This window comes from Haliotis asinina, chromosome 2 (genome assembly GCF_037392515.1).
Source record: "Haliotis asinina isolate JCU_RB_2024 chromosome 2, JCU_Hal_asi_v2, whole genome shotgun sequence".
Taxonomy (NCBI): domain Eukaryota; kingdom Metazoa; phylum Mollusca; class Gastropoda; order Lepetellida; family Haliotidae; genus Haliotis; species Haliotis asinina.
In genome coordinates, this window is record NC_090281.1 from 45,542,588 (window position 1) to 45,672,840 (window position 130,253).

General features: G+C 41.0%; 7 protein-coding genes across 8 annotated transcripts; 2 read left to right on the forward strand and 5 right to left on the reverse strand.

Annotated features, from left to right (window-relative positions):
• Positions 1–22,051: 22,051 nt before the first annotated feature.
• Positions 22,052–30,607, reverse strand: LOC137273793 (L-proline trans-4-hydroxylase-like). Its single transcript, XM_067806651.1, has 9 exons — positions 30,531–30,607; positions 27,600–27,677; positions 27,069–27,150; positions 26,528–26,638; positions 26,148–26,239; positions 24,965–25,055; positions 23,987–24,116; positions 22,834–22,985; positions 22,052–22,416 (listed from the first exon to the last, which is right to left on the reverse strand). The coding sequence occupies exons 3-9, from the start codon at positions 27,084–27,086 to the stop codon at positions 22,309–22,311; spliced, it is 702 nt and encodes a 233-aa protein (XP_067662752.1). The 5' UTR covers positions 27,087–27,150; positions 27,600–27,677; positions 30,531–30,607; the 3' UTR covers positions 22,052–22,308.
• Positions 30,608–34,004: 3,397 nt separating this feature from the next.
• On the reverse strand, positions 34,005–46,205 carry LOC137273792 (L-proline trans-4-hydroxylase-like). The gene is made up of 10 exons (XM_067806650.1): positions 46,100–46,205; positions 45,373–45,402; positions 44,798–44,876; positions 41,890–41,971; positions 41,311–41,421; positions 39,635–39,726; positions 39,100–39,190; positions 36,339–36,468; positions 35,853–36,004; positions 34,005–35,515 (listed from the first exon to the last, which is right to left on the reverse strand). Exons 2-10 carry the CDS (start codon positions 45,383–45,385, stop codon positions 35,411–35,413), a joined length of 855 nt encoding a protein of 284 aa, XP_067662751.1. The 5' UTR covers positions 45,386–45,402; positions 46,100–46,205; the 3' UTR covers positions 34,005–35,410.
• Positions 46,206–49,343: 3,138 nt separating this feature from the next.
• Positions 49,344–58,351, reverse strand: LOC137272570 (L-proline trans-4-hydroxylase-like). The gene is made up of 10 exons (XM_067804959.1): positions 58,275–58,351; positions 57,471–57,500; positions 56,696–56,774; positions 55,955–56,036; positions 55,135–55,245; positions 52,968–53,059; positions 52,314–52,404; positions 51,367–51,496; positions 50,253–50,404; positions 49,344–49,579 (listed from the first exon to the last, which is right to left on the reverse strand). Exons 2-10 carry the CDS (start codon positions 57,481–57,483, stop codon positions 49,475–49,477), a joined length of 855 nt encoding a protein of 284 aa, XP_067661060.1. The 5' UTR covers positions 57,484–57,500; positions 58,275–58,351; the 3' UTR covers positions 49,344–49,474.
• A 3,509-nt stretch (positions 58,352–61,860) lies between these two features.
• On the forward strand, positions 61,861–67,161 carry LOC137272571 (cyclin-dependent kinase 9-like). The gene is made up of 4 exons (XM_067804960.1): positions 61,861–61,978; positions 63,032–63,113; positions 64,057–64,147; positions 66,323–67,161. Exons 1-4 carry the CDS (start codon positions 61,872–61,874, stop codon positions 67,159–67,161), a joined length of 1,119 nt encoding a protein of 372 aa, XP_067661061.1. The 5' UTR covers positions 61,861–61,871.
• Positions 67,162–74,348: 7,187 nt separating this feature from the next.
• Positions 74,349–82,635, forward strand: LOC137272572 (insoluble matrix shell protein 5-like). The gene is made up of 5 exons (XM_067804961.1): positions 74,349–74,500; positions 77,733–77,778; positions 80,374–80,507; positions 81,128–81,295; positions 82,496–82,635. The coding sequence occupies exons 2-5, from the start codon at positions 77,738–77,740 to the stop codon at positions 82,555–82,557; spliced, it is 405 nt and encodes a 134-aa protein (XP_067661062.1). The 5' UTR covers positions 74,349–74,500; positions 77,733–77,737; the 3' UTR covers positions 82,558–82,635.
• Positions 82,636–83,422: 787 nt separating this feature from the next.
• Positions 83,423–104,619, reverse strand: LOC137273795 (sodium-dependent multivitamin transporter-like). 2 transcript variants are annotated; one of them, XM_067806653.1, is made up of 15 exons: positions 103,629–104,539; positions 100,764–100,829; positions 99,980–100,031; positions 99,227–99,294; positions 98,358–98,512; positions 98,010–98,150; positions 97,442–97,571; positions 96,486–96,574; positions 94,367–94,491; positions 93,551–93,621; positions 91,055–91,141; positions 90,228–90,448; positions 89,695–89,795; positions 89,225–89,334; positions 83,423–86,289 (listed from the first exon to the last, which is right to left on the reverse strand). In XM_067806653.1, exons 1-15 carry the CDS (start codon positions 104,025–104,027, stop codon positions 85,909–85,911), a joined length of 2,196 nt encoding a protein of 731 aa, XP_067662754.1. In that variant the 5' UTR covers positions 104,028–104,539; the 3' UTR covers positions 83,423–85,908. The 2 variants fall into 2 exon arrangements, with proteins under 2 accessions (XP_067662754.1, XP_067662755.1); XM_067806654.1 differs by having other exon boundaries at positions 85,142–86,289; positions 89,173–89,334; positions 103,629–104,619.
• Positions 104,620–111,295: 6,676 nt separating this feature from the next.
• LOC137273797 (sodium-coupled monocarboxylate transporter 1-like) lies at positions 111,296–126,151 on the reverse strand. The gene is made up of 15 exons (XM_067806655.1): positions 125,329–126,151; positions 124,550–124,615; positions 123,699–123,750; positions 122,851–122,918; positions 122,073–122,227; positions 120,802–120,942; positions 120,421–120,550; positions 119,829–119,917; positions 119,485–119,609; positions 117,989–118,059; positions 117,581–117,667; positions 114,715–114,914; positions 113,491–113,591; positions 113,241–113,356; positions 111,296–112,170 (listed from the first exon to the last, which is right to left on the reverse strand). The coding sequence occupies exons 1-15, from the start codon at positions 125,671–125,673 to the stop codon at positions 112,012–112,014; spliced, it is 1,905 nt and encodes a 634-aa protein (XP_067662756.1). The 5' UTR covers positions 125,674–126,151; the 3' UTR covers positions 111,296–112,011.
• Positions 126,152–130,253: the final 4,102 nt, after the last annotated feature.

Here is a 130,253-nt window from a genome sequence, read left to right on the forward strand (position 1 = left end):
ACAACCAGGGATACTCTACAATACTCTATATAGGCTCCCTGGTACAACATATTGCACTTCTGAATCGCGATTGTATGCTTGTAATTTTATTATTTTCTTACAAACAGCAGAACTGATATAATGGAATATATGTTACTAATACTTATAGTGGTGGAATATTTGACATGTTGATATTTCATATGTTTTGGGGTTTTTTTTATCTCGTGATCAATAGTGGTAACGCCAAATACGAGTAAGTTCTTATCCACCTAGTGCCTGTAAAAACACAGAATGGCCTTCGTTCGACTTTGTGCATAGTCAGTTTATTCACATGGCATAGGAACCATATTTGAGGTGTGGCGAGTCACACTGCTTCCATTTCCCTCGCTACTCTGCTACATCTTTATTGGATAAAAAAATGGATAAAAAAAATTTTGAAATTGTTTCTGAGGAGTTGTAGGCTGGTTTGACATCTTGCAGTGTCATCATCGCGATAATGCGCCGAGGAATGGGTTGTTTAGGTGGTGAAAGTTGTAATGTGCTGAATTTGGTTTATGACGTGTGAACAAGGAATTTAGCATATCATAACATTGAAATAAATTTGATGTTCGCTTGATAGTGGTCCATGGTCAATACTGCACTGTTGATGGAAATGGTATTCTTTAATGCGGAATTTGTTTCACGTTTATAATAATGTACGACGAACATAAACAAACAAATGATAGACCGGCACGCACCATTTAACTGTTCTGTAACATAATTCTTGTAAATGATTATATAAATCTTGTTACACAATGATTTTTATTAATTCATTTGACTATTTGCTCCAATCCACACGTACTGACATCACAACCAATTATCTATTGACATGTTTATGAGATTTCTTGAATACGCCAATTGCATAACACCGTTATAAAGGTCTAGTGACAGGTGTTATCTAGAGAATGCATATAGTTCCCATGGAGTAGAGTGGTACAATCATCGGAATGAGCTTGGGATGATGATCTCGAACAAAGGCAAGACATCTGTTTTAACAAGCACAAGTATTTGGTATATGGATCAGTGCTGGCCGTACACATGAACTTTCATGTTTTCACGCACCAGACGCAGTTGCCTTGATATAAAGCACAAATGGACTACACAAAATAGGCTTATTCCTTCAGTTTTCATGAATAAATATGTCACATGCAAGATCCATTATGCATATCAACAGTAAGAACTCTAACAGAACAAAAGAAATAATAAATTAGTAACTTTAAAGAGTCATGGGGATTCTTGAGAAATGGCAAAAAAGTAGCGGATAAATCCTTCCAAAGTTCCCAAACATTTACAAGCCTTGTAAACATCACCTTTACAACCGTTGTAAATGTTTGTAAATATGACATTTAAATTTTGTAAATTTTCGTAAATCAACATTTTTTTTCTTCTGCATGACTACACCTCAACATCCACCAATGGATCGTGCACCGCCACTGGCATACATGAGTACACCACAACATCCACCAATGCATGTAGCACCAGCACCCTCATACATGAGACACAACCATCACATCCACCAATGCATGGCGCACTGCCACCGGTATAGATGAGTACACCACAACATCCACCAATGCATGGTGCACTGCCACCGGCATACATGAGTACACTACAACATCCACCAATGCATGGGGCACCACCACTGGCATACATGAGTACACCACCACATCCACCAGTGCATGGCGCATCGCCACACGCATACATGAGTACACCAAAACATCCACCAATTCACAAGAATCACTGCATAGAAAATAAAAGTCACCGGACCCGTTATGTTGAAAGTAAAAGTGTTTAAAGTCGGAATGAAATCACATCTGATCTGAACTCCCCGTGGTACAACTTGTCGTGTATTTGAAAGGCATTAAATCTATGCCTTTCAAATCTTCTCCAGTAACTCTTAATGTGCTTTCCAGAAACCGCTGACACAAATTGCATAGTGTTATTTCCAAAACAGCCCCCGTCAATTTCCCAGAACAGAACAGAACTTTATTACGCTCAGGCCGATATCCTCGGCATATGAGGTACAAATGGCATTAAAATGTCAACATAGCGGAATAGTGGTTAGCTGGAAGTTTTTACAGTTTGCATGATACATTTGCAGAATTTGCTTAGGTTTCTCAGGACAGATATCTTTTTACACGTAAATAGTGATCTAAATTTTAACATGTTTGGTCTTTTTACAAAGTTACTGGGTATATACATTGATCTTTCTTTTCTAAAATGTATACATTTAAAAATATAATGAAATTCATCACCAACGTCATTTAAACAACATAATTTACATTTTCTCTCATCTCTTGGTATCCTATTCCAACTTCCTTTTTCAACTGGTAAATGGTGGCAGGAACTACGAAAGTGAAGTAAAGGAATAGCTTTATTAAAGGGTAGGGACGTTAGGTATCTTTCAAATTCAAACTGGGGTTTCATGAGGGAATATGTTTGACCTTTGGGGGAACTGTCCACCTGTGAGCTCCAAAGTTGAATAGCATTGTCAATTAAGATTGAGTGAGCTGTATTTTTAATCCAGGAAGTTGAAATAGGAGACTGTGATAACCATACATACCTCAGACCAATATTATTAAGAATAGTCTCTATACACGGTACCCAGCTACAACCATGGGTGCCTTCATTGTGGAGATTATACACGATAGAATACAGGATTGAAGACAACTTAGGAGAATTCTTTGTACATAGTTTAGACCAAAACGTTACCATGCGGGTTTTAACATCAACAGAGAGTGGAACTCTACCGAGTTCACCATAAAGCATGAAAAGTGGAGTACTTTTTTTAACAGGTAGTAGTTTTCTCATGAAACATATATGTACATTTTCAATCTGTTTTAGTTGAACATATCCCCAGATTTCACAACCGTACATTAAAATTGGTTTTACCATAGAATCGAAGAGATATAATTGGCATTGTATTGATAAGTTAAGCGTTCTACTTCTGCGTAAGACGAAATGCATGGCTTTAGTAGCTTGTTGGCAGAGATGTGATATAGCTGATTTGAAAGAGCATTTTGTATCAAAAATAATTCCAAGATATTTATATTCATTAACATGTTCTAAGGGGATTTTGTGTAGAAGAATATCTTTACGCATATCATTTTTATTACCACCAAATACAAGAATTTTTGTCTTTTTTATATTTATAGTTAATTTCCAAGTTTTGCAATAAACTTCAAAGTGATTAATAGCTTTTTGGAGATAATCTCTTGAAGAAGCTATGAGGACGGTGTCGTCTGCATATAGAAGAACGAAAAGCTTGAGGGAGAAATCTATCATGGTATTGAATGTTTCTGAGTTGATAATTACACTCGGACATTCACTGGACATTAGAAAGGCTTCTAGGTCATTTAAAAACAAAGAAAACAAAACTGGAGATAAATTTTCACCCTGCCTAACGCCAACTAAACAAGGGAAATAATCTGATTCCGCACCTTGTACACTAACGCACGATTTTATACCATTATACATAGATTTTATAATTTTTAGGCATCTGCCGTCTATACCTTGTTCAAGTAATTTACTCCATAGTGCTGCCCTCCACACACTATCAAAGGCCTTTTTGAAATCAATGAAACAACAAAACAATTTCTTCTTTCTATATCTAAATAAATCTATTAAACAGTAGAGAGTAAATATATGATCATTTGTAGAATACGATTTTCGAAATCCAGCTTGTGCTTGTGATAAGATATTTTGATCTTCTATAAAGTTTTGAATTCTGTTACTAAGGATACTTGTAAATAGCTTACCAAAACAACTTATGAGACTAATTGGTCTGTAGTTTTCTGGGTTATCTTTATCACCTTTACCTTTATAGATAGGGCGAATTATTCCACTGAGCCACTGCTCTGGGTAGACACCATCATCTAAAATTTTATTAAACAGTTTGACGTAAACAGGTAATAATACCCCTTGAGTGGTTTTAATGTATTCATTTATTATAGCATCAGGACCGCAGGCTTTATTATTTTTCAGATTTGAAATAGCAAGCAAAATTTCTTCACATGAAATTGCCCTATTAAGAAATGAATTACTTTCTTCAGTGTTGACATCGAAGTGATCAGCTATATCGTCAGGTATTTCAGCAGTCAAATCAGAATTTAGATCTTTGAAATATGAATAAAGTTTCTTAAGTGGAGGTACATTTTTATCGTTGTTGCTTATTCGCAGTAGTTTCCAAAACGATTTTGAATCATCTTTTCGTAATTTTGACAGTTTGCCCTGTAAATTATTTCTGTGTAGGTTATGGAATTTTGTCAATGTTTTTTTGTATGATTTACTTGCGTTGATAAGTCTTCTTTTATTTTCCATAGTTTTATTCTTTCGAAATGTAGATTTAGCCTGGTGATATTTTCCTCTACTGACTTTACAGTCGCGACCAAACCAAGGTCTTTGTCGTCGCTTATTTGTATGGGTGACGTTGTCGGGTTTCCTAAAACCAAAAACATATTTAGCACTGTCAATAAAAACATTGTTGATTTCAGAAACAAGATTAGTCAATGATACATGATCACCTGTTGCACAGTTATCAATGCCAGATAAAATGTTGTCAATTTCATCTTGACGGGAGTCAATTGCACGATGGAATTGAGAGGCACGCCGTTTGTCCCAGCGGCGGTGGGAGCACGTAGAGTCCGTGTTATTGTCAATTTCTGGTCGTGATTGACAGTTCGGAGCTATTATACCACACATGTTAACACTCAATTTCAATGCGCAGTGAGCATCTGAGAGTACGGGGTCAAAATCCAGTACACTGAAGTCCGTTATTGTTTTCAACATATTAAATGAGCAGATGCAGTAATCAATTAAGCTGCAGCCTTTACAAGTAGTTTTGCCAATGTATTTATCATCACCAAAGCGGCCATTAATGATAAACAAATCATTATTTCTACAAATATCAATTAGCTTATGCCCATGGTTATTTATTCTTCCAGAGTCAGTAGAAAATCTATCAATACCCAATCCAAGTGAAGGGAACATAGATAATACATCTCTTTCATTAAAAACATCTTCTGGAATACCAATGTTATCACATACAGAGTGTGAAAGTTGAATAAAATCAGCCAGGGTCTTAGTTCTAGCGTTAAAATCACCTAGCATCATTATTTCACAATCATTTGAAAATTTCTTAATATCATTTTCCATGTCAATAAAATGGGAGATGTTGTAATAGGGGGAACTCTCTGGTGGAATATATACTGCACCTATAAGCAGATCCCTGTCTATATTTAGTACATGATGTGAAACTCTTATCCACTGAACACATTCTGTGTTTGTTTTAATAACTTTTACATATTTATTCAATGAACATTTGACTAAAACTGCAATGCCTCCTGATCGCACTCTGGAATCTCTGTTCTTAACATATACATCATAACCAGGCATATCAATATCATCAACATTTCCAAGTTTAGTTTCTGCGAGTAATATGAAATCATGGTTGTTGACATAAGCATGAAAGTCAGGGTTGATGAGTTTGCTTAAAAGTCCACAGACATTAATGAAGAAGAATGTCAGAGTATTCATAGTTGTATATCTTCCTTGACACCCCTAGTGAGAGGGGGGATTGTCACTGTACCTTGCTTTCTTCTCTGGTTGTCTGTTGTTGGTAGGGGTTAAGGATGAGGGGGGATCTCTGTTAGAAGTAAGGGGAGGGAAGTCTCCTGTAGGATCTATGTCAGGGGTGGAATCAGGGTAGATTCTTTTACCATCAATGTACAATCTATCTCTGACAAATGAGGTTTTGTGGCCATTACTCTTAGCCTGCTTGTATCTATGCCAAAGTTGTTTTCTCCTTTGTTGAATTTCATAGGGAAAATGTTCATTTATTGCCATCGGTGTTCCTTTCAGTTTATAACTTTTACTTTTAACAATATCCCTGTCCTTTTTTGAGCTAAACACAACAAGAATCGGTCTACATTTCGTTTGATCACTCCTCTTCTTTCCTATTCTGTGAGCTTTTTCAAAGTCAACTGGTGTTTCCATTTGTAAATTATTCTCCATCACATCTTGTACTTTCACCTGGACATTTTCCTCCTCTGTCTCTTTTAATCCAATAAATATGAGATTGTTTTCCATATTTCTACACTGCAGCTCAAGTAGCTGCTCTTTTATCTCATAGTTCTGGTCACATACTTGATGTAATCTACCATACAGATAGTCAGTTTCCTCATGACAGTCATCAAGTTTACCCTCCAGGCTGTTTATTGAGTTTGTGTTTTCCTCTCCTGTAGATTTAGTTCTATCTACTTTGACAGATAGTTGAGTCAGGGCACTTTCAATGTTCGACACTCTCATTACAGTTTGTTGGACAGTCTGATTGAGAGTGTGTAAATTAATGTCTATGTTTTTAACCCTCTCCTGAATTTTGTCAATTTATTCAGACCAGTCTAACTTATTGAATGGTATAACAATGGTTCCTCCTTACACGTGTCTGAAATCACATTTAGTATCAATCTTGGGATAATGCAAACACGACTCAGTGAAGAATGGCCACCCCTATCTATCGATGAACGTTTGGATGATTCAGGTGATATATTATACCATTATATGAAGTCATGTACTATACCATTGTATGAGTGCCCATGTCAGATTGAGATTCATAATTTACCTTTACAGACAATCAGTGGTGCCTACAAAGACGAAAGTTGGCACAGGTGGATGACGAAACATTGATTATAATGTAGAATGTACAGAAAGTACCTTATTATTTAGCATCATTTCTTTTCTGAGACAAGAAGCTTTATACAAATATTCACCTAAATTACACAACTGTTTTACATTTCTAACACTTACAAGTTGAATGCATTTATGCATTGTACTAATATGGTTTTATATGTTAGTAATATGGCATCTGTAGTAATATGGTTTTATGTACAGTTTTCTGTAATTAATAAAATAGCGACATACTAATATAAAATGCAACTCGTCTCCAGTGTCGTCTTCACAAAAAAACATAGTTTCTTTCTGTTATTTCAACATGCTGTTTCTATAGTTGAATTACGAGAGTTACGTCGGAATTTAGATGGATATTTCCCGAAGATGTGCGGGATAGCTTTACATAGGTAATACAGTAGAGTGCAAATATCAATAATATTTATATAAATTACACATTCTGATCAATTGGATAAATAACAACAATCTCTTGGGATGCTTGATCGAAACTTCGTATGTAAGAAGGTAGGTATGCAGGACATACTTCATCTCTATGTCATAATTCATTGATACCAATGTTAGATTAAATATTGTTCCCTTCATAATAATTTCGAAGGATAAGATCATTTGTGTGAAGCAACTTGCACCAATACTTTATATGTTAAATTGTCTCTGATATATGCGAGGGAGACGACCCAATTCTGCATAAGCCATAGAATTACGTGTATAGTTTTTTAACTTCAGTGGAGTAATTCAACAACGAATCTAACTGCTTTTGTGAACCATCAACTGATTCTGAAATTAGGACACGTCGTCTGCATACAGTAACAGAAAAATACTGAGGGATTTACATTTATAAGAAATTCAGTTATCTTCAAAAAAGGGGGTCTCAAAATCACTGAGATAAAATGAAAATAGAATTGGAGACAAAACATCGCCTTGCATTAAATCCGAATTATTCTTAAAGGATTCACTAAAACAGCCGCCAACGCTAACAAACGATCTAACGTTCAGATACAAAGAATATATAACTGACATTAATTTTCCATTTACATCTAACTTTGACAACTTACCACAACTTACACCTGTCGACAGAGTGCAAAACACCCTGAAAGTTGACGTAAGCACGATACAATACGCTTATTATTGTTAAGGCTGTTGCTAATTAATGTGAAACTATGTTTACGACACAAATTGAAATGTTGGTATTCCCCGAACGGAAGCGAGGGATATACAGATATTTAGGCACGAGTGTGCCTATCTATTACCAAACTCAACTTTCAAACATGGGCTGGTTACCCACAATGGCCTCATTTAGAACGCAACGTTATAGAGGAGACGTGGCGTCCTTGCATTGCTCACGACATCACCTCACCATGACAAAGTAATATTTTCCCCTAGGTCATCGTATGAAAAATATGAACCCCGATATTTTCGGCCTAGTAGTTAATATGGCTCATGGGCCAATCTGGTAGAAATATTAATATTAATTCTTCTGCTGGAGTAGATCATCCGGGTATCCTTGGTGCTGTAAGTTGGAGACCCACTTGCTTTTAGCATTGTCCTTGTGATACTCCGTGGTGGGTGGGTGGTTCGGATGATGAACCATATTACACTAACCATGGCTTACAGCTATGAAATGTCCACTTGAAATTGACCCTATTGATACTGATCACAGACCTTCTGCATCGATTGAGTATTGGCCGCTTTTCCTTGTGATCGAGACTCCTGACAAGACACCGTAAAAGGTGAACCCCTTTGCTGTATCCAAGGGTAATGAAGTAGTACAGGAGGAGGCAGCTGGAAAATCTGATGTGGTAGCCTCCCCAGTACTGAGTTTGTTTGACACTATCTTCAGTTAGTATGATGTCTTTGGCTCACGAAAAGGCCTTTAATACTCAGGTTTTCACAGGCCATTTTATGTGGTAGAGGTCTGTGAGCATTTTCATGACATTTGGTTTGCTGGCCGACAACATCTCTAAGGTAATCATGGATAGTGTTACTAATATCAATCTGATCACGGTCATTGTGACTTTTGTGTATTGCTAAATGGTGTATATGTTTTTTGACATATATTTGCTTTTGAAAATAGTGAAAATGTCCGCCATTTTGAAATGTCTTCTCGGCAGTTACATTTACATAAAAATTAACACCGAATGTGTCCATTTACGGGTAATGTTGATACTTTTTATGTTTTTTGACACTTGTATCTTCTAGAGTGGTGACTCGAGCACAAAACAGGTGATTTTGCATGGTCATGTCGTGATAATATAATGTTTTACAGCTTACTCTTTGAGACGAGATTTTGTTTCCTGTTTACTTCTGGAGTGACAACATGTTACATGGAATAACTTGATATTACCCAGAATTCAAAAATGGCTGCCAAGATGGCCACCATTGTAGTTTTAGTGCCTATACAGAGCAGAGAACTAACAAACAATTCATTTGGTGTCACATGTTTAACACAGTTTAGAAAAAAACAAACTTCAATGTTATGGTTAATAAAAGCTATACATTCCTAAACTATTTGATGAAATAGCAGTATCCAAAGTATTAGAAAACTATGCTTCACGATCGATAACTGCCTCTAAGCTCTCGTAGTAAGCTAAGCTATTCAAATGGTCTGTCAGATAACTGTTAATCACTTTTGATACATTCAGAAGCTTACAATTTGTTCAGTTTATCTGCTTTGATATAGATCTCTCTCTGATGGCATACTGACTTTATTGCATTTACTCTGTGTCAGTTCAACCAATCCATGGGGATCAGCATCTCTCGACATCAAAACACCAGAAACACCACTTTTGATACATTCAGAAGCTTACAATTTGTTCAGTTTATCTGCTTTGATATAGATCTCTCTCTGATGGCATACTGACTTTATTGCATTTACTCTGTGTCAGTTCAACCAATCCATGGGGATCAGCATCTCTCGACATCAAAACACCAGAATAGGGATACGCTGACCATCACAAATGCTCCAACCATGGTCACCTGGTTAAGGAATACGATTGGCAAACATGCACTTGGTTGTTTACTTGCGCAATGTAATATTCTAGACTGTTGGATGTTGGTGGGAGCTTTTCATTTAATGTCTTGTCTCATCTACAGACACGACTGGATTGTTTAGTACATACATTGAACTAAAGCTCTGTGCCATGTGATCTAGTAATGTTGATAGGCTTTTGTATTGTAAGTTCTGGTTTGTAGACATTAGAATACCCCCGTGTATTGATCTATTGTTTTAATGTTGGACTTGTTTCGTGATGTGTATCAGTGTTGGCGGTGTTTAGCAGTGCATGGCAGTATATGGCTAAAAACAAGCACTCCTACAAGGCGATAAAGTCGTGCACATCCGATTTCCATGGACAAAAACAATTCTTCTCGAGTTCACAAGTTTCACAAACAAAACAGCAAAACAAACAAGTACAATTGGACCAGCTGTGCGGATTATGTTTTATTAATGTCATCATTCCCAACATGGAACAGTACCAAATCCTCGAACATAAACACCAACATTGTTGTCGCAGAATGTGTGTCTAAATTGATCTTGATCAAATTTGAGATTTGAACAAGGTCAAAGGTAACAGAAGCCCGACACGTAAAACCAGAGATAAAAAACATTTTTGAGAAAAAAAACTCTGGAACCGTGTTCCCTCAACGTATGCAACGCTACCTATTCTACTGGAGGGTTTACAGTAGTAGACACGCAGAGTACATTGTCACAAAATGTCCGAACAGTAAAACATCCACATGCTGCTCCAGGAGAATCCTTGATCCACTTCTGTCCATGGAATATCTTCTTGGCAGTCGTCCTGCCTCTGGGGGACTTCAGGGTCCATTTCCGCCCCCAGGACGATGGCATCCACGCTCCTGATAATAAAGGTAAACATATTTTACATCATTTTGTACTGTGTGCATAAATGCAAAATATATGATTCCACGAGAACATATCTCAAACACGAAAATCAAGTTGACTTGGCAGTAGACGTCATTGTACACAAGGAGGCACTTTATGATTTCTTTAAAAGATCGTTTGGAAGAACACAGTTGCTTCTGCTACTAAAGGTAAACAGTATTCTGTATCATAATTTATACTTCCAGCACATATTAAGACTGCATGAGTGTCGTTTTCACACTGCTTTTACCAGCATACCAGCTATATCACGGGGAGAAACATCGGCTCCACACATCATTCAGAAATGGAAAATCGAAATAGGTTTGTTTGGAGCGTCATGAGCGAACGCTTAAACCATTCGGTTATTCGACGATCCCCTTACATTTAAATGCAAAGCAAATATATCGGGACGTGAAAAACAAAATTTAATTTAAGTTTTAAACTGAAATAGTTAATGCTTTACCAGCAGGTGGCCAGTACACTGACTTTCAAAGTGACCATCCGGGACTTGCTTTGTCTCGAACTACCTATTGAAGGACGGAATGGTGGTTTAACACTAAGTTATACTATCTATAGATAGCATCGTACAGGGCATGCACGAAGGGGGCCCTATCTACACTAACCCCTAAATCTACCAGTCAAGTGCAGTCAGCATTGGGTCTACTGGGGGTGCTGAAAAGACTGGGACCACAGAGTGTGCCAACCCTAAACTAGCTGGGTTGCTGTAACAACCATCCTGACTGTACAGTCAGGCCCTAGCACCGAACCTACTCCATGTACGCTCGGCAGGGGGCTACGCGGAGAGCAGACGCACAATGGAGCCACCATGAGACAAAAGCTCATCCCATCGGACCCTCGGAAAGTCAGTGTACTAAAGTCCAGGTGGAAGGGTTTAGAGTGACACAACACGAAATCCAGAGTGTGCCATGTTCCTGCGTCTGAAAGAAATGAGTCATGCATAAGCATCAGTAATCACATTTCTCTCGGGTGTAGATTGGATTAAGAACAGCGAGTAAGTGTGGTTTTCTGCCGCTTTGGACAATTTTCCAACGACGGGCCTCATACGTAGGCGTGGGGCATAGTATTTAAGTGAGGACTCGAACAATGATACTGAACATGATGTGCCAACACTTGAACAACTACACTACCACTCCGTTTACATGCACAAACCAGTATCAACCTTTCCCATCTATATCTAAATGTCTGTGACTATGCTGGTCGTAAGAGGCGACTAACGGGATCGGGTGGTCAGACTCGCTGACTTCTTGGTTGAAACATGTCATCGGTTCCCGTTTGCGCAAATCGATGCTCGTGTTGTTGATCACTGGATTGTCTTGTCCAGACTCGATTATTTACAGACCGTCACCTTATAGCTGAATATTGCTGAGTGCGGCGTAAAACTAAACTCACTCACTCCTAAATGGCTGTATACTATGAGAGAATTAGTGTGCACTATATATGAAACAAATACACTATATATGAAACAAATATTTTCTTCCAAATAGAGTTGAAAACACCTGCCTGTCTGGTCCTCTGCCACCCTTCCGAAGAATCCATGGTTCACGTCTATCCATGGAATATCTTCTTGGCAGTCGTCCTGCCTCTGGGGGACTTCAGGGTCCATTTCCGCCCCCAGGACGATGGCATCCACGTTCCTAATAGTAACGATAACGAATAGGTTCATGTTTCATATCACTGGTACTTACTACATAGATAATAAATATTAAAAGCATATGCTTTTTGGTCAGGAAAACGCTGTAACCTGAAACACAAGCTGTAACTTGCTCATGACGTCATTGTCAACAAGAATATATTGTTATGTTGTCTTCAAAAGATAGTTTGGACAACTTGCCTTCCTGGTAGTCTGGCGGCTTTGTGGTCGTTGTCCTGCCGCCAGAAGAGACCTTGATCCACTTCTGTCCACGGAATATCTTCTTGGCAGTCGTCCTGCCTCTGGGGGACTTCAGGGTCCATTTCCGCCCCCAGGTAGATGGCATCCCTGCTCATAACAGTACATAGAATATAGTTTACATCGCTGGCACTTACTGTGTGCATAAATGCAACTTATATGCCTACACGTAAAATCTCAAACATGAAACTCAAGTTGTAATTTTGCAGTAGACGTCATGATAAACAAGGATGCATTGCATGTTATGGTTTATTCAAAAGATTGTTTGAAAGGAACAGTTGCATGCGTAAGCAACGGTTCTACTTAAAAAAGGCAAAGAACACTTTACATAATTTATGCTTCTCACACAGATTATGACTGCATGAGTGTCCTTTTACACCGCTTTCAGCAATATACTAGCTATATCACGGTGGGAAACAACAAATAGATGCTTCACACATCATTCAGATATGGAAAATCGAAATAGGTTGTTTGGAGCGTCATGAGCGAACGCTTAAACCATTCGGTTATTCGACGATCCCCTTACATTTAAATGCAAAGCAAATATATCGGGACGTGAAAAACAAAATTTAATTTAAGTTTTAAACTGAAATAGTTAATGCTTTACCAGCAGGTGGCCAGTACACTGACTTTCAAAGTGACCATCCGGGACTTGCTTTGTCTCGAACTACCTATTGAAGGACGGAATGGTGGTTTAACACTAAGTTATACTATCTATAGATAGCATCGTACAGGGCATGCACGAAGGGGGCCCTATCTACACTAACCCCTAAATCTACCAGTCACGTGCAGTCAGCATTGGGTCTACTTGGGGTGCTGAAAAGACTGGGGCCACAGAGTGTGCCATCCCTAAACTAGCTGGGTTGCTGTAACAACCATCCTGACTGTACAGTCAGGCCCTAGCACCGAACCTACTCCATGTACGCTCGGCAGGGGGCTACGCGGAGAGCAGACGCACAATGGAGCCACCATGAGACAAAAGCTCATCCCATCGGACCCTCGGAAAGTCAGTGTACTAAAGTCCAGGTGGAAGGGTTTAGAGTGACACAACACGAAATCCAGAGTGTGCCAGGGTTCCTGCGTCTGAAAGAAATGAGTCATGCATAAGCATCAGTAATCACATTTCTCTCGGATGTAGATTGGATTAAGAACAGCGAGTAAGTGTGGGTTTCTGCCACTTTTGGCAATATTCCAACGACGGGCCTGATATGTGGGAGTGAGACATAATATTTAAGTGAAGACTCGAACAATGGTACTGAACATGACGTGCCAACACTTGAACAACTAGGCTACACTACCACTCCGTTTACATGCACAAACCAGTATCAACCTTTCCCATCTATACCTAAATGGCTGTGTACTATGAGAGGATGAGTGTGCACTGTGTATTAAACAAATATCCATGAAGATGCATATTTTCTTCCAAATAGATAAGGAAACACCTACCTGTCTGGTCCTCTGTCGCCCTTCCGAAGAATCCTTGAAGTCGTCCTACCTCTACAGGATTTCAAGACTTTCTGTCCCCACGACGAATATTTCACATCACTATAGGTGGGTGCTCAAACTCCAAGCGGGCTGCAGTCGCTCGCTTCGGGTCGCTCGCTTACGCAACCTAATCCCAGTCGCCGAACCCGAAACAAAGGATTAGAGCTGTTGGAAGCACCTCAATCACAAGTGTTTGCACAGAGGCATGTTTTCTTATTTAGCGTGAGCCAAGTAAGACCTGGTAATATTCATTATTGAAACAAAACGAAACAAAATTTTCTTTCATTGATTCCAGATTTATTTATGTAAGACAATATAGCTAAAACATAATCAACGGCTAATACAATACAGGTATAACCCATTGTAAATTTAAAATTACAAGTTAAACCCAAAGTGACATAGGTGTATGGAACATTCAATGTAAATGAATTAAAACAAACTGTCGTCCGTGGGTGGGAATGTTGTAAATTGTGATTGATGTGCTTATCACTGCTCATCGCTTTCGTGACTCACTCGTGTTATTCTGCGATTACAGTCCGTTTGCCGTGAAAGCGTACCGATGAATGTCTCTTTAAACAAAAACGTAAATCGAATAAAATGAAATTACGATGGCAAATTGCTTATAATTTTATACCTTGCCAATTGAACATTTAATTCTCAGAATTTTATTCAACTTAAGATGAAAGTTGTTAAACAAATGATCATAATTTCAAATCACTTTCTTTGTTTGTATTACAGGGGGTTTGGGGTGCACATTAAATAAAACGTCGAGAAGTTGGATTGTTCTAAGTTAACGCTCATCACGTACCGCACGTGCACTTATTTCACTGTTCTAACTGCTGCGCTTACCTCCTTGCAATACAAACCTGTAATAACGATCTGAATCTATAATCGTTTGTTAAACAACTTTTATCCTAAGTTGAATAAAATTCTAAGACTTAAATTTTCAGTTGCAAGATAAAATGACGTGGATTCGAAATATTAATTTCACTATGTCTGGTTTACGTTTTGTTTAAAGCAAAAAAAATCATCTCAACATCGTACACCACAATACATGTAAATGAGACACCACCATCCCATTCACCAATGCATGGCGCACCTCACCAGCATACACGAGGACACCTCAACATCCACCAATGCATGAAGCACCACCAACGGCATACGTGAGTACACCACAACATCCACCAATGCATGGGGCACCACCAACGGCATACATGAGTACACCACAACATCCACCAATGCATGGGGCATCACCACCGGCATACATGAGCACCCCACAACATCCACCAATTATTTGGGCACCACCACAGGCATACATAACACATCAAAATCACATCTACCAATGCACGGGGCACCACCACCGGCATATATGAGACACAACCATCACATCCACCAATCCATGGCACACCGCCACCAGCATACATGAGGACACCACAACATCCACCAATGCATGGTGCACCACCACAGGCATACATGAGTAAACCAGAACATCCACCAATGCATGGTGCACCACCACAGGCATACACAAGTAAACCAGAACATCCACCAATGCATGGTGCACCACCACCAGCATAAATGAGCACACCACAACATCCACCAATCCATGGCACACCACTACCGGCATATATGAGACACCACCATCACATACATCAATGCATGGCAAACCGCCACCGGCATACATGAGTACACCACAACATACACCAATGTATGGGGCACTGCCATCGGCTTACATGAGTACACTACAACATCGACCAATGCAGGGCACACCGCCAACGGTATACATGAGTACACCACAACATCCACCAATGCATGGCGCACCGCCACTGGCATACATGAGCACACCACAACATCCACCAATGCATGGCGCACAGCCACCGGCATACATGAGTACACGACAACATCCACCAATGCATGGGACACCACCACAGGCATACATGAGACCTAACCATCACATCCGCCAATGGACACCGACAGGGGGCACAACCACCGGTATACATGAGTACACCACAACATCCACCAATGCCTGGCACACCACCACCGACATACATGAGTACACCACAACATCCACCAATGCATGGCGCATCGCCACCTGCATACATGAGTACACCACAACATCCACCAATGCATGGGGCACCCCAACCCTCATACAAGAAACATAACCATCACATCCACCAATGCATGGCACACCACCACTGACATATTTGAGTACAGCACAACATCCACCAATGCATGGTGCACTCCTACCGGCATACATGAGTGCACCAAAACTTCCAACAATGCATGGGGCACCGCCAACGGCATACATGAGTACATAACAACATCCACCAATGCATGGTGCACCACCACCGGCATAGATGAGCACACCACAACATCCACCAATGCATGGCGCACCAAAAGCGGCATACATGAGTACACCACAACATCCACCAATGCATGGGGAACTGCCACCGGCATTCATGAGTACACCAGAACATCCACCAATGATGGTGGTGGTGCCACCGGCATACATGAGGCACCACCATCACATCCACCAATGCATGGGGCACCACTACCAACATATATGAGTAGATAACAACATCCACCAATGCATGGTGCACTGCCACCGGCCTACTGAGGCACCAGCATCACAGCCACCTGCATACATGAGTACACCACAAGATCCACCAATGCATGACGCACCACCACAGGTATATATGAGCCACCACCATCACATCCACCAATGCATGGGCCACCACCACCCTCATACATATACATGAGTACACCATAACATCCACCAATGCAAGGCGTACCGCCACCGACATACATGAGTACACCACAACATCCACCAATGCATGGCGCACCGCCACCGGCATACATGAGTGCACCACAACATCCACCAATGCATCGTGTACCGCCACCGACATACATGAGCACACCACAACATCCACCAGTGCATGGCGCACCACTATCGGCATACATGAGCCACCACCATTTCATCCACCAATGCATTGGGCACCGCCACTGGCATACATGAGCACACCACAACATCCACCAAGGCACTGTGTACAGCCACAGGCATACATGAGGACACCACAACATCCACCAATGCATGGGGCACCGTCACCGGCATACATGAGCACACCACAACATCCACCAATGCATGGCGCACCGCCACCAGCTTACATCAGACACCACCATCACATACACTAATTCATGGGGCACCACAACCCTCATACATGAGACGGCACCATCATATCGACCAATACATGGTGCACCGCCACTGGTATACATGAGCACACCACAACAACCACCAATGCATGGGGCACCACCACATGCATACATGAGACATAACCATCACATCCACCAATGGATGGCACACCCCTACTGGCATGGGGCACCACCACCGGTATACATGAGTACATCACAACATTCACCAATGCATGGTGCACCACCACCGGCATACATGAGTACACAACAACATCCACCAATGTATGGCACACCACCACCGACATACATGAGTACACCACCATCACATCCACCAATGCATGGCGCACCGCCAGCCTCATACAAGAGAAATAACCATCACATCCACAAATGAATGACACACCACCACTGACATACATGACTACACCACAACATCCACCAATGCATGGTGCACCATCACAGGCATACATGAGACATAACCATCAGATCCACCAATGTATGGCGCACTGCCACCGGTATACATGAGATCACCACAACATCCACGAATCCATGGGGCACCACCACTGGCATACATGAGCACACCACAACATCCACCAATGCATGGGGCACCACCACCAACATACAGGGGTACATAACAACATCCAACAATGCATGGTGCACCACCAGAGGCATACATGAGACATAACCATCACATTCACCAATGCATGGCACACCGCTACTGACATGCATGAGTACACTACAACATCCACCAATGCATGGGACACCACCACCCTCATACATGAGACACCACCATCACATCCACCAATGCATGGTGCACCGCCAAAGGCATACATGAGTACACCACAACATCCACCAATGCATCGTGCAACGCCACCGGCATACATGAGTACACCACAACATCCACCAATGGATGGCGCACCACTATCGGTATACATGAGCCACCACCATCTCATCCACCAATGCATGGCGCATCGCCACTGGCATACATGAGCACACCACAGCATCCACCAATGCTTGGCGCACCGCTACCGGCATGCATGAGCACACAACATCCACCAATGCATGGGGCACTGCTACCGGCATACATGAGTACACCGCAACATCCACCAATGCATGACGCACCACCAAGTGCATACATGAGCCACCACCATCACATCCACCATTGCATGGCACAACGCCACCGGCATACATGAGTACACCACAACATCCACCAATGCATGACGCACCACCACAGGTATATATGAGCCACGACCATCACATCCACCAATGCATGGGCCACCACCACCCTCATACATATACATGAGTACACCATCACATCCACCAATGCAAGGCGTACCGCCACCGACATACATGAGTACACCACAACATCCACCAATGCATGGCGCACCGCCACCGGCATACATGAGTGCACCACAACATCCACCAATGCATCGTGTACCGCCACCGACATACATGAGTACACCTCAACATCCACCAATGCATGGTGCACCACTATCGGCATACATGAGCCACCACCATTTCATCCACCGATGCATTGCGCACCGCCACCGGCATACATTAGTACATAACAACATGTACCGATGCATCGTGTACCGCCACCGGCATACATGAGCAAACCACAACATCCACCAGTGCATGGCGCACCACTATCGGTATACATGAGCCACCACCATTTCATCCACCAATGCATTGGGCACCGCCACTGGCATACATGAGCACACCACAACATCCACCAAGGCACTGTGTACAGCCACAGGCATACATGAGGACACCACAACATCCACCAATGCATGGGGCACCGTCACCGGCATACATGAGCACACCACAACATCCACCAATGCATGGCGCACCGCCACCAGCTTACATCAGACACCACCATCACATACACTAATTCATGGGGCACCACAGCCCTCATACATGAGACGGCACCATCATATCGACCAATACATGGTGCACCGCCACTGGTATACATGAGCACACCACAACAACCACCAATGCATGGGGCACCACCACATGCATACATGAGACATAACCATCACATCCACCAATGGATGGCACACCCCTACTGGCATGGGGCACCACCACCGGTATACATGAGTACATCACAACATTCACCAATGCATGGTGCACCACCACCGGCATACATGAGTACACAACAACATCCACCAATGTATGGCACACCACCACCGACATACATGAGTACACCACCATCACATCCACCAATGCATGGCGCACCGCCAGCCTCATACAAGAGAAATAACCATCACATCCACAAATGAATGACACACCACCACTGACATACATGACTACACCACAACATCCACCAATGCATGGTGCACCATCACAGGCATACATGAGACATAACCATCAGATCCACCAATGTATGGCGCACTGCCACCGGTATACATGAGTTCACCACAACATCCACAAATCCATGGGGCACCACCACTGGCATACATGAGCACACCACAACATCCACCAATGCATGGGGCACCACCACCAACATACAGGGGTACATAACAACATCGAAAAATGCATGGTGCACCACCACCCTCATACATGAGACACCACCATCACATCCACCAATGCATGGTGCACCGCCAAAGGCATACATGAGTACACCACAACATCCACCAATGCATCGTGTAACGCCACCGGCATACATGAGTACAACACAACATCCACCAATGCATCGTGCAACGCCACCGGCAAACATGAGCACACCACAACATCCACCAATGCTTGGCGCACCGCTACCGGCATGCATGAGCACACAACATCCACCAATGCATGGGGCACTGCTACCGGCATACATGAGTACACCGCAACATCCACCAATGCATAGCGCACCACCACCGGCATACATGAGTACACCACAACATCCACTAATGCATGGCACACCGCCACCGACATACAGGAGCACACGACAACATCCACCAGTGCATGGCGCACCGTCACCAGCATACATATCGAATGTGTGGATTTAAGCCGCTTTTAGCAATGTTCCAGCAATGTCCCGTTTTATGCCCTCAGGCAAGGGCCTCAGACCTTTTATTTATGGATCTCCGGCTGAAACCTCTATGCGTACACAATCTATCCATCTAATACTGAACTGTTAGAGAAGGTAATAGTATCCTATTCCAGTGAGTGAGTGAGTGAGTGAGTCTAGTTTTGTGCCGCTTTTAACAATATTGCAGCAATATCATGGTACATCAAAAAGGGGCTTCACACATTGTACCCATGTGAGGAATCGAACTCGAGTCTTCGACGTACAGAGCAGACTCTTTATCCATTCGGTTACTGGCCGCAGATTCTATTTGGGATTTAATAATATTAATGCAGAGCATTTATAACGCGCCTTTCCAAGTTTTATATCCTGCTCAAAGCGCACACACATAATCTGATTTTTATTATCCCGGATAACTTAAGGTGCCTGTGAGGTGCTAAAGGGTTACGAGTCAAATGGTATATCCCACCGGGTACCCATTTTCTGCATGTGGTAAACAAAAGCAGTTTTAAACAAACTCATGAGACCACATGTGTTACACATTTTGCTGCTTCATTGTGTGAAATAGTTTCCAAATTACTTCAGTTAATAATGTACAATAACTTAACAAGTCGAATGGGGTGATATATTTAAAAACTGACCCACTGAAAATTCACAAGCCAGTCGGGGAAGAGACTCTGGAGATTAACAAGCTTTGTTGCACTAGCCACGGACTAACAGGCTAGTGGCTCTGTAACATAGTGTGCTGTTTGAAATGTGTCTGAGAAATTCGACCAGGGATGTTCATTCTCTCAACCACTTTTTCGATGCTACAAACAGTCGTGATGTGACTATTCATTGTTACGGTGTCGAAGAGTAATACTCTTCTCATATAATGCCAGCGGGGACGAGTCGCTCAGTCTCATACTGGACAAATGTTCCAGTGCTCTTGGGTTCGACACCCATTTTAGAAGCTTCAAGTGGATTTGAATCCACGTTTGAAATCCATGTTCTATAAAAACCTTCATCACCGGAATGGATCTGTCCACCTTGGACATCATTCTTTCATAATAGTCAAGCGCTACGTGTCGTATTATACGCAACACTCTTCAATAATCCAACTATGTCGGTCTGTACAAAATCCAGTCTGGATCAGACAATCTAGTGATTAACAGCATGAACATCGATCTACGCAATGAGGATACGAAGACGTATTACCCAAGTCAGTGAGTCTGACCACCTGTTCCCGTTAGCCACCTCTTATGAACAGCATGGGTTGTTGAAGACCAATGGTAATCTTCTAGGGTAATCGTATTGGTACTGTCATCAACACGTAAAAGATCACTATAGTTTTAATCAGACAATGGTTATCCGAGTTCACTTATGACTTTTGTTTTATCAGAACCAAGGTCTAGCATTTTAGCATTCTTGTGAATGTCTGGAAGCACTGTTATCCTCCTCCTAACGTTAATTCCATAACATCTGTATAATTATATAGTTCAAAGTGAACGATGATACAGCTGCATATGTGACTCGGTATAAAAAGGTCATGACTGTAAGTGGGCCATGAGTCATTTGAGTAAGTGAGTGAGTGAGTTTAGTTTTACGACACATTCAGCAATATTACAGCTCTATGACGGAGGTCTGTAAATAATCGAATCTGAACCAGACAATCCAGGGATCAACAGCATAAGCATCGATCCGATCCACGCAGCTGGGATACGATGACATGTGTTAACCACGTCAGCGAGCCTGATCATTCAATAACGTTAGTCGCCTCTTACGACAAACATGGGTTACTGAAAAACAAATCTCCCCGGGACATTGATGGTTCATATTCATTGATGGGTTCATTACTCCACGATGACGGTGATTATGATTATTCATTACTTGATTATGACAACTATAACAACAATAACAATAATTTATTTGGCATCTGTACCTCTCTCGATTACATGATCTGTGTTTACAGATTTAAATATGGATATTTTACATGTGGCAATAGAATGTAACTGTCACTTAACCTTGAATGTTCATTTTTATACACATTGTTCAATCATTCGTTGAAAGCCGACAAAACTCTCATGCTTAATTTTAAAACGACCTTGTCAGTCGATTACTACAAGGTATCTCGAACGTCGACGTGACCTTGACCTTGACCTGGAACCTCTACTGCTCTGCAACTTTGACAGTTTTGTCCTTCCGGAGGTCAACAAAGCTTTTCCCGGCTACGTCGGTGAAGTTGTTGTTGCAGTCTAGGATGGCGCTGTTTGGCACCTGAAACACCCCCAACACCAACATCATAACAACGTGTACGTGGAAATTTATTCAACACCACCATTACTGAGAAGTAAAGCTGCTTTAAACGTTACAGCGTTACGGTCCATATCACGGTGTGACTGTTTCATGTGGGAGGAAAACTCGAAGTCATGCAGACCTTAGACGTTTATTACTGTTGTAAAACCAATGATCATCGACATGGGTGTGACATTGAGAAGAAGGGACCATGGTCAAGACCTGAGAAAAATACTGCGAATGGCTTATAGAAAATACTGTGGGCATTCGTGGTCGTATCGTGTTCAGTTTAGCTTCATTCGGGTACATATGTTCATGCCTTGTTTAGTTTAGCACAATGCGGAATTTCATTTTCATACCTTGCTCAGTTTAGTACACTGCGAGTGCTCGTGTTAATACCTTGTATAGTTGAGTATACTGCGGATATTCATGTTCATAGACCGGGTTGTTAGTAGCTTTGTTGAAAGCACAGATGAGGACCCAGCGTCTCATGGAGCTGTTGTTGGTACCGCTGCTGTGTAAGAGGTTGCAGTGGAAGAAGAGGGCGTCACCTGGAGGACGCAAATACCTTTGAATACAGGTACGAAATATATGTTTATTAGTTTCTGGACTCACAAATTGTGTTTACAGAGATGAGTCCTTTCTAAAATAATATTTCACTGTATATGTAAATGATTTCACAGAATAGCATAAATTAGCAGCGAAAATTAGTTGCGAACATAATCCCGTGATATAGTCACGTCCAAAAGAACCTTGACTCTAATTACTTGTGCTCTAAATGTGTGGTTTGAGATGTGGCAAAATATATGTCCCGAGTTCTTCTGTGTTCGTAGAGACTTGGAACCTATAGCAGAAACCCAGGATACCTAAAGCATGGTTCACGGGCCAGGTTCTTGTAAAATCGGCTTTCTGGCAGGTACACGAACCGCACGAGCAATGTTCGGTATAAAGTGTCTCCATATAACCAGCTGTCATCAGTTTCACTGGAAAACCACAGCAAGAGTGCCGAGACTGATCGCGGAAAAGCGTGAACGAGCCATATGATCCTAATTAGGGTTTCTCGTGATCACGTAGCAACAAGCTTCGGTTGTTCTACCACGGCTACATCCAACCTCATCCAGCGGTTCCAACAGACGAGAGACCGACCTAGAGCAGGAGGGTCCCGAATCGCAACGACACAGGGAGACCGAACATCCGTACGATCCACCCCGTGACCGCTTCCTGACGGCAACCTCAACGGCAACAACGGCATTGGGTCGTCGCCAGACGTCTGTGCCTCTTTACAGGAAAATGGGTGAACAAATGGCTCCTTGTTGTATTCAGGCGTCGGAGCCTTTCTGTGTAGGGGATGTGGGGAGGCATTATTGGAGATCGGATCATTAGACTTGTTGTGTTTGAGGAGACGCTGTACTTCGTTGTGGGGCAGGACCCAAGTCCTAGAAGCTCTCAGGAGTTAAACTGCCAAACACGACACATTGAATATTCCATGCATCAGTTGTGCTTGTCAATAGATTTATCTTCATATTACAAAAGGTTTTAGTGACACCATCACCTGGTTCCATCTCTATGTATTTGTGTCGACACATCCTCCTAACTTCAGCGACCCTCTGCAAGTCAGCCCCTGTCTGTCCACCCACCATCAGATGTTCAATACGCCCACACCGGTGGGACCCCTCCAGGATCTGACAGGGGTGGAAACAAAACCTTCAATAAGTGATAAGCCAAATCACTCACTGGACAATTAGTCACTGTGACAAATACCTCCATATATATTTCAAGGACAACATGACGCCATCACAGGACAGGTACGAAATCAAATGCCAAAAAACGACATTCTGAATATAAACGAAAGATCAAAATACGCCATGACACTTTAAAGAATGCTTTGTTATCTCAGGGGTTCATCATTTTTTCCAAAAGAAACACATGCCACAGAGCACAGGGACTTTAAGAAAGTGACTTTTCCTGACTAATTTTTCACTTGCCCTGATTTTATGACGTAACCATGTTGATGTAACTATGAAAGAATAACTCAGCGTGGTATTTGATGTCAATGTTTTCTGGATTCTATACCGATAAGTTACAAATAGCAAAGAATGTGAACTCTACTGAAACCATTAGTGGAAATTATCTAGGAGCCCACGGACAAGTAAGATACCATTATTCGTTTGCCCGAAATGAAAACGGACTTGTCCCGGGCATGGGGCGATGGGATTTTTGAAAGCCGAATTGTCATACTCCTCCGTTTCAGAAGAACATGAAAGAGACTAAATATTCGTTCGAGACGAAAACACATCAAACACGAGGCCATGGTTGAGATTTTACGAAAGCTTCCAATGTGTCAGTTGTCAATTGTGACAGTGTGGTGATTGTGTGTTTGTTTGTTGGTTGTTGGTTGGTTTGTCTCCCAGCCGCATCCCAGCTGTAAATATTTGAGTCCGGATTAGACTCTCCAGTGATTGAAATCTCCCTACACTTCACATTCAACCACAGAATATTACATGCATGTACATATATACACATATCATACTTCAAGGCAGCCGTTTTCTTTCACAGAACGGTCAATAGGAAGGTACACACTGAGCATGTCAGGAAACAGGCAGCAGTTCTTGTACCAATAGCTGAAATTATATTAAACGACTAATATCAATATCATAGGTTTTATACCATTTTGTGAAAAGACGTCATTGAGCATATATGAGGCCAATTTTACCATATTCGACCTAAGGAAATATGGAAATTTGACTCCAGTCATTGCAACCTTTGGGGAATCGAATCCACGCCTTCGTCTGATGAGCAAACACTTAAACCACCGGATACCTTACTTCCGCTATAATATATGGCCCTAGACAACTGTCGATAGCATGGCCCATGTAAGGCATTTACTATCTAAATGCATCAAACAGGTCAAACATCAAGCATGACTAAATTATGTTAGAGCGGTTTCACCGTATTATCTGACATCGTGGTAACGTAATGAAACGTTAAAATAAATCCTGTGGTTCTTATTGTAGCCTTGCACTTTTGTGATCATATCTGATGTCAGTGTTATAGGAGCAGAAACAGGAAGACAACGTCATCCATATACCCTCGCCACAGTGCTCTGTTCCTGTATTGACAACGCTTCATTCTTTCTACAAACAGCGATACATGAGATTAAATAAAATCAGTTCCCACTTATTTTAACGTGCACTAAACCAAGAAATGCATGACAAGGGCCATAAGTCCGATACAAATTGTAACTCGGTTTCTAATTTCGAACTCCATCAAGGCATTCTTGCCCTGAAAACATATACCAAAAAGGGTTTCCCTATCTATAATGGTTTTTCAGAAAAACATGTCCCCATCATCTCGGCCAGCGGGCGGAATTCAAACCTGTCCCCCTTCCACTTCATGGCGGGGGATAATAACAACAGTGCAGAAAATATGATTCGAACACACAATTATAGATCCGTAAAAACAAGAGCTGAAACTCTGCTCTTCACTTTACGAACTAGTCAGAATTCGCAAAGCGTTCGTAGCGCTACCACATTCGTAAGCCTAGGATGAACTACAGGGTTACGATCGGTCGTAACCGTACGAACGATTGACGATCGGGGCACAGATCAACAAGTAGTGTAAATTGATGTCATGATCGGATCAATATTTCCTTGAACTGAACACAAGCGGAACAATATTTGGAAATTATATATAAGTGGTCTCTAAGTGTTTACCCATAGTCCTGATGCCAGAGAAACCTGCCGCCAGTCCTGGCTTCCTTCATCATCAGCTTGCAGTGATAAACGTAACTTTCTCCCCCAAGCAACTGATGAAGGAGAAAAGAGTATAAGTACAAACCTGAGTCAGTTTTAAATGTAGATCAGGCGATAGGTCGTTAATTGTTAATAGAGCATGAAAAAATATTGTACGAAACATTGAAGAGCTGAGTTTTGAATTTTGTACCGGCAACGTGTACTGACGTTGTTAAAGCATCGCCTCATGGCAGGAGGCACACGGTATGGTAGCCATAGTCTCAAGGCCATAAAGATGGAATATTGCTGAGCGCGGCGTAAAATTAAACTCACTCACTCGGATCTCAAGACGAGTGTGTTACCTTTTCACTGAAACCTGCCACTTTGTCACAGCGAGTCAACATGCCTGTGACGTCACTTCCTGGATGGCGCCATATGGCTAGTTTGCTAGACCTGTCGTCACCGTCTGAAACCTGGAAGCATCCAGTTACCAAAGGGTCAACAGCTGCATTACGCTGGATATCGTTTAATGTTAGGGGCGGCATAGTGTAAACATAACGAACAGCAAATGAAACGCAACTCTTGTTTATCAGGTTTATAAATGGAAGACTTAAACATGAACGCTTGGTTTCATGCGATTTCATTTTTATCGAAACTTGCATTTTTTTAGCTGTTTAGTATATAATGATAGGTTTGGGTTAAGAAAGGGGCAGAATTATGATTACACCCGGGGACGGAGACATTTCATTCAATCGATCCCCGATCGGTCAGGTCGATCATTCAAACACTCTGAATGTTGGGAGTCCATTATATTCACAAACATTTCGGATGAATTACATTTGAATTTGAAACTGTTTTGTCAATTGAGTATTTTTTAAATATTGTTGCTGCCAGAATTCCTACCCCTTGAGAATGTTCCATATATTCCTCCGATTCCTCCAGGGACTTCTTCACATGTGACGTCTCCTCCGGGCTCAACAACCCCCTGAAGTCAAGTTTCAGTTATTTCTTAACATAAAACGCCTTTTATAGACATGTAATGACACAATAATGTTGCACACCACTGCCGTGGGGCGATAAAGATGTTAGCATCCCGGTCTCCCGAAAGGCGAATAGCAACGTTTCGATCATGTACGGAAGGGGGCGAGAGGAGACGAATGTAACGAATGATGGCATTCCGTAATATCGAGTTGGTTACGAATGAAATAATGATAAACATCTTCCGTAAAACTACCGAGAGTTAACGAAAATTGTTGTTATCACATGACCTGACGTCGTAGTAGGGAGTTGACTTGGAGTCGGTAGATATCTCAGTATTGAGTTCAATGGCTTACAGCGTACACCTTGGTATCAAGAAATAACCACACCTATAAAAATCGTGCATCTTTCTAAGTGTGTCGAAAAACCACGAAACAAACGACCCAAAGTTCCTACCTGATGAGAATGTAGCCATTTTATCGTAGGCCTTCTTCACGTCTTCGGTGATGTCAAACGCTTCGTGGTACTGGAATTCTAACTACATATGTATGCGGTAAATGTATTCTGTCATGCAATTGTTACAATATCCGATTTTTGGTGTCGAATATTTATTGAAATGGTTTGCTGTGTATAATGTTTTCAATCTGTACAATAATTGCCTGATCTCACTACAAACTGAGAAAAAGTCTGTTTCAAGTTAGCTTTCATGAAACGGTGATGGAATCCATTCTCAGTCTTTGCTCATCAAATAAGCAGCGTTCACCTCATTTTTCCGCGTCATTTGGATCTAGCCGAGAGTAAACTTATAACGCATTACCTTTAAGCGGTGTACTAACATAGGCTACCCACTGTGACTTTGGTCATGCTTGTGTCTTAGCTATTTGATAAAATCTTTGCAAATAAGCATCAGTGTTATCTTTCTGATCTTCGAAAGGGGGCGATTTGGCTTACACCTGGGAGAGATGGGGTACCGTTCTCTTGAGTCTCAATCAAACTCTTTTCCTTCTCGAATTTGTCCAATTCTATACTTTCAGTCCTTTCTAACTGGATGTTTTCTTTCTCTAAGTCCAAGTCCAACTTTCTCTCTCGTCGTCTTCTATCCTTGCCTTCTCGAATTCAATTCTCTCGTTTTCTTTCCCTCTAACTCTTCTTCAAACCTTTTAGCTTCCCTCACATTCGCCCTCTCCTGTCTATCTTGTTCAGCCTGCACTTAAGCAAGCTGTGTGCCAGTATGTGATTTCATAAATAGTTATGAACCCTTTCCCGTAAAACCCACACTGTGAACAAAATCTGAAATATGCTGTAGATCCATGGTGACTAGAAAACCAATAACAAAAATAAAACCCATGAAACTGACTTCCCATCTACTAGTCCTTTACACTTCCTTAAAACATGAATATAATGCCCTCCTGCACAATTCCTTATTGAGTTAACACCTTAGAGCATACCGAGGGCCAGAACATGGTCAAAGGTTGTGAAAGACTCTGTCTCAAGTCCACTCTACTATCACTTATATGTCCCGGCTCTGCCGTCATCTAATGTTCTCTACCTTCCAACGTCCTCTACTGCCAACTAATGCCGTGTACTGTCTACAAATGTCCTCATCTCTCATCTAATGTCCTCTATTCTCATCTAAGGTCATCTACCCTCATCTAATGTACTCTACTCTCATCTAATGTCATCTTCTCTCGTCTCATATCCTCTACTGTGATCTTATGTCCTCTTCCGTCACCTATTGTCCTCTACTATCTAGTCCTCTGCATGTAGGTGTGTATACACTTCAACATTTTACAGTGCAGGCGGCATGTTAGCGTGATCCCACTCAATCAGTTAGGCCAGCCGTACCGGAGCAACATGTAACTATACCTAGGCACTCAGATGTCAGAGTCTAAGTGTACGGGCGGCATGTCAGGGTCGACCGCTACCGATGGGCGGGACAGCCTTACGTGGTGTATCACCTACCCTGGACACTAGATAGAAAGAGCACACCATATACTTGGTGACTTAACACATACAGTATACGTACGTCTTAAAGTTGCATACAAGATACCAATTTGTCTAGAAATTGTTGAACTTGGTATTATTTTCTAAAAAATGGGGCCCCTATCTAATTATATTATAAGAATAGGAAGTCACCTCGACATTTGTTTGACAAGTGATGCCCCCTTGTGGCACCGTATATATAAAGTAAGATGTCAATATTAGTTTTCTGAAATATAGGCGGAAAATCAAATTTCTGTATGTATGATCTGACACATCTAAAACATAGGAATTTATATTGATTCAACAATGAAAAAAAACATCATATTTTGTATAAACTTAATTTGCATATAGAAAATTCACACTAGAGTAATATTTAAAAATAAAAATAAATATGTTATTAGAAGGTATCAACATTATCGCAAATTAAAACAGAACACCTATATTAAACTTGATAAGAGAAGATAAATCTTGCCCACGTTTACCTCAGGATAAATGCTTATGTGGCCCAAATATCATGAAGTATGAGGAGAAACAAAATAAAGGGAAATAACTGCTTAAAATAAACACGCGCATAGGGTATCCACACAAACCACGGCATCCTGCCTCTTCAACACACACACATATATATCATACTTCACATACACAGGATGTCCATTTTTATTGTCTGTTTTATTGACCAATGCTTGATGCACCGCCACAAACACAACACCACCAGTATACATTACACGTGACCTGCTGACTGATTAATATCATTACGCCAGTACACTACCATTAGTGACAATACGAAGTAAAATATTATGAACATTAACAATTGAATGATGTATCCTAACTAAAACATAACAAAAACATAACACTCACACCAGTCGAGTGTTGAAAAAACAGCCAACCTGACTCGCACATACACTTTCCAAGTGGTTGAAAAACTGACTTTCAAATCAGTCCTAATATATCACGCCGCCGTCCTACCCCTATCCCTTTCCAAAAGCCAAGCTATAATAGTACCCGTCTTAACTGACTCTAACCTTACTTCCCAGATACAATACATACAATGGTCTCTCATATCACGCACTTTCAACACGGACAGTGACTCACTAACATCACCGATCTAGCTTGCACGTCCTCACTCCAAATTACACCTCAAACATAAAATACAACATACATTATGCTAATTGTGACATTCACAATCACATCACTAAGCAACAAAATTGTGTCCCTCATTGTCCCGATTAATAGGCGTTTAACCTAATTCCTACAACTGAAGTCTATGACCGCATTCCTCTAACATAGCCAAGGCACGTTGTGACATGAGCTATATTTAATATAGGGCCCATTGCACACCAGTGTTTGAAATAATTCAACATACGCAGCCTATGAATCTAATGATTCAATAAAAGCTTCACGTACCTGACGACATAGTGGATGCACGTTAAACACCACGGAACAGCGAAATGATTTACGTGTTTGGGGGTCAGAACAAGGTTAGGCCACATAACAATACAGTGTTTTTTTTCATGTACTGATTGTTACAGCCCTATTCGTACATTTTTGCATGTCAGTTAAAAAGAAGATGAAAATGTTTTCATTAACACCAGTATGGGTTTCGACTGCATCATGAACATGTGTTTATGAATCACTGTTAAACAGAAGCAAAACTCGTAATGGGCAAGTTTTCTGCTCTCAAGGGCGATAACTCTCCTTGTGAAATGTTGTAAGCGACGGTCCAACGTCGCTCCCTTCTGGTCTGGTTCCACATTCAATGTGCGCAGCCAGAACTTGCTACCTGTAAAGACAGAGCCAAGCTCAAAAAATGCGCTCTACCTTCATTGAATTACCGTTAACAGAAAAGTTTTTCAGGATGGTTCCGAGTTCCAAATCCGAATTCGTTTCTTATTGAAAGCTGTACTTTTTTCAGGAAACCTCTATGACGAAAGTAACACAGTTCTTAATAAATGTACTCTCTACTTCAAACATTGTCAACTTTTGTTACTATTAATTTAAGTTAGATGTTTTCGAAAACGAAATATGTCAAAAATTAATAAATGGATGGAAATAAGTAAAATTTAACTATTTCTAATTCTGTTTTTAAGAAATAACGATAAATATGTTTTTTAAGCAGCCTGAAGACGTTGAGAAAATTCACATGTGTTTCTTTATCTCCTTACGCAGTTCGAGCTCTGTATGATGTACTATATGTCATCAGGATAACTACCCTTTTTGTGGTCTTACACATTTGGTTGAACTGTTTATGCATGCCGTGTTTATCTGACCTTGATCCTTAAAGCAACATTTGTTAATAGGACAGATTACAGTTTCTGACATCGCTACACACCTGCTCATGTTGTTCTCTGTGTCAAAAGATATCTGATATATTTAATCACTCTCACGAAAAACATCTTCTCTAGAATTAGTATTCAGCAACCCATACTTGTCGAAATATTGAACCACTCCTATGCAAATGACTCTGCAAATCTGCTAGTTAGCATTAGTATTCATATGCTTGTCGCTATTTTTAATATCTCATGAAAATCAATCTGCCAAGATTCTGGTTAGAACTAGTTTTCAACAACCCATTCTTTTCGCCGCTTTTACCATTATACCAGGAATATCACGACGGGACACGCCAGAAATGGGCTTCACGCATTGTACCCATTTTGGGAATCGATCCGGGTCTTCTGTGTGACGAGCACACGCTTTAACCTCCAGGCTACCTCACTGTCCCTTGTAAAGAGGATGAATGGAACTGGTGACAGGTTCGGTGACTTGGTGGATCCACTTCGTCGGATCTCATGTGCGTAGACAGATACTCATGATGTCAATCACTGGATTTTCTGGCTTACCAGAAGGGCTCTCTAAAGTCCATACGACACCTCTTCGAAGAACTGTCACTTCACGAACGTGACTGAGTTTAGGTTTACGTCGCAGTCAACAGTATTCCAGCAATATGGCTGCGGTCTGTATACAAACGAGTCTGGACCAGAAAGTCCAGTGATCAACAGCAAAACAATCCATCTACGCAAGTAAGATCCAATGACACGTGTTCCGTGTCCAGACACTCCCAAATATAAATAATAAATTCTAAGCATGAATAGTTTTGGACAAAATCAATAAGGGTATTTTTTAATGCGAAGGAAAAATGTATGCACGCATTTATCGACACGAATTAACCATGAAATTACTATGTCATCCATGTCACTATGGAATAACCATTTTGTTGGGTAAATCTTTGGCCACTATCGAAAATGTGTGTACAACCTGTGCTAGCTCATTGTTCATAAAGAAGTCTGCACTGTCACATGTGATAGGTTTAAAGGTTTATATTTCTATTCAAGGTGGTCTTAACAATCATAGCTAGATTGTCATTATGTTGATCACTGGATGTTCTTTTCAACAGCTTGAAAATTGTTGAGTGTTGCGTTATACAATAAACCGACAAACCAATAAACAAGTCCATAAAAACTCTTTTTGTTTCATCAATGAAATGTCTTTGATGCATTACTGGCTGTAGGATACCCTGTGGTTAAAGCGTTCGCTAGTCAAACCGAAATACGAAACCCGAGTACGATTTCCCATGCACGTGGCTACCATGTGTGAAGGTCCTACAGTTGTTGAAAGTATAGCAAATACTGCGTAAAAAACTAAGGCATCACATGAAACCGATTTCATAAGCTGCGCATTACAAAGCAAAGAGACCTTGGAAAAAAATAGAGGAGCACTTGTGTTTTCATATTACTCCTTATGCTTTTCCCTCAGTATATGTACATGTTCATTCATTCACGGGTTTGACTGTCAGTTGCACAATCGCTGTGGCATCGCACATGCAAATGCATCCTCCTGTCTAAACAGAGCTGCAGATTCTACTTGACAAGCACTAGACAAGCCACGACCTGACAAATGACCCAATTTGCATATATGGGAACGCCCTCCACAAGATTCCATCTGAATAAAGAGGGAAACAGGTTGTCGTCAAAATATTGAACAGTTCAATTTCCTCGTGCGAAACATGTCGTGATGGTGTATTCTGAAATACATCGCTCTACGAGACACGTGTTAAACAGTAGGGGTGTTTCGTTTCGTCCAGATTAATTGTCCCGCCTGCTTGTCACAAACGCGTTCACTGCGCTTGTCAAGCAGTAGTTGTCACTATACACTGTTGATAGTGACGCAAGTTCTAACATGTTTCTAAATTAGTTATGATATGCCTTTTGTGTTATTTGTACCTGTAAAATGGTATTTCAGATAACCAAATTAAAAGGACCAAATTAAAAGGCCTAGTTGGGAAAAACACTGTTACTGTAATATGAATTCTTAAATCATGTGCCATCTTCGCTGGGAGTGATAGGTAGTATTAATGACGGAAATGCAATACTGATTTGTAGAGAAGTGTGTCGTGATAGTGTGGCTTTAATGTCCAGCCCAGGTGGACACATAACATGAAATGTGTTTAGGTGAAATAGGGCTTAACGTCCTACTTAAGGATATTTCGCTCATATGAGACATACACGCGTGTGTATGTGTTGCTGCTTGTAACATGCAAGACTGGTTTTATAGTGCCAGGTCAATGAGATACCACCTCGCAGTAAAGCATGAATATCCCACTCGGACACATTATACTGACCCCATGGAGACAAGGCCTTGTTTTAGCCACTAATGCCCACAGCCAGGAAGGTACCAACAAGCACAATATTGTCATATTTAAAGCTGTTCGACTCGTTTCAGTTATCGATTTCAAGCAAGTCGCAAGGGATAATAATAAGTATTTTATTGTAACAATAGGAGGCTAAAGTGATTGCGTGTATCCCGAAATATATATATTAAAATATATATATATATATAATCGACCAACAGTGACAGTGACAGAAGAAACTCTCCACGACACAAGTTGACTTCATTTTTCCAATTGTTTATTTTCCCTCTATTTCAAGCAATATCCCAGAAGTTCATTGTCTGGCGTTTACATTTCATAAATTCTGAAATACAGTCAAGCAGGCTCTTTTGGCGAAGATGATGATACAGAGGGTCATTCGACTCCTGCTCAAAGCTGTTAGATCATTGCAAGGACATTGCAGGTCTCAGTAACTCTTTTAGAAGGATTTATGTCCAAATTGGACGCATTTACGACAACACAGATGCTCAGTATATTCACCTATTTTGGCTTGAACCATATACCTTTGTGTTCGTTTCCAGTGAACAACTCATGGCCAATGTCATGGGGGGTCATGACGTCCGCCATATCCAGCGCAACAGCCCCAAAATAGGTCATCATATATTTTGAAAAGATCAACACATGACAAAATAACCTGCTCAATATTTTGGTACCCACAGATAGCTATAAAAGCTTTATTGGACCGAGAAGCAAGAACAGTTTTAGCTTTTCACCATATTAGCCTAGGAGTCAACACAATACTCAAACCCCTGTAGTATCTCTTTCCATACTGCTTAAGGGCCCAGTATCCGAGACTGAGGAAACATTTGCAAACATTAGAACATATAGATTATTGACATCAGGTGAAATAAATATACCAAAGCCACCAAATTCCTCCCCAGCAGCTGATTAACAAGGAAACGATGAATCCCTGCCATGCACCTCTACTACAGCCATAATGACTTGAAAGACCATGATGTGTTCTTACACTAGCCGATATCCTCCCATGCACTGATGCAAGAATGTTATAGAATTTATCAGCAAGACACACTTTTCTCAGATTTGACAGAATAAGGTTGCGATTAACTCTATCAAAGGCCTCTGAAAAATCTATAAACAGACGATAAAAAACCTTTTTTCTTACATGAATGTGCCATAGTTTGAAGTGAGAATACATAATCAGTAGCAGAAGAATTAGTCCTGTATAATGTCAAAACTTCAGAATTAAAATTCTTCATGTATCTGGGATATCTATCTGGATATCTGGGATCCAACGTCAATGAATGATTTTCTGGGCATTCCCATGTAAATCTTCAAAAACGTATATTGTATTCATCATCCCTATCGTGCCTTTGAGGCAACAATAAGTGCAATGTATCAGTAACCTTATTCACCTTTAAAAAGATAAAGCAGCAGCAAGCGAATCGTGAAGCATCAATGAAGCAGTCTTAGCAGTAACTATCCTCTGGAATCCATGATCGTTCATTATTATGTACTTGGGGAACGATAATTCAAATGTAGCAATAACCTAACAATTGTTATTAAAATGAAGCAGCAGCGACGCAACAGCAAACCAGACAGGAAGCAGCAATGAAGCAGTCAGGAAGCACCAATGAAGCACTCAGGAAGCAGCAGTCACGAATCATCCTCTCGAAGCCTCGATCGTCTTGTTGTCAGCAGGATCCAGGAATTCTTTGCCGCTCATGTCGGAGACGTTGGTGCACTCACGAATGGCGTTGTCGTTCACCTGTCAGAATGAGTGCGTGGGTGAATGAGTGAGTACTGTTTTACGCCTCTACAACCAATATCTGGGACACCAGATATGGACTTCACACATTGTATCTATTTTGGGACTCGACCCGAGTCTTCAGCGTGACGAGCGAACGCTTTAACCACTGGGCTACCCCATCTCTATCTCCAGCTGTCGAAAGAGACATGACATCGTAGTACGTGCCTTACATTTACTGATTACCATAATTACTTAGACACACAGTTTTAGTTTGACAAACGCTATTGACATAATTCAATGAAATGGAAGATAGCGTAATGGAGAACAATCTGTCTCTATTAAAAAAATATCTTACGATATCTAGCTTGGTATAACGAGGGTAGTGATGCTCTATGACGGGGTCATTGGTTGCTTTGTTGTAGCAGGCGATGACCACCCAGCGTCTCTTGTCGCTCACGTTGGCGGTATTGGTGTGCAGAATGTTGCAGTGAAAAAAGAGAGTATCACCTGTAAATGAGTTGTAGTAGATGAAAGCAGAAAGTGTTGTTTATGATGTAGAGGTCACTGTAAAAAGAAGGTGTCACCTTGTTAATTTACTGATGCCGGTGACACTTTTGCGTTTGTAGTCAGTAAAATGCGTTACCTTGCAACCTTGACGATTCCTCTGAAATTAATACATTTGTAGTCTGTGAAAAGATCACCTTGTAACGTTGCTGATGGCAGTGAAATTCATGTGCTTGTAGTTAGTGATAAGCGTCTTCTTGTAACCTTGACGATGGCAGTGAAATTGATGCGTTTGAAGCATCATTTTCTGACAGTAGAAGCCATTATGTGACAATACCTGGATTCATCTCTATATATCTGAGAGGAAGCCTCGACTTGATTTGTTCCACCCTGTCCATGTTCGCCCCCATCTGACCACCGACCCTGCCGTGTTCGATACGACCGCATTTGTGAGAACCTTCCAAGATCTAATAATGAAAACGTATATTGGCTAACTAATCATCCTCCTAGAGCAAGGTAGCTGACATGGATCTACTGTTTGACAAGTATTAGATGAGCCATGACCTGACAAATGACCCAATTTGCATGTATGGGAACGCCCTCCAGAACATTCCATCTGAAGAAAGAGGGAAACAGGTTGTCGTCTAAATATTGAAAAGTTCAATTTCCTCGTGCGAATCGTGCCGTGATGGTGTTTTGCTGAACTAAATCGCTCAACGAGACACGTTTAACAGTAGTGGTATTGCTTTCACGCCACCGACAGCATGTATTGCGCGTGCTTAATCGCCAATCTACCTGTAGCAACCAAGTGTCTTCGTCCAGATTACTTCGTCCAGATCCCACCTGCTTGTCACAAACGCATTCACTGCGCTGGCCCATCTAATACTTGTCTAGCGATAATTGAGGTCACAGTAACGAAATCCACATCCAGTTGAAAAATAAGCCACTGGAACGTTTCTTTCTCCGCAAGAGTTTGGGACGCATGCGTACCGTCAGTTGGGCACATATTTTCCATGTATTTGAATGTGTTGAAATGCTACAATAATTGAGTGCACTTAAGGAAGCAGGGCCTTCCTTAGTGCCATAATAATCTTGGTTACTGATCAGGTGTCCTTTCACGAGGCAACCTTAAAGGTCACATGCAACCAAAAAATCAAACATAACTAAAACAGAATTATCACTCATCCATGACATATAATATACATTGCTCTTGTAAAAATTCACATAGACAAAATTATAAGCGTACAATCGCGATTCAAAAGCGCAGTATTTTGTACTTCGGCTTACTTCCCCCGAAACGAAGCCCTCGGGAGATCGAACCCAGTCATAGCGGGTGGATGTGCACTCAAGTGTAACGACGACTTCCGATTGGCTGGTTCATTTGCTGATACGCTGAGGACTCATTGTGTGTACAGAAAGACAATCTGTTTGATGGGCATTTTAGAAGTATGGCGAGTCACAAGAAACAAAAAGATTCTTTATGGATAACAACTTCATTTATTGTACTTGATGCGTCGTTTCAGTATGGATTCATATACCGTTGTCAAACAAAATCATATAACTAGAAGAAATTGTTATCCATAAAGAATGTATATAGAGATGTTGGGTTTTTTAAATACGTGTTCTCTGAATTTGCGTTCGATCCAATCAAAAATCACCTCTGTAGAGATGGTGAACTACTGCGTGCCTGGAAATTGTCATTCTTCAAAGTACAAAGCAGGACTTGAAATTGACAAAAGTTTGCACCAGTTTCCGACAGATCCAGTCATCCGAGAAAAATGGATGGAATTTGTTTGCAGTTCACACACATAAAAAACTGTCACGTGTACAAGTATCACATCTGCCTAATTGCATAATGTAGCAGAGACAGGACTCATAAATCAATTTATTTTGTTTATGGCGTATAGTCTGAAAGGTGCTAAGTTCAAATTGCATGTGGTCAATGATTGAAGCTGTGCATATTGTCTTTAGCAGACAGGCAGGCAGGCAGACATATTGGTGTCAATAAACCAGACATTGAGCGTTATTTGTGACAGAGGCTGCTTACCACAATCAACAAATTTTTTTACATAACGAGTAGATTATTTACTTGTTCGTGTACACAACCAAGATTTGAATACTTTGAAAATTTAGTGAATCGTTTGAACTCCTATTTCGCGGGCTTTATTTCATCGCGTTTTTTTTCAACTTTATAGGTTGAATTGGCATTTGTGATGATTTGTTTCGGTAAGTGCATACCGAAAGGTCTTAGAATCTGCAAAGTTGTATTTTACGTTGCATGTGACCTTTAACTAACCGTAACTTTAACTCCCACTCTTTAACATTACACTAAGGTTACCTTGGTGACGTACGATCACCTTAGTTCTTTGTGAGAGGATAAGGTCCCAACTGCTCGAAACACACCTATGTTTTCACTCAAATCTCAAACTGAGTTTGACAATTTGAAACAGCTGCATTTTTAACTCAACTCATGTTTTTAAATAAAAAAGTTCAAACAACTAACGAAATCTCTTCACCAAACTCAGATTGTCTTCTCAATTTGAGTTTGATACCGATTTCCGTACATTTTGGAAAATGCATATTCGTGCGTTTTCTCAGATTTGAGCAAAAACGTGAACTTAAGTCAAAACTCAGACTTAAGTTTGTTTGGAGAAATCAGGATCAGATCGGCTTCAGTGAGAGCCGCATTTATAGTGGAGGCAAAGGAAAATGATGTGAAAGGTGTAATCGGAATGAACAATATATGAGAATATACGCAAGGGACATAATTCATAATGGCTAATTCGGGTGGCTTCATGGATAAGCATACCCGTTCGATGTTTGTTTGTACTTCAGTTATTTCCTATGCCTCAAGAAAATGTTAATTCACTTGCGATTTAGCGATAACTAAACCACTTATGTAGCGAACGTTTTGTTACAATTATCTTTACGAGGTTTCCCAGTGGGAATATGTCTGGGTAATCCGTCTTAGAGTATTACGTGATCACAATCGGAAATCGTGATGTCAGACTCGAACATTTATCGGCAATGACTGTGACACTGCTTCAGTGTTGCCAGCGATGAGGTAAACAAGAAATGACAACAATGTTAATGTTTACCTGTAAACATCCATTAGCTTTTTCACACTTGTCGATGGCGACAAACACACTTATCATGTCAGGATACAGGTTCCCGTTGTTGTACCAATACCTGTAACAGTGTGTGATACAGTAATAATGTGTGATAGACGTGTACCATGCATGGTACACATGTACCGTACAGTATCATATTATGTATCCAAATTGCCCGTTCAAAATTATTAGCTGACATCTACATACAGGTTTTGATTTACCACACAGTGCTGGTAATATGTCCTGAAACATCAAAGGCATAACTTATTCACACGAGTCTTATTTTTCTTACGGCCTCATCATCTGATAGATGGCATGCGTCAGGGTTTGAAGCCAACTGCTGATCGCAACCATTCAACAATTATTCAAGTAATGATCTGCGTTATATTTGGTCTTCGGCAACAAATGCTCATTCTTGAAGCCACTTACGGTATGCGTGTAATTGTATTCCAAATCTATGTTCTTGAGGTCATACACTCGATGTTCTGATCTGGACGCAAGACAAACAAGCAAACAAACGAACCCGTAATCCTGATGCCATACAAATCGCCCGCCAGTCCTGGGTTCCTTCATCATCAGCTTAGTGTAGTAGTGATAGACTTCTCCCCCAAGAAGCTGTAAATCACAACACTGTAAATCACAACACTGTAAATCACAACACTGTAAATCACAAGTCTGTCTCATTGTCTTACTATCTAACGTCAAATGATGGCGTTAGTTGCCTCGCCTGGCACTCTGCATTGACAAAATGAAATAAGGAATACTTCTGTGTCATAGGTTACCGTTGTAATCTACGTATAGTTGAAACCTACGTCTGTTTCAATATCTGCGGGCATTATTTTAATCACTGACAACAGTCACTGACAGGGCATTTTGAAGATCCACGACTTATACAATTTGTTTGTCGATAAGGACTGACATCATATCAGCCAACGGAGCAGCCATTACAAATAGGAAGACCAGAAATCGATGTTTATCCACTGGAGGGTGGGGGCTGGGATGATTCGGGTCAAAGTTGAGATGCTACTTAACCACAGACTACTCCACCAGCCTATGGGTCAAACACATTTTTAGTCAAATATATGTCCTACTTGAGGATATACTAAAGTCGTTGTTCTTCCATAAAGTTTGTCTTTATCTCATTCACTGATTTCTAAACATGCCGCTCAGAGACAAGTTGCGTTTCTGTTGCTGTTCAGTATATATCTCTAATATTTATTATCCCTTTAAATTTCTCTCTCGAATTCTTTAAGTGCAGTGGTTTTGAAGTTGTGATTCAAACATAGCGGTTGGGATAGAATTTCGTTAATGTTATTTGTGTAGGAATAATATTGTTTGTGAAATAGGTTCCATGCTTTAAGCACATCATGCCAAAAAGGGTTTCAATCTCAATAAAAGTTTCAGAATTGGTCCAAAATTAAACATAACTTTGACAGATAGGTTGCATGGATATTTCTTTCACATTTTAAACATGTAGACGAACAGTGGAACATTTCAAAGCGTCATTAAATTTATTCACTGTCTTCTCTCTTCATATTTATTTTTTACACTCCTTTTCATCATTCCAAATGAGGGGCAGTGGGATAGTCTAGTGGTTAAAGGGTTCGCTCGTCAGGCCAATGTCACGCGTTCGATTCCCACACATGGGTACAATGTGCGAAGCCCATTTCTGGTGTCCCCTCCCACAGTATTGATGGAATATTTTTTAAAGCTGCTGATAACCCAATACACTCACTCATTCACATCCTAAATGACTTCACAGATTAATTTTTCAGGCGAGGGAATACATCCGGGTAGTGGGTTCAGCAAGGAGTTGAAAATATGACCTAGTTAGCAGGTTGCTAGGGATTTTATTACTGTTATTTTACCAATAAGTCTTAAATGTCGGTTTCTCCAAGATGCTAAGAATCTATAAGTCCCTGGTGTTTATTACCCATTAGGTCAGGTCATTGCATATCTTATCAATAGATTCAGCTTTTCGTCATATCTAGATTGCTTTGATTTACCTAAGTTGATTTTCAAACCTGAGATTTTATAAAATACATTAATTGTGTCAGTAACAAGATACAGCCCCCCTCCTCTTCCTCGGTTCCATCTAGACATATTTCTGTTATCATAAGCCTATCCAGCTAGAAGAGTCAACTGTATTGAGGAAATACAAGGCTTTTATCAAGGGCAATATACGTAATAACTTCTTACTTCGGCGCAGGTTCCAGCTAGTCTTTGACTTCGGGACAGCATTCCTGTGACGTCATTTCCGGGTTGACACCAGAGAGACACGCGGGTTTTTCTCCCTTCACTGTCATCAGTCTGTAAGATAACCACATCGATTGTTATATTGTTTACGAAGTCTTTCTTTAAAATCCATGGCATTGACTATTTGCAAATATACAAAATCAGTGTTACGCGCTGTATACATGGATAAATTTAAGAAATACTGGGGCGATGGGGAAATGACAAAGTTGCAGGTTCATGTCCCAAAAATGGTTAACATTTGAAGATAGCCACTGGGGCCTCACTGACGATATGACTCAAATACATATCAAACCTCAACTCCAGTTAAGATCGTGCTCATAGAGTATCATTATTTCAGATAATAGGTCAGTGTGCATTTAATTTAATTTACAATCAGTGTATTTTCTTAGCTCCCTGGGGAAGATTAAACATATCCTACAACCCAGCCTTCAAGGTATCCCTTGCCTTTATGTGTCAACAGCATTGATATGGCAATTGTCACTTAAAGGAAATAAAACTGAAACACAAAAAAAAAAAACTCACAACGAAGGAATGTCGTTGGATTTCTTCGCTCCCTTCCAATGTTGATTTTACTTTCTCTAGTTCGTCCTTCTCCAACAGACCTCTGTAAAAACAGGACGGGACTACATGTGGCAACCATGTTCAGATATCATGGACCAGATTGTATGCCTGTAGGTCAACGACCATGATCAGAAATATCTTGGACTGTCCAGCGGGACTACAAGCTTGATCAGAAATATCTTGGACTGTCCAACGGGACTACAAGCTTGATCAGAAATATCTTGGACTGTCCAACGGGACTACAAGCTTGATCAGAAATATCTTGGACTGTCCAGCGGGACTACAAGCTTGATCAGAAATATCTTGGACTGTCCAACGGGACTACAAGCTTGATCAGAAATATCTTGGACTGTCCAACGGGACTACAAGCTTGATCAGAAATATCTTGGACTGTCCAGCGGGACTACAAGCTTGATCAGAAATATCTTGGACTGTCCAGCGGGACTACAAGCTTGATCAGAAATATCTTGGACTGTCCAACGGGACTACAAGCTTGATCAGAAATATCTTGGACTGTCCAGCGGGACTACAAGCTTGATCAGAAATATCTTGGACTGTCCAACGGGACTACAAGCTTGATCAGAAATATCTTGGACTGTCCAGCGGGACTACAAGCTTGATCAGAAATATCTTGGACTGTCCAACGGGACTACAAGCTTGATCAGAAATATCTTGGACTGTCCAACGGGACTACAAGCTTGATCAGAAATATCTTGGACTGTCCAACGGGACTACAAGCTTGATCAGAAATATCTTGGACTGTCCAGCGGGACTACAAGCTTGATCAGAAATATCTTGGACTGTCCAACGGGACTACAAGCTTGATCAGAAATATCTTGGACTGTCCAACGGGACTACAAGCTTGATCAGAAATATCTTGGACTGTCCAACGGGACTACAAGCTTGATCAGAAATATCTTGGACTGTCCAACGGGACTACAAGCTTGATCAGAAATATCTTGGACTGTCCAGCGGGACTACAAGCTTGATCAGAAATATCTTGGACTGTCCAACGGGACTACAAGCTTGATCAGAAATATCTTGGACTGTCCAACGGGACTACAAGCTTGATCAGAAATATCTTGGACTGTCCAACGGGACTACAAGCTTGATCAGAAATATCTTGGACTGTCCAACGGGACTACAAGCTTGATCAGAAATATCTTGGACTGTCCAACGGGACTACAAGCTTGATCAGAAATATCTTGGACTGTCCAACGGGACTACAAGCTTGATCAGAAATATCTTGGACTGTCCAACGGGACTACAAGCTTGATCAGAAATATCTTGGACTGTCCAACGGGACTACAAGCTTGATCAGAAATATCTTGGACTGTCCAACGGGACTACAAGCTTGATCAGAAATATCTTGGACTGTCCAACGGGACTACAAGCTTGATCAGAAATATCTTGGACTGTCCAACGGGACTACAAGCTTGATCAGAAATATCTTGGACTGTCCAACGGGACTACAAGCTTGATCAGAAATATCTTGGACTGTCCAACGGGACTACAAGCTTGATCAGAAATATCTTGGACTGTCCAACGGGACTACAAGCTTGATCAGAAATATCTTGGACTGTCCAACGGGACTACAAGCTTGATCAGAAATATCTTGGACTGTCCAGCGGGACTACAAGCTTGATCAGAAATATCTTGGACTGTCCAGCGGGACTACAAGCTTGATCAGAAATATCTTGGACTGTCCAGCGGGACTACAAGCTTGATCAGAAATATCTTGGACTGTCCAACGGGACTACAAGCTTGATCAGAAATATCTTGGACTGTCCAACGGGACTACAAGCTTGATCAGAAATATCTTGGACTGTCCAACGGGACTACAAGCTTGATCAGAAATATCTTGGACTGTCCAACGGGACTACAAGCTTGATCAGAAATATCTTGGACTGTCCAACGGGACTACAAGCTTGATCAGAAATATCTTGGACTGTCCAACGGGACTACAAGCTTGATCAGAAATATCTTGGACTGTCCAACGGGACTACAAGCTTGATCAGAAATATCTTGGACTGTCCAACGGGACTACAAGCTTGATCAGAAATATCTTGGACTGTCCAACGGGACTACAAGCTTGATCAGAAATATCGCAGACAAACACACAGGTATACAACTTTGATAAGACGCATCGTGCACAACCATAACGGACTACAGACGTGATGAGAAACATATTTGACAGTCATACAGGAATACAACCTTCACAAGAAGCATTGTGTACAAGCGTGCAGGTTCACAACCTTGATCAAAAACATCGTGTACAAGTGTGCAGGTTCACAACCTTGATCAAAAACATCGTGTACAAGCATGCAGGTCTACAAATTTAATCAGAAAGAAAACAGGCTTACATGCGTAAATCATGTTACGTCATAATATAATGAAAGAAGTTGCCGTCCATAAGGTACCTTGCCTTTCTACAATAACTTCTAAAAATGCCAATCAAACCTATCAACGTTACATTTGTAAAAGCATAACCAGGAATGTCTTTCATATGTCTAAGTCTCGTACTACAAACAGTTGATTTTGGGAGTCTTGCAATGAAAATGGCATTTGAGCTTCGAAGACTTTTCATTCGAAGGGCGAAATCTGAAAAGGGTGGCAATCCGGTACATATAAACTGTACAATGGTTCATTTGCTGGCATAGGTTCAGAAACATATGCTGGTGCCATGTAAAATTATTGTCACCTCGGAACTACACACAAATGTGTTTACTAACGACAAAAGGATAATTTCTCATTCGTTCATTCGTTGTATGCCAACGATGGGATCGCGAGACGTATGAAGCACTCAACCAGTCTATTCACGCGCTGCATCTTGGGATTACTTTGTCTTTCATTCAAAATTACAACCTACCGAATAAGGACATAGCCTTTTTCCTTAAACGACTCCTTCATTTCTTCAGTTACCGTAAATGGGGCGCTATAGTTGAACTCTGGAAGAAAACATGCTTTTAAACAGGTTAGCTTAAGAAAATGTAGGTATACATTACGATATATTGATAAACTTCCTTTACACAGAGTGTTTTCGTGTAATAATTTGCTGTTTACATTTGCGAAAAAAGATTATTGCTATTTTTATAGTTTCCTTTTTATGTTTTGAGATGGAAACGTGTATCACTTACACATACAAATTCCATTCTCCGTGGATATAATGTCAAATAGTTGTTTAAATACTACATTTCAGTAATATCAATTTTTACAGGTTTACACAAAAGTGTATGATATTTGACATATGCAGGATTCTTTAGTGACTTAAGACAGCACAGATAGCAATGATCGAACACTGACTAGTTTCCCATCGATCTGGCTCCTTAGTTATTACCTGTTCCCAATCAACACTGATTGATGCTACTACTGACAGTACTAACAGTACGGGTTACAAGAACAACATTCTAAAGAAAATGTGACAGATTATGGAAATATGATTACCTGATCTTGCCATTGTGGTTGCAAAATACTCTGCAACGAAAAGTGTAACATATTAATAATCAGCAAACCTGTCCAGTGTAACTCACTTACTCGCAATGTACAATAAATTATCTCAACTATGTGTCTGACCTTTTCTCATTATATTTGCGATCATAGTCAAATCTGACAGACCAGTCGATAATTATACTGGAACAGAGAGACAGACAGACAGGCAGACAGACAGAAATGTTTATTCAGTATCACAGTTTGTGCAGTACAAAGACACACTATAACCTTCTGACAAGTATCATTTGGATCTAAGTTGTAGAATAATAACTGGAATTTATGCATTTCTAATGTTACGTACCTTTTTCAAAAGCTTAGCAATACTTATCAAAACGTTTTCATCCCTACTTGACATAAGTCAAATCTGACAGAGCAGTCGATATATATATTGGAACATATCGTACTAATGTCATTCAAGAAGGTTTCAAATTCTGACGTTGCCCAACCGTCTTTTATACAGATGCTTAAATTTATAGATTTGCATAATCATGTTAATGCTGACAAGAACTCAAATGAGACAATTATGAAAGTCATCAGACCCACGAACGTCCAGCAAACTGGGCTAATGACACCTGTTTGGAGGACCGCCAATGAAACATTGAATGGTGAAACATTCTTATGATTCCATATCAATTTCGACATATGGTTTTCGGGTATGGCAATACTTTAGCAACATACTTACAGAAACTGCGCAGAAATACGTCCCGTGACGTGGTAGTTGACTGCGTCACCTTATCTGTCTGTGTGCGTGACTGTGCAAGTTGTGAAGGATATCTTATCACCAAATTACCTTACCACCATCCACTCACGCACCCATCCACGCGCAGAACCAGCCCACAAGCCCTCGACCTGTCTTGACGAGGGTTATTTCTCAAAAAAATGAGGGGACCCCCGTCTCGAAATTTCGAGTTGGGGGTCATCTCAACCTTTTCTTATTAATCTTCAATCCTCGCAAAGACACACGGTAGCTAATATGTTTTTTTCAGGAAGCACAGCTTTGTTGTATCAATATAGGTAATGTTGATAAAACACGTGTTTCATTTAAATTGAAATGTAGTGCTCGCCCCAGTGAGGCGGGGATATCTGGACGTGCTCCACGACATGTTTATACCTCTTCATACACTTACGGAACAGTGGCCAGATTGATAAAACTTCTTAGAATATTCTTAATCTTAAGAATCCTTAAGTCAGTCTCTGCATAAAAACAGATGTGAAACCATATTATCTCCAAACCCTTTCAAATCCAAACAAAGCCAAACCCAAGTCCAAATAAAACATATTCTTGATATGAGATGCCCATGTTGTATGTCCAGATGCATCCGAAGACTATCACATTAAATTGAACTGATTAGGTAATCTACAACTTGGAGAAGTACCTACAACAAGAAGGAATTTGCCAAATTCACCAAGAACCATGTTTCCTTCTTCCGCGCAGGTGTAATGCAGGGTCCAAATTTGCCTTTTAAAGACAGCCCTGTTCTCTTCAACTAGCGGAGTTAAAGCCTGAGTTATTAGCCTCTGCTTCCCTGTCCAGGTTGATTATATTGCACCATTTTCTGTCTTTCTTGTATCTCCAGTTATGCTCTAAATAGATACGCAGATTTCCAATACGTCATCTAAGAAAACTCTTAGCATAAATATCATAATCCCACGCGTTTCTCACTTAAAAAATGTAAGACTATTAAAAAATAAAACGTTACTGTGGTGAAATCGTCAGACCTCGTATCTTTCCAATCAGGAACCGTCAGAACGTCAGTTTAGATGATAACGATTGGACCGTTTTCAGCAAGATTCATCGAAGGATTTCTTGCTCAGCAAAACGTTCGGATTCTCGAATAGTCCTCTGAGTCACCAGAACCCAACTGATCAGTTGTGAGAGGAACTCGATTACTGTGTGAGGCAGCGTAGTCCTCAGACATCTCTTTTCTCTCTTTCGTTTTCACTTGTGTTTAGTAATGGTAGCTATGCCCCTGAGTTTTGTTTATGTATATACTTCAGGTGCCTGTTTGACTATTAAGCGTCCCGGATGATGCCACCTTCGTCTCTTTGTAATACTTTTCTGAAACATCTGTGGGACGTGTGGGTTACTGAATACACTGAACAGAAAATATCCATCATACTTTTAATTTCAAGCAATGATTAATAGTTCATAGAATGCTATATTTGGTGTAAATATCTAAAGAATTCGGATATATTGTTAGTTATTCAGCGTACTTTTTCTGAAATGCATGACACGTGCTGGGCGGTTAACCAAAGCACTGTTGAAACGTTAACCACGTGGCTCTTCATGTATTTATCAAATTAAGTAAGAAGGCATTTTTATGTAATTTGACGCACTTGCAACAAATCTGCTGCTCATTATATTTACCTATTTTGACTTGTACCATAAAACCGTTTGTTTGTTTCCAGTGAACAGCTCCTTGCTTTTGCATCTGTTTGTAAGTGAGGAAAGGCTCATTTCATTCCGAACACCTGATATCATCGCAGCTCGATTGTTATTCATAAATGTACCCTCTTGGTGCAATCCAAGTTTTGTCCTCGGCGGAGTAGGACAACGGATTTGTCTCCTTCGTCGGCTTATGTAAGTATCGCCATGGCAATGCTATTGCAGGACCACTCCACTATAGACATGGTCATCACCCAAGTTCGATGACCGATGACCAAGTGAAGAGGTTATCAAAAATTGTTACTTGATGATATAAGTCATTTGCTAGATCCTCTGCACTTTGCGACAAGACCAGGACTTGGGCCGGAGGACGAAATATTTACCCTCCTACAACATATTTACTCTCATCTGAGTGAGTTTAGTTTTACGCCACACTCAGCAAAATTCCAGATATAAGGCGGTCTGTAAAGAATCGAGTCTGGACCAGAAAATCTAGTGATCAAGAGCATGAGTATCGATCTGCTCTATTGGGAACCGATGACATGTGTCAGCCAAGCCTGACCACCCGATCACGTTAGTCGTTACTCTCATCTGGAGACTTGTAAGAACTATGTAAGAGCCCTCTTCCTTGATTTTCTTCCTTCCGCCTTCAATACCATTGAGTTACAACTTTTGATGAGTAAACTGCTTAATCTAGGCGACTGTAGCAACATTATTGAAGAGGTTAAAGAGCTCATGCTACATAGAACTCAGTATGTCAGTGTCAGTGGCTATCAATCTTCTCTCCACCTCTGCTGGAGTTCCACAGGGATGTGCCCTTTCATCCTCACTTTTCACGAGGGATTAGCGTAGGTGTGTCGACATTATTTGTACGTGAACATCTCTTAGGTTGTTCATGCTCACACCGATTTCGTGAACAGTTTTTGCCGAACCTGTCCCTCGCTCTGTGAAGGACAGAGGGAGACACCTGTGGACGGCGAACAACACTTCTTAAGGATTCACCATCTTGGAAGCATGCAATGGTCCTGCTCCTGACGTGGGCGCTTAGCGCTGTGGCATGTGGAAGAAATTATGAGACTTTTATACTGTTTGTAGATATTTTAAAGGGCGCGTTGCCAAAAGCTGTTTGGGAAGTCTGTCTTCCACAGTTACCAGTCTGTTGTGTTTGCGCGTTTGAATCTAGCATGGTGCTTGTGTGTTCCAGCACCCTTGTTTTTCACTATTTTTGACAATGTTTCATTTCACTCAAAGTCAACGAATATTTAATCGGTTGCTTCACTTCAAGCCCTACGATGTTGACTAAAGTGTCCATTCCGCACACAAAAAGTTGCATTCATCTTAGAACGTCCCGTATATATGACCAACAACGTTTACGTGTATATAAGAAAAGACTATCAAATTTTAGGGTGTTCCCATATAAATATACAGCCCTAAGTAAAAGTTGAACAACTGTGTTGTTAGTGAGTATATGCGTGTATCTGGAATACAACGTCAATGGATGATTTTCTGAGCACTAAGTGTAAATTTTTAAAAACACATATTTTTTCATCCACGTCATTTTTATGGCTTTATTCGTCGTTAAAAAGACGAAGCAACAGCAAACCAGCCTTGAAGCACCAATGAAGCCGACTTGAAGCATCAGTGACTCGGTGAGGCAGCTTCAGAACATCCCTATCCTCTAGAAGCCACGATCGTCTTGTTGTCGGCAGGATCCATGAACGCTTTGCCGTCCATGTTAGAGAAGTTGGTGCACTCACGGATGGCACTGTCGCTCACCTGTCAGAGTGAATTTAGTTTTACGCAGCTTTTAGAAATATTACAGCAATATCACGACGGAGGAACCACATGTTGTACCCATGTGTGGAATCGACCCGGGGTTACCTCACCGCCCCACACCTGTCGGAGGACTCGTGGCGTCCTAGTATGTTTCTTACATTTACTCGTTACCGTAAGTACAGTAATAACGCAGTTTGACAAATATCATATTTGTACTGGATATGTATCCATCCCTCAAAATGTTCAAAACGCACAGGCAATCTGATTATCATTACCGCGGATAACACTATATCTGCCTGTAAAGTGCATGAAGGTTAATAGTCACATGAGTTATCACACCGGGCACCCATTTTCTGCTGGGTGAACAGAGGTATTTTTATGCAAACGCACCTGCCTAGGGTGAGACCACATGTATCACATCTGTGTCGTTGTGGGGTAGGACTGAAGTTTTAGAAACTCTCAGGAGTTGCCTAAGCTGCCTAACACTGTCACCCATCCAAGGACTCTCCGCGCTCAACGTTGCTTATATTCAACTGATTTGTGACCTGACTGCTATGTATAGGACAAGGTACCATAACCTAAAATTAGATGCACAGTCTTAGTTTGACAAAAACTACTGATATAATTCAATGTGATGGCAGATCTGTTAAAAGTAGAGCCTACTGTTTCTTACAATATCCAGCTTGTTATATCGAGGAAAGTGATGCTCTGTAACGGGGTCATTGCTGGCTTTGTTGTAACAGGCGATGAACACCCAGCGTCTGTTGTCGCTCACGTTGGCGTTACTGGTGTGGAGAACGTTGCAATGAAAGAAGAGGCCGTCACCTGCGAAAGAGTTGCAGGGGATATATAATGTAGAGATCACTGCAAAAAGAAGACGTCCCCTTGACTTTGCTGAAGTAGGTGAAGAAGTTGGTGTTATCTTTGACGTAGTTGTAGTCAGTGCAGAAAGATGGCGTCACCTGTATAGCTGTAGACAGTGCAAAAAGATCATGTCCCATTGTAACGTTGCCGATGTCAGTGAAATTAATGCGTTCGTGTTCAGTGAAAGTGGCAACCTTGTAACCTTGCCGATGTCAGTGAAATTAATGCGTTTATAGTCAGTGAAAGTGGCAACCTTGTAACCTCAATGATTTCAGTGAAATTAATGCGTTCGTGTTCAGTTAAAGTGGCCACCTTGTAACCTTACTGAGGTCAGTGAAATTAATGTGTTTGTAATAAGAGGTGTCACCTGTAAATATGTTAAGGACAAACTTTATGGATGGGCAACTTCTTAATCAGGTGAACCGACGTTTCGCTACACCTTCTTGTATCGTTGTCAAGCAAATATGACATAAATATGTTGTAGCAATTAAACGAAAGTATCTTTTTCTGAAGGAGTTGTAGCATGTAAAGGTTACAGAGGGTCACTTGTAAATGTCATTTAGTCAGTGAATGACGTAGTGTTAAATATAAAGCTCTCAAAGTCGCCTGAAAGACAACTGTAGTCAACCAAAGAATCTTATCTTACAACAAAAATAGCAATACACCCCTGCTATACTTCTCTGTGCTCTAGTAGTTTTACTTCCGGTCAACAGCTAACTTAACTAATATGAGCAGCTGTTAAAATGTCGATGCGGTTCACAATTTTAATTGTTAGAATGCTCTTGAAAAGACAGCCTTCCATGAATACGTGAATCACTAGCATTTGATTGGACAATTAATAACATTAAACACTACCAATTTGGACTGAAAAATGTGTAAGATTATGTGACCGCTCCAGTGCGCTACGCACTCTGTGACTTTACCTGGATTCAACTCCACATATTTGAGAGGCAGCCTCGCTTTCAGTTGTTCCACCCTGTCGATGTCCGCCCCTGTCTGACCACCGACCCTGCCGTGTTCAATACGGCCGCATTTGTGAGAACCTTCGAGAATCTAATAACGGAAACATGCATTTGGTCACAGACTATCTTACTTGCGCAAGGAGATAACTCACGCCCAGTCCAGTTTCCCATCTCGGCCTTCTCGGAAAATATTTTGTAGTGATTGAGTGACATAGTTCAATCAAAATCGCCCAGCAAAATCTACAACCGATTAAGAAACCACATGGCGATTGCAGTGGAGTTTTTCTTTTTCTATTGCAAGACATGCAGCGTATATCAACCGTCCTTTGAAAGTCGATATGTTCTACATAATATATTTATTAAAATGTTTTAATGTTTAATGGCTCCATTAATTAAAGCACATGCTTTAGTACGTTGGACATACTCTAGTACGAAAACTAAAAATCTTTCCTATCGATCAGATCATCTTGACTAAGAGTAGCAATTATACAAACAAATGAAAGGGATATGAAAGGTGAAATCTGATTGGATAGTTAGAAGGGTGTAAAGGGACGGAACTCGTGTTGGCAACTGGTGGCCCTTCAACTGAAATTCGAAGCTTGGTCGGTAAGTGTGGAAATTGGACTTTTACGATAGTTAGCTCTCTCGAGAAGATGACACTTCACTGACGGAAATGAAAATCACTGATGGATTATTTTGTTATGATTTAACGATAGGAAACAGCCCTACCAGTGAAAATATGGTCCGTTTATCGTTTCAAGCGGCGAAGATGGATCTGGGTGAAGATCAGTCTTAGAGTCTTGCATCTATCACTGACATTGTGGTACCAGACTGGATCATTTATCGGTAACGACTGTATCGCAACTTCAATGACGTAAACAAGAGAGGACAATAATGTTGGTGTTTACCTGTAAACATCCATTAGCTTTTTCACACTTATCGATGGCGACAAACACACTCATCATGTCAGGATACAAAATTCCGTTCTTGTACCAATACCTGAAACAGTCCATAGAGTGATACACGTGTGCCGCCCAAATGCCGTACATGTACCTTATGTGTACAGCTTGCCTGTTCAAAATTACTAGTTGACATGTACACACGTTTGGCAAGAACTAGCAGGTGACTTTCCATTGAACAAAGGAGAGGGTATCACGTGTATAGCTGTTCAATACAATAGTTTCACAAAGATAGCATTTGTTTTTTATTTGCACCAAACCACCAATAAATGTTTTAAAACATCAAAGGCATCACTTAAACACGAAAGCTCTATTTCCAAAAATCCCTGTAGGTCAAAATCATAATAGATATCATAAGTGTTTGGGTTCCAGTCCAAACATCTGAAACTCGCACGCTATTAATTGTTACAGAAAGATACAGTTACAGTTACAAATACGCAAAGTTCACGTTTGAGACGGTCGTCATTGGTTTTTACTTAAATTAGGAATCGACTTACGGGCTGCGTGTTAACACATCCCAATTCAGTAGACATGTACGTTTAGCCGGAATATTTCTGGATGCAAACAAGTAAAGCAAACAAGCAAACAAAGAAACAAACAAACCCGTAATCCTGATGCCATACAAACCGACCCCCAGTCCGAGCCTCCTTCATCATCAGCTTAGAGTGGTAGTGATACACTTCTCCCCCAAGAAGCTGTAAATCACAACACTGTAAATCACAACCCAGCACGAATAAAATCAAAGCTACACTACAACAAGAGGGTAGCCTAGAGGTTTAAAACGATGGCTCGAAGGCCCGAGTTCGATTCCCCATTTAGGTACAGTGTATTAAACCAATTTCCTGTATTCCCAACCGAAAGATTGTGCTGCACTGTAATTAAATGCCGCGTATAGTCGCTCGCACACTCACTCAATGACTCACACACATTTACTGAGTCACTGATTGACTCACTCACTCACAAGATCTATGTGTTATTAATTTATTACAGGGGATATTTGAATCAGTCTAAGTAAACTTAGTCTCAGTGTATTTCGTTACACTCCACCTTTGAGTCTAACAAAACCTAGTAGAAGGTCGCGTCAGGTAACCCTTTGAGCGACCAATGACCGTCCAGTCAAACGCGAGACGGTTCAATAGATTTAACCAATCAGACAACGGCTACTATTTAGGGATCTGAGGGACTTTCAAAATATTCAGGTCACTGACACAGATCTCTCCACAAACAAAAATCCACATGTAACACAGTTATTTGACCTGCAGTATATACGATTTGGGGTTTCTGTTGACATGGTTACCATTGTTACGAGTGTGTATTTTCTGTATATTTTTTGTATTAATTAAGTAATGATTATTATTGGGTCACAACATTTAGTGTTTTGAATATTAATTGTGATGGGTCACATTTCGTTTTAATAGCTGGTCAACACTTTTAGCATTCTGGTTTTCCGGAATTTATCTGCTCCTAGTTTTCGATGTTTACTTCCGGGAGACTTATTCTAGGGCATTCTACAGTGTTGACGATGTTCGTTTGTGCCCGAACTTTGGGGAAATGGCAAAATATATATATATAAAGGCTGGTTGCCGTGTTGAGGGCGACAGTCACACTGACATTCATTCATATTTACTGGATTTATGCCAACATGCTTGAAATCCCGTCAACGCCTAAATCTACATCATCTGCTGTCGCACCGATCGCTGCGTTGACATTCTGCCATAGTTGATTCACTCTCACACCAAGACTTTGGTGAGTTTGCTATATTGTATTTTGTGACCCATTGACTTAGATTTTGTCTCTCTTGAATTGTACCTGAAATCTGCATTGTTATATTGACTTGTGACTTTGTATATCTTGCTCTCGATGCATAATAACAGAATTTTGAAAGTTAACGACTTGTCTTTGTTCTGTTTTGCTGGTTCACAAGGGGATTTCTTACATTGTTGTCACGGTAAATTCTTAACCGTAAAACCATTAGCTAATATTTCCGCCAGATGACATCCTTGAATATTGCCAAAAACACTACTTTCAGCGACTGTTTACTCACCGTTGTCATGGCGTTCGGGTTCGAAACTTTTCGGGTTAAATGGGTCAAAAGGTATGTGCGAATGTCCACTTTGGCGATTTGGTAAGCTGTGCTCTGATTTGTCAGTCTCAAAGGTTACCTGACTAAATAGTGGAGTGTAACGAAAAGTACTGACGAAAAGTTTACTTAGACTGGATTTGAATCCACGACCAAGGGGCATAACTCTAATTATTCGTCATGTTTCCTGTCGTGATGCATTGTATGATACCCCCCAGGTTGTTACAATAAATACCCTTGGCCCAGTCGTCACCAAACGTGACGTCACCAGCACATCACAAATTCAGGCTCATGAGGAGGTGGGTTAAAAATAACGTATATTATAAGCATTAGATGATGGTCCTGTGGACTTTCAATAACAAGGATTCGATGCTGAACGATCGTGGGATCTTGAGAGTATACATGATCAAAACAGAATGTGCAAACATTGCTTGAAGACTCAGTTCTCTTGAGGAAATACAGGACATATATCAAGGACAATATGTCCCATAATCCCATGTGCCGTTATCAAATTCGTATTTCTTGAAAAAAAGAATTCCACCTGTACAACCTCATTCACATGTTGTGACTGTATACTGTGTAAAATATTTACATGAAATATACTTAAAACACAGAACATTTTCATTGAATACATTCATAAAATACAAATATTGTTTGCACGAATATCTTTACTTTTTGGAGATTTCTTACTTCGGCACAGGTTCCCGCTACTCTTTGACTTCGGGACAGCATTCCTGTGACGTCATTTCCGGGTTGACACCAGATTGTTACTCTGCTCTTTCTCCCTTCACTGTCATCAGTCTGTGAGATAACCACATCGATTGTTATGCTTCCAAGTGATATTATCTTCCTAAAAACGCATGCTATAAACGAAAGATGTATTCCGTGATAACCTTCATTGCTCGTAAACATAATGGAGTCATTTGTCAATTGTTTGGAGCATTCGTAAGAACTCGTCTCTTTCCGTGACCTACAAGAAATACTATACTTTATATATAGAACGATAGTATTGCCAAGAATCGTGACAAAGCAATCAGATCGCGCGTAGTAAAACTCGAAATGAGGTCAAATAGTTTCTTTGCTCGGCGACATTACTAAAAAGTAAAATATAGTTGCAGTCGATATAAAACTCATTTCACTCACTACATCAAAACAATAGTAAGCCCGAAATCGAGCTTTGAAAGAATCCCATATTGAAACAGTTGTATCAGACAAACCGACCAGGTCTGGTTTGATTCTGACGGGTTAACTTACTTGTGTCTAACACTATCTGACAACGACAACGAAAATGTCAAAACTCAACGACAATAGGATCAAAGAGTATCATTATGTCAGACAATGGGGCAGTGTGCATTCACTTTATATTACAATCATATTACATTCTCAGCTCCGTGGGGAACATCATAAACATCCTACAACACATCATACCGTGTACCATTTCCATTTCAGGATGAACAGCACGTGTCACTTTTTAAAAATAAAATTGAAATACACGAATTTGTACACTCACAATAAATGAGTTTCGTTGGATTTCTTCGCTCTCTTCCAATGCTGTTTTTATTTTCTGCAGTTCGTCCTTCTCCAACAGACCCCTGTAGAAACATGCTTCAAAGATTGTGGAAAGACATACATGTTTGAAGACCTGATATAATGGAAAGGTTTATATGAGTAAAGCCATAATCCAAACCATCGCAGAAAGGCGTACATCTGAAAAGACTGAGATAAAAAGACATCATGGAAAGGTTTACATATGTGAACCTTAGATAAGCTAAGATAAAAAGTCATGGACAAGCATTCAGGTCAACAGCCTTTATAACAACAACATGGAGATTCATATGCTTGTAATATTATAAAAACATGACCACAGGCATCACGGATTCTGGCAGGCCTACGAATGTGATGATGATAAGCATAGATAAACGTTTTTGAATGATCAGTGGACTTTCGTGAAAAGGGGTGAAAATACCTGATGTTCCCGTTATGGTTTCAGTAAAAATACTTTTACCTCAGAATCCGCTAACGCGTAAACTGAACAATGGCTGATTTTCATGGTGTAGTTTCAGTAACATGTGCTGGTTCCATTTAAAAATACCGTTACCACAGAATTGCCCCAAAATGTGTGTAGTAACGACAAGATGATAATTTCACATTTGTTGAATGCCAACGATGGTGAAAGTTATGGAAGCACCCAACCAATCTATTCTTTGGCATCTTGGGATTCCCTTGTCTCTTTTTCAACCTTACTACCTACCTAATTAGGACATAACCCTTTTCCTCGAACGATTCCTTCATTTCGTTAGTGACCTTAAATGGGACGCTATAGTTGAACTCTGTAACAAAACAAACACATTTTCAAACAGACTGGATTAAGATTTTTCAATCAATAGGATATATATTTGCTTTGGCAAGGAAATAATGTTCCAAGGCTGCAAATGCTAAATCAAGTAGACTCTGTTATATTAATAAAGCTCTTTAATACGGAGCGTTTGGGTTTACAAATTTCCTGTTTATATTTGCAAAACAATGATTATTGTTATTTTTTATGTTATTTTCTTGTATGTTTTGAGATGCAAATGTGTTTCGTTTTCAAAGACTAAATTCTCATTGTGTTTATACATAATGACATACAAAAAATAAAGCTTACATTTCATCTTTAAGAGGGTTTCTCCAAAATGGATTAAATGGATGAAAGGAACACACACAGACACACGCACACACAGAGAGATATATTCTCTCTCTCTCTCTCTCTCTCTCTGTGTGTGTGCGTGTGTGTGTGTGTGTGTGTGTGTGTGTGTGTGTGTGTGTGTGTGTGTGTGTGTGTGTGTGTGTGTGTGTGAGCCATATGGGTGAGGGGTAAGGACTGTCTTGTGATTTATGTCAAATTATGTATCATGGCTGTACAAGTAACTTGTTCACAATCAACACTGATTGATGATGGTACTGACAGTGCTAACAGTACGAGAAACAGCTGTAAAGTGTTAATTCGCTGCTGAAGAAAATATGATAGACATTGAAAGCATGATTACCTGATCTTGCCATTGTGGTTACAAAATACTCTGCAACGTAAAGCATCATGTTAATAATCAGCAAACCTGTCCAAAGTAAGATCTAAGTCTTGGTGTTATTCTGCAAATTCAGTTGGTTGAGCAACAACATAGATTGAAACCATACAAGGTATGTTTGGGTAGCCTTGTTGGGTAGCCCTGCAGACGTCCTGGGTTCGGTTCGGTTCTTTGCATGGGTTCAGGAAGGATGGTCAGTGGTAACTCCAGCCGTGAGATGTCCGGAATAGGACTAAACCTTCTCATCCACATACTCGTTCACTCCCTCTCTCTCAATCTTCACATATTACTCAGTTGTTTCTGGATCTTCCAGCACCCACGGGTATTTCACTGTGATCACTGGTCAGATCTGACAAAACAGTCGATATCCGACCATTTCTGGAATCTAAGATTCCAGAAGGCGTTTATCTTATAACCTCAGAACCATTTCCCACTTTCCAAAAAGAAGCATGCAGAGGCATGTCAACACAGTTAAGAAATCAAATGGGAAAACAAGCCATCAGACCTAAGACCATCTGTTTCACTTTGTCACACCTCCGTCACTGAAGCGTCTGCAGGACCACCGATGCAACGTGAAATTGCCACACGGTCTTATGATATGACTCGATATCGATTTCGATACACACACACACACACACACACACACACACACACACAAACACAAACACACACAAACACACGTGTGTACGTGTGTGTGTGTGTGCGTGCGTGCGTGCGTGCGTGTGTGTGTGTGTGTGTGTTTGCGCAATGCTTTGGTAACATACTTACAGAAATTGCGCCGAGGTAACTCGTCTGACGTGGCGATAGACTCCGTCGTCTTATGTATGTGGAACATGAGCCTGACTGTGCAAGCGGTGAAGGATATCTTATCACCAAAATATAACAACCTAAAACTTGGGTTTATTTTATTTACTGATTGTGATCACGGTGGAGGTGGTCACATCGTTGACGATGGTAACTGTTCTTCGACTCTTCACATTATTCAGTAGTTGCTGAGGTTGACGTCAGTGACGAAGCGATTACGTAAATTTCCGTACTTATACAATAAACACATGTGCCGATCTTCTTTCTCAGTGGTAAGTCGTAGTCAGCCGTGATAACTCGTGGTCGACAGTACGACCTGTCTGCCTTACTTTTGTCTGGAGTCTTGTTATCCTAGTTCCAGAGCAACCGAAGATCCTTGCCACACGATGATGCAGCGTTCAAAATACCTGCATGTTCGATCGCCCGGGACGACTTATTTTCAATACGGGCTGTCAGATTCTCAAATTCACTTGCCCGACGGTCAGGTTAAAATCTAGACATGTTGTATTTGAAGAAATTTTGGGGGGCAGGCAAGTTTTACATCTAACCAGCCAGGTGGTGTAGCTAAAACGTTTAGTCATTTAGTCATACCACCTGATTAATAATTTCTTGATAGGCATTAATCAATACACTATACTGAAACGTGAAAAATACTCACGTGTAATTTAATGATGTCTAAGGGAAACCACTCTCCGCAAAGTCGTGAAATTTACTGCCCTTAATGTTCCTATAAGGTCAAGGTCGAATATTTCAAACACTTATTGACATCCCTCAACAAACATGTGCCTGATGTAAAAGTAAGTTGCTCCCCTGCCTAATGTTTGGAGTTATTGCCTTATTTATTTATATTTGGCTTGGGAGAACGCGATAGCTTGTACAAACACATTCCTTTATGAAACAATCATCGTGTTTTTTCAGCAGGGCACGTTTCCAAAGTTAACGATTACTTATATACACAGGACAAGTTAACTTCTAACACCTAAGACTAGAGAATGGAGACACGCATTATGATCATGCTTTGTGTTTGTCTTGACAGTTTATAAACCGGATGGATTAATTAATACCGTTTGTTTTAGTATCAACAAACAAGCGACACAAACGGTCATAGGCATACAACAGAGTAGCGAAATTTGTTGAGGTCAGTGACGCTTGTTCGGTAATGGACACTAGGCTACACACTGAACGGCTTGTTTTGATCGGACGGTATGTACAGTCCTGTGACAGATGGTAATAGCATTTGATGTAAGGGAGATAACTCTAATTTCTCTAGCGGTATGCAAGGTGAGCATGCCGTAGGGAAAAGGAAGATAACTCTCGGGAGGTTGGCGAGAGGACGTTTGAAGGTTGTGATGGTGACTGAGCTTTCACTGAAACAAATGCACACGGCTGCACAGTCCATATATAGCTAACAAAGACTAACATTATGATTTGGAACTGCGTAAAGCACTTTAATGGCCATACAATGCTATATTTAGAATGTGGTATCCCAGTTTTGAACAGGACTTGTTGGCGCAGCCATCTCATAGACGATGTATTAACGCACAACCTTTAAGCATGTAATGCAAGTTGCTTGTCTTTTGGTCAATATTCTTCTCTGCGCCCTTGAAATATATTTAGGCAGGGAGAATCTGAAACAGGCATAGATCACTCACTAGCTTGCTTTCTTTACCATTTGTACCAGGGAGACTATATAGAGAGGAAAAAGAAACTCCCCGAAAAGCCCCTGAACATACGCCTCGGGTCGTTACGTAAACAATGTAGCCAGTATGGCAGCAGCGCAGTATTGAGCCTGGTTTATTTCCAACAGCTGATTGAATTCGCTGAGTGTTGTTACAACTGAAATCCAACATGTAGAAGATGGGTTAACTATTTTGTCACTTCAGTTTATGTCAAATAATTGGCATTAGTGTCAGTATTAAGACAGTAGATTTGTAGTAAAGTTTCAAGTGGGTATGTTATAGGTCACTGGCTTCTAGTCTCGATTCACCGCGAAGATAGACTAAAATGTGCCGATAAAAACTTCTTTCACACATTCGTTTAATTTTTAGAAAGGAAACATACCTTTAGTTGAAAGGTATTTGCAAGTAATAAGCAAGGCGTTTGTGAAAGATGTTTTTATTTTTTAAGAAAAAATAGAAACACGTAAACAAGGGCGTGTAGCATTTCAATGGCGGATCAGAACAGATCGGCGATATGTCATATTTTTCACACAAATCAATTACATCCTATCAATTTTAAAGTCATGAAACTATCATTCTTACTTGCAAATACCTTTCAACTAAAGGTATGTTTCATTTATAAAAGGTAAACGAATCCGTGAAGTTTTCAGAATTTAATCTATCTTCGCAGTGAATCGAGAATGGATGCCAGTGACCTATAACTTACCGACTTGAAACTTTTCTACAAATCTACTGTCCTAATACTGAAACTAATAACAATTCTACCATGACTTCCGTAAATACTGGATTGTGATTGGTTAATCAAAGTCATTCAGAGGTATATAATCACGTTACATACCTCTGATTTTCCAACACATTATATCTGTTTGTTTAAAATCTGAATAACGCGGTTATGGTAGATAACTGATTTAAGGAGCAGACAATCGTTTTCCGGTAGAGGAAGTTTCCCTTTCATGACATGAGCATAAAAACTGCGATCGACAGCTTGAGAAAACGTTGGTTTCACATTAATTTCAGGCTCGCTGTGCGCATGCGCAGAGCGTGTAAAAATATCTACTGGTCAGTTCCGCTTTGGACGTACGTTTACCGATAGTGTAAACACAAGCTAAAGAAAACGAAAACTCAAACCAAATACATAGTTGTATGTCTATTACAACTTATTTTTATACCTGTATGTACAAAAGACAGGGAGTAGAGAAATAAATAGCTTGATTTATGTCAATAAGTTCGTGTATATAAACACTCTCGCCACCACCGTTCTTCCTGCACATCCCCTTCTCACAACTAACAAAACACACATTTCTTATGCAGCTGTAACCAAAATAGCACATCAATACCTGAAAAGCATATGTAAATTGATATATTTAGTCAGCTATGAACAGTTATCACTCGTAAATAATTATTATTTATTCACTTTAAATTTGTTTTGAGTGTATTAAATTTACACTTTCGGTATGCGTGCGTCCAAAGCGAAATTGACCAGTAGATATTTTTACACGTTCTGCGCACAGCGAGTGTGAAATTAATGTGAAACCAACGAATACCGAAATGGAATTTTCTTCGGCAATAGCCGCTTGCTCGGTAATACCCGACACCGCTCCACGTGTAATTAGTCTGAAATACTGGTGACACCACCCCCACTCATGCCGAGAAACATTGACAATGGCAAATAACATATACCTTGCGATAGAGTCGACCAACAGTAGAATGTGTTTCAACTAATACAATGCATATTTGTGTGTAGACCTTCAGTCTTTCGCAGGACTGATTCAAGCAACATGTTTATTGATTTTGTTTTGTTGTAAGCGAGGAAAGTTCGACGTAAGACCCGGAAGCGCATGGCCATAGGGCGCCGGTGTGAGCTGTCAAACACGAAATACTTATGACTGCTTCGCTACAAATGAGCAAATACGAGGACTTAGTGTTCCCCTATTGTGAAGATGAAACAAAATATGAAAAACTTGCGAAAATTGGACAGGGTACATTCGGGTAAAATATATTTTTCTGTGATAAACTTCCATTTTTAAGACAGGTGTACCGTATTTCATTGTGTTTGTATGTCATGAATGAACGCTGAACAGATGGTGAAATGAAGACATATATCATTTTTATTTGTCTTTCATTATATTTCAAACCAACATTCCAGTTTATTTAAGGCAATAGGTTGGTGCAAAACACAGACAAATGATTCTGTTATTTATCTTGACATTTAAAAATTTGATTTGAAACATATGTCTGTAGTGTGATTACAAAATCTGAATATACTCATCATAGGTATTTTTATTGAAACTCATGTGACTGAAGGGATTCTTGTCAGCAGATGTGTATACATCCTAAATGTACAGAAATGTACCTTAATGTCAAATCGCAAAAAAAACAACCCAGTCTCCTAAAAGGGGTACAAAACCATATTCTTCAACCAAAAACATGTGTAGTTGATCCCATATAACGTAGTATGAGAGTGGTTTTGTGCATCGCGAAAAATATTCATTACTGTGTATACTGTGTTCTTCAAATGTATCTGATACAACAGCTGTTCCAACGTTGACCCAATATTGGCATTATTTGTGGTAGAATTCTATATGTTGGCCAAACGTCAGAATGCTACAGAGGAGTGTGATTGTTCCATTCAAGAAAAAAGCACAATGCTGAATGGACTTTTCCAAGAGTACATTTCTGTATTCTGATTCTAGTTAAGATGCATATCTGTAGTACCTGTGCTGACGGCGCCTCCTTCAGCAACACTGTTCTCTGTGATGTTGTAGTATTCTTTCAGTGAATGATATGGGGCAGTACGATGGCCATTGTGGGTAAGAGATGCACAAGTCATGCAGAAGTCAGTTCCCACATAACAGCTTCAGAGTGAAAGATTTCATCACATGCAAAGTCTAGGTTCTATTTCTTTCTTTGGATATGATGTGTAGACCATTTCTATGTCCCTGTCATGTCATTGTTTGAATATTGCTGAAAGTGGAGTTCATTCCTGCCTCAATGATTCCATCATTCTATTCAGTCATGTTTAACTTTGATTTTACTTTTCAGTGAGGTTTTTAAGGCCAAAGACAAAAAGACGAAACGACTTGTGGCCATGAAGAAAGTGCTGATGGAAAATGAAAAAGAGGGAGTGCGTTATAATCATTTGAAACTCTTTCAGCATTTCATTCAGAATATAACCCATGAAGATCCAAGTTAGTACTGGTCTTCAGTAACCCATGCTTGTTAAAACAGTTGACAAACAGGATTGATTGGTCAGGCTCACTGACTTGGTTGACACATGTCATTATATCCCAGCTACATACATCAGTGCTTATGATGGTGATCACTGGATTGTCTGGTCCAGACTTGATTATTTCCAGAACGCTGCCATATAGCTGAATATTAGTGAGTGCGGTGTAAAACAACAAGCAATTATTCTCCATGCATCTACCTCCATGATCCTGTGGGTAGAATGTTAGCCTGGGAGCAGAAGATCTTTGGTTTCTTCCCCATCCATGTCAATTTTTTTGTCATACATAAGATGTTAAACAATGTTGTTACATTGGCTTGCATATGACCAGGAGGTGAAAAACAGAATATCGGCACAACATTGGCATTAGATGCCAGAATGGTTTATCCTTGTTATGATTTGGCATGGTATCCGAGTTGGATTGTACTATAACACATAAACTAAATTTATGGAGACAAACATGGTTGTCACTACAGTAGCACAGTAATCTTGAAATCTGTGTTAAACCAAATTTTACCTCACCTGTATACAACATGCTGTGACTTGGGTTAGAATGTACCTTCAGTAACCCATGCTTGTCATAAGACGCGACTAATGGGACCAGGTGGTCAGACTCACTGACTTAGTTGACACGTCATCATATCCCAGGTCAGTGCTTATGCTGTTGGTCACTTGATTATTTGGTTCAGACTCCATTGGTCACAGACCGCCGCCATATGGCTGTCATATTGTTTAGTGCCACGTAAAATTAAACTCACTCAACACATATTTATATATGAGTGAAGTGTTGAAAGCATCCCCAAACCAAACTCATTCACCTTCTCATTTTTCTCTGTTTCAGTTCCCAATTACAGCGATCCGAGAAATCAAAATCCTGCAACTTCTGAAGAATGAGAATGTTGTCAACCTAATTGAGATCTGCAGGACGAAAGGTACACATCTAATGTGTTAAATTCACAAACATACTGTGATTTCAGAGTTGAGATTGTCCACACAACACATTCTGATCAAAACAACATGGTCATGCTGAAGGTTTTACACAGATGTTTAAAACTGGGTGTCATGGTGATTCACAATATTTCTTTTGGGGAGTCATTTTCAATATTTGAGAATCATGAAAAGTTAATATTTCTTTGTGTGAAGCAAAAAAGCAAGATATTGTGAAGATTTTTTTGTTTTGTGTTGTATTGTCATTTATACAGTTTGTTAATAAATAGTAATATTTCGACTGTTAAATTCAGTCACAGCAAACTCCAGTATACTGAACAAATAACTGTACTGAATAAATAAATGTATTCTCTGTAACATACAGTTATTAACATGAACTGAAAGAAGTATCTGTCGAAGATATTTAGCATGAAAATTGTATGATTATTTTCTGTCTACATTCGTGAATCTTATGACATGTTATTACTTGCAAAACAAATTACTTCACTGGCATGATATTTGTGTTAATCACTCTCAATATGTAACTGTATATTTCACACCACCAAATGCAGCTACAGCAAAGTTCAGTTCAAACAGCTAGGATTACTGTCTCCTCTGAGTTCTCTGGAACAATCTGATAGCACTGTAAAAGTCAAACTATCATGAAAAACTGTCAATGTTTCCTTACCATATTGATATTATTGGCTTCTGAGGGTCGCCCATAAAACTTGAGTCAAGTTTGCCCCGTATGATTATATTTTGAGAGTCTTGTACAAAATTGTTATGCAGGAATCGCATTTCATTAAAATCTGATCAGACTCAGTGAAATTGTTGGTTAGATTTAAATTAGAACCACATAAGTTGATGCTTGCAGCATCAGTCACCCGATTGCTGTGCAGGATTGTAATGTTTTCAGGCCTCAGTCATTGAGCTGAAAAAATAATGTTGTGTTAAAGATACATGATAAAGTCAAACAAAACAAACCTAAACAAAACAGTCCATTAGCGCTGAAAACACTCTACGCTCTACTGTAGTGATATATTTGGATCTGTGCATACTGTTTAAACATGTTAATTTAGACTGACAGACGGACAACTCTGAAACTGTCCAAAATTGTCACTATGTCAGTATTTTATTCAGAATGTAATTATAACCTGTGAAGATCCAGGCATGAATTGGTCACCAGCTTGTCGTAAGAGGTGGCAAACAGGATTGGATGATCATTCTTGCTTTCCAGTTATATATCAGTGGTCTGTAAATAACAGAGTGAATGTGATGATGTATGTCAACCAAGTCAACAAGCCTGACCACCTGATCCCATTTAGTTGCCTCTTATTACAAGCATGGGTTACTAAGGCATACAAGACTGTACCTGGGGTATAAATCTGTGTTTATTTCAGTAGATTGTACCTGGGGTATAAATCTGTGTTAATTTCAATAGTGGTAAACTTCAAAAATACTAAATGCTAACATGCAAGCTTTTGAAATGTTCACTGGAACCAACTTATGGTCTAAGGCAGATAACTCTAGTCACTGAAGGTGACGATTGCACCGTTTGATGTTTAAATATACCCTGGCATCCATAAATTGAAGAGTAAGGTATCAGTGTCATTGAATCTGTATAAGGCAAATGTAATGTTTTGCCAAGTTTGTAGGGAAATGACTTTCTCGAGGTGTAAAGATGGACCAAGAGTCTTCTTAATACACTGAGGGGCAGTGGGGTAGCGTAGAGGTTAAAGCATTCATTAGTCACTCTGAAGACCTAGGTTCAGTTAGCAACATGGGTACAATGTGTGAAGCCAAATTCTGGTAGTCCCTGCTGTGATGTTGCTGGAATATTGCTAAATGTGATGTAAAACAAAGTGTCAGTGAACACAAATACTTTTGTGAGTGACCCTAGGCATAATTGATACAAATTCATTCCTATACCTGACGTTGTTGCCTTAGGCAAGTGACTTACCTTTAGGTCACCTGGTCACCATCATCACTGAACAGGGAATCAGTTGTTAATAACAGTAGTGGACTTGCCAAAATTATTATCCCTCTGTCTCTAAAGCATTCTTAGAGTCCACAAATTTGCAGCCTTCCCAGACATTAGTGACAGACATGCAGCTTCATTTGTTCATTTGGTACAAAAATTAAGTAAGAAGAGGGCAATAACTTTATGTTTTTCATTCCAGTATCCCCCTACAACAGATTCAAGAGCACATTCTACCTTGTATTTGAGTTCTGTGAACACGACCTAGCTGGTTTGTTGAGCAATGCCAATGTCAAGTTCACCCTAGGTGAGGTCAAGAAGGTCATGCAGCAGCTCCTCAATGGCCTCTACTTCATCCACAGCAACAAGATCCTCCACCGCGACATGAAGGCAGCCAATATCCTCATCACTAAGACCGGCATCTTGAAGCTGACCGATTTCGGACTTGCCAGAGCCTTCAGCGCCAACAAGCCAGGCATGCCAAACCGATACACCAATCGGGTGGTGACATTGTGGTACCGACCGCCAGAACTCCTGCTGGGGGAGAGGAACTATGGGCCAGCCATTGATATGTGGGGGGCGGGATGCATCATGGCGGAGATGTGGACCAGGAGTCCGATCATGCAGGGAAACACCGAGCAGCATCAACTGTTGCTGATTACACAGCTATGTGGCTCGATCTCACCCGAAGTTTGGCCCGGTGTCGAGAAGCTGGAACTGTATGATAAGCTGGAGCTACCAAAAGCTCAGAAACGGAAGGTGAAGGAGAGATTGAAGTCTTATGTGAAGGATCAGTATGCCCTTGACCTTTTGGATAAACTTTTGACCCTTGACCCCTCTAAGAGGATTGACAGTGATACATCTCTGAATCATGATTTCTTCTGGATGGACCCGATGCCAGCAGATCTGATGCCGATGTTGTCGCGGCATACAACGTCAATGTTTGAGTATCTGGCGCCACCGAGACGTAGGGGTCCAATTCCACAGCAGATGCCGAATAAACCAGTGACTCAGACTCAACACTTTGAGAGGATATTCTGAGATAATTGTTGTGATGATGTATATGGGACACGTCTTGAGAGGATTTATGTTGACAAAGTGTTGTCTGGGTGGATTTGGACATTTGAATATCAAGGCGTTTGAATCAACCGTATTATCAAGCCAGGATCATTGTGATAGGTGGACAAAGTGATATCTTGTGAAAACCAGACCTATAGTTTCACAGTCGTTGGATAACATGTTATTTGGTGATTACTTGGTGATATCTAGTGATGATTGAGCAATTTGTTGTCTGCTGATAATTGGACCAAGTGTTATATACTGTAGAAATAGTTGGATGAAATGGTAACTGAAGATAGTTTGACCAAATGTTATCTAAAGGTGGTTGTACCAAGTGTCAACATGAGGTAGTTGGACAAGTGTAACCTGAGATGTTTGGACCAAGTGATAACTGGAAATACTTTGACTTATTGTTATGTAGAGATGGTTATATTAATTGACAATTTGAGATAGTTGGACAAATGTTATCTAGAGATGTTTGGACCAGGTGTTAACTTGAGATAGTTGGATCAAATGAGATGGTTGACACAAGTGTTTTATGGAGATATTTGAACCAGATGTATTTGAGATAACTGGACCAAGTGTTATCTAGTGAGATAGTTGGACCATTTGTTTATTATATTTGAACCAGGGACCATCTGTTTATCTAGAGGTAGTGGGACCATCTGTTAGCTAGAGATAGTTTGATCAAGTGTTATAAGAAAACAAAAGTATTAGCTTGATAAAGTGTTATCTGGTGATAATTTGGTGATATCTAGTGATGGCTGAACAACTTGTGAGGTAACAGCTCAATCAAGTGATACATTGTGATAGTAGAGCCAGGTTTTAACTGGTAGTGTTGAACAAATTATTGTATGGTGATAGTTGGACCAAATGTGTATCGATTATTGGCATAAAATGCTGGACCAATTGCAAAAACAACTGTAATCCAGTTGGACCAAGTGTTTCAGGTTTTGTATGAAGCTCCCAGACTGTTCCTGTCCATCAGTATTCTATACAGAATTTTATCTTTTGTGGCTTTGTAAATTGCTAGATTTAGAGAGACATCAATCAGAGTCCTGTCTATACCATGATTCCTGGATATTCCGATTTCTGATCAGGTCTGTGTGTGATTCAGCCAGGGCCAATTTCACAAAGCTATCCTAGCACTAAGATTTTCACACCACCTATACTGTAACACAGACTTACGATAGTAGCGCTACAATAACTTTGTAGAATGGGGCCTTGGCTTGTGCTTGTAGCACATGTCAGTTGCAGAACAGTTGTGATAATACTGACATTAACATCACATGATATTTCAGGTCTTCCAGCTTTTGAGTGTCTCTCAATGACTACCTTAAAGGATAAATGATATTCTGCAGAGGTCACAGACTCATTGTATCGGATTGTGACCTTAAAGCTATTATGTGATGAAGAGTTTGAGAAAACGCATAATCATGAGTTCGGTACACTGAATACAGAGGTACACTTAATTTTTGAAAAAAATGAACTTGGACATTTAATAAGTATTCTGGGACAGGAGTGTTTTTGTTGCTGGGGATTGAGTCATAAGAAGACATGGCTGAATTATCAGGTAAGGGTAGGTAGGGGTTGGGAGAAATGCATAAACATTGCACTGTTTCATACATGTATGAAAATATACATACAGACAATAATTATATTATATTCCTTTGGCACAATACACTTTCAGACAACAGTCTGAGCAAGAAGACAACGGGTGTTTATTTAAAGCCCCCAAGAACACATTACAAGGATATTTAGGGAATGGCTGTATATCATTAGTAAATAGGGTCATGGCACAATGTTACACGATGTTGGAGGGCTGGGGAGGGCGAGCAAATGAAACATATATTCTCAAGATGAATCCCAACATGGACCTCTACCTATGTAAAAATTTGCCTCTCCTTTAACAGTTTATCTTCTTGGATTGTTTCCTACATCAGGCTTTATAGTTGCATATCACTTCTGTGTTGAGTCATATTGCCTGAAGCATTTTTGTATATTGCAGTGTATAGATATGATACAAAGTAAAATATAAATTGTCCACAGCAGTTTCATCCTTGACATCTTCTAGACACAATTGTCGATAAACCTACACTAACCTTGATCCATTCTTCTAGTTATGCAATCTCTAGCTATGTAGAACCATGATGGGTAAGAATCATGACATTGGGATGATTAAAGATGTTTGTTTAAAAATATAAAAATTTTGCGATGATGCCAACTTGAAACACATCACAGTACAATCAGGGTTCATCTCAAAATTTTTATAGTGTAATTAACAGTCTTTAATCCTCGCAATGAGGGCAATAACTAATGACACAAGGGCCTGTGGAAAGAATTGGTCTTCAACAACCCATAATTGTTGTGAGAAGTGACTAATGGGATCGGGTGGTCAGACTCGCCGTCTTGGTTCACACATGTATTCATCTTCCATTTGCGTAGATCACCGCTCATACTGTTGATCACTGTACTGTCTGGTTGGTGCAGAATCAGTTATTTGCAGACACTCCCCCGACACACACACACACACACACACACACACACACACACACACACACACACTTTCAATTAACAATATCTTACTTATGCATGAGATCGCAGGAAATACCATTCAAAAAGATATGGCAAACGCAGGGCTTTAGATAAGGGCCATGTTGGTGTATGTACGGCTGCAAAATATGCACAATACAATAGGGAAAAAAATCCGAAAAGGTAGCAGATATGCACCACAGCAATGGTGTACGGTCTTAGAATCATTTACGGACCTATTTATCTCAGAAAGTATTGTTTATGGAGCTGTTTAGACAGGAGTAGCAATGTTGTGATGCATGTATGAGATGAAGTACTCTAAATGGACTCTTAACTTTTCCCAGTACTCTTCTGTTGAAAAATAAAAGCGTACATACTCCTCATGTTGAAAAATTATCTAGAGCCCTTGCAAACGTATACATACATGCATTTTGTTAGATGTGACCAAAGAGGTGGCCATCAGCAGTGAACTGTTTTATAGTGTGAATGTTGCTCTTTATGTAAATCACTAGATTGTGTGTTCTGAATAGTTACATGCCTTAGTCTTATAGATGCAATGTTGTTGATTGCAGCATAAACAACAAACAGATGTAATTTTGCTCTTATAGTCAGCTTTGAGAGCTGTTGTTTGTTGTTTCTTCACATAGCAAATCCTATTTTAAGTTCATATGACTTGTATGGACACAGGTTTGTCTGGCATAGATGTTCTTAATGAAGCAAGGTCAACATTGTCATATTTTGGATCATATACCATTCACAAAAAGTAGGAGATGTTTCATTTTGCGAGCATACCACTAGCCGACGCCAATGCATATGAGACAAAGTAATATATATCCATACAGATGAAACATCTCCAAAGGAATGGGATAAAATGTCACACTTTCCTTAATTTCTTATCATCATCTGTTTCCTCCTTGACTTCATCATTTGCATGTAGTCAACCTTGGAATTCCAACATCCCCCTACTTTTTTCAGTGGTATCGTATCTTGTGTCAGTGTGGAATCAGGAGTTACTTGCCTTTAGTCACAGGTGTTTTACCTTTGCATAAGAGATTTCCAAAGTGTGGATATATAATAAGTTTATAATTTAACAATATGATATTGGGAAAATGGAAGCCATATATTTTTGTCATTTGTTATATACAATATGTCCACCTGTCAATTTTTGTTTTTTAGTGGCAATGTTTAATGTTGGTAATACCAAGTGTACTGAGATCAAATTTGTTTTTGAGAAAGATAATGTGATGGAACAGAATGTTAAATTGGTTTGTTGAAACAAATACACTACCCATCAAAAGTTTGTGGTGGTTTGTGGTACACTTGTGTAGATTTAGCCACATACTTTAAGCAACTGTACTAAACTAGATTTTGCAAAATATTCCAGGTACTGTTTACACACAAACTGATGTGTTATAAAACAAATTCGTAACATTGAAACGATTGTCATGAGTTCAATAAATGATGAAACCCAGTGAAAATTGGCATTTACTTAACAAAATGTTGCTCTAAACTGTAGATGTCAACCTTCAGCATATTTTCTCATGCTTTTCAGCAATTTGATTCATTATCATCTACATAAGGTTTGCAACTGGTTCCCCAAAGTAAGTGGAGATATTCATCTTCGATGTAATCATGCACCTACCCACCCACCTACCCATCTACCTACCTACTGTGAGTGCTTTAAGTGAGTCAGAACCTTTGATGGGTTGAATAAATATAACCTGGGTTTTGGTAAATGCAAATCGATGTCCATGATGTCAGTCACTGGATCATCTGGTCCAGTAATTACTCTGATACCATCGCATGGCTGGAAAATTGCTGAATTCCACAAAAGAAGATGGAAACAAAAAAGCATGTTGCACAACTGTCTATCGGTCTGTTGTAGACCAATTTTGTATCTAGAATTTGATTTATGACTTGTGATGTAGAAGTTACCAAACTAACTGCTAACTGTGAAAAGTGACTAAGGTCAGCATATGCATGATGTTATGTATCTGTGACAGGACTTCTTTTTTGGCTGTACAATAAGGTGTTATTTCAGCATTATTAACAAATAATTATGGGACCAGTGATCTACCTTGGCATGTCAGTGAAACTGCATATTTATTTTGTTAAAATTGTATCTGTAAAACTTGTGGTTTTGCAGTTGTTTTACCGTTGTTTTGCACCAGTTTGAATGCTCTGTAGTCAAAGACAAGGAACTCTTTAGTCAGTTAGTTTCAAATCCATTTTTTTTATTTTCATGTGTATGCACCACGACAATATTTTTGGATTTACCAGATTGGTTTTCTATACTCTTTTCAGGACTTTAGTTGTTCCTTTCTCATTTCCTTTCATTGTGTAGCCTAGTGGTTAAAGCGCCTTCTCGTCACGCGGAAGATCCAGTTGGATTCCCCAAGTGAGTGCAATGTGTGAAGCCCATCTCTGGTGTCCTTTGTTGTGACTTTTTTGTAATATTGCAAAAAGCAGCATAAGACTATACACATTCACTCACTCTAATTTCAGGTCAATCTGGATCATACTTTAAATGCTGTACATTTATGCTAATTTGCCCACTCACTCTAGTCTGCATAGAAACCATGCGTACGACAATCAAATCTAAGACATTAAACAATTTCTGATTGTGTGTGTGTTATGATTACAGTTAGGGGCACAGATGGCTCAGTCGTCTCAGTTGCCTCCCTTATCCACGCCAGAACCCTGAGATTATGGATTCAAATCCTATAAGTTCAAGTCTTTTAAATAGCTTTTAAAATAGTAACTGTGTGTGAAGATATTTGGTTGGGATTAATGTGTTAACTTGCCAAATATAATATTTCAAAATTGATGTTCAACATTCCACTTGTTGGTATAAATGTGCATGATAATTGTGAAGCAATATGACTACTATATCTGAAGTTTGTATGTAGCTGATTGTGAATTCTTGTCATGATACTCCAGTCTTACTTTGCCTGTAGGATCTGGGTGTTGCTGGCAGCAAGAGGTTCTGTCAGGATTATGTCAAAATGACTGGAATATCAACATTTTCACTTTGTTAGTTAACTTGACTGATGTAATTATACATGTATATTAAACTGTTTTCTTTTCTTACAGGTGGTTTGTTATTTTGAGGGGCCATGGGGAAGGCTAGTGGTTAAAGCTTTGCCTCATCATGCCAAAGACCTAGGTTCGATTCTCCAAAAGGGTACTATGTAGGCCATTTCTGATATCCCCATTGTGATATTGGTGGAGTATTGCTAAAAGCGGCACACACACACACGCACACACGCACGCACGCACGCACGCACGCACGCACGCACGCACGCACGCACGCACGCACGCATGCACGCACGCACACACACACAGAGACAGACAGAGAGAGCTGGGATTTTTTTTCTACAGAATGGTGGCCCAGTCTAAGGCACTAAATTTCAAGTTGTTAGCAGTTTGCCCAATGTTTAAGGTACTTGCATTCCCTGCAGGTGGCCAGATCTGAGACATTGCATTTCTTGGTGTATACATCTATACAATTTGCCTAGTTAAATGCACCATTAATTACTGTGTAGGTACAGGTGGTCCAGCTTGTGCCACTCTGTGGCACCACTAGTCACGGGGTAGGCAATGGTGACCCAGTCTGTGGCACCACTATTCACCGTGTAGCCATGGGTGTCCCAGTCTATGGCACCACTATTCACTGTGTAGGCATTGGTGGCCCAGTCTGTTGCCCCACTATTTAATGTTAAGGCATTGTTGCCCCAGTGTATACACTATTCACTGTGTAGGCATGGATGACCCAGTCTACGTCACCACTATTCACAGTGTAGGCACGAGTGGCCCAGTCTGTGGCAGTACTATTCACTGTGTAGGCGTTGGTAGCCCTTTCTGTGCCACCACTATTCAATGTGTAGGCATGGAGGACCCAGTCTGTGTCACCGCTGTTCACTGTGGAGGCATTTGATGGCCCAGTCTATTCACTGTGTGGGCACGGGTGGCCGAGTCCATGTCACCACTATTCACTGTGGATGCATGGGTGACCCAGTCTATGTCACCACTATTCATAGTGTAGGCACTGGTGGCCCAGTCGGTGGCACCACTAGTCGCTGTCTGTGCATGGGTGGTCCAATCTATGTCACCACTGTTTACTGGTTAGGCATTGGTGGCCCAGTCGGTGGCACCATTACATAATGTGTAGGCATTGGTGACTCGGTCTGTGGCACCCCTCATCAATGTGTAGGCATAGATGGCAGAGCCTGTTGCACCACTATTCAACGTGAAGGTATGGGTGACCCAGTCTATGTCACCACTATTCATAGTGTAGGCATTGGTGGCCCAGTCTGTGGCATCACTGTTCAAAATGTAGGCATGGGTGGCCCAGTCCAGCAACACTATTCACTGCATTTAGTGTTTAATGTGTTCTTTTTTTCTTGCAGTTTATATGACCAAATAATGATGTTTGTCATTGTTATATCACACACAAATAATGGAACAGTATGTTTGTATTGGAAAATTTACAAACACCAATATGAAATGTATGCTGTCTTTCTTACCCACAATGTATTCACATAACAGCTATGTCAGTTAGTGCAACTAGAGATCACATAACCCACCCATCCCTTACAAAAATGTTGCATCCGGAAATTTACAACGTGCTTATCAACACAACTACTCATACTGTCTGAGTTCCTGGTGACCTTGGGAGCGGGTCGACACACACACCGTTGTCTCTTGAGAGTTACCAGCCTTATCTTGACCCAGTCACTTTCGTAGAAGCATCTGTCTGTTCTCTGTCACCGTTGGATCTGAGCGTAAGGTGAGAACTCGGCATTACAAGTTATTTACACCTGGGTACTTTCATACAAAACAATCTTAGCCCTACGACAACCGTAAGTCTATGTAAGAGTATGTAGCTTTTCTTTGAGCAGTAAAGTATTATTTTGATATGAGAGTGGGGCTTATCGGGTGGATTCATATTCCCACGTATGACCGAGAAGAATGTCTTCTGTAATTTCGAAGCAACAAATGCTACGTTCTAAAGTTGACAATATCCTAAACAGCAAGAAAATGGCTATAAAAAGTGTTTCACCCCTAATTTGAAGTGGGCTCAGCCGGCCCGACTTTGCAGACTTTGACTTTGCAGAGCACGTGCTGCACGAATTACTTGTGATTTCGTCTGCAAATTAAACAGCTCAAAAACGATAAAGTTGAGATCTTAGCGTAATGGTAAAATCATTCGCTGGTCACGTCGCAAGGGCAGAGTTCCTCAAGTGATTGCTTTGTTTGGTGACCATCCGGCGTCCCCTGTAATTTGGCTGGAATGATTTTAAAACGGCCTAAGATCCCACTCACTGTGTCATACTCCCAATAGTAAGATTCCCCAAGAAAGTCAGATGTAACACAAAGACCGATTTGAATAAGGCTCTCTCGGTGACATTGCTGTAATTTCTGAAAACGTTAAGTAGGTCTAAACGAAAGAATTGTTTAACTAGCCAATGCAAGTAAAGCTCTTTTCTACAGTAAACTACACTTCAAGATCCGGGGCAAAATTGCTTGTCGGAAGAAGCGACTACGGGATGGGGCGGTCAGACTCGCTGACTTGGGTGACACATGTCATCATATCTCGTAATCATAATTGCGTAGGTCGATGTTCATGATTTTGATCATTGGTTTGTCAGGCCAAGACGCGATTCTTTTACAGACCGTAGCCATATATCTAGAATATTGGTGAATGTTGCCTAAAACTAAACTCGCTCACTCACCCACTGCATGTATGAGGTGGAGGTTTGTTACAGCTGTAGCCGCGAATAGCTGCAAAATTTCTGTTACGGCATAAAGCAATATTCACTCACTGAGGAGAGAGGAGACATTGTACGGTGACCTACTTGTACATCAGCGGAAAGTACAGGTTATCATGTACCGGTTATCATGACGTTTGTATGTATAACCCACTTGACGCACACAAATACCGAAGCAGCTCAGCGACACCGCAGCGCAAGACGTCAGAGCGACGTTTTTGAAAAACTCATATTTAGGAAAGGTGACGGAGCAGCGATTCAGAAATCAAAGAGTATTTAGTTTTTGGTTGCTCTTTGGAAAACATTTTCAAATGTTATTGGATAAGTGAGTATAGTTTTACACCGCCTTAGCAGTGATACAGCAATATGACGGTGGTGGACACCGGAAATGGGCTTAACGCATCATACCCATGGGGGAATCAAACCTGGGTCTTAAGCGTGACGTTTATTGAGGATATAACAATTAAAAACAGGTTCGAATAATAGCCAAGTTATGATTGATCAGGATCAAATGCATTCAGATAGTATAATTGAAATTACTGCTGTTTAGAAACGACTTTCAAGTAGAATTGAAGCCATATGATGTCGTGAGTCTTCATCGTAGATGACACTATAAATGTATAAAATCACATTCACGGTGTAGCACAGGCTACGTAGCATACTGAGAGTGAAGGTTTGAAATATTTTTTTATTTGAATGAGATGCGTATACAACATCTTATTCCAAAGTCCAAAATTCAAGATAAGATAAGATGAGACGCTTCCAGGAATTTGAAAAATGTGCAATGGTCAGGATCTTAGGTTATGTCAGCAATGTGGTTTAGTCGTCTTTAACTCGCGGTTGGTTGTGTACAGTATGCCAGTAACGACGTATCCTGAGTTCGAATTCCAGATTGATGATGTTTCTTGCTTTTTTCCGCGCACCATTGTTATTCTTACTTTGGGTCTTTCGCGCACATTTAGCTGTCATACACAAAATAATGTTGATACGAGGGCTGGGAAGAAGGTTAAACCCAGGTCTTATGGCCCTTGATGCTTCAAGTACTTGTTGCTTTCGAACTAACTGATTTATTTGAGTTAAATAACTGGAAAAGCTGATGAACAACACTGCGCAACAACACTCCTAAGATTAGTTGGTGTCACCAGTCTAGTTATGGAGGGCTAGAACTTCTTGACCAGCCCGGTGTATCCTGATGATGTTTGGATGCAGATTGGAACTGGACCCCAGCATCTTTTAGCCTTGGCCTGTTCTTTGTTATTCATTGTGTCAACCACAGGTTTGCCTCCATTATTTATAGATTACTGTGATAAAAACTCGAATACTGAGTACCCCTGAAGATACGGCTTAGTTTTGGTCTTCAGGAACCAGTGCTTGCTGTAAGAGGCAATAAACGGGAGCGGGTGGTCAGGATCGTTGACTCATGCATGTCCTCGTAGCCCATTTGTGCACACACTCACGTACGCACGCACGCACGCACGCACCAATAAATTAATGTTTAGTGTCTGACCCATATAAGTTGAAAAGGATGCCCAGGGAGACCACAATATAGACTTGCTTCATTTAAGGCTTTAGCATTGCAGAGAGAGCTTGGACGTAGGGAAAATAACGTGGTTCGGGGACTGTGGGGCAGACTAACACAACAACAAAACCCAATTACATGAAACAAACAAGCACTACATCCTAACTAGAGGGTTTATTTGTGAGGAGGGCTTTCTAAATTCCAGATGTTGCAACACAAATTGATAGGTTATATTTAAGAAGTAGATTTCGTTCGTCCGCCATGTATAGTGTAATAAAGCACACTTTCGCCCTGAACTATTATAGTTAAGCACGAGGACGCTTGCACATTATCGTCTGATAAAGTATTGTCGGTGCCTTTGATCTTTCACCAAAGCATCTTAGAATTTACATTTGGAATGATGTAAACATATCTGTTATCTCCTCGAATCTGGGCTAGAGATCAGAACGTCTTTGGCCCGATTTGGGAGTGATCTTGTCTCGCTCAGTGTGCACTGAAGAGATGAACTAACGATTAAAATTATACTTGAAAATTACAAAAAAATGAAAAAGGTTTGAAATGAAAACGAAAATTAAGCCGATACAACATAGAAAGGTAGCTTGATATTGGAGACATGTCTGGTCTGTGCAAAACACATTCATTTATTCATTCATTCATTCATTCATTCATTCATTCCATTCATTTTAAACCAAGACTTTCCAGCAACATCACTATTTTTGTATATCTTTCAGCGGCCATGTTCACGGTAGCCATTTTTGCGTCCATTCTTGCAGTCGGGTGAGTTGTCGACTTTAATTTTGAATTTTATGATTAAAACACAAATACGAGGGTTCCGATTTATTTCATATTCAGACAAGAATATACATGTTTGTGTATTCAGTACACAAATATGAAAGTAATCTTTGTTTCTAAACTGATACGCGTGTTTATGTATGTTTCACACCAGTTCTGTGTAAAGTTGAGCAATCGCCAAATATATTTTTAAAAAAATAGTCTTGACTTTCTGTAAAATTTTCGTAGGTTTTAACTGGTAACAACTCATGGAACATGGTGTGCAAAAATCAAGAAAAGGGAACACCCCCATGGCCGGTTACAGTCTTATGACAATGCAGGCATCTTTTTAGATTTGTAATATACATGATTTCTGTGAGAAAACGAATAACACAGATTAAGAAAACATAAATGTATTTACGACGTACAACACTCTCCATCAAAATCAATGGCAGTTGGTGGAATACAGCTTTTATCTTTGGAAAAAATGCATCTCAGAGAGGAAACGTAACAAACTGAAATCATGCAATCTACGTTTCCACCATATGTAATCTACCTGGCCATTTTGTTGTAACCATTATGATGTAACACGACACAAATTTGGATTAAAACTTTGCCTTGTACATAATGTCATCCACTATTGACAAGAAATCAATGAAATATTCTTGCTTGGAAAGGGCACCAGATGAGGAAACTGAACAACTATTGGAAACAAATTAACATTTTTGGTAATGTATGTTACCCCTCATTGTATGGTACCTCTGTAGCTTATCATGCACTTCTTGTTATACATGTTGCAACACAATCAACATTATGTATTAATGAAACAGTACAAATAGAAGCCATGGAAAATTGACGAAGTATAGCATTATCAGGTGTTTGATAATATTAAGAATGTTCACTTTAGTGTAATTAGGTTACCAAGGTCTAGACGGCTGAGAAACATAACCTAGCAAATGTACTGATTTGATATTAGCTGGATTTTGTATAGTAAGTTTTTTATTGCTGATAGGTATTAGTTGTGTACGAAAAAAATGTATTGTAGTTGCCAAGTGGATCACATCACATCACAGATTATAGTCCGTTTGGCTCAAAAGCGGACTGATCGATTGCAGTCTAGCTCGAAAACTAATATGCATTACATACTCAGTGAAACGCTGATCATAATCAGAATATCATACCAACTCTGTGAGGCTTTTGCAGAATATTTTTTCCTTAAAATATAAAAAAAGTTGTTTAACAAACTATCATTAAAATGTTGACTCAGTTCACTCTTTGTTACGAGAGAGGGGTGCAGAGAATCGGACAGCCAGGTGTGCGGGAAAGCACGGAGACAGCGGAGGTTAATGAATAAATAACTTTCTCGGCGCTTGTGCACGTGCTTCACTAACAGCTGCATGGCTGTACTTCTCTCTGCACTCCTCCCTCGTAATAACCAGCGCAATTCATTGGTGCACTTTTGAGCCAAACGGACTATACATTTACGTGTATAGAGTATCACAGACTGTCTCTGTGCATCATCTGTCACGTATTACTGTAATTTGCTGCATCCTCTTGTAGCACTTGCCTCGCTATTGTTGGTTATATACAGCATTTTATGTCGTATATAGATATACAGTGGAAGCTGCCCAAACCGGTATCTGTCCAATCTGGCAAGTTGTCAGCACTGGCATCCGTAGCTTGTACATTTATCACCAGTTCCTCAGTCCGGCTAAACCGGACAATTTCTTCAGTCCCAGTGAGTGCCGGTTTAGACAGCTTCCATTGTATGTAGGTCACGTAGATTACATCCTTATAAAAAGTAAACGATATAAACTCTTAATAAAGTATGCATTTATTGTAAAGGTATATAAGAGTAATATAGAGTATATGGAGTAATCGGCTGTTTAGCGTTAACAGATGTTCCTAATTACGTCTTCAGCTATTTCACGTCATTCTAAGAATTTTAACAAGGTATTTGCGTGTTCTAGATATCGTTAATTCAACAGTAACGTAGATTACGCATACAGAGAATTGGTGTTCAGCGATATTGTGTACATTTCATATATTACCGAATTAATACTTGCTGTATATTTTGGTGTAAGTCCATATAACGAACTACGATTATAGCGAACTAAACTTAATAGTGGATTTGGGTTCGTTATAACCGAAAATCGGCATCTGTCCAATCCGGCAAGTTTCCAACACCAGCGTTAAATCACAGTCCCATCCGTGACTTGTACATTTATCATCAGCTCTACAGTCCGGCACATTGTCTAAACTGGATTGTTTATTCTGTCCCAATGAGTGCCTGTTTTGACAGCTTCTACTGTATTGTAAGTCTCTAGTACAAAAATATTGAGTAGAATTCCGAGATGTTACAAAGCATAACCAAAGTGTATACATATAGTAGATAGCGATGAAATGGATTGATTTTACAGAGTCAATGAGAACTTGTTGAATACGTGTCGTCACATCCAAAAGACGTGAAGCATTGCTTATAAAATCAGTCACTTGTTTATCGGTTTTAGATAATTGACAGGCCGCTGCGTGTATTTTGAATGTTGCTGACTAGGGTTGCAAGAATAAAAGTAATATTGATATCTGGGATGTTTGTTTCAGTCTGTGCTATCCATCAGGTCACGTGGGTGATAGCAAGGAAGCGAGGAGACTGTTCGCAGCAGCAGACAAAGATGGCGACAAAGTACTAACACAAGATGAATTTCATGCCATTTTTCTGGCTTTCGACCTTGACTGTAAGTTGTGGTCTCAACGACTCATGTTAAGTCGTCATCTACTTTCGATTGGTTTCTTGTTTAACGCCGCACTCAGCAATATCCGGGCTAAATGGCAACGGTCTGTGAATGATCGAGTCTGGACCAAATAACCCATTGATGAACAACATGAACATCGATCTACGCAACTGGGAAACGATAACGTGTGTCAACCAAGTCAGCCAGCCTGATCCCCCGATCCCATTAGTCACCTTATACGACAATCATGGGTTGCTGAAGATCAGTTCTAAACCCGGATCTTCACGGGTTCATCTTCTTTGGCGGAAAAGGTGTTCACGAGCCTTGTTGACAAAATAAAACTGCTTGACGTATTGACGTCAAGGAAATGTCATTGTTGACATCATAACGCAACACTGTTGACGTTCCGCATACACTATTGTGACGATGAATATTGATTTGTTGACGTATGATTTTTGTGTTATTGTTATGATGTCTGTTGTTGTACTTTGTGCAATTGTTATTGTACAGTGGGATATTATGATTAATTTTATGTTTGTACAGATAATGATGATGATAATGATGATTATCATCATCATTAGTAGTAGTAGTAGTAGTAATATCATTATATTTGTTTTGGTCAGCGGACAAGAACATAACCAGCAATGAGTTTGTGACTGACTGGGCAATCAAAAATCTCGGACCACCAAGCGAAGCTATCGTCCTGTTCCACAATATTGACGTCAACAAAGACGGCGTCATCACCGAGGACGTTGATCTGCCCTACATCTTCCACTACTTCGACCAGGATGGTAAGCGGTGTTTCTTGCTTTGCGTCAAAAGTTTATGAGTGAACCTTGTTTACAGACCTATATGGTATACCCGGTCTGTCCATGGTGGCTGCACTAAACAATATTCACGCCCTTAAGATATTGTTTGTTGTCAACATGCAGTTTGTTTGGCTTCGACGTAACCTGAATAACATGGAGTGGGTAAGTGGTTTGCGAGTGGTTTTATCAACACCTGAGATACGATCGATGACATGTGTCAGCCAAGTGAGCCAGTCTGAGTCGCCTCTGGCTGAAGACCAATTTTATCCCGAATTTGTTCTGAATGAGGTAGACAACATCTCGAAACGGTATTTGTTACTGATATGTTTTGTTCGTGCATGAGCAAACCATTAACACTCGTAGATAAGTAAGTGAATAAAATGAAAGGAACCAATTCTGGTTACTGTCTTTTCTTCAACATATTGTCACTGTAACTTTTGTTGTTTTTAATATTGTTACTATAATCATTTTTTAATTATCTATTATGCTTTGTTTTGTTTGTCTGAATATGTGTATATGGTTTGTTGGGTGTTAATATATCATTGGTATTCTTGTAATAATATTTCACTTTAGTAAACCTGTAAGTAGACCTATCAAAAATCATTCTCTTTACTGTTGCTTCAGTACTTTTAAAGTCGCATTGGATGGCAATAGAATCGTTACTGTAGAACATATATTCCTGCATGCGGTCAGTAGTAGTTTGTTTTGAGGTTTTGAGGGAGAGAGGGTATGTGTGTGTGTATAGAGGTTGGGGGCGGGGGGCGGGGAGGGGGGGGACTTCATTTTAGCCATGTGGGGAATCGTACGGGGAGCATTGACGCGGCGAGCGAACGTTTTAACCACTAACGGTGTTCGAAATTAACGTCGGTCGTTACTCGTTACTCTCCAGGTCCTCACGGTCGTGTACTTTTTCGTCTTGAAAAACTAAGAGTATAGATTTTCATCAAATATCATTCATGGGAATCACTTACACTGAAACTAAAATAAAGGGCCTACATATTCTGACCAAGACCCATGTTTTTTCGTTTTAGGAGCAAACACTGACCACTAAGCTCCCACCATCTCAGATTCAAGTTGAAAATGCTATATGCGTTTCAGCGTTTAATTTGTGGGCAGCTGTATCTGTGTGTTTTTTAACTTTTGACTTACTTTGGTTTTAAGTTATGGTGTATTTTCTTTCAGAAAACAAGTCGGTTACAGAGGCTGAGTTCGTCGTTCAGTGGGTGAAGATGTCTGTGTCCTAGTGACAAGCGTGACCGGAAAACAACTCGACTCCTTCTGAGAGTACCTAACACCTTCCGTAATAAAATGTATCCGAAGTATCCAGTCTATCTGGTTGTTCTTTACAATAGCTGTCTACCCTAGTTGTGCCGCCCGTGAAGATCCGGGGTAGAATTGGTCTTCAGGAATCCATGCTTGTCATGAGAGGCGACTAACGGGATCGGGTATTCAGGCTCGCTAACTGGGTTGTGAAATGTCATCGTATCCCATTTGGGTCGGTCAATGCATATATTGCTGATCACTGGATTATAAGGTTCATACTCGATTATGTGCAGACAGACACCGTATAGCTGGAATGTTGCTGAGTGCAGCATTAAAAGTAAAATCACTGACTGGTTGTGCCAGAATCTTATTATCGTGAGCTCTAATCCGTCATTTTGATTGATGGTTTGTCTGGCCCAGTTTTAATTGTCCAAAACCATATATTTCCTTATGGGGTACAACTACTGGACTACTTTTCTCACCACACAAGTGAATTTTTTAAATCGCATATCTGTCCTAAAATTTGCAAAACCTGCCTAGAAAGAAAAGCGCCATTTCAAATTGTAACATGATTGGTGAATGCGAGTTACTTGCAATTCATCACATCTTGAATTTATAACATTTTGAGATATGCCTCATGTCAAGACATGGATTATGTCGAGATATGTATTGTAGAGATGCTTTATGTCGACTACAGCATCAATTAGAGATATACATCTTGTCACGGTATGGAGTATGTTCAGATGTGTATCGACGTATCTATCATGACCACATACCTGTTATGTCGAAATACGGTTAATGTCCAGATAATCTAATTGTCGAGATAAACAATAGTTGAATCGAGTGTATCAGTGACAGTTTATTTGACAAATCAATATAGACACGAAAAGGCCTATCCTGCTAGACCCCTGCAGTTGACCTACAACACCATATAACGAACGGTATAGGGTTTCACCCACAGTCTTTTGACTCATATCCGAATTCGCCAGTTTAACGGACTTGATTCCACTCACCGACTGTTGCCAAGACCACACGCAAAATTCAACGGCTGACGACCACTGATTATTAACCCAGGGCCAATACGATGTCTCCACCCACCGACTGTGGGACCTGTGACCCCAGGGAGAATATGATGGTACATGTCTCCATCCCCCGACTGCTACTCCGTGACCCCAGAGCCAGTATAACGGTACATGTCTCAACCCACCGACTGTTGATTCGTGACCCCAGGGCCAATGTAAAAGTACATGTCTCCACCCACCGACTGCTATCCGTGACCCCATGGGCAGTATATCGGTACATGTCTTAACCTACCGACAGCTAACCCGTGACCCCAGGGCCAGTATAATGGTACATGTCTCCACCCACCGACTGCTGATTCGTGACCCCAGGGCCAGTATAATGGTACATGTCTCCACCCACCGACTGCTGACCTGTGACCCCAGGGCCAGTATAATGGTACATGTCTCCACCCACCGACTGCTACTCCGTGACCCCAGGGCCAGTATAATGGTACATGTCTCCACCCACCGACTGCTACTCCGTGACCCCAGGGCCAATGTAAAGGTACATGTCTCCACCCACCGACTGCTACTTCGTGACCCCAGGGCCAATGTAAAGGTACATGTCTCCACCCACCGACTGCTACTCCGTGACCCCAGGGCCAATGTAAAGGTACATGTCTCCACCCACCAACTGCTACTCCGTGACCCCAGGGCCAGTATAACGGTACATGTCTCCACCCACCGACTGCTACTCCGTGACCCCAGGGCCAGTATAACGGTACATGTCTCAACCCACCGACTGTTGATTCGTGACCCCAGGGCCAATGTAAAAGTACATGTCTCCACCCACCGACTGCTATCCGTGACCCCATGGGCAGTATATCGGTACATGTCTTAACCTACCGACAGCTAACCCGTGACCCCAGGGCCAGTATAATGGTACATGTCTCCACCCACCGACTGCTGATTCGTGACCCTAGGGCCAGTATAATGGTACATGTCTCCACCCACCGACTGCTGACCTGTGACCCCAGGGCCAGTATAATGGTACATGTCTCCACCCACCGACTGCTACTCCGTGACCCCAGGGCCAGTATAATGGTACATGTCTCCACCCACCGACTGCTACTCCGTGACCCCAGGGCCAATGTAAAGGTACATGTCTCCACCCACCGACTGCTACTCCGTGACCCCAGGGCCAGTATAACGGTACATGTCTCCACCCACCGACTGCTACTCCGTGACCCCAGGGCCAGTATATAGGTACATGTCTCCACCCACCGACTGCTACTCCGTGACCCCAGGGCCAGTATAACGGTACATGTCTCCACCCACCGACTGCTACTCCATGACCCCAGGGCCAGTATAACGGTACATGTCTCCACCCACCGACTGCTACTCCATGACCCCAGGGCCAGTATAACGGTACATGTCTCCACCCACCGACTGCTACTCCGTGACCCCAGGGCCAGTATAACGGTACATGTCTCCACCCACCGACTGCTACTCCGTGACCCCAGGGCCAGTATAACGGTACATGTCTCCACCCACCGACTGCTACTCCGTGACCCCAGGGCCAGTATAACGGTACATGTCTCCACCCACCGACTGCTACTCCATGACCCCAGGGCCAGTATAACGGTACATGTCTCCACCCACCGACTGCTACTCCATGACCCCAGGGCCAGTATAACGGTACATGTCTCCACCCACCGACTGCTACTCCGTGACCCCAGGGCCAGTATAACGGTACATGTCTCCACCCACCGACTGCTACTCCGTGACCCCAGGGCCAGTATAACGGTACATGTCTCCACCCACCGACTGCTACTCCATGACCCCAGGGACTGTATAACAGTTATGGTAGTTACTTTATCTCGAATAACATTAAATGACGCGCGATGAACGGAAATTACAGATGTTTTACGAATGGAAATTGATAGAAGAGAGATAACCCTAAATCCTACTTTTTTCGCGTGTCGTCCACCAAATCTAGCTATGGCTACGAAAACATTTGACTCCCTTCAAATAAATAGATTTTGACAACATGTTCCAACGTAGTCGCTGTGAATATTATGAAAGAGGAATTACATCGCTGCGACTTTAGTAAGACAATAACCTACGGTTTGAAAAAAACAAAAAAAAACAAAAAAAAAAACAGTGTTCGGTAAGATAAGTACGTTGTTCACTGGCCCCTTGGGGACCACGGGTTGAGGTACCCTTGATGTTTTGTTTATGTTCCCTCCGCGAGTATGTCCCCAAGGCCTGCCTCGTGACTCGTCGACAACTTATAACAGTCATCCGCATACACAAACCCTGTAATACACATCAAAATCTGGTCATTGTTTCGCTGTATCTATGGGATGGTTGTCTCTTTAACCTGGGAAGAACATCACTCTTTCCAACACGTATCATGTCAGTTTCGGTAGACCCGGTGTTCATTTCACCAGGGAGATTATTCATTTCAATAAATTCTGAAGAATTTTCTCCTTTTTGTTTTACGTTTCCATTTTGATCACGAGAACTGTGTTCCTTCGGGGCGATAAACGCATCATCGATGACGTCATCAAACACCTCTGTGACGTCGTAGCTGTTGACTTGCTCACTCTGTTGACTTGCTGTGCTGTAGTCATCGTCGTTCACCTTCCAGGGCGGCACGTGTCCTGTGGTTTTGAAAATCCAGTCTGTGTTGGAAAAGTCAATTTCGTCCTGAAATGTACAAGACGTTGGAATACAATAACACAGAGTGAGTGAGTGAGTGACGCTTATAACATTCTATTTTTGACATGAACGGGGATGAAGCCGCCAGTCATCTCCTCTATGCCCTAATGCTCTACATGGAGGTAGCTGCATACTGAATGATTTTTTGTTTGTTTATTTATTTATTGTTTAACGCCGCGCTCAGCAACATTGCAGTTGTGTGGCGCAAATGTAATCGACTCTGGGCTAGACAATCCAGGGGTCAAAAGCATGAGCATCGATCTGCGCAACTGGGATGCGATGACATGTGTCGACCAAGTCAGCAAACCCGTTACCCGCCTGTGTAAGCATGTGTTACCCAAGACAATTCTAACCCTGGTCTTTAGATTCTTCACGGGTTTGAATGTGTTTCTTGGTTTCTCAGCACCCTGTTCATGCTCTTGTGTTGAGCAAAGCTGTATAAGCCATCGCTGAATGCATCACTTTCGTTTTTCAGACATGTGAGCTAACAGACTAGCCAGTTCTTCCACTCACTCACTGATACCCCGGGGTATTTGTGTCACTATTTACAAGTAACTAGTTGTAACAAGTAATTATTTAATCCTGTCAAATCCCGTATCGGAACAAAATAGAGAGCATGGTACACTAATACCAATAGCGGATTGTCAGATCGTTTATGAAAGCTTATCCTAAAGTCAGCAAAGCAATAAGTCAGTTTAATTGATGCGCTGCGCACGAAACAGGAAGCGGAAATGGTTCGGAGTATGGTATAGGGAATGATATGTTGTCATTAGTTATTACTAAACTCTTTTACACCATAATGATGAGGATCTTTAAAACACACCACTTTTGGTCTCGTCAGCCAAATGTTCTAATCGGCCATCAGCGTCACGCTTCTTGATGTAGCTTTCTCAAGCTGAGATGAAAGACTAGTCTGCGTCTCAAAAACAATTATTGTAACTCGAAGAAGAATACAATATAGAATTTCTCCAGAAATTATTGAGAAAATGATTGTTTCCTAATGCTGATAACAGAACTTTAAAATTTGCTATAGTACGCAATTCTCCGATATTTCTTTCCAAGTATATCACATGCATTGAATAAGACTTATTCTACATATAGACGAGTAGTGAATTTACCATCCAGCTTATCGTCTCTGAACTTTCATTTTGCTTTTAATCGCATTGCAGCACTATGGATTCTTTGTATGTTCATTCAAGTGCATAGAAGTTTGACAGAAATATATACATGGCAATCGGACACAGTGCGCATGTCTGAGCGAGTGAAGTCACAGTTCTTTAACCCCCCTGGATGCCACAGTGACATAAATGTCCCTACACAAAACGCAGTTGATGTGCCATCGCACGGTAGGAGTGTTTTGAGCGAACAACCTCACAGGAACTATATTAAATGCTTCTGGTGGGCAGGGAAGTAAAATGAAAAATGCTCATGGTGCATGATTGTTTCAGAATTTTACCAAATAAAATTTTATAAAAATAACGCGAATAATTTAGATTCACTGCACCGAAAAACACTCTTGCACTGTTTACTATATATTTTGAGTTGTAGATTCTTTTCAGTATTTCTTGAAAAAACGTCAAGAATTATCTCACAGTTCACGGTTTAGGTCAATATTCATATGGGAACGAAGGCAATTCTCTACTGATTTTAGGTGTAAGATTTCATTCATATATCACGAACAGTTTTTTCGTTCTTAAGCGTTTACCGGCAAGACGCTCATGGGAAAACATTGCAGTGTAACCAATTTTCTTGACAAATGACGTCTCACAAGTTTTAAGGAGTTTGTAATCGACGATTTCGCTGGCTTCCTTTTCGCTAGATATTTCATTTTCAACATGGTAGTTGTGAATCGAACTGGCCACCGTAAGATGTTTTCGGTTTTGTTTATTTCTGCGAATTTAAGATTTAACGAGACCACAATTAGCCCGATGCGCCATGCACAAAAAAATGGCAACCGTGGGAAATTCTCTAAAAATAACTTCTTATGCATTTTGGACGAGCAATTTCTGACGCTTAAGGAAGCAAATATTATAAAGTATTTACATGAACAGAACGGGAACTTATTGAACGTTTACAGTGTGAATTTTTATCATAGTGGGTAACACCGTTGCTATTTGACGTTCAATTTAGCCTAATGTGTGCAGTTTCAAAGCGCCTCGCTCTGATAAACTCGGCACAGCGATATCGCACGGGTTATTTCTATGCCGCTTCCAGGGGTTAACGTAACATAACGGTGTGGGTTATACCAGACCGCAAATTACATATATAGAATATGGTCAAAGGACATGTTAACAGAAATTATACACTTTTATGAAAATTTATGCAAACTATCATTCCGTGATAAACAAACCAGTGCTCACAACTTTAAGCCAAAGCACAGCCAAAACATTTGGTGGATGTGCAGGGATTGGGAAAGGCAGGGGCCATGGGCCTTTTGCATAGTAGAATGAAAAATGGCCCATTAAAATTTTGAAGTTTACTATTGATACAAGGGCAGTGGCCCTCTCAAAATTCTGGAAATGGCTAATAATCCTGAAAATAGCCCATTGTCAAAGTTCTCTTTCCCAATCCCTGGATGTGGATGAGTGAATGTTGTTTTAAGACACGGCTCCATTACTGAGTCTGTTGAAGTGTACTGGTTGACTACAATGGCTGACTGCCAGCTCCACCTGATTTCGACAACATTGCACTGCGTATCGTTTAAAAGGTGTATTACGACACACCGATATACCGTTAATACCGCGCAGTCCATGTTACATCGCTGAATATCGCTTGAATATGGCCTAAAACAACATTCACTCACGGGAGAAATCATTGTCAACACATCACATAACAAACAAACACACTGATTAAGCACAAGCAAAGCGTTACCTGGGATCAGATCTGAGGGATTCGGGATAATTTCAGGTTCGAGTGATTCTACCTCTTTCTCTTCCCGGTTGACCTTGACACAGGACAATGGGAGGTAACAACACAGCCGGTCACATGCCTGGTGGATAAAGCTTGCCTTCACTTTGCTTGGCGTGTTGAAACCTTTCAACAGGAATACAAATATTGACAAAAGAAGCCATGCAAAAACATCTGTGGTGTGTGTTTTGTCTTTGTTTCCCCCCCCCCCCCCCCCCCCCAAATTTTAGGGAGTACGCGAGCCACAGTTTGACCAGCTGCATGTTCCCATGGTGGTACCGTAACATTATGATTTTTTAATGCACTGGCAAGTAAGTACCAGCGTTATGAGGCACTATCAGTCGTTGTTGGTTCCACCCAAATTGTAAATGTGTGTAATATGTATCATTTCAGGTTTTCAAACAGGAATACTTTTCAAAACTGCTCTCATTCACTCATATGCTCACTCACTCACATGTACACTCACTCACTCACTCACACGCTCACCTGTACACGTGGACGTGATGAAGGTCACTATGACCCCGGTCAAGACCGACACGAGGACAGCATACAGTGCGTACCACAGGTATGACATATGGTATATCCATCTGAAATATGCAAGAAGTGTCAAGATTCACTGATGTATCGATGCATATGCCACGCCAACCCATGTATCGATTATCGTTTTATTTCTGTATCGATCTGCACCTCAAAGCATTTGGTGTAATGACTCACTCTGACCGCTATCATTCAACGTTACCTATTTTTGCAAAATTATTGGTAAATATGTTTGTACTGTCCTTCAATCATTATCATGATCGGTTTGATATTAGATACTAAACAGCCAAAGAAACGCAACTCGGTTGTTTTAAGTTTTAAGATACATTACCACGAACGCTTACTTTATGAGATTCATTTTTTCGAAACTTGCGATCCTTTTGCTGTCCGATTTACCTCGTGTATATCGAAGTATGGGGAACTCGATTTTACACATACTTCCCCAACATGAAAGTTTCACTGCAAGAAAACCCCAATCTTACAGATCCTGTCCATAGGGTTCCACAGAGGGCACGGCAATCGTAGAATTGAGGATGGAAGCTATGCCGATATCGCTGATGCTGCAGTTACGTAGCACGCCGACCCAGTCGTCACACGCGTTGATGCTGACGTTGTTGACAGGAGGGACTGGGAGGACGAGCGTGCTCCCAACGCCTGCCCAGAAGGCCATTGCGGTGGACAGTATCAACCCACAAAGTGCACCCTGAAAAAAAAAACAGTTGCTCTATTATGGGGACATTGACCTTGGTCTGTCTATTTAAGAGCATTGGTAACTGAGGAAAATCTCATTACAATCAAATATTTGTTCTCACTTCAATTAAACCAACGTCCTTTCGCCAATCAGAGCGACGCTTGGATCACACTCGAGAAAGTCAGACTGTGTTCTCAGTTCAGCTTCGAAAAGAGGTTCAAATCACTTTTTGGACAAAGAAAAAATATTAAACAAAAATCTAGACTTTTGCAGTCATTGTCTTAATATGTTATGATTATCAAATTTTAACGCTATCAGTGAAAGAAATAAAGATCTTAGAAAGTTATAAAAATATTGTCTACACAGTGATTACTTCCTTGTGATTATAACGGTGTATAACGAAGGACAGGTGTAGGTCTGACTAATCATCGTCGTTCTCTTGCTCAACAGCCTATTATTAGACATTTAAAACAGGAAGGACATCCCTTATCAGGTGGGAGGTTCTGCCACTCAATCTAGGTGAGAAATGATTGAAATCTGACTGAATAAAAACAAAGACACACCAGACTTCGACATAACAGTATACATATAGGTTGTGATCGGCATCAGTCGACTTACCCATGCATTGATGAAGGGTATGAAAATCCCGCAAATGAATAAACCAAGGAGTGGTCCCCCACTCATGCCAAAGATGCTGAGCACGATCTGTGAAGACAACATGTGCCGGATGGGTTGCAGTTGTTGACTCTCCGATAACAATTAATCAATGGTAGAAACGAAAACTATCGATGCATCCATAGTATGAATGACTATCGACAGTTTAGAAACTGACTTCCGTCGATAAATGCGCAACGCAAATTACAAGAAGTATCAGACTCGTTTACTTAAGAATCGTTCTGATTTAGAATTTTCCGCCCCGTTACCTTTAAAGTTCATCTGGTTTTAAGTTCCTTGTCAGTTCTTAAAAGAGACTGAAACTACTTCAACTTTTTTTTGTTTCATACGAACACTGAACATTCACTTCAAATGGGACAATTCAAGTAGAAAGAAAATATTGCAATGGTAGTTCGCAATAGATTATCGCCAACGCAGTTGTATGTTACAGTAGACTGTCGCTAATGCAGTTGTATGTTACGGTAGACTGTCGCTAACGCAGTTGTATGTTACGGTAGACTGTCGCTAACGCAGTTGGATGTTACAGTAGACTGTCGCTAACGCAGTTGTATGTTACAGTAGACTGTCGCTAACGCAGTTGTATGTTACGGTAGACTGTCGCTAACGCAGTTGTATGTTACGGTAGACTGTCGCTAACGCAGTTGTATGTTACAGTAGACTGTCGCTAACGCAGTTGTATGTTACAGTAGACTGTCGCTAACGCAGTTGTATGTTACAGTAGACTGTCGCTAACGCAGTTGTATGTTACGGTAGACTGTCGCTAACGCAGTTGTATGTTACGGTAGACTGTCGCTAACGCAGTTGGATGTTACAGTAGACTGTCGCTAACGCAGTTGTATGTTACAGTAGACTGTCGCTAACGCAGTTGTATGTTACGGTAGACTGTCGCTAACGCAGTTGTATGTTACGGTAGACTGTCGCTAACGCAGTTGTATGTTACAGTAGACTGTCGCTAACGCAGTTGTATGTTACAGTAGACTGTCGCTAACGCAGTTGTATGTTACAGTAGACTGTCGCTAACGCAGTTGTATGTTACGGTAGACTGTCGCTAACGCAGTTGTATGTTACGGTAGACTGTCGCTAACGCAGATGTATGTTACAGTAGACTATCGCTAACGCAGTTGGATGTTACAGTAGACTGTCGCTAACGCAGTTGTATGTTACAGTAGACTGTCGCTAACGCAGTTGTATGTTACGGTAGACTGTTGCTAACGCAGTTGTATGTTACGGTAGACTGTCGCTAACGCAGTTGTATGTTACAGTAGACTGTCGCTAACGCAGTTGTATGTTACAGTAGACTGTCGCTAACGCAGTTGGATGTTACAGTAGACTGTCGCTGTCGCAGTTGTATGTTACAGTAGACTGTCGCTAACGCAGTTGTATGTTACGGTAGACTGTCGCTAACGCAGTTGTATGTTACGGTAGACTGTCGCTAACGCAGTTGTATGTTACAGCAGACTGTCGCTAACGCAGTTGTATGTTACGGTAGACTGTCGCTAACGCAGTTGGATGTTACAGTAGACTATCGCTAACGCAGTTGTATGTTACAGTAGACAGTCGCTAACGCAGTTGTATGTTACGGTAGACTGTCGCTAACGCAGTTGTATGTTACGGTAGACTGTCGCTAACGCAGTTGGATGTTACGGTAGACTGTCGCTAACGCAGTTGTATGTTACAGTAGACTGTCGCTAACGCAGTTGTATGTTACAGTAGACTGTCGCTAACGCAGTTGTATGTTACAGTAGACTGTCGCTATCGCAGTTGTATGTTACAGTAGACTGTCGCTAACGCAGTTGTATGTTACAGTAGACTGTCGCTAACGCAGTTGTATGTTACGGTAGACTGTCGCTAACGCAGTTGTATGTTACGGTAGACTGTTGCTAACGCAGTTGTATGTTACGGTAGACTGTCGCTAACGCAGTTGTATGTTACAGTAGACTGTCGCTAACGCAGTTGGATGTTACAGTAGACTGTCGCTGTCGCAGTTGTATGTTACAGTAGACTGTCGCTAACGCAGTTGTATGTTACAGTAGACTGTCGCTAACGCAGTTGTATGTTACAGTAGACAGTCGATACCGCAGTTGTATGTTACAGTAGACTGTTATAGTTATTTTCTCCTCAGTAGTCTCCCAAACTCACTAACCCTACACTTTGTGATACTACACTGGAAGCGGAAGATCACTATCATCGGTGAAGATTGGGAGAACTGAAGAGAGACTTCAGGGAGGTTTGGTGGCCCTATCTCTGTGACTTAGTCACAAGCGAGGCTTAACACAACACCTTCTGAGGGTACCTGAAACCTTCTGAATTCAAATGTAACTGAAATACCGAGTCTATCTGGTTGTTCTTTACAATACTTGTCTACCCGGGTTAGAATGGATCTTCAGTAACCCATGCTTGTCGTAAGAGGCGACTAATGGGATTGGGTGTCCTACATACCTGCAGCACTGTTTGTCCAAGTAGACGTGCCAGAAACGCGACAGCAATGACAACTCCGCCAAAGACTAAACCTGAAAGACAGAAAAAAATAAAACTGATGTAAATATAATCTGTGACCATGAGACACATGGAGCTTGGACAGAAAACACTGCTGAACAGTTTTGGTTGTGCTAGCTCCACTCCAAGGGACGGGTTCGATACCTCATATGGACAGAATTGGTGAAGCCTAAGATTTGCCCCGCCGTGATATTTTGCAGGTGTATTCTTACAAATGGCGTAATAATATACTAGCTAAAACAGCCCTGTCATTTTGAAATTATTTTCTAAACACCAACGTGATCAAAATACGCATTTTCCGAATTATATAACCAACCATTAATCTGCTGACACGTTTCTACATATGTTCCATACCAGTGCCTCTGCGGTTTACCTAACTGACAAACGTCATTGGCAAGTCGTGATACGACTCGGAAAATGTTAAGAACGACGATAAACCGTCTCATCACCGGTACCTATACGGGCGTTTCCACTGGAGATAGATTGGCACTCGTGAAATCAAAATCAGAAAATAGTCAAATATACTGAACAGCAACAGAAATGCAATTCTTTTTTTTCTATTCGTTTTATGTTGGTGTTGTTAAGTTTATAAACAGAAGCCATAAACACGCTTACCTTTATGAGATTTATTGTTTCCGAAACTTGCGCATGCGTTTCTTTTATTGTTCAGTATAGATACTACGCCCACCTAGCGCCTCTCCCGTAAGACCTGGCATATTTTCGACATATAACAGCATTTGCAACAGCAGATCTACCAACCTATGACTTTAGCCGTCCTGTTGACGAAGACGGTAGACGGAACCCAGTCCCTTGCCTCCCACGCCAGTTTAAGGATATCCTCGAGGAACACAATGGAGAGTGCATTGAGACCAGACGAGATGGAGCTGTGAAGAGGTAGATTCTTCATCATGGAAATAAGACGCATGATTTTGCATTTTTGACTCATGAAGTGCAGATAATAATTCACAATTTAGAAATCAATTCAACATGAAACGGTTTGTTGTGTATGTTATTTCATCTTTTTATTTTGGTTTTGATGGTTTTTTGGCTTTGTGAACCTGTTTGGGGTCGTTGTTCTTTGAATGGGTTTCTTATGTTCGCTTTATGCAGTTTCTATGGTCGGGTGACGAGGGGACTGGCGGTGCGGGCAGCCTGTCCATTGTTTTAGACAACCACATATGGCTAATCCATGCTTTCCCCCGTCGAGTCGTGACATACTTAGAGTACACTTACTTACGATCATGAACACCGCTCAGTGTGCACACGAGCCTCTAATCATGCCATCTAGGGTTTGACAGAACAGACTTAGGACAACAGACTTAGTGTGATTGACGACGACAGATCTATCAACTGACACTGCATATTGCACGTACGTTGTCAGATTCCATATTGCCCCGGCTAATGTACAGGTGATACAGCACAATCCTCCTCCACTTTGATGTATATAGATATATAGATATATAGATATACATGCAGATGGGTGCATAAACATTGCCATCGGTATGGAAATACCACGCAACGCGTTGTAATTTGCCATTTTTCGAGTTCAAACGAAGCTATACTCTTACGAATGTTGGGCTGTTGGGTAGACCAGTGGTTAAAGTGCCCGCTCGTCATGCCGAAGATCCGAGTTCGATTCCCACATGGATACAATCAAACATCAAATATATCGTTTCATATTTGTTTCATTTTAGTTACCATTAAATACTGATTTGTACTTTCTTCTGTCCATAACCCGTAACGATCCGGTAATACGTGTCGGATCGACAACTTGGGTTAGAATTGATCTTCAGCAATCAGTGTTAGTTAAAAGAGGCGAGTACTGGGTTTGAATGTTCATCCTCATTGACGTGGTTGACACACACCATTGTATCCAAGTTACATAGATCGATGCTCATACTGTTGATCACTGGATTGTCTGGTCCAGACTCTATTATTTACAGACCGCCGGAATATAGCAGAGTGTGGCGTTTAACAACCATCCGATCAACGAACATGTAAAACGCGTCAAGTTACCCCATCTGACTCATGCTGAACTGTCTCAAGTAGTTTTAGTGTTTTTAAATATCCTTTCATGACCTACGACTTCTGAGTGAGTGGACCGGCTAACCCATGGATTGGCCGGTCCACTGACGACTACATAAGCCTCATATAGCTTGTAATATTGCTGAGTGAGGCGAGAATGTATATTCCGTTAGTTCACGGCACAGCTGAGTTGATTGCAGTGTCGTTAGTCCTGAATGGAGCATATCGAGACATGCAGCAATTCGAGTACAGACATTGTAAAACCACTGAAGTATAAATTACCATCAGCACGAATCAGTGAGTGAGTGAGTTTAGTTTTACGCTGCACTCAGCAATATTCCAGCTATATGGCGGTGGTCTGTAAATAATCGAGTCTGGACCAGACAATCCAGTGATCAACAACATGAGCATAGAGCAACATCAACAACATGAGCACGTGTCAACCAAGTCAGCGTGCCTGACCACCCGATCCCGTTAGTGGCCTCTTACGACAAGCATAGTCGCCTTTTATGGCAAGCATGGGTTGCTGAAGGCCTATTCTACCCCGGACCTTCACGGGTCCAGCACGAATTAGGTATTTGAACCCACGATTATACAATCCTGGCAAGCCTAAACAAACAAACTTCCAAACAGATAGCACTTGCCATATGTGGAATTCAGCCGACTGCCCCGAAAACTAAAAACTGTCGCACGCGGTGTTGACGGTGTTTGGATAACTGGCCTCAATCACAGATTGTGTTATAGGTCCAAGGGAGATAACTTGGAATTGGCTAGATTATGAAGTTCGGTCGGTGGCCGGCGTGAGAGACTACACAGAATCACCACTGAACCACGTCAGGGTGACCCTTCTTACCTAAGGGACGCGCTGAAAAGACTGGCAACAAACAGTCCAGCAAGGCCGGGCAGAAAGGTCAATTTGTCCATGACCAGGAACGGTAAAAGCTGAAAGAAAGAAAACACAAACAAGTAAATGAATGAGAGAGGACAGAGGAACAGATGAATGGGTGGATAAATAAGCAGGGGCTGGAGGAGTTCATGCAATGTCGAGAATGTATAAATAGATGAACGAGCGCATCCTCGGCACTCAGGGGCCTGAGATCCAATTAGATTCAGTAATATCTGTGAAAGACCAGAGAAGACTTTATTACTCTCCATCGGAACATACGGCGATGTAATCGGCTCTTATAGCACCTTCGTAAAGTATCTGCCCATACACTTTCTCAGGGTACCCCTCGACGCAGAAAATCTGCGTACATGACACAGTGGGAAGTGAAAATACGCATAAAAGACAAGCTCTGCGTCGCTTCCGATGCAATTAAATCACAAATCAAAAACACATAATTAAATGCTATAGGTAGTAATGTAACTTAATTGCTTTCAAATTGATTAGAAAGTACACATAATAATTCTTTAGAATCCAGATTTGGATTTATATACCCGAAAAAAGGCATTATAAGTTGAAAATCGATTTTCTTTGTAAATTGCGTGACCCCCAAATTTAGATATTGACTCCCAAAACAACAATTTGGAGAGTCAGCCTGACCCCGAAATATAAATTTCTAGGGGAAACTCTCTTTCTGCTACACCAATTTCATTGCAAAGCCCATGAAACACTACCATAAGCCAGTCAAAACAGTCACACTTCTACGGACGTTGAATATGTCGAATATGAACATGTGATACAGATTAGATAGATAATTAAATAGTTTTAGCTCCAATATTTCTACAACTGGAATTAAACGAAGCTGAAAATATAATAATCTCAAACTCAAGAATAATGTTGCGTTTGACCTCCCTTGACCTACAGACCTGATCTCTGGCCTTGACATGACCTAGCATGTAGGGGTCGCATTCGTTGTAGACGGCGAAAATTACGAGGCCCACAAAGCAGACGAGACAAGACAGGATCAGCGTGGGAGGGATACTCATATACAGAGCTCTGAAATACATGAATGAGTGAGGGAGTCAGGTTTAACGTTGTTTTAAACCAATATTCCGTTACACGTCAAGGCAGAGCTGAGCAGATTGATGTGTGGTTAGTCCTGAATGGAGCATATCGAGATATGCAGCAGTTCGAGAAAACCACCGAAGTGTGAATTTGACACGCCATAAAACACCATTAGCATGAATCAGGGATTTGAACCAACGATTATAAAATCCTGTCAAGCCTCAGAGACAGAACTCCTCACAGATACACGGGTACACGCCTTCTCGATACGCAAATAGATAATCTTACTAAGAAACGATAAATGAATACGAGTAATACTTCTACATTTCAATGGGATAATATGTCCTATGCCACCAGGCAGGAAATCTGAAAGGAAAGAGTTTTGTTGCCATCCTTCCCTTACATTAGAACAGTTACGGTCATACTTACTTTTGAGAGTTGTGTATCTTCTTAATTGCCAGATATCTCTGTATCGTCGTCTGATTGGCTGCATATATTGTCAGCTGACCTACCCAGGAGCCAATGATGAGCGACCACACAGAATGACGGACGGTAGGGTCAGGATCCCAGCTGTCCAATAAAAATGCCATAAGTGGCTCTCTTGTGTTAGCATAACAATGCTCGTAATATAACCACGGGTTTGACTGGGTCAGATAAATCACTCTGCATACCGCTGTAATCATGTAAAGATTTAGTGCGGGCATTAGACAGAACTAAACATTCTAACCCAGGCCAACGAGCTGGATTCACAATTTGTTAGGATGACTTAATACTCACTCGAAGAAGAATATCCTTCCCTTTTCGTTTGCAATCTGCCACACCCTCTCGACACCGCCCACTTCAATGGATCCCTGCACCGCTACTGCAACCAAACCCGCCATCACCACAAACGTCTGGAATGTGTCTGTCCACACCACGGCTCGAAGACCACCCTGCCGGACAGAGACACAGTCACGTCCAGGCACAAATACCGTCCAGAAGCAGACACCGTCAAGTTCAGACACAGACATTGTAAATCATGAAATATCCAACAACACCAGCACAGCACTCATATCCCTTAGCATTCCCTACTTGGCACTCATACCGCCCTACGTAGCACTGTTGGTGCCCTACGTAGCATTCCTGAGGCCCTGCTTAGCACTCACATCTCCATACTTAGCATTCTTGGCACCCTGCTCAGCTCTCACATGGCTGTACCTAGCATTTTGTATCTAGCAACCCGTGGCACTTGTACTTACATTTGGCGCCCTACTTAGCGCTCATATCGCCTTACTTAGCACCCTTGGTGCGCTATAGATACCAACAACTTTTGATTTTATCCTTCAAGTTAATCAACTCTAATTCTGCTTCTTTATATTGATAATGGATCTATATGTATACGGCCTATCATCTTACAACCCGTCGCACTTTACTTACATTACATTGTGAAGCAGAAAATGGGTACCCGGTGGGATGAGTAACTGTTGACCTTACTCATCATAGGCAGCTTGGATTATCCGTGATTATAATAATCAGATTGGCTGCGCGTTCAGCAACCGCAACGGATGGAAAATAGCACGTATCAAATGCACTTATTATAATTATCAAGCAAACATACGAAGTGAATACAATTATGAGGGCCGCGCGCTCAAACCGATTATACTCACAAGTGCTGTGTAGAATGTGCATACGACACCAATTATTGCTATACATAGCTCCAGACTCAGCCCAGTCACTGGAAACAGACAACAGACAATCGTTACTGGACGATTCCTTACTGAAGGCATAAGTTTCAAAGGTCCGGATTAAACAGTACAAGCCGGCGAGTGATGAACTACAGTGAAACACCGCTGTGTCGAAGGTGAAGAAGCCAAATTCTTCGAGTTGACCGAGGCTCGACACAATCGCCAAAGAGAAATACGCGGGGACAAGGCTTTACTTTGATAGAGCTGTCAGTTCGATAAAATCGACAAAGAGAAATACGCGGGGACAAACTTTGATACATGTGTCAGTTCGGCTCATCAAAGTTCGTCACTGTGGTGTTTAGCTGTTTGTATGACGACTATACACCAAACATTGATCGGCCGGAAAAGAAGGTGTGTGCAAAAACAGGGTCGGGAATAATGCGAAAATGTTGGGAACGTTTATGTAGAGATGAAGCTTCAGTAACACATACGATTGACTGAAAGTAAGTGATTTAACTGGAAAACCCATTTTGAAAACAAAATAATACAAAACACAACGCTGTGACAGCCATGAGTGAAGGAGTTTAGTTTTACGCCGCACTTAGCAATATTCCAGATATGCGGCAATAGTCTGTAAATAATCAACAACAAAATTGATCAACAACATGATTATTTATCTACGCAAACGACGATGTATCGGAGTAGAAATGTTGATGAGGCAGGTGAGAAGCTTACCTGAGTTGAGAGCGAGAGATGGAGCGTACAGCACGACCCCCATAAACAGAAGCTGCAAGCAAAGGAAAAAAAGGAACGTGACACAATTGTGAATAACGCATGAAGGGAAAAGTACGCATAGGTTAGTAACACGTTTAGTACAGTTTCAGCGATGATAACGATTACACTTGTTCCCAGTAGTCCACCTTCATACTACGGTTTTTATGAACGTATTAACGATTGTTTTTCTTCCTGCTAGTACATATGATTCTGTATCGTCTACATAGGTCCTCATGCTTCTTTGCAATATGCGATATAGTATCCAAAATAGCTTGCCTGAGAGTTACTTGCTCACAAAATATTTCACTAGCCCGAAATTGTAGAAAAAACAGAAACTACGTAAAAACTGCAAAAAGATAAAATACCATCATTTATCAGGCCACAATCTTTTATGATTTAAAAGTATACATGTATTAGAACAAACAAGCCGGAGAGCGTTATATATTTTAAAAAATGGTCTTTCACAAACCAGTGACTGTGAGAATGTACTGGCTCGACTGGCTTGTTCTTTGTTTATGTTTAAACATATGTTATCCATGAGAAAAGGATTGCATACAAGTTCTACAACTCAGAAACCCTCTCCATAGTATTGACATAATATTATTAACGTTCATTATACAAGGAGGGAAGAGAGAACAGAACGATGGCAAAAAGTTGAGCAATTGCAATAAATAAGAAAATCAGTTTGATTGACAAATATATGTCCAGAGTCCAGTAGCTGTCAATATAAGTCAGAGAACGTTACCATGTTCAACAGGAACAGGATAGAGGCGCACACTCGCACTGACCGGTTGAAGCGGTTCTCCAAATACTGAAATAGACATGGAACATGGAGTATGAAATAAATACATGGGTCACAACAACGCTTAGTGGAACAATACTCATCTCACTATTACCAACACCCTGATCATATATATACTGATAGCAGCTAATAAAGGAACACAGGAAAATTCAAGCGTTCCTTTAATATTTTCCAGTTTTGATCACCAGCTTTGAATAGCGCTGTGGGAGGATGTAATTGAAGATCACTGCATGAAATAGTGTTCCCTTATTTGTTTCGCTTAGTATGTACGAGTAATATTCGCCTTCGTATCTTCGTTCTTGGCCGATCTACAAACTACTACTCAGTCGACAGAATATCATTTCATCATTGAATTCAATATGTTTCACTAAGATGAGTGAGTGAGTTCCTCAGATTCTCTATTTGAAGTTGTACCTGACTCTTGTAAGTAGAGTTTACAAAACCTCCAATAGCAACAAGAAATCCCATTCAGCAGATCTGATATTTCAGTTAGTTTATGAATCACCTTGATTACATAAATAAATAGGTGGTGATAAGAGGTGATTCCGAAAAAGTAAGCGTATCCCGCCCACCGTTGTCCCTATGGCACCAATCACAAACACACGCAGAGGCAAGTACATTATTGACATTAAAGAACGTGGAAAAATCAGTCAAATTAGGGAACTGAATCGGACGTTATTTTTATCACTGATGCGTTAAAACTGGAAACATCTTACAGTGTCTATTGTGAAATCTGAAACACAACTCAACACCTGGCTGCGTTAGAGTAGGGGTGTTGAGATTGCTGAAACGTAAGGAGCCAATGTTGAACTACGGTTATCACAACCAGCATGAACCAGAGATGGGCTTCATACATTATACCCATGTGCGGAATCGAACCCGGGCTTCAACCACTACCCCACCGACCCTGTCTATGACGAGGATCATTTAGCACACAATGCGTGTGTTCATACTGTAGTGACACGTGAAGGTCCCGGGGGTAGAATAGGCCTTCAGCAACCCATGATTGTCACAAAAGGCGTCTATGCTTGTCGTAAGAGGCGACTAACGGGATCGATTGGTCAGGCTCGCTGACTTGGTTGACGCATGTCATCGGTTCCCAATTGCACAGATCGATGCTCATGTTGTTGATCACTGGATTGTATGGTCCAGACTCGATTATTTACAGACCACCGCCATATAGCTGGAATATTGCGGCGTAAAACTAAACTCACTCACTCACTCATATTGTAGTCCACTGCTTTTCCTGCCTTGAAAACATGTGTCCCCGCATATATAAACAGTAAACAAACGCCGATTGTTTAATATAATTATTTCAATTGTCACCGGATGTTTATATAGCGCACATACCAACGCATTAGTGCATGCTCAAGGCGCTGTTTTGCATGTGGAATGCTGAAAGTGAAAAATAAGTGCTGAAAACGATAAGCATACTGTCCTAAAGGCAATCTATGTACACCAGGGTGTGTCTAAAATAAACAAGCTTGCAAAAATTGTAACACGACAACATCAAAGATCAGAATGGGTTGTTATCAGAGATTATGGCGACTGAATCTACACAACACCTCATTTGTGAGGCCTCTATTTAGTACGTTTTACATATCCACTACAGCTGACACATTTGTTACAACGTTGCTGTTGATCAGCTTAGGAAAACAAATGATGGTTATTGTCCAGATTAGAAAAATATATATAAAATATATTCATCTTTCTTTGAAATATCATTAAGAGAGCCCTTTCCTATGTCTTTCTTGTAATGACATATTTTCAGGGGTCAAATATTACTGGTTCATTCTTTTGCAGATTTCCGTCCCTTTTACGTGCCAGGATCAGATAAACACTAGTTCGAATCCTGAATAATAACATATGTCTGTCTGTCACTGTATAGACAGGCGTGAATTACCCTCAGATATCCCAAATCAGCCAGAAATATTATTCATATAATAGCTGAATTAAGATATCTCTATCATTGCCAGGTATATTGTTCAGACGCAAATATTTTTAATGAAGGAGATAAGTAACTCTGATCTAAAGCAACAACAAGAACAAAAATTGATTCCTAAATGCGTAGCCTCAATTCACTATAAAGAGCTGCGTAGAAAACAGGTGACTGTGAGTTCGTCTAACCTTGCATCATTTTAAAGTTTCCTTTCATATAAAACTGGTATCATGATAACACGAGTAAAACCAGTCGTATTTGCTTCAGTGGGTAACTGGTCATGTAAGTGGCCAGTGGGTAACTGGTAGCCAGAGCAATCCACTCAGTTCAGATCTATATTGTTTAATTGTACCACCTGATTATGATTCTAACAACTTAATGATGGAGCTTGTCATTTTTCCCAGGAAGGCAGACATGTTCTACACAGAGTTGCATCCCTTGAGATCACCAGAATCCTCTGACATTGCTTTCGAAACCAAGATTCATACTTTTCATGTTTTATGTCGGGAATAGTCCCATGTTGTTTGACGTTATGAAATAATAAGCACCAAAGACTTATATCAAAGACCTGTATCAAATATCTGTATCAAAGACCTGTATCAAAGATCTGTATCTATTGAAGCGTTCTCCTACATTAAACTGGCACTCTGTCAGTACTAAACAAAGTGGAGTCTCATCAGCACTCACTCACTCACTCTTACCTCATAGGGGGTAGTCTAATGGTTAGTGTGTTCGTCCGTCGCGGCAGAGCCTCGGGTCGATTCTTCGCATGGGCACACTGTGTGAAGCCCATTCCCGGTGTCCCACTTTGTAATATTGGTGGGATAATGCTAAAAGCGCCATAAAATTAAACTCACTCACCCACTTACCTCATAGGCGCTTGTAAGGTTGAGCTTGTGGAAAAATGGCAGAAAGACATGGTTAGTGATGACAGCGGTTGGTATCATTGCCCAGGAAGCGATCCAGAAACTAGTGTTATTGTTGTACATCTCCGTAGGAGTACCAAGCACAGTAATGGCGGACATAAAACTAGCCATCAAAGACATCGCGATTGGAAACACCCCAATGTCCCGACCACCCATCAAAATGTCGTCTGAAGTGGCCTTTTTGGCAGCCCTTGCCTCGCGAATCATATAGAAAGCTCCGATTCCTGCCGAAATCACCAACATGACCACAAACAATAAAATGTCCGGCCACCCAAAACTCCCCACTAGCTCGCCGGGGCACAACTGGCACACTTTTTTGCATATGTCGTCGTTGTCGGCCATCTTGGATTTTGATGTCTTGTAGTTTTAGTATAGTGGGTCTACAGAATATAGACCGAGGCTGGTGAAATCAAAAGTTGCAGCATCGCTGCTCTGTCATAAAGTTCGCGATGTTCATGAAATATACTACCGTATGCGATGTCGGCGGACATCCATGTCTGTGAATTGCGTAGTTGAGAATCAACGATTTGACCCAAGTGAGTTGTCGCACCCACCTTTGGTCCTACAGTAGATCTTGTCAGCGCAGGTGATAGCAATGTCCTGTCAATCACAGACGAAATGTAGGTTAATTTACAGGGTCACTGAAAGGCTGTTAGTGAAATGTACATTGTCCTGTCAATTTTACTCCCACAAGCCCGAATCACTCCCATGTCCATTTTCTCCCATCCTCTGTACTGCTGCCTGAAATGTACATGTATCTGGATTGTCGATTTCTCACCCTGTCAATTTCATCGAAGTGAAATCTACACGTCGGTATGCGGTATGTTCCTTATGAAACAAATCCACGAACAGAGAACGGTTTAAGATGAATCGAAATCAAAACAAGTCAGTGTCGCCCGGTCCTGTCATATCCACAGGCTGTTATCGCGCATACGTGTGTCCCCAGATACGACAGTCACAGATAGAGACAGATTAGAAATGTAAATATGGCTGGCCTCTGCTGCACTCAGACCGAAAAGAAATCGGATGTGGGTTTGTTCCAACTGCTGATAAAGGTGACAGGAGTATAAGGGGTATTTATTTTTTGCCACAAAGTAAAGGTCTCTTGGCCTCTGTTCAAATTATAGTCATTGCATTCTAGGTCTTCAAAATCGAAAAGTCAAACTAAAGGTTCATAGGTTTGTAAATGCTAAAACAGAATCTCAGTGGTGACCGTGACATTTGTCAGATACTTTAGGCTGAGTGAGTGAGTGGATAGGATGGCAGGTGAGTGAGAGTGACAGTAACAGTGAGCGAGTTTAAAATGTCACCAGTAAACAGCTCATTGCAATAACCACATAGAGAGGTAAGGGAAAAAACGTTTAAAAAAATTAATAAAAACAATTTGTTTTTATCACACCCGTTACTAAATGCAATTTAAAAATGACGCAACCTTTGACTTCTGTATGCAGTAATCATCAAATACTGCATGAAGTGAAATTAAGAATTTTGCTGTTGGTCAAATTCATTGTTATAACTTTTGCCTTTTACCTCTTTAAATGTGAGCGAGGTTAGTTTTACGCCACTTCTAATAAATCTTGCAATATCACTCCGGGGGGACACCAGAAGTAGACTTCAGACAGTGTGCCCATGTGGGGAATCGAACCGAACTCGTGACGAGCAAAGGTTTTAACCACTAGGCTACCTCACAACCCCTTCAACTGTAAGGAAATTGAACCCAGCGTTCAGTAGCATATAACACGTAACTCATTCATGCTAATGAGTCGCCGTAATTAGCTGTGTCCCTTGAGCACGCCAGAGCCATCAGTCTCTTGGCATGCTGGTAAGCCCGGTTTACTTATCCCTATTTCGAGTTATTTAATCATTCAGCGATCTCATTTGAACCTAAAAGGACTGTATGTTTCCCCGCGTCGACACGATAGCAAAGTTTCTGTGAGGCACCAAAGAGGCCCCCTCCGCTTCAAACGTGATAACATATCTTCAATGTTTGTTGATATGTTGTTGAAAACAAAACAACACAGGCTGAATACACATAATGAACAATCTTAATTTAATGTAGCACTCATATTAGATTCTGTTATGTCTATATCTTGCTAATATATTTTTCTTTTAAGTATCAATTTGTTCCCGCATGGTGCAAGGTGTGAAGCCCATTTCTGGTGTTCAGTGAGATTTCTGGAGTATAAGTAAAAGCGGCGTAAAATCAAACTCACTCACTTGCTGACCGCGCCTAAAAGAGACTTTAAACCGTTATATATTATTTCAATAGAACCAGAATTTATGTCCGTTTGAGAGCTATTTTCGAATATCCTGCATACAACTTGTTACTGAAACCAGTTCGACAAACGACAGTAGGAAGCAAATTGTTTACGTTCCATATATAGCAAGTGTTGTCGGCTTTGGAGCTGATCGTCTCAAAGTTTCAATTATCAATTTCAGGCAAGTACATTATTAAATAATACAAATGCCCCAATACATTATTAAATAATACAGGCCAAACCATTATCGAAAATGAGTGAAATTGTGCCTTTCGGGACACCGTCGTCAAGTCATATGGCCGTAATCTGCTGAGGTAAGCATAACCTGTGTATAATCTGTACATCCCCTTTCGAGATCAGTGTTTGGTAGTCTATTAATTGCTCAATATTTTAACATTTTTAATACGGTTCAGTCTAATGTAATCCCAAACACATATGGCAATATCCGAGCACATTTATACATGACGACAAATCCACTAAAGATTTTGCCGAAATGAGCGAATATTGCCAAAATTATTGTATACATAATAATTGGCTGGGCCAGATATATTTCCCTGTCAGCTTTCCGTGTATCCATTAAGTGCTTGGTGTGAGGAGGCATTTCAAGCAATCAGTTTTAGAATATTCACCTGTGCCACCGCCTGATAGTTTGTATTAACACTGGTGACTAACTTTATTTTTTATTTTAAAACCGACAGTATTTGACAATAAGGACGAACATTACGAGCCATATATCAGCTCTGAGGCTGCCCCTCACGTCCTACTGACTAGATTACACCAATGGTCACTTTCCGGGGATTAGACGGCCTGAGGTCACGAGGTCGAAGTTCGACTGTTGACCAGGGGTCAGTGGCTCATCTCCATTGATGCACACACGTGCTAAGAAATGGCCGGTTTTATCATCTCTCACTTGTCTGTATTGACTGGTTTATTTATCAGATATTACACGTGTTAGACGATTTACTCACTTCTACATGTATGTATCAATGTAATTGATTTTGTTTTGTATTATTACCTAGTCTTGATAATTATCCTTAGTTGGTAATCACTCTAATTGCACAAGAACACAGCTAACTTATGAAGGATTGCGTTACTGGTATTTGTCGCTTTGCTAAATGTTCTATTTGAAATATTTAATTCTGTTCGTGACTTAGAACAATAATAGACATATCAGACAGCTGAAGTTCATAACTATATCCAACACAAATGTATCATACCTGATCGTATATCCGGGCTTTGGCTTGTCGTCAATAACTGGCAGCATGTTGAGGCTCATCAGCATTGTCGGCACCGGCTTCATACGCTCCCCTTAATGAAAACGAAATCGTTACATAAACCTTGCAACGTCTTCCTTACCATGGGTGTCCGTACGTCATCGTAGGGTGTCCGTACGCCATTGTAGGGTGTCCGATGATAGGCTTCGTGCACGAGTGGTGGTGTAATTCTGTATTTTCATACCTCAAAATATTCATCCTCGTTCGTTTGATCAAGCTATCATAAACAATATTGAACTTTTTGGGTTCCGGTTCCCTTTCTTTTTCACTGCAGGTATCACTGTTAACAGGTGTGTTTTCCTTGTGGACTGTAGCTGGGTGTTTGTGGCAGGCAGGGCGATGTTCTTTGCCGGGACTTATTTCGTTAATCTCAAACCGGCAGTGTCCACGGAGATGTTCATCATTGCCATTTTGCTTACATTTACTGTCGTGCTATATTCATATGTCTATGCAGTAAGTAGACGCCATTTGGGAAGAGACGAAACCTGACGAGATAAGACAGGAAACTAGGGCAGAGTGAGGTAGCCGTCTCCGACCGCCGTATATATGCACCTCAAGCTTTCATTAATTACAGAACGGAAACTTTTGATTTCCTATTATTATTCCACAACATTCCAAGTTGTCAGGTGTGTATCAGTGGTCACCCTGGATGGTAATGTTGCTATTTAAGATTTATGTTAAAGTAGGTTGTTATATTGTCTAACTGACCCTTAGTACTTTCGGACTGACCATGTGTGTCGACTCTATGATGTAAGGATAACAGATGTATTGGTGTTTCCCAGAGAGCGCGACCCTTTACGCCAGCTTGACCAGGTTAGCCTGCGTAATGGTCTCAGGCTCCAAGCTGGAATGACAGTGTGGTTAGTCATATATGTGAAATATAGAATGTCTTGTATGTTGTGGTCAGGTAGAGCAAATTCAACCCTGATTTTACTTTAGAAGTGTTGAGACTAGATCACAATGGAGGTAAGGATAAGATGTAATTCCTAGCAAGAAATAACTGGTAAAAGAAAGCACTTCTTAAATATCTAGAAAAAATAACATGGAATGTATCGCGAGACAATTAGAAAGTTGCTTTCGCAAGGGACGTCTCCATTGAAGATATGTAATAAAATATGAAATACAATAAGTCATCAAAACGTACAAGGTTATGAGAGAAAAGGAAATTATGTAACAAACAGCTTGGACTTCCCATGCTTCTCAAACAGCAGGAGTAATGAAGCGTAGTATAGAAGTACAGTCGAACCCCATTGTCTCGAACTCGGTTGAGACGAATTCTCGGATGTGTCGAACTGACATCTCGGTCCCTGCCGATTTCCTTATATTTATCATTATTTTTACCCTGATGTGTCGAACTAGATGTGTCGAATTCCCGGTTGTGTCGAACTCATTTTGTATCTTGAAGTTATGTTTATATGAAGACATGAGGCATACCCAAACTCACAATGTGTGAAAATCGTTATTTTCACTCTGAGCATTGAGCTAGAAGCTTGACTACAATTATTGTATGTTGAATGCTCATTGAATAATATTACCACTGTCTTCATTGTCATTACTACTATGCAATATATTACTTCTGTTGTGTATCATATTGTCATAGTAAGTGTGCAATTATTAAATTTGTATTGTATCTGTACTGTATATGACATTTGTATGTGTAATTGTGATTTGTATTGCTTCTTTGTAGGTCAATTCTTAATTGTTTCTTGGCCCCTCCCCTCCAGAGCAATACTTGGTCTTTCAGTACGCAAGCAGGTTCGCACACACACAAACACATATTCAATAAACAGCGTCCACAACAGTTGATTTCCCTGTAGGGTTATACTAATAGCTATTTCAACCTTGTGAACCTGTACCGCTCACATAAACAAATTCCTAGGTGCCCGCCTAAAGTCTCCCAGCCACCAGGTACAGATCAGCAAATTAAAACAGGTGCCCACGGAGGGTGATAAATATCTTTACTTACCCCCTTAATCAAAACTACAATCCAGATCAAGGTCAAACAGGTTAAAATTAAAGTTTCGGTAGATACAGGTGCTACAATTAGTGGCATTCACATGAAATTCCTTAAAGAAAATAGGAATTTACAACAGTCTCACTTCACTAGATATTAGGTGTAGGTGGCGAACGACATCCAGTCCTTGGGTTAGCTGCACTTGGTATCAACATGTCATACTGTCATCACACTGTCGTCTTTGGTATGGATTTTTCGCAGACTAACAAAGTACCATAGATCTGTCAGCACGAACAGTCAATCTTCATGATGGCCTTATGTCAGTTTCTCTGTTAGCAACCAATGCAGGACGTGTTCGACCTCTACGGAGTGTCAGTATCCAACCCAGTTCTCAGGCAGATATTCCAGTACATATTTCGCGCTGTCATCAAACAACCCCTTCTCTTGGAACCTTATCCATGCATACAGAAGCTTACGTTACAAGGTGTCAAATGTCTAATCAACTACGTCAGCAGTAAAACTTGCATGAGATTTCTCAATCAAAACATTCAAACTCAGTTGTCGTAAAGTTGCTTCTGTCACTGACCCTTCTTTCAGATAGGTCTTTTAGGTCTTGCCTGTTATTAACGAAAATGTGTTTCAAATTTTTCAAAACTTGCAGCCGCTCTGTATAATCTCCTCCAAAAGGACACTCCCTTTCAATGGTCGGAGGAATGTCAACTAGCCTTTGTCCATCTACAGAAATCCTTAACATCAGCTCCTATCTCAGCGTATCCAGATCCAGAACAACCTTATATCCTCTCCACGGGATGCTTCAGGCCAGTGAATACTGGGTCCATACTTACCAGATTAACATCCCACGGTCGACATCAGTTCCGCAGTCGCGGGGATGCCATACTGGAAACGCAACTTGATCATTAACACGACAGATTCAGACATATGTGAATGCTGTCAAAACTAGGTGTGTGGAGAATTTTGAAGTCACCAGGAAGTTATTGTTTTGTGTGATACCAAACGACATGTCCCTTCAAGGTCAAAGTGTGGACTGTTTAGTTTTGTTAGTAGCTTTTCCATAACATTGCTTGGAACAGCCACCACAAATGACGTAAACATTGCTAAGTATATCAATGCACTTGTCATGTTGAAATTAGTGTCAAATATCTGCCAAACATCTGTCTTCTTCTACGTCTTTAACTGACTCTCGCTTCCACAATGTCATGGTAGCAATCACAGCAAACCATATCGCTATCCATTGTACAACGATTACTCTTAACAGGGATATCAGTTCCTTAACGCATCTTTACTTGTGTTATCAGCACTTCTTGTGGACCAACTAGAGCAGGCATCTGCTATTGACAGTCTAAGTAAACTTAGTCTTAGTGTGTTTCGTTACACCCCACCACTAAGTCTAACAAAACCTAGTAGAAGGTCGCGTCAGGTAACCATTGAGCGACCAATGACCGTCCAATCAAACGCGAGTCGATTAAATAGATTTAACCAATCAGACAACGGCTACTATTTAGGGATCGGAGGGACTTCCAAAATATTCAGGTCACTGACACAGGTCTCCCCACAAACAAAAATCCGCATATAACACAGTTATTTGACCTGCAGTATATACGCTTTGGGTTTCTGTTGACATTGTTACTATTACATCATATTTCACTATTTTCAGAGACTGTTACTCACCGTTGTCATGGTTGTACGTACGCCGTGTACATCACCCGGAAGCGAGCGTACGCTAAATAGCATTCGGAATCGTTCGGCTACGAAACCTTTCGAGACAAAAAGTTCAAAAGGTATGTGCGAATGTCCACTTTCGCGATTTGGTAAGCTGTGTTGTGATTGGTCAATCTCAAAGGTTACCTGAAGCGACCTCCCACAAGGTTTTGTTAGACTCATAGTGGAGTGTAAGGAAAAGTACTGAGGAAAAGTTTACTTAGACTGCGGCTATTGACTATCAGCCAGAAGAACTAAAATGAGTGTTCAGTTAACAATCGATTGTTCCCTCTCCTAATTTCTACGGAAACTCTCCACCAAACTATTCTTCATCTCTCGCTACTAATTTCCCCCAAACCGTAGTAGCGTCGCACCCAAAGATACAATCCGACAACTAAAGCCCTACGTCACAAGTACTGTATTTGTATTGTAAATTTGTGATGTGTAACTAGTGCAGTACATCCTCAAACATGTAGCTACATATGTAGCCAATGAATGAATAGTCGGGTAGTCCATGCATGCAACACAAAACAAAACAATAATAGCAGGAACACTAAACTTCAAATATGTTGCCACTCATCTCCCATTATTACCAATTCCAAGATAAAATTGGTTTCAAGCAACCGATGGTCGTACAACAGCAGAGGCTCTGTTAATAACATCCAACGGTGTGTTCACACTATCAGCCCCTGGATCATCCAAGACTAGTTTTTTTATCTCGTGCACGCCGTCACAAACAATTGTGCAAAGTGTGGTGGTAAACATAAACAAATATAATCGTCAAAGTCGTATTCTTAGTGCTACAGACAATATTGTATTTATCAAAGATTTTCATAGACAGATTAAATTATAATCAAGACGCTAAGGGGGTATTAAATACAATAAATGACGTTTCAGCAACAACTTTCCCAAATGAGCATTTATGGAACCTCTGAGTTGTTGGGAAGGCTATTCTGTCAAACGTGTGTATGTCTCTTATGTTGCTTTGTCAGTGTGAGGGTTAGAGTAGAGAGTTTGTACCGTGGCATACAAAGACCCGAAATCCACGTCTCCATCGATATTAAAACTTGTCAAAGTCACGATATCCACACAACTAGGCACAAATACATATTTGTCTGCGACTAAAATGGGCTCTCCTCGCCAGAGTCCGTATTTCCCATACTTCGAATGTCGGACGGTATAAGTCTCGCAGTTTCTCGCGAGGAGGTGGTGTTCCGATGTGACGTCACTACCTCTTCTTCATCGGAAGGGTCAATGTCGTTGTCACCCAAGCTGAAACCCTGAAACATTGTTTATTAACAGTTGTAATTAAAAACTATTAATTTCATAAAGTGTCAGTAACACCAGTGTACATTTTCGAGTCTAACTGATCCTGTATTTCAATCGCACCCTATGGCTACATCCAGCATGTGTGCATTCTTTATATTTGCATTATGGTGTATGTGTATTATAGGCCAGAGGCCTACATTACTCTAATAAAATATGTGTCTGTATGTATGTCTGTAATTAAAAACTATTAAATTCGTAAAGTGCCACCAGCAACCGTGTATATGTCCCAGTCCCTTGCTGGCATTCGAAACAAGGACTTTCTGATCCCAAGTCGGACGCCTTGTCCACATGACCAAAAAGTTGACCCGTCACAGTGCTAGCAAGGTAAGGATGTCATCTGTGGGATGACTCAACGCCCTGTTACATACTCCCTGGAAGGCACGCACATGGCCGGTTAGCAGGGTACGGAGACATACTTTGCTCAAATATGACATACTGAACAACAAAAGTCACGCATATTTAGACGCCTGTGTTACCCACGCATCACAGAAGCGAGATGATACTGATACACAGTTTTCATTATCACCAGTAGCGGCAGCAGCAGCAGCAGCAGCAGCAGCAGCAATACATCTTATATTACAAACATTTATATTACGCTAATTTCAGTTCAGTAGCTCTCTCCGAACAACTCGAGAACGAAAAGGTAAGAATTCAGTTTTGATTTGAAAATGTTCAGATTGTTAACTGTCCTCAACTCCACTGAAAGCTGAATACAGAGAGTGGGTCCTGCCACCTGAAACGATGATCCCAAGTCTGGTACTGGACCTAACGTGTGGGACAACAAGAAGAGCAAGATTTTCAGATCAGAGGCTTCGGCTGGGCTGACATCTTGTGATCAGCTCAGACACATACTTTGGAGCTATTTAATCTATTGGATTCTGTCTGATGTGGGAAGCCAGCGTAATATCTGCAGAACAGGAGTCATGTGAGAGTATTTCAGTGATCTGGAGGCAAATCTAACAGCAGCATTTTGTACGGTTAGAGCTTTCCTACTGATGTTCCAGACCTCTGTCTTACTTACAAGTACCCGCTGGTAGGATCCGTAGCACCTGTTGACTAGACATTTGGGCAGACAGCAACACAGGGTTCCACAGACGGGGTAGATGTAACGGGCGTCCACGTGGTGGCCATTCCAACCTAGAGGATAACGGCAAAAATTGTATAGGAAGCCATCCACTGTTAAGGTAAGGCTGCCTGTCTTAATTAACATGTGACTGAAACAGAATTTCCGTTTTGCACAGAACATTGCGCATGTGCGGAGGAATACTTACAAGTGAACCAACTGACGATGACACCAGTCACAATCGACACTCCAACCGACACCGTTGGGTACCAGAGGAAGGACAGGCGGTAGATGAGCTTTATTCCCGTCCTGTAATGACATGTCATCATCATCATCATCATCATCATCATCATCATCATCATCACCACCATCATCATCATCATCATAAAATTTGTATCGCGCCGATATCCAGCTGTTCAATGGCGCTTTGTTTTCCTCTCGATCACTGGATGTCAGTCTTAACGGCAAGTCGTATTATCAATCTCAACTCCCTTGGGATCATACAACTCTTGCTGTCACTTGGTGTACCGATTTCATGTGGATTTCCCATTCTTACGAGGTGGTCTCATTATTCATGAGTAAACAGGGCTACTACAGAACATAACAGAGGTTAATCGGTTGTATTAGAAAGATAAGAATTATGTTTAGTGGTGGTTTACAGAACAGGCCTTTTATTAGACTCAGGTCGGGATACTCGGAAGAAGAGGTACACACATACAGCTGAGAATGCATGGGACGGCGGGATGGTTTACATGGAGGATTTACAGTTTCTATGATAGAATTACACAGTGTTTTTACGACACAAATTCGTATACAGTTAAACGATTCGTTAACCGTTGGCATGGCAGCTACGAACACCTTAGCGCTAAGATCACTCTGTACAACAGCACATGGTTTGGGGTATAACTTTTCCGATGATGTTTGAATCAAGGACAGAGAAAACTTCATCGCCAACATCACACATGTCGCTGAGAGTACACATTCTTTCTTTGAGTGGAATTTTGTGCCACCTACTTACTTCTATAGGTAAACGATGCCAGGAAATTCTAACCAAGAGACATTTAAGCAGCAGCAGTGTCACGGATGGTAGGTGGAATAGGGGGGAGTGTTCGATTCCCCACACGGTTAGAATCTCTGAAGCCCATTTCTGGTGTCCCGGCGCCAAGTCGTTTTTGGAGTAATGCTACAAGTGGCTTTAAACCCAGTTCACTCACACGCTCACTGTAACTAGCAGGAGCAGGCCTGAACAAATTGTTTTCCCTCTTTCAATAGCATCAAGATGAGATTTTCAGAAAATTTTCAGTCTTACAGGCAATTGCCAATATTTTACCCCCTCGCTCACATAAGTATCGACACGTGGTCATTTCATTTCAAATTTAAGATATGGTGCAATGGTTTGTACTGTGACAATAGTTAATAACTTTCATAGTACCAGTCTTCCTCAACAACACCTTCTTCAGTCTGCGGGGTGGCCACTGTTAAGTTGAGGTGAGTGTATGTGCGAGTTTCGTTGTGGACGAAACACCCTGATGTTGATAACGGAAGCACCGGTTGAGGCGCATGTGTTACAAAGGACCCAATCGCAATCCAGAACGTCACCGCTGTACTGATTATTGTGGCAGTTATTGCTCCCTGAAAACAAATCAAATCCATCACTTTAAAACTAAGTTCGTTACTTTAGGAAAACAGTGGCTCAAGTGTCTGTGGTGCTGCCCTTCCTTGTGCAGAGTGAGTGAGTTTAGTTTTATGCCGCACTCAGCATTATTCCAGCTATATGGTTCCGGTCTGTAAACATTCGAACCTGGACCAGACAATGAAGTGATCAACAGCATGAGCCTCGATGTGCGCAATAGGGAATCGATGACATGTGTCAACCAAGTCAGCGACCCCTGAGCACCCGATCCCGTTAGTCGCCTCTTACGACAAGCATAGTCGGCTTTCATAGCAAGCAGGCCTATTCTGCTCCAGGATCTTCACGGGTCTCATTTTGCAGACTTTTGGGAGATCAGTGTTTCGTCTTGACTACGTTTATGGGTTCGCTTGCCAGAACCATCGTGGGTTTCTCAAAACTGGTAAAGGACCGAGACCCATATCACCCCAGGCCTTAATTGTATCTTAAAGTCGTTTTTCAGTATGTGCGTCAATCCGGTAATGTAAACTTACACAGTACAGACTGTTCATATTTGTTCGCAGTTGTGTAATTTAAATGCAAGTCACTTCAGCAAAGCCACAGCTGTAGTTCTTACTATAATGGCTTAGCATAATACGCGTGAAAACTATTGTCTCGGAACCATTCGTAACCAAGTCTTCTTGGAGGTTACGGAAAGGGCCGAGTAGTGACGAATGTCTGAAAACCACTACCTTTGTCATTCCAGCAAGCCGGATGGCGACTCGTACTCCTCTCGTCGCCATTTACGACTGGGCCTTGTCTATGCACAAAAGGGCACGAAATGAAACTAGTCTATGACTATTTTCAAGGAAAGATAACTCTGAATTTATAGACGTGTCTAAAACGCTCAAAAGAAATTTATAATAGATAACAGGACAATTTTGTAATCACGGAAATAATGATGAATATCGATAATCGCAAAGAAATTATTTGACTTATTTCAAGTTTTCTACGCGCGCTTTTATTGGTTTGCCACGATTCGTGGCAATAACTGCGTAGACTTTATACGGGTACGAGTCTTCATGTGGGTCACAGATAAAAGGGATCGCGAGTAGTTACGAATGAGAACCGGTGAAGATGAAACGAGTCGTCCAGTGACAAGACAAGGGGGTTAACTCCAAACGTCTTCTCCATCTATCCATCGGTTCAAAACTGGGGTAGATGTCTGTACAAAGGCCTGAGAAAAATCCTCCATCGAAATTGACGTCTGCTTAATTTACATCCTGGTGAATGCGGTTCTGACTTTGGTCGATTGCTGGTTTTGCTGAGTATTTTACATGGATGGCGATAGTCGCCGGATGACAGATCCAAGAGGACTTGTTCGAGCTGCTGTTGATTTGCTGGTGGAGGTTTCCGTTGTCTCATCTGTCTGTCGAGATGATCCCAGAGATGCTCTGTCGGATTCATATCCAGACATCGTGCCAGCCAGAGCAATACGTTGATGTTCACGTTGTTGAGAGAGTCTTGTACGAGCCTGGCAGTACGCGTACTTGCACTGTCCTGTTGCAAGATCAAACCCTGTCATGTAAGTGGAAACACAAGTTATCTCTAGACTTCGTCTCTGTACATTTGAGCAGCCAAATTTCTATAAAGGATGACAAGTCGTGTTCTCTGTTGACCACAAATCCCGCCTAATACCATGACACCGCCGCCATCAAGAAGGTGCACCTCTTATACAGTTTGGCGCCAGTCTCTCACCCCCTAAGTCTGTAAACAAGAACTCGCCCACCATTTCGAGGTTGAAACGACTCTCGTCTGTAAACAGAACTCTGTCCCAATCACGTCGCTGCCACTGACGTACAGTTCGAGCCCGCTGCAACCTGCGTTGACAGTGTGGACGGGTCAGGGCTATTCCACGAAAGGGACTGTGACCTCTGATGCCACCCAAGCGGAGTCGTCGTGGTACAGTTCATCTGACGATGGGGTGTACCGAGACTGTTGACGTCGCTGTGACGAATCTGTTCCGCAGGTGTATTTTTCGGATGTAGCGATTTCCAGCTGGCGTGGTAACCCTTGGCCCACCCGCTCTTGGACGGTCTTGTGTCTGACAAGCTGCAGGTGGATGCATGGCTGCAACTGAAGACTCTGCGTGATGTTGTGTCAAAGTGATGTTGTGAGGCCCCTATTTCCGCCATACCGCTGGCTCTGTCCCGTTCGGCTCGAAAACGTTAATTTAAAAGTGATATGCTTCTATTGCCCAGTAGTTTATTCTAGGATATTTGTAATCAAGATGACTTGATGCCCTTATGAGGTTAGGGTCGGTTTAAGATGTCCTTCGCACTTCTTGACTGGGTATCACCATCTTGTCCAAAGTTAATACAAGTGGTACGAGAGTTTCAACTCGGTCAAGATGGGTATGGAGTTAGAGGTGGGAAGGCATAAAGGGTCAAAGATCGTAACAACCCCGAACCCCCACCCACCCCTTCTTTGAAAATTTCTAGATCCGCTTATGTCATTTATACACAGCATAATTATTAATCACCATATTCACATAGCAGTTGTTCTTTAACAAGAAAACAAAACTTTCTATGACAGCCAATACATAGACCCAGAGACCATATAATATTATATGGTCTCTGCTAGTCCTTAGTATCTCTTAAGGATGCGTGTGTTTGTGTCTTTTGGTTACCTTGGAATTACACCCAGGACAGAACATGCCAAGGAGAAAGAGCCCCAACAGAGGACCGCCTGCCATCCCTAGCGCCGTGATCATAATCTGAAACATGGAAGATCGTGTTAGAGGTATCAACATCATCCTCTGTGATGGAGGGTATTTTGTCATTCCAAATGGTAAACCCTGTCACAAGATGAGCAAGTATGAAGGTCATCTGTGGGATAATTCTGTGTCCTGCCGCAGGTGGTTCAACCACTGAAATGTTTATACACTACAAAAGCAACTGTTATATCTTTTTAGAGACAATCTACATGGAGAGTTATGCATGATCATGAGTCCTATTTTAACAATTTGACAAGGGTCATGTTTTCAAATATTGTTAATACAACCGATGTCTGGGGATAATGATCAGAAGCGTCTCACCTGTAAAACTGTGTTCCCAAGAATTGATGACAAAAATGCCAATCCGATGACAATACCGCCTCCAATTACCCCTGTTCAAGAATACCCAAAAGAAACGTATGAATGACTCTCTTTCCAGAACCTTACATATTACTAATATTTAGCCATGGGTGAGCGAGCGCATGTTCCTGACAAACCAAAGACAGGGCCAGAACAAGCTGGATTCGAACCCGCGATATGTCTCTGGGGTGCGTACTGGACGTAGCTCTCCCGCGCACCTGCACTCTCAGGAACCAAATCGGCAGCACACAGTCCTATCATCCTAATCCTAGTCCTAATCCTATCATCCACAGCGGCTTCTACCCTGAGAAACTATTAAACATGTTACGTTTGACCACTCCTAAATTGCATTATTTATTTACCTCTTCTAACAGCCCTAAAATTTTCAAGCTGAACAATGAATTTAGATCTCATGGACAGACTGCGACTTTGCAGACTGTGTGCTGCATGATCCGCTGTTTTCTCACAAATTCACTGACTGGTTTGTCTGGCGGAGATTATCTGAAAGCTGCCATGATATCGAAGGAAGATTCGAGACTGCAGCGTAAAACGTAAAGAGTCACAGCATTCTCTCTAGATTAACGCTAACTCTTGGAATATGGAGAATTTTGATAGTAACAAATAACCACATTTAAACTGGAAGCATAGCTGAAATAAAACCGGCTTTCTTAATTTCGAGCTTCAGCATTGTAGGGATGGCTCATCAGAAGGGGAAATAATGTGGCTCTAAGACCGTGAGACAGGCTACATTGCAGGGATGGCTCGGCAGAAGGGGAAATAATGAGGCTCTAAGACTGTGAGACAGACTACATTGCAGGGATGGCTCGGCAGAAGGGGAAATAGTGTGGCTCTAAGACTGTGAGACTGACTACATTGCAGGGATGGCTCGGCATAAGGGGAAATAATGTGGCTCTAAGACTGTGAGACAGACTACATTGCAGGGATGGCTCGGCAGAAGGGGAAATAGTGTGGCTCTAAAACTGTGAGACAGACTACATTGCAGGGATGGCTCGGCATAAGGGGAAATAATGTGGCTCTAAGGCTGTGAGACTGACTACATTGCAGGGATGGCTCGGCAGAAGGGGGAATAATGTGGCTCTAAGACTGTGAGACTGACTACATTGCAGGGATGGCTCGGCAGAAGGGGAAATAGTGTGGCTCTAAGGCTGTGAGACAGACTACATTGCAGGGATGGCTCGGCAGAAGGGGAAATAATGTGGTTCTAAGACTGTGAGACAGACTACAATGAAGGGATGGCTCGGCAAAAGGGGAAATAATGTGGCTCTAAGACTGTGAGACAGACTACATTGCAGGGATGGCTCGGCAGAAGGGGAAATAATGTGGCTCTAAGACTGTGAGACAGACTACATTGCAGGGATGGCTCGGCAGAAGGGGAAATAATGTGGCTCTAAGACTGTGAGAAAGACTACTTTCTCACATCACCCGGTGTTTTCTACCTAGTAGCTTTGCTAGACAGGCCTCTGTTGGTGGCGACAAGGTCGTCTTGCACGTCTCCAGACACGGCTTGACGATATCCTCCAACAATGTGATCGACGTTGCGTTCAGACAGGACGATACTGAACTGTAGGAAAGCGACAAAACGTTTCGAAAAAATATGGTCATGAGGGCCATTTGTGTGAACGCGTTTACTTTTCGCTTGTCGATAGTGCTGAAATATTTTATTTTATTTTACATTACAATATCGCTTTGGAGAGGAAAAAAGAAAACTATTGAGTCTTTTTTCACATCAGCTGGTGGAATTAAAATATCATTTGTTCTGGTAGTAAGTGTAGATACACACCTGAGAGCTGCCGCGAAAATACAAGCCACAAACAGCCCGGGTACACCTTTGATATGACCTAGGGTGTCCATTGCCAGAAAGGGAAGTAACTGAGGAGAAAAACACTGATGAGAGAGTGAGGGGGCATCACTGAAACGCCGTGAGACAGTCAGTCCTTCGTTAAAAGTCAGTAAATAATTGATCATGTAACACCGTAAGTCGCCTAGTAAGTCGGTGAAACCGCTAGTAATGAAGCAATTTGCCTGGTGACTCCCGCCGTGATATTGCTTGAACAGTGCTAAAAGCGGCGTTAAACTTAACTCAGTCACTGACAACAACGAGCCTTGCCACGTGGGTAACGCTTTACAGAAAACAAAAATGGCGCTACAACTGTCGTAAGTCTGTGTTAGGTCTGGGGGTTACAATCTCTTTAGCTTTGCGATCAGGTTGTACAATTACGCATTTATAAATTAAGTCACCTTTTCTGTCAGTCGTAGGTTTTTGTTAGCTCCCACCAGGAAACATGACTTTATGCTGATCCGAGCTCCAAGATGATGCTGATACTGACGTTCCGGTATTGGTGAATCTTTGATTCGAGTAATTCAGAAAGTACCTGATCGTTTGAGATTATCTGCCCATTTAACAAGGGGTCACAGCTCCGGTAGGTGGCGTAAATCACAAGGCCGGTCAAGCATACAAGGGAGATAAGCAGGAAAGTGGCGGGAAGGCTGATGTAAAGGGCGCTGTCAGAAACGAAATACATCATTTAAGAATCATGTCCTAAAAGCAATCCTGGGACACAAAGAATAACGAACATAAATTGAAATCAGAAATGAGGTGTTGTTAATATTAAAATCAGTTGAGATTCGAACACGACCGATGACATTGTCGTGTTCAATTATCTTATGCCAAATTAAGAATTGCAAAACTTCATCCAATGTGCTCAACAATTCGCGCGAATTATTACTAATTCTTCTTCTCAAATCTAACTTACATCTGCGAGTTCCTGACGTTCTTGATGGACATGTATCTCTGTAACATCGTCTGATTGGCTCCATAGATCGTCAACTGACCAATGAAACTGCCGAAAACAGCTCCCCACACCGTCAGTCTCGTGAAAGGACTCGGATCAAAACTGACAAGGAGCAAGGATAGTTATTTTTGGATATTAATTAAAACGTTTACTTGTTACATGATTGATAAACTTGAGATAATAATTGGACGTGTGGGATATGGTGCTGACAAATCCAGAAACAAATTCGCGTGAAACAGGGATTTATGTCGGAATATCACTAGGTTACTATCGTAGCACATAAACTCTACATCTCTGTTAGAGAGTGAGTGACTTTAATTTTATGCCGCACAGCGGTCTGTAAATAATCGACAGCATGAACATCTATCTACGCAAGTGGGAACCGAATGACATGTGCCAACCAAGTAACCGAACCTGATCACCCCATCCCGTTAGTCGCCCCTCATGGGAACCTGATGATCAATTCTCACCAGGAATCTTCACAGGCAATCTTATCTATTAGGTACTGTCCAGTGATAGATCAATTGTTGCAGCTGATTTGTCGACAGCAGTATCACAGATAGTACTCATCGATCCAGACTTTAAAAAGGTTGCAGACCTAGAATAGCACCTGACCAAAAGCACCCAAGGAGAATTCCTTTGACTTGTTTGAGTGGCATATTTAGAGGCTGGAAGTCAAATAGAATAGGTATAGGGATGACAACTTCTTTAATACTAGAACACGACGTTTCGATACCGGTTCTTGTATCGTTTTCAAGTGTTTTCATGTTTCACGCTTGCAAACGATACAAGAACTCTAGTAATCTAATATTACAGAAGCCGTCATCCATATTCTTATTCTATATGAGAATTCCTTTGTGTCATACACTAGCGGTACATGATTGGACGTATCAAGCAGAACATACAATCGAAAACAGAATTGTAGTCTTGTAGTTGCTGTTGTTGTTGCTGTTGCTGTTGCTGCTGCTACTGCTGCTGTTGTTGTTACAGGGAAAGAACACAGAAACGATTTATTAAACGGCCATTTGATTGCACAGTTTTATCTTCTTCACAGCGAGCGTCTTAAAACGTGAAACGCCATGCAGGTCAATGACTGGGAATAACCAGTCTCGCTTTTGCGTCGATATTCCACTGGGTGTGTGAAACAAAACACTGGATATTAAATGAATGGCTTAAGCAATATCAGTGGTGACACCAGGTGTTGACACACTTTTGAGAACATAGGTTCTTACTTTAAAAAGTTTATCCTCTCTCCAAGTTCAGCAACCTCCCAAACGTGAGCGAGTCCTCCGAGTTTCTGGCATCCGATGACGATGAGAGCGATAAGGCCGCCAATGACAATAAACGTCTGTAAAGTGTCTGTCCACAATACCGCGCGGAGACCTCCCTGGAAACGTTGTGAGTGAAGATTGGTTAATACTGCTTCTAATATTCAGTAACTACAGAAGTGCGGAGACACCAAAAGGGGTTTGGTTGGTTGGTTTGTTGTTTAACGCCACGCTCTGCAATATTCTAGCTTTATGGCGGCGGTCTATAAATAATCGAGTCTGAACCAAACAATCCAGTTGCACACAGCATGCACACTGGGATACGTAACTGGGATACGATGATGTGTGTCAACCAGTTCATCAAGCCTGACCATCCTTCGCTTTAGTCGTCTCTATCACAAGCAGGGGTTGCTGAAGAACAATTCTAACCCGAAACAAAGAAAGGGCATGCGCGGTAGTCATACAGATAATCAAACAGGAGTTTCATGTGGAGAAAGTACTATCCAAATCGAAACAGTGAATGAAGCGTTAGCTTGTCTCCAATTCCACACATGGTTAAAATGTGAAACGCCGATCTGATATTCAGAAACATCCCTACATTTTAAACATGATGCTTAATATGTGAATGAAAAGAAAAAATTAATGCATTCGAGAAATAAAAATACCTTTGTATTTATCTCCTGAAGAAAGTGTAAACAAGTTGAAAGCACTTTATTTGCTATGGATGTGGACTATACGTTACCATTGATGTGTAGAAGGTAACGACACCACCGACGGTGACAATTGACACCCATAGAGGAAGTCCCGTCACTGAAAAAACATGAAGAACTTACTATCTAAATTTAAAGTGTTAACTCAATTTCAGGACTCAGAAACATCAATATTCATGGATTCACACTTCAGTCCTCAATGCCAGTATGTTATTGTTGATTTAAAATTGGAAGATATTAAAATGATAACAGATTATATAACACACAGGGTCATATATGTCGTATTTGCACCAATGCTGTAAATAATCGAGTTTGCGCGACACAGTCTCGCGGTCAACGACATAAGCAATTGCAATTGGAATACGAACACGAAGCATTTGGAATACGATGACATATGTGAAACAAGGCATCTAGACTGACCGATTCCGTTTGTCGTCTCCCATGACAAGCATGGGTTACCCAAGACCAGTTCTATCCAGGATGTGTACTTGTTGATGCCATTAAAACCTTTGGCAAGATGTTACGAATGACGAAAATCATTGTTTTCTCTTCTAAGGACTCTAAAGTTGTAAGATTTTGAGGTAAAGACGGTCCTCACATTAGGGACGTGGTAGTTAATCGGATATATGGCTCAATATTCCATTTAAAGTTAAAGATAATAAACATCCAGAAACGAGGAGATGAAAATAAGGCTAGACCTCGAACGTTGTACAAATCTGAAGTTAACTGCTTTCTCTAGGATCTAAGAATCGGTGTGAATTTCTGCAATATTTGGGTACGTGGTTCTAGGCAAAAGGGGTGCAACAGGGAGATATGCTATTCCCTATTTCCTTTACAAAGGAGCCAATCATCAAAATATCGTGACACGACGGTGACTTACCTTGATTAAGAGCAAGTGAGGGAGCATATAAAACAACAGCCATATACAGTAACTGAAAGTGAAACAAATACACTGAGCAGTACATTCAGCAATTGATATTTAAATCAGTCAAAAGAGATAATTGCACACGGTAGAACACACGCTCAAACATATATAACCTTTGAGAGAATATAGTTTGATAGTAAAGATTATTGAAAGTAGTCATTAGGAAAATCACGGAATTGAGCTTACTTGTTTTGAATCTCTTGAAAGACCAGTATAAAGAAACTTAGGCTGTTCAAAGTCAGAAAGATAGGGAACTACGAATGTTGTTGACACTGACAGCCTGGAAGTTACATTGACCATCCGTTCATTCTCACAGAGGTGACATTACACGATCCCAAACTATAGAAAATTGTCATCTCCACGAATGCATCAAAGTTATCACCAAATTTAATCAGAAGTCCCGATTATGCCGTTTTCAAGGTGTGACTTAAGGCTGTATAGTTATGTGTCTAAAAGTTTTGATGCGTGCACATAGAGTCTTATTTGCAAACAGAAAATCAAACAAATTTTAGCATTTAGCATTTAAGTAATGTCCCGACTCCCGAAAAATATTCTCACGTACAAAAGTAACTTCCCGACAAGTTTTATCTTAAATAAACAAATAACAAGGAGTTCAGTCGTTTTACTGTGACTTTTTTACGAGTAGAATGCATTGTGTACACTTATCAAGATATTTCGACTGGGCTTTTTGTGTAAAAAAAACAAACAAACCAAAGTCCTTGTATTTTGTTTGTATTTGTACGTCAATGTATTTCGGGTTTTTTTCCCCTTACCTTTGGAGAGAAGAATGCTCAAACTGCACTTACCATTTCTATTGTAAATATCACTGAGGCGAGATATCTCGCCGTTCGGCAGAATCTCAGTTCTAAATACTGAAACAAGATTTAGAAGTAATGACATTTCATCCAGGTGTGGTTCGTGAGTGAGTGAGTGAATTTCGGATACATTGCTACGTATACGTTTCACGCGATAGGAACATTTAGATCATGACCATTCCCATTTGGAAGAAAGTCAAGATCGTCAATTCATCCTGGTTATATCTCATTAAGGAAACTGTGGGTACTGGTGCGATTAAGGGAGATAACTCTGCGAGTAGAGTGAAAACGCCACCGCTAAGTAGATTAGGTGAAGCACACTTTTCGATCGAATATTACTATTGAACAAATCTGTATAACGTAATCAACGCAGTATGTATCTTATACTCCTAAAAACTACAGTAAGCAACAAATATTATTAAGTTTAGCACGTAACATAACACAACGCAGGTGTGTATGAAAGACACGTGGTCGTTTCAAGGTAGACATTTAACAGTTACAACATTCAAGAAAAAATGATCTTATACACGTAAATGTGTAATTATAACTTTTGTGCGAATCGGTTCGTTTTGGTGGCATGCTCTAAGATAATAGAGAGAATGTCCCATATAACTGATTTAAAAATAACATCATCATCGAATAGCAATTTCGTTAAAACTTTCCTTTTCATCCAACAAACACGGGTGCGTACTTCAATCATTTATCGTTTCCTATCATATCTAGTATGTATTATGTTTAACTTTTAATCAAATAAAATGAAGGGACATTACCTGGTAGGCGCTCGACAACCCCATGTCGTGAAAAAACGGAAGGAAAATATGGCATGTGACAGGATATGTGAGAATGCCAGCCAGAGCAACCATCCAATACCCGGTCCCAAACAGGTATATCTCAGTGGGTATTCCTAACACAGTGATAGCAGACATATAGCTAGCGATGAGGGACATGGCCACTGGGAATATCCCCATTTCCCGACCTCCCATCAAAATGTCGTCTGCTGTCGCCTTTCTCGTCTGCCATTTCTCTTTGAGCACATAAAACACACCAATAAGAGCCGACGCTGCTAAAAGTCCGATGAAGATGCAGTAGTCAAGGATGCTGAAGGTAGTTGCCATGGCTGTGAAAGATGATAATACTACCAAACAAGAAGTTTACCGATATCGTGATCAAAGAAGTGTCCATGAATATCAGCTTGGCTCGAGCCGAGTCGTTCACAACGGAAGCATTATTCTAGTTTATACCACCAGCTTCACCATATCCGTATATTTGAAACAAAAAATGATCAGGTCCCAGTCAGATGTTACGATATCCGTGGGCTGGCATCATCTATGACCCCTATCCGTCCCAAACAAATACGAATACAGTACAGTTGGTTTCCTATATGCCTCTATATACGCCGCCGGCTCCTCGATATAACGCAAAGGAAATTCGAGAGGTCACGTGCTTCGGGTACATCCCTGGTGTCATAGAATTTAAACGCTCTTACTTGTAGCGTTACGATTGTTTGTGTTTATAAACCCAAATCACAACATCGATTGTACAGAACAGCCTTGACTGAAGTCACAGACGCATGCGATTGTGGCTATGCCGGACAACCTTCACCTCGAGTTCACGTGTCTATAAAGAGACGTTTTATACATTGCTATACAAACGCCCTAGATGTTAACGGCAGCATACGAAAACAATGACAGACTCTTCAACCATTGTATATGAAGTTCTTGTAAGGATTGAACTCTATCTATGACAGCAGAGTTATATAATTCGAGGGTGATTTTGTTAGAGGCTTTTCAACTAACCCACGAAGATAATTGTTTAGAGGACGTCGAAACTTGGAAGATCACCGTGAGATTAGTGTCACAGCATCAGTTGACCGAACAGTCTGATCTGTATCATTAATCCTGCAAACAGTCAACTGAATAGCTGGCATGTCTAAATACAACTCAACATGTCTATGCCTTAAATATTGCTGTTAGTGATTTGGTCAACTGTTTGGTCGATACGTACCTTGAAAGTGCACCTAAATTCTATGAAATCATCATCATCACATTTACTTTGGTCGTTATCATCATCATCATCGTCGTCGTCGTCGTCGTCGTCGTCGTCGTATTATTATTTGGCCACCATCAAATTGACAAATGCATACCGCGACTGTCACAATGTCAACTCCCTGGTGCGTAGAACCATCGTCTTGTCTCTTGTTCCTGCGCTGATGTCATGTGTGACGTGTGGGTCGGCGTCAGTGACGACGCGCCATACTGGTCCAACGTGGAAACCTCCACTGACTAGGTTGAGGGTTCCCATGGTCATTAGTGAGTGAGTGAGTTGGGTTTTACGTCGCGTTTAGCAATATTCCAGCAATACCACGGCGGGGAACACCAGAAATGGACTTCACGTACTGTACCACTGTGGGGAATCGAACCCGAGTCTTCGGCGTGACGAACGAACGCTTTAACCACTAGGCTACGCCACTGCCCTCCAGTGACACGTGGAACCACTACGTCATCGATGGATCATGAACCGCAGACCACGAAAATGTGTGGCTTCGTACAGATGTATGAATCCGTCCCGTGCAAATGCATTGGTGATTCATGCATATGTGATGTACAATTTTTATGCGGAAAGTAGAAATTAAGAATAGACTGTACCCGCGTTCTTTAGTATGGGTATAAATGTGCCAGTTTGGTTCTTGACTTATAATATAAAAGGTGGTTGGTTAGTGAGGGGATCCGAAAAGATACAACTATACGAATAATGACGCTTAACATGTTATAGCTGGGATTGCTATTTACCAGTACACTACAAATTCTGCGGAGTCAGGTTGTCATTGATAAACGAGCGTGAGGTAAAGTGAGGGAATGAGATTAGTTTTTCGCCGCACTATGCAATATTCCAGCAATATTCCAGCTATATGGCGGCCGTCTGTAAATAATCAAGTCTGGACCAGACAATCCAGTTATCCACATCATCCATCTGCGTAACTGAGAACCGATGACGGGGGTCAACCCAGTCACCGAGCCTGACCACCCGATCCCGTTATTCGCCTCTTACGACAAACATGGGTTACTGAAGATCAATTCTAACCCGAACCGTCACGTGTACAGCTTGGGGTTGACTTGCTCTCAAGGGAACCCCACTGATGCGATTCCTCTCGGCCTGTGTAGATCGGTAGACACTAGATCCCCGGTGGCTTTAGTCCCATCTGGGATTCAAACCCTCGCTGTCGGAAAAACTACTAACTGGTACTTTACCGACAAGTGTTGTCCCTAGTATAACATGGCGACAACGGAAACGACGAAATTATTATAAACATCATCATCAACAACAGAGCGTCACACATTGTGGCAAGATGTTTTTCAAATGTACCCTGATTCAAGTCCTTACGTCGAAGATCTGGGTACCATTCGATTGTGCATGTGAACAAGTGTGAAGATTTTTGTTTTTCTGATAAGGGTCGCTGATTTGGTGGACACATGTCATCTTATATCCCAGTTTTGTAGATCAAAGCCCATGCAATTTATCACTGGATTGTCTGACCCGGACCCGAATATTTACAGACTGAGGCCATCTAAGTGGAATAAATGCGATGAATCTGAAAGCTCCTGGGTATGAGGGGCGGTGGGGTAGCCTAGTGGTTAAAGCGTTCGTTCGTCACGCCGAAGACCCGGGTTCGGTTCCCCACATGGGTACAATGTGTGAAGCCCATTTTCTGGTGTCCCCCGCCGTGATATTGCTGGAATATTGCTAAAAGCGGTGTAAAACTAAACTCACTCCCTCACTCCTGGGTATGAACCTCTCTCTGTACGGTTATCTTAATATCAGAGTTGGCACACCGAATAGAGCCCTTCACTGTGAGGGTGACAGATTATCTGACATACCAACTGTTGTTTCCGAATATCCTTAAGGTGTTGCTACTTAAAGATAAGAGAGTGGGTCTCCCTGTGGACTACACGAATGCAGGCGCTAGGAGATCCTGTGTCCTGAATGCCGATAGATTTGGAATGTACACGTCTATTCATGTCAGTGTATATATACTTACCATGTTCTTGCTGTCATAGTAACGGAAATACATAGCTGACATAGGTGACAGCGGAGAATGTCGCTTTCATAATTGCTATGGCAACTTACAGGGGTAAGCCAGTCAGTTGTGTATAAAAGTCCATTTCAACAAAATCAGGGATCGAGAACTATAATCAAACTAATTATAGCCCCAAGTTCCATGTAGTTCCAAAGTCAGAGAGCACGTTTTTCCCGCCGCTTTTAGTAATATTCCAGCAATATTACAGCTGGGTACACTAGAAATGGGCTTCACACATTGTACCATGCATATGGGGAATCAAAACCAGGTTTTCAGCGAGCTTTAGTCACGAGCCAATCCCTGCAACCCCTTTGAAATGTGTAAAAACCTAAAAAACATTATTGTAACGCACCGTGATTCGAACCCCACAACCACACAGAGGCTCCTGTCGTGCCAGTTGGACACACCCATGCACAGCGAAATCGCGGGGTCTTACACAGGACCACACAGAAAAGGAAACAAAAATAATGAACAAAATTACGAAAAAATAAATAGAGAAGACATTACTATATTTTGTTACATATCCGGATTCTTAGAATAACATGGTCCAAGAAATATATTTCTCATATTGTATTGCTACAAATTCGAAATCCATGGTTTATCGTAGTATATTGTCACGACGATTTGGTATAAATTTCATTTTAATCTTGTTTGTGAAGCGACACTGTCAAAATGTCTACCGGTTGTATTAAAATGTCAAAGTAGTGAGAAAATCATTGAATGATGTTTTAAAGTTTTCATCTTCATCATGGAGTCATGTTAGAAAATTTAATCGAAAACATTATCATGAAAACAATAGACAAATATTCACCAATGAAATATTGAATTCATCAGTTTGGTCCAAACTTTGCGTTGCAATGCATCATGTAAAACCTGTTTGAATGATTAACCTTTAGAACATTGGTTTAAGAGGAAATTAACTTCCAAATTTCAGATTAAAAATTAAATTATATGTATCTGTTTGTTATTCATTTTCCTAGCGGAAATTTGATTTTCAAGCACAACAGGCCATATCACAAACTTTCGTGATACATGGGGCGAGGTTTAGTCTGTGAATATGCTATGTATTGGAGATAGGTGCGACTCTTTTGATGTAATTGGTGTGTGTGTGTGTGTGTGTGTGTGTGTGTGTGTGTGTGTGTGTGTGTGTGAGTGTCTGTGTGCTCGCGCGCGCATGCGCGCGTACGTCGTCATGTGTTAAGTTATATTTTAGAGTTTAGATAAACATTTTTCAAAGTTGTTACTTTTTAACAATCTTGCAATAACTTTCTTTTTACCATTGGGCAACCTGAAGTACGCCTATATAAAGGAACAGTTTAAGATGTCTACATGACTGTAATTGTCAGCTAGTCCATTTGGGCTCTAGATAGATCTTGAGGTTATTGCATTGCGAATATTTCCGCCTTTGGCAACGTAAAATGCAGTTGGACATTTACGTTATCTGTATGTTACTCATATAACTGTTTCAGAACGGAAAATAAGATCACTACCACTGATTTTTTTCTGGATAGGTTTCACATTTACTCTTTGCACTACGAGCCGACTGAAACAATCACATTGACAGGATATCCTCAGCCTCGTTGTCAATCATAGCGTCATCCTTGAATGTGAAATGTACTG

Excerpts from the sequence above, each read along its gene's own strand:
- LOC137273793 (XM_067806651.1), bottom strand. Across the intron at positions 22,986-23,986 it reads ATACATAGAGATGGAACCAG|GTGACGCCCTCTTCTTCCAC; the intron begins GTGATGGTGTCA and ends TGCGTCCTCCAG. Across the intron at positions 22,417-22,833 it reads AGTATACTCAACTATACAAG|GTGCCAAACAGCGCCATCCT; the intron begins GTATTAACACGA and ends GGGGTGTTTCAG.
- LOC137273792 (XM_067806650.1), bottom strand. Across the intron at positions 39,727-41,310 it reads TAGCTGGAACCTGCGCCGAA|CTTCTTGGGGGAGAAGTCTA; the intron begins GTAAGAAGTTAT and ends TGTGATTTACAG. Across the intron at positions 36,005-36,338 it reads ATATATAGAGATGAATCCAG|GTGATACTCTCTTTTTTCAC; the intron begins GTATTGTCACAT and ends ACTCATTTACAG.
- LOC137272570 (XM_067804959.1), bottom strand. Across the intron at positions 56,037-56,695 it reads AAGGGTTATGTCCTAATTAG|GGGTCTGTTGGAGAAGGACG; the intron begins GTAGGTAGTAAG and ends ATGTTTCTACAG. Across the intron at positions 51,497-52,313 it reads AAGCTAATGGATGTTTACAG|ATTCTCGAAGGTTCTCACAA; the intron begins GTAAACACCAAC and ends TTCCGTTATTAG.
- LOC137272571 (XM_067804960.1), top strand. The coding sequence starts at position 61,872 with ATGACTGCTTCGCTACAAATGAGCAAATACGAGGACTTAGTGTTCCCC. Across the intron at positions 63,114-64,056 it reads TGGAAAATGAAAAAGAGGGA|TTCCCAATTACAGCGATCCG; the intron begins GTGCGTTATAAT and ends TCTCTGTTTCAG. Across the intron at positions 64,148-66,322 it reads TGAGATCTGCAGGACGAAAG|TATCCCCCTACAACAGATTC; the intron begins GTACACATCTAA and ends TTTTCATTCCAG.
- LOC137272572 (XM_067804961.1), top strand. The coding sequence starts at position 77,738 with ATGTTCACGGTAGCCATTTTTGCGTCCATTCTTGCAGTCGG. Across the intron at positions 77,779-80,373 it reads GCGTCCATTCTTGCAGTCGG|TCTGTGCTATCCATCAGGTC; the intron begins GTGAGTTGTCGA and ends TGTTTGTTTCAG. Across the intron at positions 81,296-82,495 it reads CCACTACTTCGACCAGGATG|AAAACAAGTCGGTTACAGAG; the intron begins GTAAGCGGTGTT and ends ATTTTCTTTCAG.
- LOC137273795 (XM_067806653.1), bottom strand. The coding sequence starts at position 104,027 with ATGGCCGACAACGACGACATATGCAAAAAAGTGTGCCAGTTGTGCCCC. Across the intron at positions 99,295-99,979 it reads ATCTCTCGCTCTCAACTCAG|TGACTGGGCTGAGTCTGGAG; the intron begins GTAAGCTTCTCA and ends GTCTGTTTCCAG. Across the intron at positions 98,151-98,357 it reads GGAAGGATATTCTTCTTCGA|CTGGGATCCTGACCCTACCG; the intron begins GTGAGTATTAAG and ends TTTATTGGACAG.
- LOC137273797 (XM_067806655.1), bottom strand. The coding sequence starts at position 125,673 with ATGGCAACTACCTTCAGCATCCTTGACTACTGCATCTTCATCGGACTT. Across the intron at positions 124,616-125,328 it reads GGTTGTCGAGCGCCTACCAG|TATTTAGAACTGAGATTCTG; the intron begins GTAATGTCCCTT and ends ATCTTGTTTCAG. Across the intron at positions 120,943-122,072 it reads GAGAGGATAAACTTTTTAAA|TTTTGATCCGAGTCCTTTCA; the intron begins GTAAGAACCTAT and ends GCTCCTTGTCAG.